Below are 144,179 nucleotides of genomic sequence, written 5' to 3'. Positions count from 1 at the left end.
CATCCGGGATTTGTCCCGGATAATATCCACACTCGGGGATATTCCGTGCCCGTGAGTGTTTGAATAAAAAGTGAATGTCTCAGTAGAATTCGTCGATGATTGGTAAAATAGGCCTATTGTGTTTAAGGGCCATCTCAAAGTTTGTTAATTTTTAACATAGGACCCTATGGGATTTTGCTTGAAATGTATCAATTTTGCACATTTTTTACATTTTTTTTGAAACTTCTGCCCTAGGGATTTTTTTTTTCTGTTTTACATATTAAACTTATTGCTAAAAGGCATGAAATGGTCAAATAAAAAAACCCTTTAACCTCCTGGTTTGTTCCAGGGGTCTTATCAAAGTTGTTTTTTGTATGCCCAATTTCCCATATTTGTCGGATTATGGCTATTTTTTATTTGACAAAGGCGGAAATGGTGATCTTTATAGTATTATTTAAACATTCAGACATATTTAAGTAATAAATAAATAAATAACATCAAATATTAAGGGTCATTAATATAAAATATATGGTTACTGTCTTGAAATATATGAATTAATCTATATTTAGGCGGGTTAAGAAAACGTGACAGAGGGCTAGGCTTGCTGAACCTTCTTCACGTTTTCGATCCGAGCCCAAATATCGCTTATATTCCGATACATTATGTTTACTCCACAAAATAATTTCAATTTTATGCATCAAACGAGCTATTTTCAACAAATTTTGCTGAATATCTGCAGTTGAAACTATCACGCCATGGCGTCAACAAAGCAAAAAGATGACGTCACAATACAAATTAAACGCTGTGCGAAAGCGTGCGTACTCGTTCTGTACTCGGCCTCGTTAAGAAAATGAAATAAGATCTAATAGTCAAGTAAAATTTAAATGAACCTATAATATTGTTGTGTTGAAGAACCTTTAAAAAAGGAACAAAACAGTTTTATAAAAAATTAATTCAAATTATAATTTCATTTTAGATAAACCCACTTAATTTTATTGGGCAGAATGTTTGAATATGCCAACTTTGGCTTAAAATATGCATATAAAAATGCAAATGTACGCGTTTATTTTAAAATGTTCATACTTTGTTTTAAATTCTTATACAACGAGAGATTGATACTGTAGTAAACCTTATTTTTAATTTCTTTATATGAATTAATAATGTATGCATAAAACAGACATTTTTTCATTATTTTCTTTTCAGTTAATTGCAACAATTAGAATAAAGTGAACGTACATGTATCCATTTCAAATTTTTCAATTCTGACCGGTCCTCTAAATGTCTGGCCGAGCATTTTTTTATTTCAATTTTATAGAACATTTTATAAAAGCAATTAATCAAATTTCGGACACTGCATCTACAAAAATGAACACAAAAATGGCTCATCATAATTAAAAATGTATTATGTTAAGTGGTCAATCCCGCGCCTGTGCAGGATATCATTTTGTTATTTCAAAATAAAAGGATTCATTCTTATCACATGTAGGAGGTAATAATTTGGTCGGGGCATTATCAAATCCCCCCCCCCCCCCCCCAAAAAAAAAAAAAACAACCGAAGGGCTTTCTGATAGATTTGAATAACGCCCTGACCGAAATTATCATCCGAAAATATTTAAAGAATGATTCTTTGTTACTTATTTCTATCGAATTTTCAGTAATTGTATAATTAGACATTTTAATAAACATAATTAAACTTCGCTTGGGCCAAAAATTATACGTCGTTTTAATAAATTGGACTCTAGTATAAAATTGATATCACAAGCAATTTCAAGGCATTGAAAAATATATACTGTACAAATAAGAGACTATATTAAGACATAAGCACAAAACTAGGTCATTAATCAATTTAGATTTTTACTGATATTTCGTGACGATGTATGATAAGGTTTTATAAGAAATTGTATTTAGATAATCAACAAAACACTTTCCGACTGGCATTGATTCCATAAAAACATTCAGCAAAACATGTCCAACATGTGACAATAACAGACAGTGTGAATGTAAGGTCAGGGACGTTATTCAAAGTGATAGCGGGTATACGATTTCTGATTTTGCCAAAGCTGTTATCATATCGTGGTCGGAAAATACTAAGTATTTCTGCGAGATTGATCAGCATATATTAACACATGAACAAAAATTAAATCACAGATTTATTGCAAATAGTATTACTGAAGAAAAAACATGATTTCACTTTATAATCCATTATGAAAAAATTAGAAATAAAATTTACACTAACTGTAAACGGTACATGTAACAGGCCTGTAGTTGACAAAAGAACCATGAGCACTTTAGTGTAACTTTCTGATGTGATTGTTTAGCATTATAATTTAGGGAAATTATTACCTCATCACATTTAAAGAATGATTCCTTATTTTCTATATTTATTTTATTTCTATTAAGAACATTTACCAACATTTTAAAACCGCATTTTTTCTTGAAGCACATGCTATGTATCGCTACGCGGCGCAACCAATACTGCTTGTCGGCTTTGCAATGAAACGCACCCATATTAATTTGTGTCGCTCATCTTTTAGGAAATTAATGAGTAATAGGCTTCAAAATTGATTCGTAATGTTATCACAGTTGAAAATGTGAATACAGTTGAACTTCGATATCTCGAACACTGATATCTCGAATACAATGGATATGTTGAAGTTAATTCAATAATTGTAAGTCCTAACAACGTATTTTAAAAGCATTTTACCCTCGATATCTCGAATCCTCTGATATCTTAAAGTTTTTAAACAGTTCCATCTAGTTCGAGATAACGAATTTGACTGAAAATAGGGAAAAACGTTATTAAAGAATACATTTTATAAAGACATTCATTAAAAATTTTGTTGAAAAATAAATTCGTCGTAAGAAAATGTATGACAAAAAAACTTTTGGTCAAAATCTGCATTCGATTCATAATATATGTAAATGTTACTGAACGCAGGTAACACAAGTTAACTCGCAGTTTAGGCAATATTAATCGCACTAGGTGCTAATATACACTATTTTTAAGATTAATTACATTTTGTACTGTTCCAAAATTCGTTTTAAAAGATCTAATCCTATGAATATTTCAATTGAAATCCTATGTTTACATGTTTTGACATAACTATTTTCACTGTTTTATTTTTTCTCACAATCAAGCATTTTGTCATATGTTTGTTTATTTGTAAAGTGTTTCAATAGCCTTTTTTATATTTCCCTATATCAAAACCTAAAGGGTCTGTTACAAATGTAAACATCTTTTAAGTTATGGCAAAATAGCCCTACAAGCAACATTGAAAAGTGGCATCGAACAAGGAGATATTGCGCCATTGGATGTTTAATTATTATAATATAATTTTATAAAATTTAAAATAAAATAGAAAATATAAGTTCCACTGAATGTGACGTAATTGTGAATAATCTCATATAATTAATCTTGAGAAGATCATACCTTTGGTCATACAAATTAACCTACATCACTTTCTACATACATTGTGCATCTACATATGAAAAAGTCTGGTATATTACCATGAACAATGACGCCCAAGACTCAAAATAGTGATGAGAGTGCCAAAAAGATATTACTATATACAGTATTACAAATAGTTAACCTTCTAGCAGACCTCATACATATTGGACAATCAGGGTTCAATGCCAGCAACCAAACTCATACACATAATACATTTGTAGTTATAGTTATATTTCTATAGGCCACAAAAAGAGACAACTGACATAATAAGAGATTATCAGAAATTATGGAAATAAAACTTTGCAATGCATCAATAATTTAAATGCTAAAATGACTATTTCTAACCAGTTGTATAATCAATCTATATCTACACGTATTCTAATTTAACTTAACAGATATAGAAAAAAACTATCATGCCAATCCATTATCAAGTGTTAAAGTGTAACAGCAAGATATCTGTGAGCTAATGCTTACTCGTGTTACCCCCGCTCTGATGTGAATATGCAAAAAAAGACATTTAACAGAAAGCTGGCATCCGATTGGTACAGAAATATATCCCACAATATGGCATGCCTAAACAAATAGTGTGTTAAAATTTCAAGCATCTGCGATAAATAACTGCTGAGAAATCTTTGACGAAAATTTGTTTGACAATGTTGGCTAAAAATAAACAAAGTACTCATTAAAAAGGAAGTTGACGTCCGATTGGTACAAAATATATCCCACGATATAGCATGCCTATACAAATACTGTGTAAAAATTTCAAGCATCTGCGATAAACAGTTGCTGAGAATTCTTTGACAAAAATTTGTTTAAAAATTTTTGCTTAAAATATACAAAGTCGTCATTTAACAGGAAGTTGACGTCTGATTGGTACAAAAATATATCCCACGATATGGCATGCCTATACAAATATTGTGTACAAATTTCAAGCATCTGCGATAAATAGTTGCTGAGATAAATGCGACAAAAAGTTTTGTTACTGACGGACAGACAGACACACCTTTTGTTGCTTTCTTCATCTTTCTGTCAGAAGGGTATGTAAGAAATGGGGGGGGGGGGGGGCAGCTGCATTGATATATGGCATGATAAATATATTTTATATAGAAATTTATGTATAATAGCTATATGTATGCCCATTTCCCTCCTTATAATTTTAATCAAAATAATTTCTAACTTCATATTTATTCTTTTTCATGTACATGTAATATATACATAATTATGTAATCTGAGAGAGAGAGAGAGAGAGAGAGATCAGGCTTAATTACCTTCTTCTCTCCTTTCATGCCTTAAAAGGAACCAAATTAGCCCATTTATCTGCCTTGGTATTTTAAAAAAAAAATGAGCACGGAATAAAAAATACTATAGTATGTGACCTTTTGGCATCTGATTTTCATTTCCCGAAACAATCGCAACATCCCGGGCCTCTCCGGTAGAGCAAGGAAAACATAATTTTTTTTCAGAATGTCCTCGCAATCAACTGCCCCTCTTTTTCTATTCTCGCATATCAGACAGATATTGCCAGTCTAGAAATCAATAACTCAATAATAGTCCTATCTATAATATTAAACCGCCTTTCCCCTGTTAAAATTTGGTGGTGTCATTTAGAGTCAGATTAATTTCCCGACAACATGCCGACCTGAAAATGAAAGTAAAAGTAGGGAATGTTTTCTTTAGTCTCGCTTACTCCAGACTCTCGCTCTCGAGAACGAGAGTCTGGGGTAAGCGAGACTGTTTTCTTCAATTCTCTCCTTCAAATGATATTTTTTCTACAAATCCTATTTTCTGACATGTGTCAAGCACTCTGATTTAAAACGCCACAATAAAAATATAATATAAATGAGATATACCATATAAGCAATCGGAACATCGCTCGGCCTTTTCCGTCAATTCGAGACTTGAACCCGATTGATCATATAAGGTAGGCGTCATGTTTTGACACGTGATTTTTCTTTCCCGCCAAATTGTCAGAATCGTCAAAATGGCTGCGCCTAAAAAAACCAAGTTAGACGAGCAATCAATAGAAGTAGAGGATTACGTTCACAACGTCTCTCCAATGAAAGTGTCTGGAAATAACAACAACTACTTTAACACAATATTTCAGGAGGATAAATACATCGATCTTATATGTTTTGTACAAGATTACAATTCTGTTCTGAAGGACATCCAGAAATCAAAGTAAGTAAATTATATTTAAAGAACTATATATGATAGAAGTGCATATTTGCCCCCCGTTTTCATAAAATTTTATTGCAATAAATATATTTTCATTTTACTGGCATTACAAAGACTTTGACTTGATGCTTTACAAGAGTTAATTTTTTTTTTAGTTTGATGACGTTTTATTGCCTTAAAACTGATGTCAAAATGATCATGTTTTTCAAATCAAGCAAATTTTCTGTCATTTTTTCGACTTCAAACAGAGAATTAAGTATGAGCGCAGCTTTGAACAAGAATGCTAATTTAACATGATGAATACAATTTTATTTTACATTTATGGACGAAAGAAAAATCTTGTTCAAAGATGCGCTCATATTGAATTCATTAAATACACGTTGTTAAAACTATATCGGATAACGTCGTTGCTATGGCCATTCTACTTCCGGTTCTGATGACGTTGACGTCTGCGTAGCCAAATAGACAGACAACGCTGACTTTTTTTTTTATTTCGGTACGTTTGAGACTTGTTCTACAACTTTGAAAGTCGGAAAATACCATGTTCTAAAAATAGATCATTCAGAGGTAAGTTAATTCCATTGATTGCATTTATTTTATATCGAATAAGTCAATCTGCAGAATACAGTGCGAGGCTTATGAATTTTTATTTGTAAAATTTTCCACCTGCGCACATAATTGCTTAAATAATAAATAATATAAGTGAAACAGCTTTACAGTCAAGCACATACATTGTACGCGTTTAAAGATGCCGTTCGGGACCCCCGATAAATAAAATTTTTTTGTACCTTGTATACGATCGATTACTAATCATTTAACGTTACACATTTAAAAATTACATAACAGAGTCCGTATTTAAAATCATCCATAATAATTATCCCTCATGTCCTGAAATATCTGTTTACATGTTTTGCTCCGCTATCGTAACTTCTCGGGGCAGTTTCCATTCTCTATATTAACTTTATATACTACGTTGAACCGCAAGTTTGATACGAGGCGACTGTAGTGTAGTGGTATGTCACTCGCCTGCAATGCGCGGGGTATAGTGTTCGAGCCTCACATACCGCAGATATTTTTTTTTTATATGAAGGAATTTTTTTTTTCAGTTTATGTTCTCACATTATGAAACATGTAATTATTAAATAAATGCAGACCAATTACTACTCTGGGTTATTTCATACCAATGTTTTTTTTTGGTATTAATAAGTATAGCTATTATTGGATTTTTTTTATGCATGTTTAAACTAGATATATTTAAACTAGATATAGAACATCAGATTTCAGCATTAAAATTCTTAATAAAATTTTTATATCATTACATAATATATTTTTGATGTTCTCAATAACTATATTAAAATTTTTAATTAGTTTAAATTAGTAGAACAATGACTGTTCATAAGTTTGAAAAAATATACATTATTAGTGAAAAGGATTTATGAAAAAATAATACATGTACCAGTACATGTATCTTTAGTAGCTAGGCTATGCATGCTGAATTAACTCCTTATATATATTATCTCAATTCATACACATTTTAATTTTACATGAACATGTTTTAAATAAATTACATTTGTTTTAACAACATCCAGGTTTTGGAATTTATAAGTATTTAATTCGGAAAACAAAATACATGTAGAATGCGTATGTAGATTTTCCCTCTTCATATTTAAAAAGATCTCCGCACCTCTTAACTTCTTTCTAAAAAAAATCATAAACTGATTATTAAAAATGATTGCTTTTTCTTTTACAGATGCCAAAGTTAAAACAATACCAATGCTGCCTTTGTTTTAAAAGATGCAAAGAAAACTCGAGGCGACATATTCCACCTGGGCTGGCATATAAACGGTATATCCAGGAACGCCTTGGACGGCAAACTCATTGTGATGATGTCATCTGTGGATCATGTTTTTCAAGAGTGTATCGTAGTCTTCCACGTGTACAGCATGTTCAACAAGATCCGGAAGAGGATTTAGCAGATCCTGACTTTATTTATGAACCGAAAATAACGAATCCATCGAGTCCAAAAACAGTGCATCTTAATATCCCTGCTGCATCTAGATCCCACAAATGGTGTGTTATTTGTCATAAAGATTCGTCAAGACGCAATCACATTATTAACATACCATCAACAGCAATAACCCAGGCGTTTATTAATTGCGGCGTTTTTATCCACCCAAAAAGCAGATGCTGCTACAAACATTTGGAGAATACTTTCTTTTCTAGTGATGCACTTCATCTTCTGAGAGCAGCAAAGACCAGTGACATGTTCTCCCACTCAGATGTTGTGAATCTGCTTACTAATATCAGGAAAATGCTTCGAGCTGACTGTCACCGGTTGAACTTTGACATTCCAGCATTCTTAAGTGATGAAGACTATGAAACACTAACTGGAATTACAAAAGATCAATTTAATGACCTTGTTACATATTTAGAGGATATCAGAAACACAGAAATTCGCTCTAAAAGAACATGTTTAGGAGTTTTCCTAACCAAACTAAGGACAGGGTTATCAAACAAAGTTCTTGGTGTGCTACATGGTTTAACTGCTGCACAGGTTCAGAGAACTGTCACCACCACCAGACAATGTTTAATGTCCAGTTTCGTTCCAAGTAACCTGGGATTCAGTCATCTATCACATGAAGATTTTGCCACCTTACACTGCACTGAAACTGCAAAAACACTCTTCAGAGAAGATGACAGCAATGCAGTCGTAGTACTAGATGGAACGTATATATATATACAGAAAAGCTGTGACTACCAGTTTCAAAGACGCACTTACAGTACTCACAAAAACAGATCCCTTCTAAAACCTATGATGATTGTAGGAACAGATGGATACATATTAGAGGTACTGGGGCCGTATTATGCTGATGGATCGAATAGTGATGCTTCTATCACTAAACATTTCTTAACTTGTAATGAAGACTCAAGACAATGGTTTCGAGATGGTGATGTCTTTCTAGTCGATCGCGGCTTTCGAGATGCAGTGGAATTTCTAGAGGAAAACAACATCAGTGTAAAAATGCCACCTTTTTTAAAAAAGAAAGAAAAGCAACACTCCACTGAAGATGCAAACCTAAGTAGAATGATTACCAAAGTGAGGTGGATTGTGGAGGCTGTTAATGGTAGAATTAAGAAGTGGAAGCTCTTGGACAAGGTGTTGCCAAACACCCTCGTTCCATCTATTGGTGACTTTGTTCGCATCACCTGCTCCTTGTGCAACAAATACAGACCCCCTATTGCTATTAACACTGAGGAGGATGTTAAATGGGCGAATGAAATGCTGAATAAAGCTAAGCAACCAAATCAACTGCTTGAGTTGCTGACAACAAAAAACTTACTGAGAACAAGGAGCACATTTTCACTTGTTGATTCACAAAATCTTTGCAACTTTCCATCCTTGTCTTTAGAAGACTTAAGAAACATTACAATGGGTGTTTACCAGATTCACCAAGCCCCATTTTATGTGAAAGAACATTTGGATGAAGATGGAACATTTCAGCTGATGGTGCACAAGGAAAGTGACTCTTTGATTAAATTGAAAATTCAATCAAGACATTCCCAGTCAGTCTCACATACACTGTGGATACAGTACACACCGGAGCAGATCAGTGGATGGTATTGCACTTGTAAAGTTGGGGCCAGAGTGGTTGGCTGCTGCGCCTACATTGCCAGCGCCCTGTGGTACCTTGGGTATGAAAGACATGAAGCAAAGCACAACTCTGGTGTTGACATTAACACAACAAACATTGATGATGCTAGACATAGAGTAGTGAGTGTTAGTGATTCTGAAAGTGACCAGACAATGGAGGAGGAATGAACTTGTAAAAAACTTTCATGACATTGTATTATCAACTAAATGTGCTACTTTCTGTCTGTAACTTAAAAAATCTAAGTGAAGGAGAGAGTTTGAGTTCATAAGTTTAATTATTGCTTTTCTCGTTATTCTTAAATGTTTTGAATGAACTAAGCATCACTTGATAAAAATCTTTAACTGCAAGATTTACAAAACATTAATTAGTTGATTTTATCTCCCTATGATTTAATACATGCACATTCTTACTTAAATGTTGATTTCTCAATCAACATATGTGCTGTATACATGTATGTTTATAACTATTTTTAAATGTTTTGAATGAATTAAGGATCACTTGATAATAATTAACTGTAAGATTTACAAAACATTAATTGGTTGATTTTATCTCCCTCTGATTTAATACATTTTTATTCAATTAAATGTTAATTTCTCAATCAACATGTACTGTATTCATGTAAGTTTATAAAAAATTTCAAATGCTTTGAATGATTTCAGCATCACTTTATAATTATAATTGTTTTTAATGTAACAAAGAATATTGCTTAATTCAATATTGCGCATAGATATTATATATATTAGAAAAACATTTCTTGGAGAAATTCTTTATCAGTATTAAAGGGGGGATTTCCTGATGTTGTTAAAATGAATAAAAGTTCTCCTTGAATCACAGGGCATCACAAAAAATTGGGTATTATTTCTGGTGATGTCAGAGTAAAAATCTATTTGGTTTTTGGTCTCTTTTTTTTTTCAAGTGCTAACAATACTACAGTTCGTATGTAAACATGGTAAAGTGAAAGTAGACTCGTGTTGGACATCGATCAACTTATTCATTCCACTTAATAAATAAAAATCATTTTGGCTGCACAACACTCTGATATCGAAGAAAGTAAACACTTTTTATCTGTTTAAGCTGTTGAGTTTACATACTTAGCTTATACATGTACCTCAATTGTAAGTTGATAAGCTGCAGCCTTTACCATGTTTACATGAACCAGACGGTGTCAAGTTTCCTCGTGCCAAAGCTATTTCATATCCTTATATATATACTCCGATCAATTTAATTTATGTTCAAGTTAAAAATAATGTGAACAAAAATAATTTTTCAATGATATTTATTTTAAAAAAGAAAACATTTTAATAATGATTGATTTTTTTTTTACATGTAAATATGATCTGATTTTACTCTTTAATAATGACGTCATGACATGCTGGCTCATTAAAACTAGTCAGGAATGGTGCTACGCTGTTTCAAAAATATCAAATCGGATAAAATGCTAAATATATTTATATCAATGAATGAATTTTAAATAAAGCTTATCACCTGCAGATATATTTTACAGCAAAATTGTTTTGTTTTGAAAATAGGTTCAAAAAAAGAAAAATGGACCAAGAAGTGTAATTTGATGCATCCCGTTACCTTAAGACAATTGGTGACCTTAAAATGACCTTGAAGGTCATGTTAACAAGACAAACTATGTATATATAAACATATTACCACTAACTCTACCTACAGGGAAAAAATCATCAATATTGGCAAGGGGGCCATTTTTGGCCCTTATCATATATAGTTCTTTATTTTTATTTTTATTTTTAATTTATTATATTTATTTTGTGTTTAATATGTTTTACGGTGCGACCCTTTGGGCGAGCTCAGCATGTGATCAAACAATGAATTATGATAAATGAATTAAAATAAAATAAATTTCTAGTTTGTCTACTCCAGAATGAAATCAATTAATTAAATGCATATATGAGACTCCTCGACAAGTTTGTGTACGGGTTATATGCTACTCAGGGGACCGTTAAGGCCAATTGGCCTCTTGTTTCTTTTAGTTTTTTTGTAAAGAAATAATATTGTTTTTAGATCCTTTTTTTAAATACAGAAAGCATTTTCTGTTCACAATTTTATTTAATAAAACAACAATCACAGTAACAACACATTTTTTTTTTTTATGGAACACAGTAACTATAAGCACAGAACCCCTTTTATGTTATTGACAATCAGCGTTGATAAATACAAATTAGAGCAGTTCTTTGATGTACAAGTTTCAATTTTACCAAAGGTTTTTTTTCTCACATTGACATGTTGCCAGGGCCGTCACATCACTTTATGGTACAAGGACCGGGTCCTTCTTAATTGGGAAAAATCATCGACATTGTTGTTAAATTTGGAAAAATTTAATACACATAATGCTTATTATCCTCTCCAACAAAACAAAAGCAGAACACATTTAATCATGAAAGCCATTTATTACTTAAAATTCCAATGCCCTAAGTTGACCTAACGGTGGCGCACAGATAGTTCATAGTTCGACACCAGCTGTACAGGTTGCGATAAGAGCTGCCAAAGACACTATGTAAACAATAGCGGGATATGTCATCTGCAAAAGTGGGTCAGCATGTAAAGTCCTCCAGAGAAATAGAGGATCTGCCAGTTCTTCTTTAGATCCTCTTTGCTTGTAAATGCTGTTAAATGAGATATACAAGTAAAGCTTTCAAAAGCTAATTAAGATTTTATGAAATCAATCTGTGTTACTGTTTTTGATTGTTGATAATTAAAAACCTATTCATAAAAATATCTCAACACAGCTAGCCTAAATATCAAACTTAAATAGGTTTTTTTCTTACATAAGAAGTTTATTTCATACCCTGTCTTGAAAATGAAAACAACACAAATGACATGGTCCATCATATAATAATATGATATTCAACAGGTAACTGTAAAAAAATGTAACTATTTGTTAGCAGAAATAAAACTGAACAAAAAGAATAGATAAGGTTTTCTCAAGAGTAAAACAAAACACAATTTGATAAATGATAACAGAAACAAAGTAAATGATAACATTAATATACTATAACATAATCAGAAACATAATTCAAAATTTTGAAACAGTGCATGCGAAAAACCTTGAAAGGAACAAGTAATGCTTAAATGCAGAAAACTGCTGTTGAATAATGTCGTGTTGAAAATCCTTGAAATTGGTCCTCTAGTGGTCCAATAATGGGCAACAAGTTAACCAATATCCTCTGTAAGACTTGAGATCCAAGAATAACTCCAGATGTGTATTAAAATATGTATTAAATGAAAATAATGATGAAAATACAAAGTATGACAAAGATGATATATCCGACAGACGGACACACTTGCACCCCTGCGAATGATTTTGTCATTTAAATTTAGACCACGTGGTTTTATTTGACCCTTTTAGTTTCGCAGTAAAAATTGTGCCTCATGATGATAGTCTATTTCTTAGAATTTATAGGTACTTGTAGTCAAATGTAAAATCTAGGCATTTATTGATTTTAAACCTTATCTTCATTAATTAGAGGATAAAACGAGTTCTAGAAATAAATATGTAAATAGAAATTATAATTTTTTTCTACTATTGCAACAATTAACATGCTTAGTAACGGTTCCCCTTTTAGGATTAATGTTTGATCCGCGCCTGACCTAGTAATAGCATCAATTGTAAAACAGACTATAATATTTTATGCAGAATATTCCTTGAACATAGCTCGATATACTAAGTTTTTATGCAAACCAAACACCCATTCTTTTTTTAAAAAGCATGGAATTGCACGCCAAAGGCATCAAACATGGCTATGATTTTATAAGGCAACCAATGTTTATACTTTCAACCACATGTAGAGTGGTTGAACACGAACGATAACTCTGTTCTAAATATTATCATTTAGTTTAAATAACCTCTAGAGGATGAAATAAAACATATATCTTAACAGATTTTCATGTTTGAACATAAATCAAAGTAGGATATGATATGAAAAATGAACAGAACTTACGTATTTTGAGAATATTATACGAACACTTACACTTCCGCTCAAAATTTCACAGGAACTGAACAAATCTAGGTGAAGTCTCGTGAACTTTCATTCGAGCATCTCTGGATTTATTACATACTTAGCTACGATAAAGGAAACATTCCGAACACATTCGCAGGGGTTACTTGGCTCAAACGACTAACGTTTATCACACGCGGCTTTCCTTAGCAATTCCAAGAACCAGTCAAAACTCACACGTGACCTCTGGTCACACTAAATACCAGATAACACATAATACACACTTACAAGGGAAAGATGAACGAGCTCTCTAAAATTAGAGGAAGATAATGATGCACCAGTTCCAGACGATCATCGATATCAGAGTGACAACACAGGTAAAAGAAACTTTGTGATTATATTGATGATCGCCATCTTTAATAAAATGTTTTTATAATCTATAGTTCCCAATCTGTTTTTGTTTCAGTGATTTTACTGGCTTATTTTGGTCAGTTTAATGGACCCATTCCCAAATCAAATAATTATCGATATTTTCCCAATTTAGCTCATGTTTTTCTCAATCAAGTGTCTATAGTTTGTAATCATAATTTATTGATAATTAAGATGCAAGTTACCAGCTCATTTTGCTCACTCTTTTTCATTAATGAGCATATATAATGAACCAATCAGGGCAAACTTACTTTGTGAACGGTAACTTCACCAGAATTTCCTCAGGAAGAAATGTAGAAGACGCCCTTTGTTTTGAATTAACGATCTATTGAATTAGCCCCAAATGATAATTATCTATTTCAAAAAGTGGTTTGACTGCAGGAGTTAACCCTGTTGAGAAAAATAAACATAATCGGATACCCACTGTCAGTTTACATAGGGTAATAAATAGGATTATAGGGATGATCATTATACTCTGCATTGAACATTTTAACCGATGTTTATTGCTTTTAGCTGTTTACCGCTGATACTGAAATTAATTGGTACTTGTATTTTGTAAATAACTGTGCCGATTAACTGCTTAAATAATCATGAAGCCCTAAATCTACAGTTCAAGAATTGAAAGTTCCTCTGCAAAACAGTTGTAATTTGGTCAAAGGGTAGGACTATATGTGATAACCCTCAAAACGAAAAATATCATTGTTATTTTGTATAGAATTATTATAGTTCATGTTTATTATTAAGCAGTCAAGTCACATTTTTTTCATAAAAGGTATAAATAAATAAAATAAATACTAGATAAAAGATTTCTTATTGGATAAGCTTTAGAAATCGAAAAAAATGTTACTTTATGTTTCAGTTTTTAAATTATTTAAATTTCAGTATCACTATTTTAAAATCATGTTTCAATTTATTTCATTGTTATGTTATGCATTTTTTGGTGATTGATCATTCAGTTCGTTATCTTTACCTTTTTCTTATCCTGGGCATATTTTCTTTTTTATTCTTTTTTTTTAAAATACGTAGAAGTATGGATCTTCCCTGTTCCTTTAAAGACCCCATATCCAGTAAAATATGTGGAAAAGGCAGGACATCAGATGAGATATACCAGATTCTCAGTGCCAAAGAAATATTGTTAACCACCTGTTAAAGTACAATCTATCAAAAGAAAACATTTAAAACGAAGCAGATCTGCTAAGACTTAGATGGGTTTTTTTATGAGACAAATGTCAGTATTTGTTCTTCCTGTTTTTTTTATGTGGTTTTTATTTTATTTTTTTTTTGGGGGGGGGGGGGTATGTATTTAACCAAATTTGAATCATGATAAATATTACTAGTGAAAACGTATATTTTGCAGAAATTCCTTGTATCATGATGCATTTTTCATAATGTTTCAATCAAATCAGTCTAAGATTCATTGGTTGAAATACTCAAAGGTGTTTTCTTTCTTCTGATTTTTGAACACAAGAAAAATAAGAGGCATCAAAAAAGAGAACAGTTTGGTCCACCAAAGAAAAATTTGCCATTTTAAAATACCCCATTCCACATGTTAAAAAAACCCCACCAAAAAGCAAATAGTCCTGAAAGCTAAAAGTAAAACAGATGATCTGTATAAAAGGAAATGGAAAAGTATAAAATTCCAGGCCTGGGCCATGTTTCAAACATGCTCTCGTAGCTTCAAAGCTTCAAAATTCACCTCCTAAATATTTTTCTGTCATTGTCGTTGATATTGATTATCGATTTTCCAATATAGTATTACATGATCAACTTTTGGACGGGTCCAAGAGTATTTTGGTGGAGTCAGATATTAAATCAGTATTTGGTTTATATTTTTGATATCTTTGTAATGTGACTGACTTCAATTGTATAATTTACGTAAAAGTTAAATATGCCATATATGTACATGTATGTGCCTTCAATTTTTCAAATTTGTATTGAATCTCTGGAACAGCTGGTTCATTATCAGTCAGATTTGGTACAAACTATTCTTAGTTGAGAAAGATTAGAGAATTGTGTACAAAAAAATTATTGACATTTTAGGTCACCTGAGTTATTGCAACCCGTTTTCGCCCGTCGTTGTGCGACGTGCGTTAACAATTAACATTTTTAACTTCTTTTAAAAAACTACAAGGCTGGTTGTTACCATTTTTGGTGTGAGGCATCTCTATGGTAAGAGGAATCTAGATTGTGTAAAGTTTTTCGCAAAAATTATAGGTTTGATAGTTCTTTTTGAACGATTTCAGGCAGGGAGGTGGTCGTCATTACAAATTTATCTACTCCAGAATGAAACCTAATTAATTAAAATGCAAATATGAGACTTCTCGACAAGTTTGTGTATATTTTATATGCTACTCATGTGACCGTTAAGGCCCATTGGCCTCTTGTTTATTGTGCAGTCATTATCAATATTCAGCGGCGAGGCAGTTCAGGTATCTAATGAGGTAGAAAGACCTCTTTAGTACATCCTATTGATGGAGAAATAAATTCCCACATAGTGATTAATTAAATTAAAGATCTTGTATTGTTCTTGTGTATCATAAAACAGTAAAATATAATGCTTACTTTCAACTGTGAGTAGGTATATGCAACCAATTGTGAATTTTAAATATATATTACATGTTTGCATTGTCATATTAATGTTAGGAAAAATAAGAAAATTATTAATTTTTTAAGCTTACAGATGAATTCTCGCTGAGGTTTTTTTTAAAGGGATGAAATATCATTTGCAAATTTATACACTATATAAAATCATTTTTAAATATTTTTCTCCAGTTTAATTGAGGTTAATTCTAAATACAATTCACTTTATTATATCATTTACCGAAAGAAGTACGTGCATGAGATTTTTTCTCTCATTTTCATTGATTTTTTCCACAAAGATTGGAATTTTCATTTTGAGATATTCCTGTGTTAAAACCCAAATGATTGTTTGAAATGTATGTTCTTGCAAAAATCGGAGTGGATCAAAACATTTTACAAGACATTTTACATAACGAAAATGTGTGCTTTGTATAAAGATGTGTCACACTTCACAGGTTTTTTGCTCATATTTATCCTTACAATAAGTACTGTTGTTATATATCCGATCAGTATAGACAGGTTCCCAATTTTTTATTGCATTCTATTTAGTAGGTTAAAGAAATACCCCACCAACTCCAGTTTTATATGCAATACAAATAAATTCGTATGTGATCACACTGAGGAGTGACATTGTAGTGGAACCAAGAGTTATCTTTCTTGATCTTGTATTCTACAGTCTGAGAGTTATTCCTCTTTATGTGGAACTCTTCTATGTTTAGTTTTCACGCTGTGTACGCGCGGTCCCGCCGCAGTGCTACACATTTTCTTTACCAACATATTCCATGTTTCATATTTTATCTACATAACAAACATGTACTTGAACACATGTTTCTCTCTCTCTCTCTCTCTCTCTCTCTCAATTTTATCTCTTTTTTCTGTTAAAGTGTTGATAATGATGACGAGGTGATAAGGATAGATTTCGATACACGAAAAGAACAATCTGAAGGGTAAGTTTGTTCCCGTTATCAAAATATCTTGCATGTTTGAAAGTATACACTAGTTTATTGTATTGTTTAACTTTTTTTGTATGTGTTTAGAAAAAGAAAAGTCGCAAAAAGCAACGCAGTTATGCGCGATTCCGACACAATACTCAGAGTAAGATTTATGATGTCATAAACTTTTATTTTGAATAATGGTCAGTTTAAGCCTTTTATGTATCCGTTATGCATTTCCTTTTAATTGTAGAGACGAGTTTGCTGTACAACCGAGGCCTGTCGTAGGGTCCTCTTCGTTGCAATGCCCAGATTGTCCGAAGTCATTTAAACGTAAAAACGAGCTTAAAGTTCACATCAAGGCGAGACATGAGAACGTGTCATTTTCTTGTAGCAAATGTCAAAAGACATTTGCTTACAAAACAAATGCAATACGACACGAGGCAAAGTGTAACGGGGACGATCAAAACTCAAGTTTCCAACAGAAATCGGTAAATAATTAAGAGACAAGTTTACATGTTTGTACAATGATAATTACTTGTAAAGGACTTGTAGATTGAAATGTGACACACACACACATATATGAGTCATTCTCAAAATCCGCCAAAATTTTGGTCACGGGTCAATAAAAAATTATATCTAGGGAAATAATATAAATTTGTACATTGATATATACCACACAATATTCTGCAATTAGCAAAACACTTAAATTCTTTTTGCATGACAAGTTTAAAGAAAATTTGCCTTTTTTAATGTCCAAATTAGCATTCTCTTTTTGTTGCACTTTTTGTTGCACTTTCATGTGGTTTATAAATATATCCAGTACATTTTGCTCTCATTTTTTTAAATGTATGCTTTACACAATTCTTAACAAGTACATTTCAAACAATAAAAGTTTTGTAAATGTACTTGTTTTAAGAAATATCAAGACTTAAATGGGTGTCACAAGAGTTTTCGTCTATCCTGTTATGTGGATGTAAAAACAGAAAATAGAAATATTTAGAATGACCCTTTTTGGATTCAATACTTTTAACCAGCCTCAGTTTCATTTTCATGAAGCCAAGTTGTTGACACTATTTTTTTAAAGTTCATTAGTTTGAGGAAAATGTCCCAAATGTAAGTATGATTTACTCTGTAGAAAAAAACCTAGTCCTTACTGTTACATTGAAAATTGACTTAGACATTAAGGTAAAATGTGTTAACTTTTCTTACAAAGTAACCTAACAATTTTGTTTCAAACTACTGCATCATCAACATTGTATAGTAGACAGGAAGGGAAACAAACAACCATATATAGAGTAATTGTCTATCCTGTTATTGTCCATCCTGCTACATGTAAATTTGTAACAGGAAAGACAACTTTAAGAACAGGAAAGACTATTATTATATAAAATGAGGATTTTAAGACATTTTCAATATTTATATAGCAATAACTTTTCATAAAATATTCAATAAAGTAGTATGTACAATAAATTAACCTTAAGTGAGGATTTTTGTTTTAATAGTTTATGTTATCACATAAGAAGTGATTTTGCAACAGGAAAGATATATCATTGTTACAGTACGTACTAATTTTTATAATAACAGAAGAACTATGAATATTTGTTCACTTGTCATAACATTTTTTATATCATTTTTTGTGAACAATCATTTCATATTCTGTTTTTCAATTACTTACAGATACATTTTGTAAGTAAATGATGTCAAAATATATTTTTGTATCAGGAAAGACATGGACTGTTACAGGATAGACAATTAATGATTGTATTTTTCTTTAATAAAAGCATAATCATGCTGATTATTATATATAATCCATGATAAAAATTAGCCTATATGTTTTTGAATTATATCTCAGTTGTTTAAAAATCAATTTAATATCTAGTGATTATGTATAAATATATTAAGGCATTTTAATTCAGTGTAACAGGAAGGACAATTAATTGTTTCTCAAGCAACATAATTTTTCCACCTATTTGATCTGCAGTTAAGTAAACTATTTTTATGATATGAGGACATATATGTCTCTTGTATGCACCAAATTGGTAGAAAAAAAAACTAATTGCATCTTCTGGCCAAAAAAAAGTGTTGATGAATGCTGATGTATACTCTGGATAACATATTGGCCATCATTCCAGAGCAAGAACAGTTAGATGGGAGTACCCACCACTGGCGTCGGAAGCAAATTAAAAGTTGCGGCGGGAAAGGGGGGGGGGCAGGGCTAGACTAATTCTCAGAAATATTGAGGGAAAAAAAATAATTCCCAAAATCTTGAAAATCCTATTTTGCTAAGTTACACCCCTTTTTTTTTATTGGGGGGGGGGGGGGGGGGGAGTAGTTTACCTATACTGCCAAACCAAAAATCATACCTACCGAATTTTTTTCCCCAAATCATGGAATTCCTGATCCCTTGTGGGGGGGGGGGGGGGGGGGGCGCTAGTATACCCAACTTCTCAATCTGAACCCTCAATGATGCTATGTGCCTAATAGTTAGGTCTAACTAAGCAAAAAAAAGTGTGGGGGGGGGGGGGCTTAGCCCCCCTAGCCGACAACATCTGAAATGTTGCTAAGACCCCCCCCCTTTCCGACACCTATGCTGATTTTTCCGGAAGTTTGCCATCAATCTTTCAAGGTTAATTAAGGAACAATTATCTTTGGTGCGAGAAAAAGTGGGGGCGCTGAACCCTCTATGATGCTATGTGCCTAATAGTTAGGTCTAACTCAGCAGAAAAAGTGGGGGGGGGGGGGGCGGCTAAATCAAAGTACTGAAAGTACTGTTAGACGGTGGCGTCGTTTGAAAGTGGCAAATTACATGTAACAATGAGTGATGTATGATAATTAATGTTGTCTAAGACCGCGGCCAGTATCGTATACGTGTACTAATACTTAACGCTTAGTCGCACAACTGGTCGTGAGTTTCCTATATTTGGATAATTCTGTGGAAATCGTAGCTGTGATCTTAATCCACACTTTACAAATGCTGTGTCTCTTGGCCGTCATCTTTTGGGGAAAACCCAAAGATTTATCACAGTAGCCTTTGAAGAGTAGAAGTTTGTATCTATATTTTGTATCTATATGTTTGTATCTATGTCAGTTGACATTAAAAACCCTTTTTCGGTAATACTATGCATTTTGATTGCCCCAGAATGACTCATTAAATATGTGGGTGCCGCCACATATTGAATGAATAAATCAAATCCATGGCGATTTCATCACAGTACGCCCAAATATTTGATTGTATGAAGAAGGGGAATTTTGGTTTTTCCCTTTTGACCTTTGGGTTGACCCTGCAAAGGGGAACAACTTTTGAAAAGTGTGGATTGGCTCATTGTGCTTTAAATATATTGTAGATTTCTCAAGTAACGAGAACAAATAAAGCTTTGATATGATAAAATACTTATTTCTACTAACTATTTGGGCATACATATAGTATGTTAATTGTCCCTCTTGACAGCATTTCCCCCCAATTTTTTCACGGGGAAAAAGTTGCAGTCTTGTGGACCACCACACTTGCTTTTGTCCTCATAGTCTGTTAATACATTTAGGTGTAAAGAAAACGGAATGGGTTTACAAGAACCTGTTTGATAAAACTAATATTGCTTTTGGAATGCACCTCATCATAAAACAGAAGAGCCAATCAATACTTTATCTTCCACTTTAGTGGATTATTTCCATTTGCTCACAACGAATCGAAAGTGAATTAAAATTTGAAAAAAAAAATCATACAATATTCAGTCGCGGCAGTTTCGTTAATCAACGTTTTAAACATTTGTTCTATTGTATTTAGCTATAGATTTATTCAAATCATTTGAATGAATTCGGGAAAGTCACATGTATATTTTATCGCTTCTCGGTACACTTTAGCACGCATAAATTACTTGCTACATTTAACTTTTCTAGTAAACTTACAACAAGATTTGAAAAACACCAAAACAAACAAAATTCAAGTTGAACGCACGGTTTTCTGACCGTACAGCTGTGTATATAAAGAAGATGGGGAAGAAGATTGCGCAACTGCCCATTTGGTTTAGTCGTAAAATACAATTTCAAATTTAGCATTTTTCCAATTAAATATATTTGAGATGTTATAATACAACTTTACAAAATTGTAATTTCTAACTATATTCAGTTTGAAATATTTCAAAAATACGATAAGAAAAAATTATCATAAATCTTTTTGGTGATATCGAACCCACAACCTAAAAACCCAAGTTCTATAAAGTTTCCTAGTGTCTGGTGCTCTAACCACTAAGCCATTTCATTCACAACAAAGTGAGTTGTTGAAGTGCTATATGAGACATTAGCCACGAATTTACGGACTTGTATTATTTTTCTAAAACAATTGTTGAGCTATTAAATGACATTTTTGAACTATAGTGGATCATGTCTTCACATTTTTGTTGAGTAAAATCGGTTTAAATTCCATTAAACCACATTTAGACTGTGACAAAAAATATGGAGCTCAGACCCACTCTATGGAAGAAAAGGCATTGGAGTTATAAAAATTACACTATTTGGAGGTTTTGACACGCATATGCCAGTTTAAATCAATATATTGCAAGTATTAAAAATATTTAAAGGCTACAACACGATGTTACGTTAAATATACATTGTTTTTAATTATTTTCAAAAAAAAAGTATCAGATTTTAATGATATTTTTAATTTTGCCGTATCTAATCATTCCTCATATGGGCATTTTACGCGCCTTATTCACTCATCTTCTTTGATTTTATTCTTTGCATGTACTAGACAATAGATCTAGGGTTCGCAAATCTCGGCAATATTTTCGGAAAGCTATAGTTCTGTAGCTTAGCAGAATTCTACAGTCATCTATGAAGCACATTTTTTTGCCTTCATGTTTCATTATTTATCGCAAATATAACATGGATGTATACGCTACGGCCGATGTAGCATTGCGTTAAGTGTTGACACTTTCTATAACCGGTGTGTATTTCAATTGCGAGTCGCAACAAACTGGCGCATTTATATAGGCCCGACTATTTGTAAATGCATGTTGACAAAATGATGCTAACACTTGGAAACAAATGTCGAAGAAAGTTCGTAATAGAGTTGTACTCGCGAGTTAAAAATTATATAAGAACAAACGGGGCGATGTTTACGTACATATGTAAATAAATTTATATGTTAGTGAAAAAATGCCCCCAAACCAAAGAAAAGAATCTCTAATACGTATAGCAGGGACGGGCCCATATGAATTAAAGTCACTATTTGTACTTCGCTCATCGAATTGCGTTATTCAGTTCATTGTGAAAAAATTCAACAGAAACTGTTTAGTTAACAAAATAATTATATCTTACATTACCGTTCACAATGTACCATAAATGTATATGGAGTATCGCATGTTTTTTCTCACGAAAAAGCTAGCGTTTGCTGCAAATTAGAGATACACGAGCTGACACGCCGTGAAATCCATAAGACGTTTCACAGCATATGTAAAAAAAAAATCTGAACTAAAAATCTTTGAAACGTAAAATGTAGTTTATAAACATTTAAAATGGCGACTCGATTTGCACGTGAATTTTACAATCCGACGTCGATTAGCGTGTTTTAGAGAAAGGCAGCAGCAAGTAAAGCGTCAACATCAGTAGTAAATATTGTCTGATGAATATTGAGGTGCCTGTAATAAAATTAATGTTTCTACAGTCTGAGTGAGGTACAAAATAAGGTACAAAGTAAATCACAGGTCAGTCGAAAATTAAACACATTTGTATCGTAAATTTAAAGTTTTTTGTGTGTTTGAAAACACATGCACACTTGTAGAAGAAAGTGTGCCATTGATCGGTTGAAGTTCAATAAAATGTAATTTATGTAATATTCATTGTCAGAATATGTTGTGAATTCTTTGGAATAAGCTACAACAAAATAAGTATACTGGCTCAACTAAAACTTATGCGTTGAAAATAACTGAATTTATCAATGAAGCATAATTACTGTAATATGAAATGGCAAACCAGTTTAAATAGCGTGTTTCTGACAATTGTTTACATCATACATTTCATACATTATTTAAATGTATGTACAAAATAATTAGCAGCTATAATGCTTAAAATATCTTATAAGATGAAAATTAATTCTCATACTGAAATCGACACGTAAATAAAACATTGCCTGTAACACTGCATACATGTACCTAACAGAGTTATCGTTCCTTATCCGCTAGGGTCCCCGTGAGAAATACCCTTCCGGTCAGGACCGTAGCAATAGGCCGTGGCTATTTATAGCCACCGTCTAAAAAGTTACAGAAAAGTGAGACAGCCTACAGTCCTTAGTCATACATAAAGCTAACAAATGCTTTGAGTACTTTGTTAAATGTAATATTTTTATTTTACTCTACATTGTCCTTCCTGTTACTTCATTTTCTTTTAAAGTTGATATTTTCTTAGGCAAATATTCTTATAGGAAAAGTTTGTTTCTTTTGTATTTTACATAGTAATCAGAAATAAATCTATTATTTATTTTAAATATCAACATCAATTTCCACTACTGACCAGATTGTGTTATTAGGAGTCTCCCCTGTTACAGTTGTAAACATTTTTCAATTGTTATGCTATATTTTTCAATATATTTTACTTCTTCACAAATGTCATTATATATTAGGAACACCTTAGAAAATTTTCCGGTTTTTTTATATTCAGTGTTTTACCAAATGAAGATTTTGATCTGAATGTACACAAGTCCCTCCTGTTGCTTATTTTGTTCTTTCCTGTTACACGTTGTACTGTAAAGATTATAAAGCTTTTAACATAGTATTAAATGGCATTGTATAAGGTTAATCTATATTTTAAAAGCATATTAATTGACTCCAAACTGTGAGATTGATGCTAAGTTTACTATCGATCAACTTTAAATCAGAATTGTTACAACTTTGTAACAGGAAAGACTATAATAATGTATAATACAACGTACTGTCTTTCCTGTTGCGATGTTGTCTTTCCTGTTACAGCACCATAAATATAAAAATATGTTGCTTGTGTATATTTCTTTTAGGTTTGGGTCTACACATGTGCTTAAAGTTTCATTTCTAATCAAATATAAGCATTTTGAGCTTGATACTTATCTTTTTATTCTGTAAAATTGTGAAAATAACAAACAAAATGTTTACCTGTTTGAAAATTTTCTATTATATTATTGTAATTTGTATTTTGCTTCTGTTTCATTGAAAAAATGTTACTGGTCCTTTATTTGTCATGCTTTCACAATATGTTTTTGCTTCAATTTATTAAAATTTGTATTTTCTAAAGTGTAACAGGAAGGACAACATTTAAGCATGACCAGTTCTTTGATTGTGTTTTACTCAGAAATCAAATAATTTCTAGGTGGGAGTTAAGTGTTTTTGTATTCTTCAGATATGTGTTTATTGTTACAATTGAAAAACATTATTTTTCAACACAAGAAAATTCTTGATTTTTCTTAAATTTTATTTCTGCGTTTTTTTAATAATGACTCATATATTTACAGCGGAAAAGAGAGAAAAAAGCACCGAGAGAAGGGGAAAGGAAATAAAACGCAAAATTTTCCTGATGGCCGATTATTAATATTGACAACCCAGTAGGGAAATCCTCTGCGACATTTTTCGTGTTCCTGATCTTTTCTCGCTAAAGTTGTACCACAATCTTGTCACTTAAACTTAAATCCACTGTGCCTCTCTTGCACATGTCTGTTTGCTGCATACAGGCTTTCTGACCTGAACTTCTCACAGATATTACACACATACTTTGCCACCTAAAAATCAAACTCGCAGTTTTTAAAATCACGATAACTAAATAAAAGTATAAAAATAAAACAACCTAACATATATCACCCTATCAGTAGTATAACTGAAAATCTCTATATTGATGGGGAATATTAACATTTCTCTTTGCATGTTGCTCACGACCTTCACTTTCTACTCTAGTCGCACTTCTAGAGTCACTTTCACATGGCACATTTGTATCACTACAAAGCACACCATCTTCCATACCGATATCCTCACTGAAACGATAATTCTTAAAATTCACTTCATCACCAACATTATGATCACTATTTACATTCAGCCTGTTTTCTCCTAGATGGATATTTACTCCATCAAAAGCAACCGCTTAATCTCTCACTCCACAATGTACAAATTCACTTATCATCCAGTCTGGTTTATTTTCTCCCTTATATGGCTTTAACCTATCACAATGAACAGCTTTTGGTTTTGATCTTGGTCCGACCCAATAATTTCTCCTAAGAGTGTTGGCCATATGCACATTAATGTACACCCTCCCACCACGATGAGGTCCTCCTAGATCGAGAGGGAATATTTTAGTGGTTTCTCTTGCTTTTTTTACCCATGCACCACTAATCCAGGCGTAGTCAAGGTCAATCAGAATCTCACATGTATAGGTAGCTGTAATCAGTGACGAGTACAGTCATTTCATGCATATCTTTTACAATTGAATGCTATGCTATGGTATGCGATTTTAATGATATGCTATGAGATTTGTATGCTATGCTATGAGATTTGTATGCTATGCTATGAGAAATTGAAATGAAGGGCTTAATGATATGGTATGCTATGCTATGCTATGGTATGCTATGAGATTTGAACAAAAACGCCTCCATACAATGAAGAGTTCCACACATTTCAAAGTAAAATAATAAGAAGCCTAAGTTTACCACAACTCTATCATGTAAACATTTATTTTTTCAAATAAAAACATTTAAAACCGAGTTAAAATAATGTTGTATGCTATGCTATGGTATGCTATGGTATGATATGACGAATGCGATTGTATGCTATGGTATGAGATTCCAATGCTATGCTTTGAGATGTCAATGCTATGCTATGAGATTTCAATGCTTTGCTATGATATGGTGTATGTTGTAAAAGATATGCTTGAACTGACTGTATCTGTCCCTGAAAATATAAAGCAGTGATAAGTTTACTGTATTCATTTTTGTTAAATGCTTAAAAATGTTTAATGAACTAAAAAAAATGGAAGTCATTTTCACACATTGATGTATGAATTTTCCATATTGGTGCATGAATTTTCAATAACAACTTGGTGTAGCAAAAAATTTCGCTTTTGATATTACCGTCATCGTAAACCATCTGAAGCTGCTTATGTATCATTGAAGGTTAAAAAGTGCAACACAGATTTCAGGAGTATAGAAGTAAATACTCTTTGTATGCTTTCTAAAACAAGGTATTTTGGAGATGAAAAGTTAATTATCAACTCCTTAAAATTCTCATCAGTGTTTTTCCTGCTTTTCATTTCAACCAATAAAAGTCTAAAGCCTGGGTTTTTGTCTCAGTTGGGAGTAAAAGTATAAATTATGAGAATTACGTCAATATATGTCGCCTTAAAGTAGGCCTATAATTAATAAAACTAGACTCTTGTTGCTATAGCAACAAGAAGGTCTTCCGTTCTTTCAACACCTTTTTTTCAAATATGGATATAATAACTTTCAGAACTTGCTTCCATATCAAACAATTAAATGTAGAAAGAAAAAATCACTATTTCCTGTGACGACAGGAAGTAACGACGATTCAATCAAAACATGTGTAACATATCTATATAAAAAAGTTAATCATTCTAAAAATTTTGGTTGTTGAATTTTGAGATCTGATAGAGACAAAAGTTTATTGTCTCCAGACTGGAAAACAGATGAACGGAATTGCTCAATGAAAATATAGAAGTAAGTATATCTTAAACATTTGTCTCTCGTACATTACTGTATATATATATCGTGACGGCAGACATGTGACAGCGGACACGTAACTCAACATATGTGTGCCAAAAAAAAATGAAAGACGTAAAACACATCAATCAAATATCTATGATCAATGTAAGTTTAGTTTTTTAATAAGTTAAAAGTTTAGAGTTCTGGCGAGAAAAAAAATAGTTATTTGAGATATCTCACCGGAAGTAGAATGTTTTTATTTAACATCGAATAGAAGACATATATAAGCATATATACTTATATAAAGATTCTATAAATTAAGTAAAATAGGTTAGAATTTTGCTTTTGATGTACCTCCGCTGATAACCGGATGTCATGCCGAACACAACAAAGTAGTGCAAACAGATCTACATATATAGGTATATCAGCCCACAAAGTTTAATTGTTCAAGTCCGATTATCGTTTTATCCATCAATGTGAAATAGAAACATATGATATACCAATAAAAAGAATAGTTCAGTGACGACTAAGAGTGATACCTTTTTTAATATTGGCTTATTCTTTTTTTAGACTGTATTTCAAGTTTGAAGTTCCTTAATACATTAAAAGAACAAAATTGAGTTTAAAAAAAAACCAGTTGAAGATATAACACCGGACACTGTAATTTTCACACTGACAATTCACAACCTTGGTAGTGAACATTTTTCAAAATGTTTACACATTGCTTTGAGTGATAGGATGTTATTTAAAATTTAAGTAGACCTGTACGACAAGCTTTATGATTTGTTTATTAACGAGACCTTAAGTTTCAATTGTCCCGGGCTAGAAGGTTTTCGTCAGTGTATAATCCTGCAACAAGGTATATTCTTAGATAGTTCTTGCTATCCAACTAAGGTCCACAAGTATATAACCAACACCCTAAGTTGTCAATGAAATATACAGTGAATGCTTTATAAAAGTACCCAGATGTAATGTCTCCTGTTTAAAAGAATTTGAGAATCAAGGATGATATATCAGGGATAGACATTAAAGTTTTAATCCACTTAAATTGCCCTTCGGGCAAGTAAACTGAATTTCTCACTTGCCCGAATGTTAAAATTTGTAGCATGACAATTATTATTTTGTAACAAGACAACACCACACTCGTTTATTTTATTTGAGTAACTCACAATTATGATAACCAAATACGAACTTTTGTAAGTGGGCGTGATCCTTGCACCATGTATTACTATAGAAACCTTCTGAATGCCAGAAATGTGAAGGAACATGTGAAGAATTCTTACAGGCCTTACAAGCAGCTCTATTATACAGTCCTTGATGCTTTGTGCATTGTACATTTTTTACATCATTTTCATCTTGCTGATCTGGATTCAGAAATTCCATTCCCAGACAATTTTATGCAAATGACCAATGAAGACAAAATAGACTGGTTGAATGAAACCTGCAGAACAATATTGAAAGGTGAATTCTTTGATAATGAAGACGAAATTTTCTCCTCCTTGAGAAAAATACTTGAAGATCCAAATCATGAAGAAAACTACTGGGTATCTTGCCGCCAGAATCAGAGATTTCATTGTCATTTCTGCGACAGAAATTATGCTTGTGTAGGATCTCTAAAAGCACATGAAGAGAGGGGGTTCACAACTATATTGCTAGGGTGCAGAAAAGAACACAGAACAAAGAACAAAGAAAACTAAAAGACTACATCAGTATGCTGTTCAAATTAATTTTGATTCACAGAAACCTGGATGAGGCCGTAGACATGGGAGACGGAGAACGTTCTACAAGATCTGCGAAATATGAACTTCCCATTTACTACAAAACTGGGAAAACGAAATACACAATTCGATCTATACACCTCACTGCACTTGTTTCAGGGCTGCTTTCACCTCAGCAAACTGAGCGTCTTATTGCAAATCGTTTTGTGAATGTGCAAGGAGATGCCAATAACAATATTGCTCTTGATGAATATCTTGAGATGCTCAATAGAGACAGCAAAATTGCATGCAGGGCCACCAAACAAAGGAAAGTATCCTCAAGCATTCAAAGGAATACCCTCTTCTTGTAGAAATGACCAAACATATGAAAAAATCAGCAGTGCAAGTGTACGAAAAGGTTTTCACCATTTGCCATCAATACACAGCTGATGTGCAACTTGTCCTGAAGGACCTGCTGGAAAGAAATGCTGTTCAGAGTGAAGAGGAAATCAAATGTAAAAACTTAATTGCAGAACGAAACCCATTTGACAAATGTGCAAGTAAACTATCAACAATGATTCAAAGGCATAACCCAACATCCCCATATTGCAGACTTAAAGACCCTCATGTTTAAATGACTATGAATGTACATAGTAATTCACTGCTTAATTTTTCTGATAGAATGCAGTTGTTTAAAATTAAGAATATCATTACCAAATCTGCAGTAGACTGACTGAATTTTAAATGCAAGTTGACATTTGTTTACTTCATAAGTTGAGTTAATTACCAAGATGTGACTATTTGAACTTTACAAGTACCTAATATCACTATTTATTTGCAGAATGTGCAGAACATTGATTATACTGTAATTCAAAATACTGCTCAGACTATCAAGTACATGTAGGTACTACATGTTGAAATTTACCATTGTGTAAATGCATAAGCATGTGAACTGTATGTTAAAATCATGCCCACGTAAAGACTCATTAAGTACATGTAAAAATAAAGAAGTAAAACAAAACATAAGCTAATTATCTTTTTTAACAGGAGCAAAAGATGTAAAAATAAAAGATTACAAGGATGGGTTTTTAGTATTTTAATCTTTTGAGACAATATGATAGGTGTGTTTAATGTCATAATTCATCAAAATCACCTGAACTTTCAAAATCTGTCACCTCAGATTCAGAATCTGACACATTTTCATCAGTTTCAATATAACTACTTTTCAAAAGTCTTTCCAATTGTAACTGTGAACAATCACCACATTTACATTTATCTTCACATATGTCACAACAGGTGTGTTTTTCCATGTCACTACGAATTTCCTGCAGTTCTGAGTCCTTTAGAAAAGATTTCATAATGGATAGTCTTCTGCAACTGGGATCACGAATAACACATTTCACATCAGTATCAGTGTTACGCACGTTGTATGAATTGTGCAGCAATACAGCACAGGATGGATTACCATCTCTACCAATACGACCGATACCTTGGATAAGGATTACTGTTGTTAGTGGAGGTCCATAGAGAAAAAGTGAATGAAATCCTTGAATATCCAATCCCATGCCAAGAGCACTTGTGGCAATAATTATCCGTAAGTCACTCTGTGGATTTCCCAAATCAGAAATTTGTCTTTTCTGCAGACTCTGAATGAAACATTGCTACACAGTTGATCAAATTTGGACATTCTGATAAAATATATTGATACATAATGGAAGCATCCTTTATAGAATTGCAATACACTAAAGACTTTGGGAATTCTTCCTTTAGTTACTAAGTCCATTAACAAGCCACAATAATGCCATCTCGACTGAATTGTGCACTTTTTTAACAACAAGTTTAATGTTTGATTTATTTGGTGATAGTGTTATTTCGACGGGATCATTCAGATTCAAAAGTTTCAATGTTTTCTTTCTTATTTTTACAGAGCATGTTGCACTAAGGGCCAAAAGTGGGGCATCTGGATAAAATGTACGTAATTCTCCTAATTGGGCAAACCTGCCTCTAAATGCTTCTTTTCCTTTGTCTGACTGTAGACCCCTGATAAGAATTTATATAACTAGGTTATTGGTAAAATATCAGTTTGCTCTGTTTATATTGAAGTGTAAAAGGTAAACTGTAGTATTGGGTAGTGAATAATTTGAAACTTCACAAAATCTAACATTATTTTTCAGAATGTTGTTTTCTCAAAACGACATATCAAATACGAGAGCGTGAAGGATCTAATTTTAATTAGATTGTTAAAAACCTTTGCCATTTTAACATTTAAGTCACACAAAATAGTTTCTTTTTTTTTATTGACATCTACTTTTTCTTTGTCTCCTTTGGTGCTCTATGTTTTGAAGATGCTCATCAACTAACAGTTTATATTATTGTTACAACTCAGTTTCAAAACTTTTTATAAATATGCTTGTGTTGTCACTGCTTACATTTATAAAGCATTACCAGTAGGTATTCCTACCTTGATTTTCTGAAAATTGTGCCAAGAAAATAATATAAACTATGCAATTGTGCTAAGATACGATATTGTCATAATTTTCATCCTTGTTGTTTACCATTTATATGACCTCAGATATTACAATGCAGATTTTATGAATCAGTACCATTCTTAATAACACGGTCAAAATTATATATAATCAATATTTTTATCATATAATTAACAACTTTTATAACATTGGTGCAGCAATATTTTTAATGGAAAACATTGCTTAAATTTATGGAACTGTATTTTTTATTTACTGACAAAATTCAATCATTTTGTTTTTGCCAAAATAGCATTCAATCAGTATTAGTGCTTAAAAATGTCTCAGTTATTTAAAAATTCTACGTGCACTATACTTAAAAATGCCTATGTTTGCAGCTTTCCGCAATATATATTTTCACCCTCAAAGATAAACGATTTGCTTATAAACCTGCATGTTCATGTTCAATCCTCACATGTAGATATTTTTCCATTATATAGGAAAGTTGTAGTCCCAAAGTGATTGAATATTAATTAACCATGCAACCAATTTTGTTAAAATGTCTGATACGCAAGTACATATTTACAGGGTTTTTTGTAGTTTAGCAAGTTTATTTTGTTGACCGAAGATTTGGAGTGTTTACATGTTAAATGTTTTGATCTTAGCATTCTTTGTTTACAGAAGCTTTGAAGTGATTACATGTTCCATGTTTTGATCTTATCTTCTCTTATAATACCGGTAAAGACATTAAAGCAGGCAATTCTTTTATTTTATGATAATCTAATGATGATGATTGTTGCAGTCATGGTTATGACTCAAACATTACAATGACCAAAACCCATACAATGTTGTCAAAATATCATTCCTATGATTGGTTATTCATCATACTGTGTCATATTTTTTGATAACTGAAGGTGATTTCATACTAAGTTTATCAATATCATACTTGTTTACACTGATAAATGTTTACAACGGTACTTTTACAATTTTCAGTTAACCAAATCTATACTACTATATTAAAATAATAGACTCGAATTTTTTAGCTTTAATACCGATAAATCGGAAGAGTGCTGTCTTTTGTTTAATATATTCTAAACATCATTGGAACTTGGAGATTACCAATTTGTTTTTATTTTTTCTTAATCAAGCTTCGCTAATTTATAATCAACGAAAATTCCTCAAAAGATTCCGGAAATCATCTGAATTTTTGGATTTTACAATCTTTTACACCATTTTAACTCAATTCTTCACCTACTCAGACCAACTCCGTTGTTTATTCATATTGCCTGTCGTAATTTTCTGGTCTAATGTACTACCTCATATTTGGTCCATGGAAAAACATTCCGATCTTTCAGTTTACCTTTTAACCCTTCAAGAAGGCACAGCGTACATTTCGTTTCACTTCTGTTGCACGCTGGGTGCCTAATTTTTCAACTGAAATCTGTCCTTACTCTAGAGAGCTGTTATCTTTTGATAAAATTCCTTATCAGTAATTTAACACAGGTATGCAAATTAAGTTTTTATCTTGAAAACTTAAAACTCAACACATTGCAGGTATGAGTTATAAATAATGCTTAAATGTTGCAGTTATGCACCAGGGGAAAGCACAGAGTCTCCCACGAATCTTTTTTTCAGTAGTAGATCGTACATCGGAAGTTTTCCTATTCGGCGATACCTCATAAATGTGCTTAGCAGCGTTGAGTAGAAGGGAATCAAAAAATAATAGAAAGAAAGGGTTTTTAATCTTAGTCTTAGCAGAAATATTCGGAAATTTCTAGAATAGCGATTTCTTTACTTTCGAAGCAGAAATGTGCGAAGTGTCGGTTTGCGTCGTTCGTTAAAAATTTTACATTATTAACTTTGAAACTTCAAGGTACTCTTTCTTAATGTGAAGCAGTTCTATGGAAAGAGAAAAAGCAACTCCAGCCGTGGGGACATGTTTTAATAAAATTACTTGTTTTATGCGAGCAATCCATCTGCTGTGTCCTTGTATAACTTTCCAGCAGAAACATTCATGTTCTGGACAAAGCAAATAACCCGCAAGACATTGCAAATTTGCATCTCCTGCCAAGTTAGCCGCATTGTCTTCCGTAATGGCAACTACGTTATCTTTTTTACCAAATAAGATAAGACATTTTCTTTATCTTCAAAGATATTGTATATCCAGTCTGAGACTCATACACCGCCTTACTTTGTAGAACTTTGTTTCCTAGAGTCCAGTCTTTAATGAAGTGAGCTGTTGTAAAATCAAAGTAGAACGCACTCAATGGGAACAAATTGTCATTCCGAGGAAGTCATAATGTTTAGAAAATACTTGTACAAAATTTACTGTTGTTTCCTAATTTTGCGCGAGTAATTTATTCCGCGACTCAAGCTTTCTTTGAGGGATAAAACGGTTTTAGATAGGCACTACATCCTCTGCCAAAGGAACATACATCGGCTTCTTGAATTTGTCAATATGCAAAAATCTCTGCAATTTTCATTTAGCATCATTCTTTTCGATTATTGCATTTAACTTCAAGATTTTGGCGCGTATGCTTAGGCTGTGTCCCAGTTTTAAGTGTTGTGAGGGAGTCTTGTAAGAGTTGTCTTTTTCGTCGTGGCTAACGTTTTGATTCCAAGAATAAGTGTGTCCTAGTTGTCTGGATTTAGTGCAGACTTAATTGATGTGATTTCAGTGTGATCTTTCCTATTAAAACATAGAACTTACAATTAAACAGTTTTCTTTTTCAACAAGATTGCAAAGATATTAATGTAGGGCATCATGTAAAAATGACAATGAAAATTTAAGAAAAAGTGGCCATAACAAGAAGAAAAGGAAAATGATCCGGATATTTTTCCTCAATAACAAATTTAACTATCATATACTAGTGCGTACCAGTATCAAGCTCACCAAAAACATTTTTAATTCCTTCGTTTTTTAGAAATCCACCTTTCCTGATTGGGCAAGTAAGAAAAAAATAGTGTTCTGTATTGATTTAGGAGACACTCAAGCCGCACATATTTTTGTAGAGTTTTTTGATGGTGTTTGAATGGCAGAAAAGCAGTGAAGAAAGATATGACAATTTTATTTTATTTGAAGATGATTTTATTTCATCATAGAGATAGGTTTGAATTTGTGGACCATATCAAAGGAAACACAAAAATATTGGGCCCAGTAATATGCCTGTAATAAGTATATTACTGAAGTTTCCAAAATTTAGAGTTACCAAATCTTCTAAAAAGAATAGGTGTTTTAGAAATTCAGTTAATTCTTCGCGGGCATGAACAGACAACTCTAGATAAGCGATTGTGTAAAATTCTTCTGATCGATATTACATGACAATAAGCAGCATGTCATAGTTTGTATAGTTGAGCAATATGGCACATGGGCCTCTTGTTTTTATTTTGCATTTGAGCTTGCTCACTGTTTTATCCATTTTAAAAATATTTTTGCTTTTCAGAAATGGCAGTCTTGATGCATTACAACTTCATTTTTCAGGTGGTCGTAGAGGCAATGTAACATTAAACCGTATATTGCAGTTTGTTACCGGAGCAGATGAGGAACCAATACTTGGATATGCACTGCCCCCATCTTTATGTTTTGTCTTGTCTGCAGCTTCATTTCTACCTACCTCCAACACTTGCATCAATAAGTTAAACCTTTGCATTCTAGAGAAACTTGAGGACATTCCAACTACTGATGTTTGATTTTTATGATTATTCTTTTCGCAACAGTTACTTTGGATTGAATTATTTCATTTTGGAACCGTGACTTCAAATAGATATAGATGCCAAACTATGTATAATTCTGGTTTTTTTTTGCAATTTGATTTCACTCATGTGACATATTTGTCCATTATTGTCAACAACTTTTGAACATTTTCATCTTTTTATCTGCAATTATCAAATTGTTGTGAAGCATCTAAACGAGGACATTTTCATTCCACTCCTATTATATATTTTGAGTAGAAACTGTAACAATAATTGCAATTTTAAAAACCCTTTTATCCTATTGTACTATCACCTTATAGATAACAAATTGATATCATTTTTAGGTCACCTGAGTCACTCAGGTGACCTATTGCCATTGGTCTTTGTCCGTCATCCTATGTCGCCCGTTCACATTTTTAATTTGTTGCTGAAAAGGACAGGGCCAATTGTTACTGTTCTTGGTGTTAAACGTCTCACCATCGGGACATTGTAGGCAGGGCCAAATGTGCATTAAAAAGCCAAATATTTTAAAATCTTTTTCTCTACTCCCATATGTGTGAGGATAAAAATGTATGCATGATGTTTATGAAGCTCTTAACAAAATTTGTGAAACTCATACCCTGGGTCAGGGGTTCAGGCCCTAGGGCGAGACCATTATTAACTGCCAAAAAAAATATAAAGCTATCATTTTTTATTACATGTATATTACATATCACCTTTATGTAAGGCAAGGGTTATAGTTAAAGGGGGGGATGTCATAATTATTTATTCTGCTCTGGAATTTTAATTAAAGAAACGAGTAAATTCACATATTTAGAAAACACAAAGAATAAAGTTGTTTATCAAAATTAAGATGTTGTGAAAGAATATGGAAATTTTTTTGGGAGGGGGTGTTCAACAGTTAATGGAGTTATCTTCCCTTGCTTGTTAATATTTAGTAATTAATCATTAAAAGTGATGTAATTAGAAGAAGGTTGTATGATTAAAAGAGTTAAACAAGTCTTTTTATTGCTTGAAAAAGCTGCTTTGGAACTATCTAAATAAACAGATAAAATTGCTAATAGTAAAGTATTAATTGACTAACTAAAATGATTGATAAGGAGAACATTTAAAATGATTAAGGGATAAATGTCAGATGGTAATGCAACAACAATGGTTGGATATTGAAAATCTGGAAAATTGAGTAGATATGATTGATAGTAGGGGTTTTTGGTCTGGTTTTCTTCAATTAAATGCCCCACAGGGAGAGTTTCTGTCTAACCCATGGGGATGGGGTATGGTAGGTTAATTGAAATAAAAGGTATAAAAGTCATATTGTTTTATTTTATGATCTATGAAAATCTTGAACGTTAACAAACGTGGGTCCTAACAGTCTTGCACGTTTTTCGTATCAGGTTATGCAGCTCTTTAATGATCTTAGACCGGAAGTGACGGCCGATCATGGTTTTACCTGATCGCCCCTAGAAATTCAAAAATATATTATTCCTGAGAATTTTAATGATCTATCTTTAATCGTTTTTGAAAAAAAGGGAAGTAAAAAATCACTTTAAAAAAAACTGAACATAACGGTTGACCAGAAGTGACGTCATCAACAAAAATGCACGTGATAAAAGATCTCGAATTTTTGTACTATTCGTGAATATTTCTTAAGAATCCGCTGTAAAATATTTGAGTTTCAAGAAAAATGTCAAAGCTGCTTTGTCCGATTTTATATCAAGTTTAATGCACGCTTTTGAACGATGGCTATGCTTAGTATATGTATAATAATAGACATTGCAGTAGTTTTAACCGTCAAGTATGCCAAATTTCAATGAAGAAAAATACATACAAAATTTGCTAACAAAACAAACGACATTAAATGGTACCGCGTTATTTCGCCTCATGTTAAATTTCACCACTGACGACAAGATGGGTATGGTTGTATTACGAATTTGACATCGATTTAAATAAAGGTCGAAATGATCAGACAAATTACAAATAAACATGTGTACGTTTTGTTCGTTAATATTTTTGAAGTCTGCCTACTTTACAATCGATGCATAGCATGCGGGTTGAATAACCCCAATTATTTGGGGGACGGAACCAAGCGGTTTCATTTCCTAAACATCCCCGTGATGCATTTTGGTTTGTCTTTTCGCTTGCCCAAAAAGAAACTATTTTTATTTACTTTGAATATTTCTAACTTTGAAAGGAGACTGATTCTGCTGGTGTAAATAGATAAATGATTTGTATGGAAAAAAAAAATTGATACTGTAATAACCAAAAAATCGGACAAAGCAATATTTTAATATCTTACTTGAAAAACAGACTTTGATTTGCAAGCAATATGTTTGTCTAAATGCATTGATTTTACAAAAAAAAAAGTTTTGATAAGATATTGCAATGAGATAGTGTATATCCATTTTACCTCAAACTTTGTTAAGGTGTGGAAGAGTAGCAACGCTGTTTGTTGAAGTCAACACCGGTCTCACCAATCTGAATTTGAAATCAAATATGAATATATTATGTACGCTTGTACATACTCAAAAAGACACCGACGTACAATGTACATTATTTATACATTTACACTTTTTACTTGTACCGGGCCAAGGCAGAGTCTCGTGCAGTTAGCCAACGAGGATACTTCAGCCATAGTAAATGTAGTCGGGGAAAAGAGATATGTCTTTATTTTCTTCTCATCCTCTGTTAACTCAAACAGGGTGTCCATGATCTACAAAACAATATTCAAATAAACTACACAATATTCCTATAATTAGGGCCCCGCAAGGATTTGCGGGTGCCCTTTAGTAATCACTCTGTCCGTCCGTCCTTCTGTCCGTCCGTCTGTCACTCTTCCGTCCACAAATTTCCTGTTTTTTTCTAATAACTTTTTTTATGGTTTCCCAATCAAGTTCAAATTTGGTATGGTAGTTCAGTAGGCAGAAATACATATTTTGATGCTAAGTTTGGTTCTCTATGTCTTCTGGTTTGGAGCTGGGGTGGTGGGGTAGATTGTTAACTATGCAAAAGAATGAATGGGCAAAGAGAGATAACTGCTTAGAATGAATTAGCAAAGAGAGATAACTGCTGAGAATGTTACCATTGTATACACGGAAGGCTGTGCAATATTTGTCCTTTGGGATTAATTAACCTTCCACAGGAAGAAAATCCTAAGCTTTATCTTTATCTGTCACAATGAGATTAATTACTGCACTGCCTGTGTCTGCAAATGAACTTTGTTTTGAAGTTAAGGTCAATTTTGAATGATGTGTAGTATTGTGTACATTCTTTGAAATATGGATTTAAAATATAATATTCATATTTTATTTTGGTTAAAATACCGTACACAATGATTTATAATAATTTTATTTAATATTAAAATCAAGATACATATTAAGGTATCCGTTTTCACTATTTTATTTTTTAATTATTTATTTTATTTTTTTCTGCATTAATGCAGTTAATTCTAACAGGTAATCAGATAATAAACCCATTCTGTCATTTCTGAAAAACCACTAAGGCTCAAGAAAAAAACACTTTAATTGTTGGATGAAAATCATATCCAACTATAAATCACGAGATCCTATATATTCCAGTTCTTTACATCTTCTGCAGGGCATTTATTTTTCATCATTGTTAATATAAAGAGGATGGAATTCAAAGTTTTTTTCACTTCTCTATATTAATTGTCATAGCGGGGCCCTTCCTGACTGGTCAGTTTTCTAGTTCATATAGATATACATAGTGGGAGTTAGTATTTGTGTTTATTTTGGTATGTTTTTGTTTAAAATATAAGGACGTAAATTAAAAACAAAACCAAAAAAGCAACTTACGATTGAGTCCGCCTAAGTTCGTTGCCAAAGGTGGGGTGGCACGTGCCATTTACGAGCCTATAATGCCTCCCCGGCTTCAGGGACTCGATAGGCGTTTTCTTAAACGTAAAAATGTTTTTGGTTGTTGTCTCCCCCTGGACAATAGCCGGAACGTAGTATTTTAAACTTCTTCCAGACTTTTCGTAACGGCTTATAATTGTCCTTATAGTATGTTCATGAAGAATATACACTGACATTCTGAAATGCTTTGAATAAATAGAAAGAAATATTCATTTATTGATACTGTTTGGATGTAAATTATGCTTTCTCAGGCAAAAAAAGTCACCAAAAGACAACACAACAATAACACGAAGAAAACACAAAGTTGTAAATTACTGATCAAACATATACCAGACTGATAGAGACAAGCGTCAATACTAAATGAATTAAACATACAAACTTATATATATATATAACGCATTTGTTTTGCACACTGACCCGTTTATAAATTAATTAAAAAGTTATATAGAAATAAGATACCAGCACGTAATAACAACAACTCTTACTTTTTTGTAGCCTGATCCTCCATACTTTCGTTTCTTCAGGGAGCCTGAATGAATTTAACAGATTTATGGTGCAATATATATACATGTAAAAAGTGCTGACTTGGCAGTTCTTAACCTTAAACTGTTAAAGGTTTTATTTTTATTGGCCAGTTGAATAAAACAGTAGTTTTTGATTGGTTGTTACCAATCGCGCTATTAGCTGTGTTCGAATGGATCTTTGTGAATGACATTCATGCTCCGCGTGCTTACGTGGAAAAGTGCTGAGTAGACACTTGTAGACCTGAACATTTTGTTTCTTTGCTTGAGTAAACGCGATGAATGAATTGGCAACATAAATGACCGCTGTAGCGGGCTGTTTATTCCCACTGATTTCTATGAAATCTAAGAATGCAATACACATATTTATGTACATATAGCATTGACATATTAACATTGTTTTGTAATATTTTACATATCCACTATATTTTATTAAAATTAAAACCACAATGACCATATTTTTAAGTTACAAACAAATTCCTTCAAGAACAAACGTTGCATGATAATAGGATAGATATACAGTCACCATGGCGCATTTAGTTAAGCGTCGCCTCTGTAATATAAGGGTCGTGGGTTCGAGTTCCGTTCGGCGTGTTCACATACTATTATTTAAATTGTGAGTGTAAAGTCAATTTTATGAATTTGTAACTGTTTAAAAAAAGAAACGAATAAAAATCTAAAATAAAAGAAATCCTTAAAATAAGTATGCAAGTTTATTAGTAAAAAAATAATTCAGGGATGAGGAGACTTTTTTCGGAAAAAGTTCGGATGTTACGCCATCATTTTTCAACTATTGAACTTTATTGAGTGCGCATCTTTCAAAGAAGATGGTAGGGAGATGACATGTGGATTGTCATTCCGACACTTAATTATTTTTATATTTTAGTAGGGGGGGGGGGGGCGTGATGGAAAGAAAATACTTGTTAGATTGTGAAAGGTGTAAGATGTACTTAACTCACGATCCATTTATTTTCCCATTAAAAGATCGGATTGCAGACGATGATTATCTGTCAAAGTGTCATACCCCGCGATTTAATTTACGGAACACGAGGTCACATTTTTTTAGTTGATGCATCGCATCAAAAAGTGGGGGGAAAAGGAATAAACAGTAGAAAGTTAACATATAAAAAAGAGAATACCTTGTGTTTTGTTATAAAAATACCTGCATATTTTTCAACTCGATTTACCATTCGAATTTCATCATCGATTTTTTGGTAACAAGATGATGCACGTGGGGGCCAAATTTCGATAAAACCTTCACACCTTGATTTTCATACACCTTACCAAATGTATGAGTTCTACTTTTTGAAATTTAATGCAGAATATATATTAATTATTTTTATAAATTTTTATGCAGAAAAATATAATATAATACCACACCTAGGGCCCCAAAAAGGAATTGGTAAGTGTAATATTAATTAATATAATAATTTCAGAAAGGGGAAAGGGGTAATCTGATCTCATAGTTAATATATCCAATATTTTCACTATTTTTAAGTTATCTCTCTTTTCTCAGTAAACCAAGAAGACTTAACCGGGGAGAGGACGGTTCCCTTCAGTGGGAACTGTCGCCCATTGGGTTAGATTTTATTTTTATTTATTTTTTATCGCTCACAAGTCTTTTTAATTTAAATATTAAATAAAACAAAAAACTAATTCCAATTATTTCATAAAACTTATAAATATTAATATACTGTTTTACAGTGCAGACTCCACCATCATCATCAATTCGTCGTAGGTTTTAATCTTCTTTTGTTTCGTATAGACTATCAATTTTCATATTCTAAAAGAATTCAACTAAGGGAAAAAATTGAGGTTGTTTTCACTAAGATTTTATTTTTTTTCTCAGTTCGGAAGTTCTAGCAATTCCCTTGTAAGTTTTTTTTATACACTACCTAAATTATCTAAAAAAAAAAAAAAAAAAAATCCTTATTATTTTTAATACTCGCTCTTGTTTCTAATATAAAAATTTTCCTTTGTTTTTTTCATTTCATTGCAACGATAGAGACCTCTCAGAGTCCGACGAGATCCCTGTGTAAGTTCATTCACTTAAATTGTATATATTGTCTCTCATTTCATAATTGTTTTGTAGTATTCGTAACGACTTTTTACAACAATTTATATTTCAGATCACAGGACTGCGTGGATGAAGAAAAGAATTAACTATTGTACAATTTAATGTTAATAAATTATCAATGTGATCTTTTAAAAATGTGTTTTTCCCTTTATCATATATCAATGATTCCATTACGAGAAGATTGGTAAACTTTACTAGGAGGGTTAAACCTCTATAATTTTACGACTTGCGGACGGATCACTACGCAACATTCATGCACGGATCTAGAAAAGGAGGAGGAAGGGACGAGTCAGAGATACCCTTCAAAATTCTATTTTTTTTTTAATTATATTATAAAAGTTCCAAAAATACACCTCGAATCCCCTGGTATTTCAAATAACTGTCAGACACCCCCCCCCCACCTCCTTTCGATTTTTTTTCTTGGATCCGCGCATGACATTCCTTCCTGTTCATTTTAAAAAAGAAGAAAATACTGAAATCATGTAAAAACAAATTTAATTATTTAAAAAAAAACAATCTTCTTCTTCTTGGAAGACCTTGCCGATTGGCCCCATCTACTCTGTCCTAGGTCTGAAATTAAAGAGAAAAAAGATATATATATATATAAAATTGGTTTTGAAAAAAAATGAAAATTAAAAATACAGTTCGTCATATTTTGAAAGAGAAATGTTAAGAGCTTGTTCATATTTTCATGTAAAAAAAAAATACATTGGTATGAGAGAGAGAGAGAGAACTTTAAACATTGAATTACCTCTTTGCTGAGCGGAGATTATATCTCCCCCCCCCCGCAGGCGCCCGCGGTGGTGGCTGTGCCAGAGACCTGGCTGGAGGCGCCCGCAGGGGTGGCTCTGGTAGAGACCTAGCTTGGGGTGGCGGGGGTGGTGCAGTTGGTCTTTGGGGCGGTTGGTTGATCCCTTGACGGGGTTCCATTTCAAACTATGTATAAAACAAAAGACATAAGTATGTATCTATGCTACAAAAATTTTTACTGGGAAACTTTACATGCAAACTGATTTAATATGACTCAGAATGAATGATTTAAGAGTTTCAAAAATATTAATATAAAACAAATAAGTACATACACGTTCCTTTGGAATAGTTTCCAATCCTCTGCTCCTCCTCCTCACTCGGGTGCAGTGTCTCATAAGCCTCTTTGCTATCCACCCGAGCAGGAGGAGGAGGGCCAGCACCAATGATGCTATACTGATCTCTAGAGCTGTAATTAAAAAAACCCAATGAAAATTGATCTATTTTCTTGTTGAAATCAATACAGTAATGTATTTTAATATAAGAATATCAACACATTTTTTTTAATCATTAATTGACTTATTTTTTACATACACAAAACTTTCAGTGTCAGGTATTAATACATCATGTGAAAAAGGAAAATTTCTTGAACATATATAATTAAAACATGATGGAATAAATTGAAAGAATAAAACCATGCAAAACCAATTATTAATCAGATAAATATAAGTTTTAAAAAAGATAAACATAATTACTTTGATTACTGAATGATTGGTGTTCCTGAAAGTCTGGCTGTTAGTCTGAGTATTGGGAAAGGGGGTGGTGAGGGGTAGTAGGTTCCTTACCTAAGAAGTGAAAGGGGGGGGGGGATGTCTAACACAAGTAGTATTACAGGTGGGGGCGAAGGTAGTATGTGTACTAGCCTGAGTAGTGAGGGGGGGGGGGGGGGTAGTGTGTGTGCTGACCTAAGTAGAAAGGACAATGGAACAATGTTCACGAGACTGGGAATATATTGATGTTTGTGGTTATGCTAGGGGGTGAATACTCAAGTGCATAACAGGGTAGTAACCAGGGGTTGGATTAACACGCGTGTCCATTCACTGTCAATCGTTATGCTCGTCGAGGTTGAACGATGAGGGATTGTATCTGAAGTAAACGAACAACTAGAAACAATATACATGAGCAAAACTACCAAAGTACTATCCTTCGGCGTTTGTAATGAAAATAACAAGAAAACAAACAAGAAAACAAACAAAACGAATAAATAACAAGAACACGAATAAATAACAATGTTAATACAAAACCAACTCAACAATGACTTACATTCATCGGACTCCTGGTCCCGCATTCTTGGAGTGATAAAATGCACTGAAAATAAAACAGAATCATAAATATTTCATCAAAAAATATATGACCGTATTATCATTTCGAACACATGTAATGCAACCGCTATTTACCTGGCGGGCACACAGCACGGCCGTTAATTAACCGAAAGTTCGTGTCCATGTTGGTCCGATCGAGCTGGTCAGAAAATGAAATTGTCGTTACATTCCTTGTAGTCAGCAGTATTTTACGATATTGCTATTGGTCGAGATTGCTTCAAACTGACAGGGGGCGGTGTTTTCTCACGCAGTAGAGTTCCTCAGGATTAACCACCTGTTAAAGAATGAAAGAAAGACAGAAAAAACATTCCTTGTAGCTAGCAGCATTTTCTACAATATTACAATTGGTCGAGATTGCTTCAAACTGACAGAAGGTTGAATTTTCTCACGCAACCGTGTCCCTTAGGTTACAGTGGTAGCAACGTTATTGTTGACAAACGGCACGCACGATTCTGATACACGAACGATCACGAACGATACACGAACGATCACGCACGATACACGGACGATCACTAACTTACTTAATTTTCACGATACACGAACAAAAACGATAAAACACGCAACCGAACGATTCTACACCATTAAACACGCAAAATCAAAATAAATTTTTAAGATGAGAATTAAGGAAACGTATTGCTTTAATTTGTTTTGCTTTATGTTTGTGTTTTACTAAAAAGCGGCATGTACAGTAACAATGCACTGTTTTATATTTTACGAGTAAACAATGTACACATCCATACAAAAAAAAATATATGACTCGTACACAAATTATTTTTTTTGTCTCCATAACGAATAATAACTTAAGTGTAAATAAAATGAAGCATTAACTATACGAAATTATTTACATACGAATTGATTGTTTATGTACTCCAGTTCCCTTACGTACGATTTGATTATGCGGGATAGAGGTAAATTTGTTACCTTGGTCCATAGAAATTCGATTTTCCACATTGAATATTTTCATTATTTACAGTACATAAATGATTTATTTCTATTACGTTCCGCTTTCAGTTCCGTTTTCCGTTCCGCGTTTTAGCAACACCCATAAAAAAGTGGCATCAAATCTAAACATTTAAAAGTTTAAAACAGAAAAATGATCAAATTTTTCATCTGAAAATTATTTTTTTTACTACTGATACTGGCTTTATTTCATACCTTGCATGATGTAATCAAGGGTTGTTTGGTGCCATTCTTGTACCTAATTGATTCCTCCAATGTATTTAAAAGCTTTATGGTAACTTCTGGAATCTAATAAAAGAAATTCTTTATTTCTTTATATATGGATAACCATTATATATATATATATATATATATATATATATATATATATATATATATATATATATATATATATATATATATATATATATATATATATATAATGTGAGAAGAACAATTACTTCAAATATAGTAGAAGGGGTGGAGTTGAAGGCCAGTTGACCTCGGAATTCATTTGCTGCCTTAATGGCAATGATGTTATAAGTTGATTCTGCTTCGATGCATGAGTCTTCTGCGATCGTTCCCCAGAGTGTTAGGTTCGCGGTCCGGTTTTCTGAGGAAATCTGAATCTCCCTGCGAGATTTAGTTATCTTAGCAACGTTTCCGATCTGCAAGGTTATTTCATGAATTAAAATTAGAAGTACAAGCAATACTTGAAACAGTTAACAATAATTTAGCTACTGATATTTATGTAATCTGATTAAAGAACTAAACTTTTATTAAAAAAAAAATATAAAAAGTATGTATTGTATTATGTACCTTTGTAAGCATTAAAAACTACTTTCATTTTTAACAAATAAAAACTCTTCAAGCTAAAAATATATATACACACACACACACACACACACACACATACCGTATATATTTTTGTCTTGTAATAGATATTTATATACAAGAACTTGTTAAAATATATAGAAAGGATGCTACATATTTGTATCTTTATACCCATGTATATCACAAATGAAGTATCACAATTTTACTTATAAAAGTATAACACTCACAGAGTCTGAATTTTCATCCATGAATATTTGCGACACCTTTCTTATTACTTCTTCCCAGTGACCCAAAATAGCATCTTTTTTAAGGTCCTGCTTCATAAGGAAAAATTCTTTATCAATCTGAAATAATATAGGGATAATCTGAACAAAATGAAACTTTTTCTGTTCTGGATATTAAGAAAAAATATCATCTACAGAGTATTAAAAATGTGAGGGATACCAACAATATTCTAGACCAAGAGCTAACTGTAAAAAACTGTATTCTTTACCGGCTCCTATACTGTTAATTAATGTAAATTGCATTATCACGGTAAAAATCGTAAAAAAGGAAAGTTCATTAAATAAACTCCAAGAAATGGAAACCTTATTATGAGATGTTCTACAGATCCACCATGTCTTTTTTCTATAAACAATCTCCTTTGTTTTAAGGTATCTCTTTGGGTCCTAGCAATAAGTGCACTGTCTCTTAGTTTTGTTGTTTTTTTAATTCCTCCACCAGTACATTTTCTGCCTCTTCTAAGGGCATTTTCTCTTACAAATATACCAGCTAATAGAAAGAAAATTGAAAAGAAAATAATAATTTTTATTTCAGATGCCTTCAGCAATAAATGTTTTTTTCTGTGTACTATCTGAAAATAAAAGTAATCTACCTACATAAACTTATCGGTTAAAGATAAATGTTTAGCTTACCATCTGTTGAGGAGACATTTTTCAAGCACACTTTGGGTTTTTTACTCTGCTGTGTGCGCAACAGCCTTTCCCCATGCATTCCAACGCCACCTTATATGCCTTACTTTCTGTGATAATTTTTAAGGCGTCGAGCTAATGCTCGTCAGCCTTCTAGCGATCGTCTTGATTGGCAATCATCCAAAAATTCATGCTCTTCACCGCCTTTTGAATGCGCATAAGAAATAAGTTCCTTTAATTATGAAACGTATTACAAGATTTTTATTCATTTATTCAACTAAATTGTGTACAAAAAACCCAACTTTGCCTCCCTGGTTATTGACAGTTCATTGCATAAGTATACATTTGCTTAATAAAGAAATGGCAGATGAATACAATAAGGTGTAAACATTTAATAATATTAATTAAGTTTATTGCTTACATTTAAATTGGAGACCGTGCCCGATATAAATACAATTTGATACGTAAATTAATTTTTTATCGGGCGCGGTCTCCAAAATAAATGTAAGCGATAAACGTATCTAGTGATTTTAATGCAATAAGAAAACACGATAATGCAGTTGGTTTGGTGGAGCATTTTAGATAGCACATGTTGTGGATTTGTTTGTAAACAATCATACCAAAGGTAATCTTGTTTCAAAGGGGAATTGATATAAATAAAAGTATGGTTTATTATTATAATTATATTTTAGGTTCAGTTGAATCAAATGAAGATACAGACAGTTTTTCTCATAATGAGCAGACATTGTTTGAATTTAGAGATGGAACCATTATGAAGAAACGCAAAAAGCAGAAGGTATTGAGATACCATACCATTGCACTAAATGTTGATAGGAAAGGTCATTATAGGCAGTTATTGATGTTTACAAAATGGAGAAAAGAGGAACAGATCTTTTACATGGCTGTCATACATATGAAGAAAGTTTTACGAAGGTTAAGGATGAAGTGGAGGGAGTTAAAGCTCGATATATGAAGCTATCATGTGAAATTGGAGAGGACATGTTGCATGATCTAGATGATATGGATGACTATCAAAGAAATGTTGTCTTGCCTGAAAATGAACACCAAGAAACAATTGATTCTGCTCAGGGTTCTGCTTTGTCTGATAATTTTGGCTATTTTGACCCTGGAACAGAAAGTCATTGCACAGGCACGGTATCAAACAGTAAATATGATATTGGTCAGGATTTTGTAATAGCACGTAAGCGATTTGAGAATGAATCGTTACCAATGAACGAAATGTCAGATAGTAATTACAGGTCATTAGTACAGAGTCTGAATGAAAAACAGAAGTTAATTTTTACAATGTTTTAAACCATTTCAAAACAAATGAAACACCCTTGTATACATTTCTTACTGGTGGAGCAGGTGTAGGAAAAAGTGTTCTTTTGCGATCTCTTTACCAAGCTTTTATTAAGTACTTCAATCATAAAGTAGGTGAAAACCCAGATATCCTGAATGTACTTCTTTGTGCACTGGCAAGGCAGCTCATAACATAGGAGGAAATACAATACATTATGCATTTGGTATAACAGTTGGAAGAGGATTTGCATTCAAGCCCCTAGATATGCACCAGCTTGATTCTATGAGATTTAAGTTCTTTCATTTGAAAATTGTATTCATAGATGAAATATCAATGGTGGGGAAAAGAATGTTTAATTTCATAAACTTAAGGTTACAAGAGATAAAAGGGTGTTGCAAACCCTTTGGTGGTGTAAGTGTGATAGTATTTGGAGACTTGTGTAAGTTAAAACCTGTAATGGATTCCTGGATATTTACTATATCTCGTGTAGCTGCTGATTTGTGGTAAGACCATTTCACCATTTTTGAATTAGAGGAAATAATGCGTCAAAAAGATGACAAATCATTTGACCAACTTCTGAATAGGCTACGGGAAGGAAACCAGGATTCCAAATGACATACATATTCTGCAGTCATATTTTAGTGTTAAGCTTCGAATTATAAGCAAGATACAGAGATTTGTTCACAATTCTATGTTTGTACACAGATCTTAAAAAGTAAAGATTAAAAAAGTAAAAAATTGGTCAATATTTATTAACATAATTTTCAAAGTATCTTCTTCCAGAAACCAACTTTAACAACTTATTGTATTGTAAACTTGACCTTTTTTTGTCATTATTACTCCTACTGTACATGTGATCCTTGACTGTGTTTGTGTTCATTGGTATAAACTGATTTTGAACCTCAAATACCAGTGAAATGGTCGTGAGTGAATAAAAGAATAGAAAATCTTAGGTCATTCTTTTTTCCATTTTAAATGCTGAATAGGAAATAAAAATTAAAAAAAGTTAAAAATCTTAAGCTGAATGTAATATCATAGTGTCATTTTGACCCTCAAATATATTTTTCTATTTTTGCTCATTTCAAAATGTATTTTATATTTTTAATTATATTGACCAGATAAGATATATTATTTGCAAATCGTGTCAACGTGGATTTACCTAGAGAAAAAGCCTTAAGCTATTCGACAGTATTTTTCGTAAAAAGTTGTGAAATCAATTAGTGCCATTTTAAGTAATCAAAAGTAAGTTATTTAGATTCATCTGTCGAAGGATTCCTGTTTTCTTAATTACGTAATAGTCATTGTAATGCAAAGCCCTCGTGTCAATCCGTTTCTTTGATTTCGAGAATGAGTTAATCTTCTCTCACGGCTTTTTGGGAACAATTAATGGCAAGAATAACTCAACACCGGGACAGGGGACGCTATAGGGTTTTTGTCCGATCACTTTTGCGACGGACATCAACCAATAAACATATAATTTTACATTGTCTCCTGTCCTGTGTTTCAGATATGTAGATTTTATTTGTTCTTTGTATTTTTAATTTTTATCACATTTATAGAAAACTGGTTATGCTGCTGAACTTTTTAGTAATGATTTAATATCATCAAATTGTGTCATGAGAATTTTGCATTTAGCTGTATTATTTTTAAATTACCAGTAAGGTTTATCTCACTTAGGTAATGTGTAAGAATCCAGTAACAACATTTTTCTATTTAGCTTACTGTACATATTTTTGATTAGAAACTGATTTTTAAGTTTAAGCACTTTTCGGATATTGTATATCCGCCATATACAGGTTTTACATTTAGTTATGTAAACACTACATTTTGTGCAAACGCGCAGTCCATCTTGCTGTTTTTCCTATTTATTCGTTACAAAAAGAAATATGCAGAAAGTATCAATGTAAGTGAACTTGTCCTGTGATACTGAACATCTGATCAGGCTTTACTTGTTTTATGTTGATTGTAAGTTAAGGTATAATTTAGTACTTGTGCACTCATACTCAATGTTTAGATAATGCGAGTTAAGATAATAGATGTGTTAAGCTTAACCATAGTCAGTGCTTGTATATAGTAGATTAGGTTTTGCAATGATGTTTGTCATCTTTGTTAGCTCCCCCTTTTTGGATAAATCCGGAAGTTAGGGTTTTGTATTGTTGCTCTCTGTAAGCAAGCCCCCCCCCCCCCCCTTTTTGTGTGAAACTGGAAGTCACTGTCATCCGAGTTGTAAACAATCACACGTGCATTTTCTATTTTTGGTCTGTTCCTTTCAAGTCCCTCTCTAGCCAAGCAAATATATTATTAGCTAATTTCCCCCATTAGAATGTAATTACACACTTTGAATTTGATCATTTATTTTTATAATAAAGATGTATAGTAGACATATTATTGTACCTGTGTAATGAATTGTGTGTTTATAAAATGATGTTTAATTAACACATGAACATGAATCTGTGGCATTGTTATGCACTTTCATTTTGATTTTACAGTGTACCATTGTTTTTATATCTTTTATTATAATTATATTTGACATCACTTTTGCGACGGACATCAACCAATAAACATATAATTTTACATTGTCTCCTGTCCTGTGTTTCAGGTTTAAAGAATTTAGTTATCACCATAACCCCAATCACACGGTGATAGTAATAAACTCATGTGAACAAAATATGACTCAAACCTAAGCGAACTGTGAGCTCTGTGTCTTGCTTATAATTCTACGATTGACGCTGAAATTTTGGTTGAACATTAGAAATTCTATATGAATTAGAGTATGTTAAATACTTACACAAACAAAATAAAAGAATGATATTCTGTATATACCTACTCTCTGGGGCCCCCTCTTTATACAATAAAATAATGTGAAATCTACATCAATTTTCATAGTTTTTCAGACACGAGTAAATAAAAACGACGTCTTTAAAACAGTTTCCATAGTTCTGACACATTTCTGTTGCAGGGATAAAGTAATTATCGCTATTCCGTAGAAAATATCACAGCGGAAAATTATCCTGGTTTGTACGCAAAGTAAATAACAGTCATTGAGCACATTGAGGTACAATTTTTTTCTTCACATTTATATTTGTAGGATTTTTAAAATAAAAAAACAATAACTATTATATTTTTTTAAAAATACAATAACTAGTAAGTAGTTGATGAAAAAAATGTACCTATATGCTCTCATATATTTTGATCGCTTTACAAAGTGGGGGGGGGGGGGGGCAGAACGAAAATATAGGGAATTGGAAGTTAACAACTTAACAGTGTACCCCTACCAAATATTTAGTTTTATATCTTGCGTAGGATTTTCTTATTCTGGTTAAAAATAGTATTTCATGAAGGTTCAATGTCAAAGATTACGTGTATGCAAAAATAAGTGTAAAATTCGAATTCTTTACAATATTTATTGTTTGTTATTCTACCGATCGACCATATGGCACAATAACTTTTGAACACCCATTGTTGCTCAGGTGAGCGATGTTGCCCCATGGGCCTCTCGTTTTAATACATATATACAAGTACAAATAGGCGATTTAAACAAATTGGTACTATGCTGTACAAATATGCAAGTACAAATAAATAATTTGTATCAGTGAATGAATAAAATTTAGTACTTTGCAGTTGTAGCTACTCGTTTCTTTTTTTAGTACTAATATGCAAGTACAAATAAGCAATTTGTAAGAAATGATGTCACTTTTGAACCATACAGCAGTATAAACCATGAATAATTTTTATCAAAATTACACAGTTTTTATAAATCAACAAAGAATAGTATTTCAGTTTCATGATTTATTAATAATATTTTTTGAATAAAAATATCTTGAACATATGCATGCAACATGCATTTAACATACAACTTTAAATATCTTCCTCATAAGATGTGTTTAGCAATAATGTTCATGGATAATTGTGTAAACTCCACATTTACCTCTGTAATTATTTTTCAATGTAAAGTATCTGTTATAATTTTGCTTTTACATTAAACAGCAACAGGTTACTGCTGTACTCACTGCGCCTGCATTTTAAATTATGTCGTATGCAGACTCCAAGTATTAAAAACAAGAAAACCATTACTTCAAACTATATAATTACACTCGGATTGATAGTGTTTTTACATGATACATGACATCACCCAGATAATATTGAGTCCGCCTGTTAAGGCTATTAACAAGAAGAAAAACAGAAGAATTTGATAAGTTGAAAATATAATTTATTCGTAATTAAATAATAATTAATTACGATGAGGAGCTAGTGTACCTTAGTGACCAAAATAAATAACTAAAAAAAAACAAAGAACAAAAAAGTAATTTCCCAAAATAAATATTGAATTTGAGTCAACCTGAAATTGCCACAAGGAGAGCGACTTCGTACCTTGATGCAAGGTTCAGTGAAGAAGCCCCGAGATTGTGCTCTGGTTTACATACTTGTTAAACAATAGTGAACACTTTTAACAGAAATGGCCAGTAAGAATTTACGTTTTATAATAGATGAAAGAGAAAATTAATAACGAACTCGATGAATTTGGAAAAAGTTTAAGTTGGTACTACTACACTCCTCCCCCTTTAAACAGTTATTACATGTTATTCAATAAAATTAATTGTAATAATACGTCATGTTATAAATCAATCAACAAAATGTAACTTTAACTGTACAACAAATGTCTTTAGACATACATTACTTTAATCAGTTTAATGTTCATTATTTTTTTTACTTCACTTTTAACTTTCTTTCCGTTTTCTCGAAGACATTTGATGACTGATGTTTTGTCGTTGTTTTCTCCCGGGAATATATCGATTTCCTTATCTCGACAATAAATTCGACATTCCTCTTCCAGGGGAGATGGCGCAAATAGATCCCTCTGTTGTGCCCGTCTCCTCCTCTGGGCATGGGCCTTTTTTTTTCTTCTAAATTCTTTCTTTTTCTTTCTTCCGGCGCACCTAGGCGGAAAAGTTCAGTGTCCAGGTTCAACGTAAAAAATGTTTTCCTTTTCCTGAACCTCTAAAATGGCGTCCATGTGTATGCGAATGTGTACGCGACCTTAATTTTGGAACACAAAGTTCTTATGACACACAGAACATTTGAAGATATTAATATGTTTAGTATGGATTTTGCTCCAATGGTTAATATATTTTCGGAAAGTAGAAAAAGGGCCTAGTTTCCTACACGTCTCCACCTAACAGATGGCGCCGTCGACCAACAGCCTTTTTTCATTCTCCTGGAATTAATTGCTGCAATTCCTCGTTTGAAACATTAATATCGAGAAAGTCCATCTGGAAATACATATCTGTTAAAAATAATTTAAGAACATGTGTAGGTTTTACAGAATTATAATGCATCTCAACACTAGGATAAAACAAATAATAATCATTTACCATAAATCAAAACACTGTATACATTAATTTATTTAAATTCTACAGTTTTATTTTATAAATCAAGGATATTCCGCGGTTTAATAAGGCGCCCGCTCTTGTACATTTCCTCGGGGGTGGCTGATCTATTTCCCCAATGTCTGAGTCTGAATAGTTTATCGAGTCATCATCAGAAACCCAATTAACAGGAGGATATTGTTTGAGATGATCTTTATTGATTGATATAACTGGAGATGTTGCATCTCTCTGTATCCTACATATGGACTTGCACACATCTTCCACAACTAAATAAGCATTAATCATTGCTTTTTTCTCATCTGTAAAGTACATTAAACCCGTCGAAATACAGACACACGAGGATACACGTTTTCACAAATATCTTTTCCATCCTACTGCCTACAAAATGAATTTAAAACCTGATAAAAAATTCTAATAATTTGAGATGATATAAATAACATGTGCTTTGATTAAATACAAGGAAAAAAACTTACCTGTACAGAAATACATCCTTCCGATGAGCTAGTCCTAGCGCAAAAATAACCGGATGTTTGTCTTTGTCAGAAATATGCTTGAGAGTTTACAAAACTTTTCATGTGCTAAGGGAGACAACTTCAAAAAGCGTCCGACGGAGTCCGAAAAAAGCGAGTCCTCTGATAATGTGGTTAATTTTAAATGGAGCTATATCTGTAACTAAACTCATAAGCAACTAAATAACGTATTTTAGTTTGAATGATAGGAGCTAAGCTCATAATTTTGAAAAAACACTTAGTATGTCATAGACAAATCTTTCACCACATAAACGTTTATGGTTGACACAGACGGACGACGGACAAAATGTGATCAGAATAGCTCACTTGGCTTTCAGCTCAGGTGTCAGGTGAGCTAAGAACTAAGTTTTCTACTAAAAAGTATAATCCTATTCTAATCAATTTATATCAAAATAAATTTGTAATCAAATTATTTATTTTTAACCAAAGGTTTTGCTTACGCGGGGTCTTAAAAATTTCTTTAAAATCGGTCTCTATGAGTGAGGAAAATATTATTTAGCGGCCAATATGTGCATAAAAACTTAATAATAACATATTTACGATATATATTAAAGTAAAATTTGATTTAATTTATATCTGTTGCTTATTTTTCGAAAATTTACAAAGCAAAATTCTTTTTTTGGAATGTATTTCGGTCTGTAGACATTCCCTCCCCCCCCCCCCCCCCCCCGTGAAACAACAAACCCTTTGGTAAAAATATGACAAATAACAATAATTAAAACCCCTCGAAAAGAATTTGTGTTTCAAGGAGGGAGGGGGGAAGATGTTTTAGAAAACATTTCCGTTTCCGTTATCTTTTTTTGTTTGAACAAATCATTTATATTTAATTTAAATATACATAAATGTTAACATTATAACAAAAAAATAACTTTAATTACACAACTTCCAAAAAATGACTTTTAGTTAGGCGGCTGAACAATGCTATCGTTCGCAGTCCTTATAGAATAAGGCTAAATCGGTTATTAAATTAGAATTTTACAAAAATAAAAGCAACTAGACTCTTGTTGCAAAAGCAACAAAAAGGTCTTCCGTTTTGATATACAATGTATCAATTTAACTGTAAGACATTGCTTCTCTCACATAAAAAAAAAGTGGATATGATAATTATTGTGAATGATATATCCAGACGTTACTTCCAATAAAAACAACGAGAATAAAAAAGAAATCAATTTTTTAAGTACTTTCTGTGACGACCGAAAGTAACACCGAACTTAACATCAATGTTAATCTTATGTACAATCACAAGTCAATCTTTCCTCAAAGTTTGGTTGTTCATGTCTCTGCCAAATCTAAGATCTCTATGAAACAATATTTTTGTCTCGGGACCGGAAACGGACAATCGGAAGTGATTAATAACAACAAAAGCTAGTATTTCTCATACATTTGCTTAGCGTACATCACTGTTTATCAGGCTAGATGAAACACCCAAGAAAGTCAGTTAAACTTGTTCAAAACATGATTTATTTGAATCCCTCCGGTGAAAACCGGAAATGACAGTTGACAAAATAAAACCCTCTAAACATATCATCAATCAAATGTCTATTATTCATGAAAGCTTCGTGTCTCAATCACTTACAGTGAAAAATTCTTGCGGGCATCAAATTTGTAAAAAGGAAAGCTACATCAAGATATTTGAGATATATCACCGGAAGTAACAGTTATTTGAATATTTAACATTATAAGGATGACTTATCTAAGATTGTATACCGATATATTCATTCCATGTAAACGAAATAAATAAAGAAAAAACAAAATTGTTGTAGTGCTTCCGGTGATGACCGGAAGTTACGCCGAACAAAATAAAAGAGCGTAAAAACATGTACATTAATAGGTCTATCATCCCACAAAGTTTGATTGATCATGTCGACACTGTTTTTGAGATCTCGTCGAAATAAGGTTTTTTGTCTCGGGACAGGAAACGGACAAACGGAAGTGCTCAATGTAAATTGTATTAAATATTTTTTGTATACTTGCCTTTTGAACATAATTGTTCATAGACAACCTATGCATACATTTATACTTATATATCTATTTTATGGAAAAGGAGTTTTATGCGAAAAAGGAGTTATTTTTGAAGTGCTTCCGGTGACGACCGGAAGTTCCGACGAACAAAACAAAAAACTGTGAACACATCTACAGCTAAATGTTTATCATCCCACAAAGTTTGGATGTTCAAGTCTTAACCGTTTCTGAGATCTCGTTGATACAAGCTTTTTCAACGCGGGACAGGAAACGGACAAACGGAAGTGCTCAATCTAAATTGTATTTAATATTTATTGTATACTTGCCCTTTTTTCTTCATTTCTCATCCAGCACACTTCAAATATCAATGGAAAACAGTTAAACTGATAAACAGTTCGATTTGTTTGAACTCTTCCTGTGTGGACCGGAAGTGACGGAAGACAAAACGAAACCGGTTAAACACATCTTCAATCAAATGTCTATCATCCATGAAAGTTTTGTGCTTTGATCACTTATAGTTTCTGAGATCTCGTTTGTACAAAATGTTTTTCAAAAAAGCTACCTGAGATATTTGAGATATCTCACCGGAAGTAGAATTTTTTCGTTGAATTAACATCGCATAGATAACCTATGCATACATTTATACTTATATACCTATTTTAAGGAAAAGGAATTTTATGCGAAAAAGTAGTTATTTTTGAAGTGCTCCCGGTGACGACCGGAAGTTACGACGAACAAAACAAAAAACTGTGAACACATCTACAGCTATATGTTTATCATCCCACAAAGTTTGGATGTTCAAGTCTTAACTGTTTCTGAGATCTCGTTGATACAAGCTTTTTCAACGTGGGACAGGAAACGGACAAACGGAAGTGCTCAATCTAGATTGTATTTAATATTTATTGTATACTTGCCCTTTGTACTTCATTTCTCATCCAGCACACTACAAATATCAATGGAAAAAGTTAAATTGATAAACAGTTCGATTTGTTTGAACTCTTCCTATGTGGACCGGAAGTGACGGAAGACAAAACGAAACCGGTTAAACACATTTTCAATTAAATGCCTATCATTCATGAAAGTTTTGTGCTTTGATCACTTATAGTTTCTGAGATCTCGTTTGTACAAAATGTGTTTCAAAAAAGCTACCTGGGATGTTTGAGATATCTCACCGGAAGTAGAATTTTTTTGTTGAGTTAACATCGCATAGATAACCTATGTATGTATTTATACTTTTATATTTATTTTATGGAAAAGGAATTTTATGGGAAAAAGTAGTTATTTTTTTAGTGCTTCCGGTAACGACCGGAAGTTACGACGAACAAAACAAAATAGTTTAAACACATCTACAACTATAGGTCTATCATCCCTCAAAGTTTGGAGGTTCAAGTCTTTATCGTTTCTGAGATCTCATTGTACATAGCTTTTTGTCGCGGGACAGGAAACGGACGACAGGAAGTGAACTTTGAAAAAATGAAAAAAACGCCTAGAGATATTATCATTTTCTATAAGTCCTGAAAATTTCAAGAGAATCTATCCAGCCATCTCTGAGAAATCTTGTGGACAAAAAACGGACAAAAAAAAATAATAATAAGAAACATTACAATCACTATAAGGTCTTCCGTTGGAAACGGAAGACCTTAATTAGTAAAATAAAACAAAAACTTCCAAAAAGACCAACACAGTTTGGAATCTCAACAGCATCAGTAATTGAAAATGCAGCCCTAAAGATGAAAGGGGCTCTGAACGTTGTATTCATTTATCAACACAAAAAACAGCATATCACGTCCTGGTAAATACAATTTCGCTGTCAAGTTATGAATCTTAAATTCACCAGATCACCTACCTTCGAAGATTGTTATAGGTGCTAAAATACAAATTTTAGTCTAGCTTTATAAATCCCGAGTTTAGTTTTTTAGCTCACCTGAGCTGAAAGCTCAAGTGAGCTATTCTGATCACATTTTGTCCTTCGTCCGCCTGTCTGTCCGTCCGTCCGTCTGTCCGTCTGTAAACCTTTTACATTTTGAACTTCTTCTCTAAAACCGCTTATCAAATTTCAACCACATTTGGCACAAAGCATCCTTATGGGAAGGCGAATATAAATTGCAGAAATAAAAGTTTGATCTGTATTCAAAGCGGAGAAAACCTTGAAACTGTAGAAAATGGGGGTGCATTTTTAAAAATCTTCTTCTCAAGAACTACCGAGACAAATTCAACCTAGTTTAGCATGAATTATCCTTATGGGAAGGAAAATATAAATTGCAAAAATTAAAGGGTAATTCTGTTTCAAATCTGAGTTATTACGAAAATAATAATAAAGGAAAGGCGTGTTTCAATCAGTTTAGTAGCTTCGGGTTCGGCATCCGGTAAAATGATTCCATACTTCTAAAACGAGGTTTTTTGTTTAAAGCAGCCATGACATTATACGAAAAAGGGTCGATCTAACTATGATGAATTTGCTTGTTGTGCAACAGTTCGCGTATGAAGGGAAATTTTGAAACATACAAAATATATTGGTGCCGATTTTTGTGAAGTAAATTGAGGCTAAATATATCAATGCGTTTACCTGAGCAAATTAAGCAAAATCTGATGTAGGGGTACTGAAATACAATTCATTCTATCGGTAATTCGGCATTATCTTTTGCGTAATGGTACATGTAGATTTATGCAATAGGTTTTGTTGAGATGCTCGGCATTTTCTCGAGTTTATTCAGTTTAAATAGAGTTTGATATCGCTGACGGAAATATGTAGGTATATACATGTATATATATGATTCATTTCGAAAAAATAAATTGTGTTCTTTATTTGTTATACATGTAGTGCATGTTTCTTGTGTTTAATTGTTTACAATTTCTATTTACTAACCATATTTGAGTGTTAAGCTTCGAATTATAAGCAAGATACAGAGATTTGCTCACAATTCTATGTTCTTCCAGAAACCAACTTTAACAACTTATTGTATTAACCTTTTTAGCTCACCTGAGGGTGTGGCCACAATGGGGGGTCGAAGTTTAACAAATGAATATATAGAGTAAATCTTTAAAAATCTTCTTCTCAGAAACTAATCCGCCAGGAAAGCTGAAACTTGTGTGAAAGCATCATCAGGTTATGTAGATACAAATTTGTGAAAATCATGATCCCCGGAGGTAGGGTGGGGCCACAATGAAGGATCGAAGTTTAACATAGGAATATATAGAGTAATTCTTTATAAATCTTCTTCTCAGAAATTAATCGGCAAGGAAAGCTGACACTTGTGTGGAAGCATTCTCAGGTAGTGTAGATTCAAAGTTGTGAAAATTATGACCCCCGGGGTACGGTGGGGCCACAATGGGGGATCGAAGTTTAACATAGGAAAATATAGAGCAAATCTTTAAAAATCTTCTTCTCAGAAACTAATCCCCCTTTATGCTGAAACTTGTTGGGAAGCATCCTCAGGTAGTGTTGATTCAAAGTTGTGAAAATAATAACCCCTAGGGGTAGAATGGGGCCCACAATGGAAGGGCGAAATTTAACATATGATTATATAGAGTAAATCTTTAAAAATCTTCTTCCCAGAAACCAATTAGCCAGGAAAGCTGAAACTTGTGTGGAAGCATCCTCAGGTAGTGTAGATACAAATTTGTGAAAATCATAACCCTGGGGGTAGGTTTGGGCCACAATGGGAGGTCGATGTTTTACATATGAATAAACAGAGTAAATCTTTAAACATCTTCTTCTCAGAAACTAATCAGCCAGGAAAGCTGAAACTTGTGTGAGGCATCCTCAGGTAGTGTAGATTCATAGTTGTGAAAATCATGATCCCCAGTGGTAGGGTTGGGCCACAATGGGGGTCAAAGTTTAACAAAGGAATATATAGCGTAAATCTTTAAAACTCTTCTAAAAAAACTAATCAGCCAGATGATTCTTCATTATTGTTAAGACTCTGGGCCCAGGACAATTCTTTGGCCTCCCGAGAAGGTTCAGAGTTTGATGTACGTTTACATACCATATATAAACTATCGTTAAGGATCTTTTTGAGAACTGCAATACTCAACATATGATATGAATATAAAATCATCCTGTTAGAAAATGATTATAAACATAAGAATATCCAGGGGAAATGGATTTTATTTATACAGGATCTACATGTATTATTGTACATTGTCCAGATAGTTTGTATTATGACTCCATTAAGCTGACTTTATCATACCTATTGTTCCTCAGGTGAGCGATGTGGCCCATGGGCCTCTTGTTACAGATATATAATTAAAAGCACAAAATAAACTGTTATTATTACTGTATGTGCTACATGTACAACTAACAATTAAATAATCACACATGTTGTTTTCATAAACAATTGCCTCTTGACAGTTTTGATCTCCTGTTTTGGCCGGATATATACTATGAGTGGGGCTATTTGGCTTCTCCAATGTGTTGCATACTAATGTAGTGGCTGAAGTCACACTTTATTTTTCATAATTTTTTGGCCCATGTTTTTAGGCACCAAATAACCAGAAAATGAAATTTTTTATATAATGTCTATGATAAATGTATAGATGCACCTATACCTGACTGGAGTCTAAAAACAACTATCAATGGTGTATGAATTAACCATAACAGGAAATCATAGACAATTATAAAATGTCATAGCCGACTTGATGTACAATTGTTTATATTTCAACAAATTTGATTAAGACGAAATATAAGGTGCTTTTACTTTATAAGTTGTACTTTATTAACCAGTACTTTTCGCTTTTTTGCCAACCTTGAATTGAACGACACAAGGCCTTCCTTGTCACATGCTTCATACTAATTGATGCTATCCTTTAATTTTGCAATTAACAAGTACCCAACGTCTTCTCAAATTTGGAATATACTATCGCACAACATATAATTGCCGATATTGTTATATCGACACTGACAAGTGACGCAGCTAACCGATATATAAATGCTTTAACTGCACAAATAAGTAGACCCAGGGCAACCTTTTCTTTCATCACTACACGCTACAGTTTATACTTTAACTGATGATCTTTCTCTCTTACATTATGTCCGGATTTCACTGAGACATAAAACAGTTATCTGCTAATTCGGCTTATTATATCAATGATTTCAGCAACCATATCAGGACCAAAATGATTTTTATAGTCAGTATCAGTTGGTCTCTCATTCGATATTTTTGGAATTAGTTCTGTTTTCTCTTGCGGAATGCGGCACTGTCTCCATCTGTAGTCAAATGGCTAATGAAGGTAGGTTCCCTGTCTGTAAGTAATTCATGACAGATTTCCTCGGTGGTGAAGTGTTCACAGCCGATGGATGCATCCATGGTACAGTGCTGCTATCGTGAAAGTTGACAAAACTATCCTATCCTATCCTATATCCTGTATCCTGCATCCTATCCTGCAAATAAGCTCTATCCTATCCTATCCTATCCCATACCTTTAATATATAGGAATGCAAGTTAAATGAAACGAAATTTGAGAATTAAATGATTTTATCAATTAATGTAGTACTCAAAATGAATAATTAAATCGTAAAACCGAATATTCTTCGAGCGGGATAACTTATATACCTGTGCTACGGTAAAATTAAATCGTACGCGGGATGGCCACAATAACGTAAACAAACAGGTAAGCGATTCGACTTTTGATTTTATTATATTTATGCATACAAAACAGATAAATAACTTCGATACACTTATTGAGGAACTGTTTAGTCACATATTTTTTATCAAATTATTTTGTTATCACATATTATCATTATTCGAGCGATTCGTTAGGCGATAAATGTAAACACGATCTGGAAATAAATAATTCCTTTAGGAAGTTTATATTGTTTATAGTTAAACCACTCGGAGTTATTTTGAAAGTATAAATTCTTAAGCATTTATAACTAGCTAACATTTATTAATTTTATATGTTCAGGTTAATATCGGACAGAAATATGCGTCCCTGTTATTGGGCATCGAAGAAATTATATGAAACGTGAAGCAATGTCTGTTTCTTGTAAACATGTTTATCTTTTTAAATGCCGAATTGGACGTTTATGAATTCAAGCTTTGATACTTTGCAGACTTTAAATGAAGGAAATACAGAAATCTATTTCTGACATTGTCAAATGTTGCATCGAATTCTCGCAGTAACTCCGTACTTTCGTACGAATTGACAAAGATGTAGCGCCTACATTTTAGCGCGCATCAATGTTATTCACCGCGTTCTTGATATAATAATTATTCTTTAATGGTTTAACTTGTTAAACGTATTAAATTGACATTGAAAATACATTGTTAAGCCAATTTTCGTTTCGCAAAATAACTCTGAAATTTATACTCGAATCTGATTGGCTACAGGGTGCAGGATAGGATAGGATAGGATAGGATAGAACTTAACTTTTATATTTCTATCCTGTATCGTGCATCCTGCATCCTATCCTATCCTATCCTTGTCAACTTTCAGGATAGCAGCACTGTAAGGGTTGCTGGGCATTTTCCTGAATGATATGTGCATTTGCTCTTATAAGTACGCTTACGACAAAGTTGTTTTTTGCATCGAACCTATGATTGTTTTATCAGTGGCAAGATTTTTAGTTATGGTGTAAGTACTCTGTGGTGCAGGCTGGAATGGATTCCTGTCCCGATACCAGTATAGTGGATTGTTGTTGTGGCCGTTACTTTCAATTGGTATAGGTGTAAGGGGTGGGTATCCACAGTTTCCAGAGTGTCCTTCAGGTACTTTCTTTAACGTATCTTACCTTCTTCAACCATCTCCACCATCGTGGGACCATTATTACTCCCACTGCATTGCAGTCCGGTGTAGGATAGTGCTGGACAGTTGAGGGCCAGGAGTATTTCTTGTAGGGTGGTCCCCATTATAGGATTTTCCATGAAGGATACCCATAGGCTTATGTTTAGTTTAAGCAGTCTTTGGACCCCGGCTGTCTGTCTGCATTTCTTCCTACAGATTATTTTGTTCTGACCAGAAGTTGCAGTAGAGGCAGTTAAGCGTCTATTTCCAGTAAACTTCTTTTTGTCGTTCAGCTTTAAAGTCAAATTCAAGGCACGTAAAGCAGTCAGTTGTTTGTGCTTCAGGTAGGCAGCGTTGAATATCTTGCTGGTCTTCCCAATGTGAACCATTCTGTAGGAGTTCTGCTACTGTTAGTTAGGGGGTTCATTCTCAGGTACTGTGCATGCAGTTCTCGGGCGGAGTTTCATGGTGGGACAGTGGTATCTATAGCTAAGGCCACATCATTCAGAATGCATTTTCTATCTTGCGTATATGTATTCTAATTAATTTGCAAATACCTTGAGGGTTGTCCCGTTTTTACCTGCTCCCTTTTGCCCAGAGCCTCTGCAACGGCAAATTTTAGCTTTGAAATGCGGACTATTATTTTTGCTCTGTCCATTCATTTTTTTAATTGCTTAATACTCAGAAGAATATATTCTGGTAAGGCATTCAGCAACTTTTTGTAGCACAATCACAATCAAGATGGCGATGAGAACCAGTTTATTTGTAAACAGGTGCAGCATATTCAAAGAAAGACAACTCTATTCAGTCTAATACATGTAATTATAAAGAGTTATTGTTCTTGGATTTACAATATGTGACATCTCCCCTTTTAAGTAAATTCTGCACTCAAAATATGTTTGGAAATAAATTCACAGTACAGGCTATATAAACAGATCTCAATAATGTCTTTTTTCTTCTTTTTAACTATCAACTACAAACAACACAACTAGTAAACTATTAAAATATGCAATAGAAATTAGCACTCAGTAACCAGTCTGCGAGGTGGTTTGATCACGCGACCACTAGATGTGGTAAAACTACTTGGCACGTCAAGTTTTCCAGAATGAGCGCTAGAATCATTAGGCAGGTTATTTGGAAATGAACAATTTTCACTTTGGGTTGATTCCTTAGCGTCTTCCTGTTGTTCTGTGTTTCGTTCCTTTGTTTTGATGAGGTCTCTGCGGTTTCTCCTCAATGTTGAATTTCCATGCGATACGACATATGATCTTGGCGTTTCTGCAGGTCTAACCACTTTTCCTGGTGTTTTGATGGACTGTCCTGGATTTCTTAAGCGTACAGTGTCTCCAATTTCAAGCGGTTTGAGTGGTTTGGAGTTGCGATCATAGAAAGACTTTTGCGTGTCTTTGAGGTTCTGGAGCTCTTCGAGAACTTTCTCTGTGTTATATCCCATTGGTCGCAGGCTGGATTTCACGGTTGGTATAAGAGTTCTCGTGTTCCGTCCAAGTAGAAGTTGTGCAGGGGAAAATTTCACTCCTGAAATTTTCGAGCTCTTTAACTCCATGAATGCGAGATAAGGATCCTTGTTGTCATCCTGGGCTTTTCTGAAAATGTTTTTGATTGTCTGAACAGCTCTTTCAGCCATACCATTGCTCTGTGGGTATCTCGGGGATGATGTTGTATGTTGGAAGTCATATTCCTTAGCAAATTGTCGGAATTCATGGTTTGCAAACTCAGGTCCATTGTCGCTGATGAACTCCTCAGGGATTCCTTGTCGTGCGAAATGCTGTTTCAGTATGTTAATAATTGTAGCAGCTTTCCCATCTGGTAAGCGATTCACTTCAATGAACTTTGAGAAGTAATCAACTGTTATGAGATATCTTGCGTTTCCGAAAAACATAATGTCTGCTGCCACTTTCTGCCATGGATATCCTGGGATCTCATGTGATATCATTGGCTCCTTCTGTTGAGTTTCGGTATCGGTTGCAGATATTACACTGTTCTATCAAGTCTTTCAGCTGTGTAGTAATCCCTGGCCAAAACAGTGTTGACTTCGCTCTTTGTATGCATTTCTCTTGTCCCAGGTGACTGCTGTGTAGGATTTTCAACATCTCTGGTCGAAGCTTCTCTGGTGTAATAATGCGGTCTCCTTTCAACAATAAGCCATCTACAATGCTGATTTCATCTCTAAAATTCCAATAGGGAGTAAGTTCCCTATCCAAGTCTCTCTTGTTTGTCGGCCATCCCCGTAGAACTGTATCCTTTAGTTTCATGAGAAGTGGGTCTTTTTTAGTTTCACTCTGAAAAAGTGTCACTTTTTCATGGCTTACTGGAATAGTGTCAATGACATGTACTTCAAATTGCTCCTCAAGGTTACCAACTTGTTCAAATCCTTTGGATCTAGACAATGTGTCCGCAATATAAAGTTCCTTGCCAGCTTTGTATTTCACTACTATGTCATGTTGCTGGACTTTTAACATCATCCGTTGTAGTCGAGGTGGTGCACTGGATAAAGGTTTCTTGAATAGGCTCTCTAGTGGTTTGTGATCAGTTTCGACTAAAACAGTTTTTCCATACACATATTCATTGAACTTCTGTAGTCCATACACAATTCCAAGCATCTCTTTTTCAATTTGTGCATAATTTCTCTCAGCTGTATTCAAGGCTCTAGATGCGTAAGCCACCGGTTGCTCTCTTTGCATGATGCAAGCACCTAATCCAAAAGATGATGCATCTACGGATAATGTGATGTCATCACTGACATCAAAGTATTTCAGTGTAGGAGTTGAGGTGATTGCTTCCTTTAAGTCATTGAAGGCTCTCTCTTGGGCCTCGTCCCAGTGCCAGTTTACTTCATTTTCCAACAACTGTCTCAGTGGTTGATTTCGTGCTGACAGATTTGGAATGAACTTGCCCAAATAGTTTATCATTCCCATGAATCGCTGCAACTCCTTCCTATTTTCTGGTGTTGGAATTGTCAAAATTGTTTTGATCTTGTCGTCACTGGGCTTTACACCTTCTGCACTGAAAATATGTCCAACATATTCAACTTCTTTCTTGTTGACTTTACACTTGTCCTAATTGAAGCGTAATCCAAGATCATTAGCTCTCTTCAGTATTTGCCGTAGTTTCTCTAAGTGCTCTTGTTCACTATCTGCCCATATCAAAATGTCATCTACTATGACTTCACATGGCTGATTTTCAAACACTTGAGACATCGCCCTCTGAAACACTTCCGGTGCTGAAGATATCCCGAAAGGAAGTCTTTCAAACTTGTATCTGCCAAAGGGGGTATTAAACGTTGTGAGCCAAGAACTCTCCTCGGTCAGCTGTATTTGGTAGAATCCTGAGGCTGCATCCATTGTTGTGAAGTGTTTCGCTTGTTTCAAGCTTGCAGCAACTTCTTCGACAGTCTTTAGAGGGTAATGTTCTCTTAATATAGCTTTATTCAGTTCTCTAGGATCCAGACAAATTCTAACTTTGCCGCTAGGTTTCTTCACTACTACTATGGGGCTAACCCAACGAGTTGGAGTTTCCACTTTTGAGATAATTTTCATGGATTCCATTCTTTGGAGTTCTTCACGTACTTTGTCTTTCAAAGTGTGAGGTATTCTTCCGGGTGGTGCTACTACTGGTTTAACACGGTGATCAACTTTGATGTCGTACTTTCCAGGTAAACATCCGATTCCGTGGACCAAATGATCATATTCATTGAGTAGTCCTTCTACACTTTCAGTACTTTGATTTCTGTTCACTCTGTACACACGATTCACTAAGTTCATATCTAAGCTGGATTTCAATCCGACAAATGGTAAAGAACTAAAGATAGTTAAAATACTAATATAAAACAATACCTCTTTGGGACGGGTTTCGTGCTTTCCTCCTGGCGGCGAGGGGGCGTCTACATCTTCGATATACACACCTCATCCCCCACCCCAGGAATAGTAGGATGACCAAACTTATGGTCGTAATATCGAGTTCAAATGCTGAAAATAGATCTCCTTTATTCTGATTTAATTCAATCTATGATAGACTGCATTTAAATATTATATCAATACAGTTTATGAAATATTGAGTGACTCAATTACTTACATGCACAAAACATTCAGCAACAGGAATTAGTATATAATGCACCAAAAAAATACGAAAATATGGAAGATATAAAATTAAATCATAATGTAATGAATTGAAACAAGCAACAGCATGCAAATCGAATTCTTGTTCAGGTAAAAAAGTGTACTTATCAAAGGAAAGCCATTCTTTTTTCATATGAAAAGGGTAACAATCTACACGAACAAAACATTAAAATTAAATCCATAAAGTTCATTTGTTTTCATGCCGTTCATGCTTCTTAATGATTATTTTCTCTGAAAAAATAAAGGATTGGTATCATTTAGTATTTTATTATAATTGTCACCAATTACATTCATTGAAAAAACATTTGGAAGAGTTAAGTGAAGTGCTTTTTTATTATTATTTGAGAGCAGATAAAGCAAGTAGACGAAAATGCAAATACAATAAAATGCCTTACAAACAAAGACAATGCTCTTACTTGCCTTATCAGCAAGGACAGCAAACTACCACCTTCGGCATCTCTTTGCGTTCACCAAGTTGCTCTCTCATCGCAGGAATGAACATCTGGTGGGGAAGAGACTTCCCATTTCCAGTAGAAAGGATAGCTAACGTGTGTCGCTTACCAAGAATCGAGTCTAGTATCTCTTTCTGATTATCTTGAAATTCTACTTTATTAAACAACTCCACCACTTCTATTACGACGCCATTTTGGATTGATATATCGAACTGGATAAAGAAACAAGAATTTTCATTGGTCAATTTTTTATTAAGTAAGGTCATGACACGGGGTCACCAGAACGTGACCTGTGCTGGGAAGCGTTAGATCCTTTCACGAGCGTTAACCATACATAACAGAGAGCGATATGAAAGGTCTAATTTTAATTAGATTCCCCTCTACTCTAGTGATTTTAGAATTTTGTTTTTCACTTTCTTCGCGTTGTCTGTTGTCTGAGGCGATGTTGATTTCGAGAAGTTTGAGAAAGCAGTGTGTTTAGTTAGCACACCAGGGGCGCTTAGGCATTGTTGGAACAAAACAACAACTTAAAACGAAATTTTGTGGCATTTAATAATATTTTACAAGTTTGGTTATATATCTTTATAATATTTTTAATAATACACATGCAATAAAGGAAATAATAACCCCATACTGGTACATTAAACAACATTTACTTTTATTGATTAATATAATGTAAAAGCATCAATCAGAATCTTCATCATGCAAATCGTACATTTCAAAGTTCACAGAAACTTCACATCTAACTGAACAAATTTTGATTGCTATTCCTTATGACCAAATTACTTTTATTAATTAATATAATGTATAAGCATCAATCAGAATCTTCATCATGCAAATCGTACATTTCAAAGTTCACAGAAACTTCACATCTAACTGAACAAATTTTGATTGCTATTCCTTATGACCAAATTGGAAAGTTTTTCATTACATCATCAGGTGTAAACAAAATGTCTCCATTCTTTACAGTATCTTAAATAACATCATCTGCAAGTCCATGTAAATATTTGTTAACACAACTGACACTGTTTTAGATTTAAAAAAAATAAGTCGAGTTTGTCCTTTAATAATGATCTTTCCGTTCCATTCAATTCCCGTTTTATCGCCTCCACAGAAGTGTAATCCACTCTAGGAATATTAAAAACAGGGTGAATTTTGAGGCAATCTTCATTTCCACATTGGCAGAGTTTCTCGCATATATCACAGCAGCGTGTATTGGAATAATAGCTGTTGGCTTGTGACCATATCCCTCGGATAATAATTTCCGTCTACACTCAGAGTTCTCTTTACAAAGTCTAATAAGATCTGATTTTACATTTTTGGAAGTTGATTTTAATCAACTCTCCTATGCAGTTACTCTGGCAAATCGAATGAGAAAAGTGTTTGAACCTGGACAAACTAAAGACCTGAATTCGACTCAGAGGTTTTACTACAGTAAGTCTATGGATTAATGTCGTCTGTCTCTGAAAATTGTTTGAGACGTCCGGATTCTTTATTCGTTGAGAAATCTAAAGTAAATCAAGAATTTAACATTCACTTCACTACACTCTATATTACAGAAGGGATGTCATTTTCATATATACAAAGTAAGTTTTCAAATTCAATCATATTATTACGTCAAACATAGGGGAAACATGCCCCCCCCCTTCCCCTCCTCTCTTTCTCTTATTGAAAAAATAAATTGTCAAATATTCAATGTAAATTAAACCGAAAAGGCCTGGATACAATGAAGTACATTAAAGAGGCTATTTAATAATATTTTGACATACAGACGAATATGAGAGAGAGAGAGTTAAAACTTCATGCACTTCATTATAAAAACGATAATAAATAATGATAACAAAAGAACAAAGAAATGATTCCTCACGTTTGTCCGGAGTAACAGATAGCGACAAGGTAGAAAATAATGGAGTCATAGTTGAAATCTCTAACAAAAGAAAGGTTGACTTAGAATGTGATACGTATTGTGTAATTTTAAATAAAGTCAAATCATTTGTAATTAAAATAAAAAAAATTATTACGACGGTATAATGATATTCACCAAAAAAACATCAGTAGCTCTGCAAACCACCTGCCCATTTAGTATATTTCGTAGCGTGCTGGATTCTGATAAAATCTTGCACGAAAAGTACAAAAGACATTATCAGTATTGCGTGTCAAGCAGGTGATATTCAGATCGAATAACCCAGAGCCGTGTATACGTAACCAAAGAAAGTATGTGATCATTGTGTAATTAGGTTGATTGTTAACACCCCCCCCCCAAAAAAAAAAAAATAAATAGAAAGTGTTATTATTATTTATAATGTTTTTTTTTTTATGTCGAAACAAATTGTTAACATAAAACAAGATAATTGACCTAATTTAGCCATTATTTATTTGTAAAATAAATACCTGAACAATCAAAGGTTTTCCCGTTTCTTTGCATTATTATTTCCTCAACTCGATCGGTGCAGAATCTCTTGAAGTTGTTTATGTCATCACATTCACCATGAATTATAAATTGTTTGACCGTAAAATCTGACTCTAAATCACGTTGATTGGTTTGACACTCTATCTGGACGACCTGTGCATTTACTGGACATGCACGTACGTAAGGAGAGGTCTCTATGCCCATTACGTTATTACATACACACGGGGGAGTGTCTTGAGACAGACTCGTCCTAAGAAATAAAACAGTGATTGTGAAAATCATCATTAATGGCAATTACACGTGGTAGAGATCTATTGAAACCAAAGGTAGAGCTAGACTAGTCTGTCACCAAATTTTATACCGATGTCATTCGACTTTGATATTTGACTTTCCACAATGTCTATATTATAAACTCAATATATGACATTAACTCGCATGCTCCTATCACTCAATTAGATAACAATACCCCATTGGTTTCTGTACCTTGATGACCTAAATATTGTTAGGGAAAAAGAAAGCTTATTAACCCCTACATCAATGACACTCTGACTTTTGCTTAAAAAACACAACCCGACAGTTTGACTAGCAGTTGAGACACAGAGAGAGAGAGAGAGAAACTCAGAGGTTCCATACACCATTAGACAATCTACTATTGTTTCGTTAAATAAATACCTCTTCAATATTTTATAAGTTAGACATAATTCTATTACAAACTTCTTTTATGATTTAGAGATAAAAACGCGTGGGTGGGGGGGGGGGGGGGGTACCTTTTGGTGTCGTCAACCAAAATTAACAAAAAAAATCAATAAAACGACTATATTAATTTTTTGTGAAGGGTGGATCCTCCGAATCCCTCTCTTTGTTGTTTACCGTATACCCCCTCCCCCAGCATTCATGTTCGTTTCGTTCATTATACTTTTTTACCAATCAATTTTACAGCATAATTCAGTCTTTAAAAAAAAAAACGGATATAAAAAATGAAAGATTTGGAAAACTTCACCTTATTTCCTGATCGGAATTGTTATCCCAATGGCAATGTCAGTAATTTTTTTATTCGTTTTACTTATGACTATAATATTATTCCTGTTTACTGTAGATTCAAGATAATTTTAATTAAAATGTTTTAGCTCCTGCATTTGCAATAAAAAAAAATTGAGCTGGTAGAGCTCCTAGAGCGAGTTCTTCACCTGGTGGACGAGTGTCAATGCCCGTAAGTAATTTTTTTAGATAATAATAGAAATTTTTCGCTAACAAACTATCGATTGTTTTTATTTTTTACAAGTGTTCCCGTACTTCTAAAAAATTTTGTTCATTTATTTTAATTTCTGCTGACCTTTTTTAAGACACAGTAGACGAGGGGGGATTGGAGGAGGTTCATCCACCCCAGCATTGTAGGTTTCATTATCTTTTCATATCGTTATTTCACAGTTTCTTAAATTTTGCAGTTCGATCATGACTAGGTTTTGGTTTAATTTAATTGAAATCATCATATTTTTGTTTCATTTAGAATGACACCAATTAACGGCAGTGATAGTGGGTCGGTAATCCTAAAGTTCATACATTCTTTATATCAGTTATATGAAAAATATTGATAATTAAAATAAACTTTCTTCAAAATCACTAAATAATTTTTTTTTAAAGACCCAATACCACACCCAGGGCCCCAAAAAGGAATTGGTAAGTGTAATATTAATTAATACAATAATTTCAGAAGGGGAAAGGAATAATCTGATCTTGTAGTAAATATATCTAATATTTTCACTATTTATAAGTTGTCTCTCTTTTCTCAGTAAACCAAGAAGACTTAACTGGGGAGAGGACGGTTCCCTTCAGTGGGAACTGTCGCCCACAGGGTTAGATTCTATTTTAAATTTTTTTTATCGCTCACAAGTCTTTTTAATTTAAATATTAAATAAAATAAAAAACTAATTTCAATTATTTCATAAAACATATAAATATTAATATACTGTTTTACAGTGCAGACTCCACCATCATCATCAATTCGTCGTAGGTTTTAATCTTCTTTGTTTCGGATATACTATCAATTTTCATATTCTAAAAGAATTCAACTAAGGGAAAAAATGGGGTTTTTTACTAAGATTTTTTTTTCTCAGTTCGGAAGTTCTAGCAATTCCTAAATGATCTATTAAAAAATCCATATTTTTTTTAATACTCGCTCTTGTTTCTAATATAAAACTTTTCCTTTGTTTTTTATTTCATTGCAACGATAGAGACCTCTCAGAGTCCGACGAAATCCCTGTGTAAGTTCATTCACTTAAATTTTATTTATTGTCTCTCATTTCATTATTGTTTTGTAGTATTCGTAACAACTTTTTACAACAATTTATATTTCAGATCACAAGACTGCTTGGACGAAGAAAAAAATAACTGATGTACGATTTAATGTTAATAAATTGTCAATGTGATCTTTTTAAAAAGTGTTTTTCCCTTTATCAAATATCAATGATTCCATTACGAGAAGATTGGTAAACTTTACTAGGAGGGCTAAACCTCTGTAATTTTACGACTTGCAGACGGATCACTGCACAACATTCATGCACGGATCTAGAAAAAGAGGAGGGGGCGAGTCAGAGATACCCTGCAAAATTCCATTTTTTAAAGAAATTAAATTATAAAAGTTCCAAAAATACACCTCGAATCCCCTGGTAAATTCAAATAACTGTCAGACCCCCCCCCCCTTTCGATTTTTTTTCTTGGATCCGCGCATGCCATTCCTTCCTGTTCATTTAAAAAAAAAAGAAAAGAAAATACTGAAATCATGTAAAACAAATTTAATTATTTAAAAAAAACAATCTTCTTCTTCTTGAAGACATTGCTGGTGTATTTTCTAAGAATTCTTCTTCTTGAAGACATTGCGGATGCACCGTTTAACACCATCTACTCTGTCCTAGGTCTGAAAAGAAAAAAAAGATATATATATGTAAAATTGGTTTTGAAAAAAAAAATGAAAATTAAAAATACAGTTAGTCATATTTTGAAAGAGAAATGTTAAGAGCTTGTTCATATTTTCATGTAAAAAAAATACATTGGTATTAGAGAGAGAGAGAGAGAGAACATTAAACATTAAATTACCTCTTTGCTGAGCGGAGATTATATCTCCCCCCCCCCCACGCAGGCGCCCGCGGTGGTGGCTGTGCCAGAGACCTGGCTGGAGGCGCCCGCGGGGGTGGCTCTGGTAGAGACCTAGCTTGTGGTGGCGGGGGTGGTGCAGTCGGTCTTTGGGGCGGTGGGCTGATCCCTTGACGGGTTTCCATTTCAAACTATGTATAAAACAAAAGACATAAGTATGTATCTATGCTACAAAAATTTTTACTGGGGAACTTTACATGCAAACTGAATTTAATATGACTCAGAATGAATGATTTAAGATTTTCAAAAATATTAATATAAAACAAGTAAGTACATACACGTTCTTTTGGAATGGTTTCCAATCCCCTCCTCCTCACTCGGGTGCAGCGTCTGATAAACCTCTTTGCTGCCCACCCGAGCAGGAGGAGGAGGGCCAGCACCAATGATGCTATACTGATCTCTAGAGCTGAAATAAAAAAAACCCAATGAAAACTAATCTATTTTCTTGTTGAAACCTATCCAGTAATGTTTTTTAATTTTATAAGAATATCAATACACTTTTTTAATCATTAATTGACTTATTTCTTACATACACAAAACTTTCAGTGTCAGGTATTAATACATCATGTGAAAAAGGAAAATTTCTTGAACATATATAATTAAAACATGATAGAATTAATTGAAAGAATAAAACCATGCAAAACCAATTTTTAATCAGATAAATATAAGTTTTAAAAAAGATAAACATAATTACTTTGATTACTGAATGATTGGTGTTCCTGAAGGTCTGGCTGTTAATCTGAGTAGTGGGAGAGGGGGTGGGGAGGGGAAGTAGGTAGTAGAAGTGAAGAGGGGTGGGGGGGGATTTGGAAAAGTGAATTACAGGTGAGGGCGAGGGTAGTATGTGTACTAGCCTGAGTAGTTAGGGGGGGGGGGGGGTAGTGTGTATACTAGACTATGTAGTCTTAAGGGTGTAATAGTGTGTGTGCTGACCTAAGTAGAAAGGACAATGGAACGATGTTCACGAGACTGGGAATAGATTGATGTTTGTGGTTTTGCTAGAGGTGAATGCCCGAGTGTGTAACAGGGTAGTAACCAGGGGTTGGATTAACACGCGTGTCCGTTCACTGTCAATCGTTATGCTCGTCGAGGTTGAACGATGAGGGATTTTATCTGAAGTAAACGAACAACTAGAAACAATATACATGCGCAAAAATACCAAAGTACTATCCTTTGGCGTTTGCAATGAAAATAACAAGAAAAAACAAAAAAAAACACCAAAAAAAAAAACAAATAAAACGAATAAATAACAAGAACACGAATAAATAACAATGTCAATACAAAACCAACTCAACAAACAATGACTTACATTCATCGGATTCCTGATCCCTCATTCTCGGAGTGACAAAATGCACTGAATATAAAACATCAAATGAATACTTCATAAAAAAAGATATAACCGTATTATCATTTCGAACACATGTAATGCAACCGTTATGTACCTGGCGGGCACACAGCGCGGCCGTTAATTAGTTGGCAGTTAGTATCCATCGAGCTGCTGGTCAGGAAATGAAATTGTCGAAGTTACATTCCTTGTAGCTAGCAGTATTTTTTACAATATTACAATTGGTCGAGATTGCTTCAAACTGACAGACGGTGGAGTTTTCTCACGCAACAGTGTCCCTTAGGTTAAAACATGATAGAGAATGAAAGAAAAAGATAGATAGAAAAATATTCACGTTCAGGCATCTTTACTCAGACATTTACGTTCAGGTATCTTTACTCAAGCGACAGCGAGATTTAAACCTACCCAATCTCCGTGTTCACTGTCCTTTCACCCTTGCTTATGGTTCATTATAGATCGTATCATTACTCAAACAACACTGATATTCAAATCTAGCCTATCTCCATTCATAGTTTCCTCTCTGTATATTTAAAAGGACACCTTTCACTCCATATCAATTTTTTTTCTACGCTCGGGTAATCAATCTACTCCATTTTCATTCATATGATCGTGTCCTTACTCTAACCCTGTTTTAAAAGTACACGTTCAGTTTTACTACACTCAGGTCTCCTTTCCCTTTCCTCTTTTTTAAGGTCAATGACAAATACTTGCTTTTGTCATTTTCATACAATACCCCGTTGTGTTTTGGGGGTCTACATATATCGGGTCGGGTGACCACCCCCCCCCCCTACAATACCCATTGTGTTGGGGGGTTAAAATCTTAGGGGACAGGTGTTGTTGGGGGGTTAAAAATCTGATGGGGGACAGGTATTGTTGGAGGGTTAAAATCTTAGGGGACAGGTAGTCCCCACCTGTCCCCAATCGATACTCCCCCATTGTTCTTCTATTGTTCTTTTTTAAACAATAGCCCATTGTTTTGTGGGGTTAAACAGACGCCTATACTACTAATAGGCACTTCTTCCTATCACAGTAAACAATTAAATCAATATCGCAAAAACGGAAATGACGTCATCGAAATAAAATAATACGTATAAAGTTTAGATCAGCTTCTATCAAATCTAAAAGTTTAATGAAAATCGGTTTAGTCCTTTTTGAGAAACCACGTGCAAAAAATTTGTGGAAAAAAAGAAAAAAAGCGAAGAAAAAGAAATAGAACGAAAAAAGAAGGTCTTCCGTTGGAAACAGGAAGACCTTAATTATGCATGGATCATGAGTTTATCTTCTACAGTCCCTAAATATACAGCTAAAACTCTTTTACTAATCTCTAAACTTATCTTAACATCCTGTTTGGGTTTATAAAATTTATGCAAAGAATCAAAAAAATTGGCGTTTAAAGCATGTAATTGTTTGTTTGCAATTGTTTTAAAAAAATCATAATTTGAATCGGGCTCGAGATAGTAGAATTAATATCCATTTTTGAGACATTCAATGATTGGCCAATCCAATAAAGTGAAAAGCATGTATATAAATATACAGCAAAACTCTTTTACTAATCTATAAACTTATCTTAACATCCTGTTTGGGTTTTTAAAATTTATGCACAGAATCAAAAGAATTGGCGTTTAAAGCATGTAATTGTTTGTTGGCAATTGTTTAAAAAAAATCATAATTTGAATCGGGCTCGAGATAGTAGAATAAATATCCATTTTTGAGACATTCAATGATTGGCCAATCCAACAAGGTGAAAAGCAACGTCAGCTCTATTTTTAAACACAAAGAAAATAGTCCCGTTTGTATTTCATTCCCATATGCTTATGAATAATTTCTAATGTTTAACAAAATTCATAGAATTAAATATCTGTCGTTGCAAATTAAATGCAAAAAAATACAAGTTATTTTTGAATGCGTAAGTGTGTACCGCACAACTGCTTATCATTCCGCACATCTTCCCGCCAAATGTTGCGGAGAAAATAGAAAGATGGCAGAGAAACGAACTCACGAAGAATCGGGGAGTTTAACTGGTTTATGACAGATGTTTCACCGATCAAAACATCGGGGAATGGCAAAACGAGATATTTCACTGCAAAATTTCAGTCTTCGAAAACAGAAGTTAAGAGGCTCGTGTCATTCTCTCCTGAAAAACATGGCGAATACATGAGAAGTTCCCAACAATCCACTCCAGTTAAGATAACAAACGCAAAACTTAAAGTTGGCAGAAATGGTGACGTGGAAATCACAACCAACAGGAGTACTAACTTAGAAATATAAACCATGTTGGAGAAGTGAGAAACTTACAGCAAATTAATGCTTAACGAGTCCCCAAGAAACTACGAATTTCGGGGCTTTATATAGCAAACCACGACAATAGAAAAATATAATGTTAAATCTAGTGAATAGACTATAGGGGTATGACTTTCGACTGTATTTAGCACCGCCCGAAAAGGTTACTTCCGGTATATTAACCAATAGAAAAGTATAATAAAAAACTGTATATTTCCTATGATGATCGAAAATGTGTGAAGGATTATAATCGATCTGTATGTCAAAAACCTATTTATAGTATCAACGGAAGTAAGTATTTAAACTAGAAACTTCCAAATATTAATATAAACAACAGTAGGGGCAAATAGGGAATATATGGAACGTTAATTTAACCCATTCCTGCTACATTCCCCCTGCTTAAGAATATCATCAATTATTTTAAGGTCAACGTTACATAATCTTAGCAGAAACTAAAAGAAAAATAAAACAAACATTTTTCTTTCGCTACAACCAAAATATAAAATTCAACAATGATATCAATATACGGCCAGTGATTAACAATCATTATCAAAACATAAAACAAAACTATAATGACCATATATTTCATTTCCTCTGTAGATAACTAAATCTAATTTAATTGTTCCTCAATCTCACAACTTTCTCCTTGCTCCGTGCCCCAGAGTTTCTTTGTCACGATTACGGTCTCCGTGTCATATGCGAACACCACTTGGTCTTGGGAGTTGGTATCCTCTTTTACCAAAGTGGTCTCGATCCCCGCAACAAGTGACCTCCGCCGCTTGGCCTCTTGATCCCTGAACTGCCTTCTACTGTCCGAGATTTCACAAATTGGCAAAGGGAAATTCCCTGGATTCCTATATTTCCTGTTTAAGAAGGTCCTCGGCTCAGGGCCCTCGGTCGGCTGGTTTGGATGTACCCGACCTATATGTCTTATGATCTGATTTCTTCTCATGGTCGCAAACAGACACAGGGTGCACTGGTATCCAAAGACAAACTTAAGTGTGGATCCCCGACTAGTGTTTCCGACATTTCGTCATGCATTCCAGGAAGACGTCACATCCGTCGGCTTGATATCCCATTCCTCCTTCCTGCCAGAGGGGACGGATATCCCTATCTAACTCCATTAATTCTTCCTCACTGACGAGCAGGTCCAAAATAAACTAGTGGGTATTGTTTGTTTTTTTTACAAAAAAACACGTCTCCCCTTCTCCCCAAGGATTGTTATATGGGGCAAATTTAACAATTGAAAAAGAATGATGTCAGCTATATGTTACCCGGACAAAATTAATTTGACCTTGAGTAAAACATGGTCAAGGTCATATATAAATCAATAGTACACTTAAGTGTATTATTATTGTTCTTTGTTTAAAGTTTGAAGTCCTTCTGTCAAAGTATATTCAGGAGTTGAACAATGAAGTTTTTTCTAATTTGACCTTGAAATAAAATTTTTAGGTCAAGGTCAAATTTTTTGGTAAGGTTCAACTAGGTTATATACCATCTATCTATGATACAAGTTAAAAGTCTGTATGTTAAAGGAGTCTTGTGTTATGGTCCGGACAATACTTTTTATAAAAAGCTTGACCTTGAAGAGCAAAATAAGTCAAGGTCAAAACTTTTGACAGTGTGCACTCCTTCTTAATACCATCCACCTATGTTCCAAGTCTTTATGTCAAAGGGTATTAAAGTTATGACCCAGACAAAATTTTATTATTTTTTTCTTAATTTGACCTTGAGTAAAACAAGGTCAAGGTCAAATATTATTCAAAAGTAAACCTTAGTGTATTATTATTGTTTTTAGTTTAAAGTTTGAAGTCCTTCTGTTAAAGTATATTCAGAAGTTGAACAATGAAGTTTTTTCTAATATGACCTTGAAATAATAATTCTAGGTCAAGGTCAAAAATGTTGGTAAGGTTCAACTAGGTTATATACCTTCTATCTATGATACAAGTAAAAAGTTTGTAAGTTAAAGGAGTCTTGTGTTATGGTCCGAACAATATTTTTTATGAAAAAGCTTGACCTTGAAGAACAAAATAGGTCAAGGTCAAAACTTTTGGTGGCGTGCACTCCTTCTCAATACCATCTACCTATGTTCCAAGTTTGAAGTCTTAATGTCGAAGGGTATTTGAGTTACGGCCTGGACAAATTTGGATGAAGAAGAATAAGAATAAGAAGAACTAGAGCAAAGCTCGTTGCAAAGCAACGAGTGGGTCTTCCGTTAATGTCAAAATTAAAGCTGGAAGTTCCTGTAAGAAGCAGAGCTCTTAAACCAATAACAAGAGTACCTTAAATAAAAAGATGAAAAAATCGAATTATTCCTGGTACGACTTAACAAAATCCGAATGATTTTACGTACGACTTAACAAAAACCTTTCCGATTAGAAGAACGACTTAACAAAAATATCCGAATGTGTTCAAGTACGACTTAACAATTAATTTTTAGGTACAAGTTAATTTAACCAAGAACTTGATACTACTTTCTTAACCAAAAACGCGGAATCAATTTTACCGGAAAAATCATTTTTTGAACTCGTATATCTCTGTAATGCATCGTCCGTGTTTAAGTGTTAGATTCAGCTAAATAAGCTCTATAAAACACATATTCGTTTTTGATTGGATCAGAAAATTCACTTTTTCGAAAAATTTGATTCCCTTCCGGTTTCGACCGGAAGTGACAGATTTTCATTTCCAGCCTTATTACAGAGGTAAATCGATTAAATCATAACCATTGAAAATTTCAAGCCTCTATCTTAAAGCGTTTTTGAGAAACGCCGCGGACAAAATGACTTTTTGAAAATTTTAAAATGACGTAACGTAAAAACGGAAGTGACGTTGTCAAAGAAACTTCACAAACTTTGAGGTATTATAGTTGCACACAACCTCTGAAAATTTCATCAAAATCGGTTGTAAACTTTTTGAGTTATAAAGCCGAAAAGGAGTCAGAAAAAAAAATAAAAAGAACTAGAGCAAAGCTCGTTGCAAAGCAACGAGTGGGTCTTCCGTTAATGTCGGAAGTAAAGCTGGAAGTTCATGTAAGAAGCAGAGCTCTTAAACCAATAACAGGAGTAACCAAAATAAAAAGATGAAAAAAATCGAATTATTCCTGGTACGACTTAACAAAATCCGAATGAGTTTAAGTACGACTTAACAAAAACCTTACTTATTTCAAGTACGACTAAACAATTATTTTTGGTACAAGTTAATTTTACTTCGAACATTACTTTTTTTTTTAAACCAAGGACGCGGAATCAAAATTTCTGGAAATATCAATTTTTAAACCCGATATCTCTAATGCATCGTCCGATTTTAAAACGGCTTTCAGTGTTAGATTAAGCTGAATAAGCTCTACAAAACAGATATTCATTTTTGACTTGATCAAAAAATTCAATTTTTCGAAAAATTTGATTCTCTTCTGGTTTTGACCGGAAGTGACAGATTTTCATTTCGAGCCTTATTACAGAGGTAAAACGACTAAATCATAACCATTGAAAATTTCAAGCCTCTATCTTAAAGCGTTTTTAGAAACGCCCTGGACAAAATGACTTTTAAAAATTTTTTGTTTAAATGACGTAACGTAAAAACGGAAAGGGCGTTTTCAAAGAAACTTTAGGATCTTAGAGGCATAATAGTTGCACATAATCTCTCAAAGTTTCATCTCAATCGGTTATAAATTTTTTGAGTTATAAAGCCGAAAAGGAGTCAGATACAAAAGATGTCACCTTTGACCTTCCAAACTGTGCTTGTTGCACCATCAAATGTCAGAAACTTAGAAATGTAAAGTTTATTATATTTCTGTGAATATTTCCTATGTAAAATTACAATGAATAAACATGCTATTCCATCTAACTGTGAAATAGTTTCTATGCTATTCACCAGCAGCATACGATTTCCCTTTTTTAAACTCGGAAAACCTCTGGTATAATCCGATCACAGCATTAAATTCAAAGTCCGATAATTCTAATTTGTTTATCATCAAGAAATTCTGCATCGCCAACAAATAAAGTTTTTTTCAGGATAATAATTAAGATACCTATAGCTATTTACTGACAGAAAGACAGACTGAGACTGTTGTGTTGTGTGAGGATGACAGACAGTTTATTGTCCCCCTCAACAGCAACTATTTCACTTGGCTTCGCCCATGAAATAGTGGCTGTCTTGGAGGACAATAAACTTGCTATTATCCTCATACCAAGTGAATAGGTATATAATGTCCCATCCACATAAATTTCGAGTTATATAACCTCCCATTTGTAACCTGCAATTGACAAACAGTGTAAAGTCAACACAACAGTCTTAGCCGCAAGTTTCACTATTCAATTCTCATGTACGTATTAAACATTAGGGGTTTTCATATTGCATACCAATTCCAACAAGGGAGATCCCTCTAATGATGATCATTAAAATTCATTTTATGAATCTTAGCAACACTCATAAGCCTTCAAGTGCAGCATCTCTTAAGGTGGCTCAAAACACCTTGAAATATTTTCTCAAATCAGCATAAAATTACTTGATTATGATAGATATCATAATTGATAAGAAGTGTTTAAGTCAAATAGGCAAAAAATGTGCAAATTTTGATGAACAATTACATTTTCAAAAATTTAATTCAATAAACAGTAACAAAAGCTCCAGGCGGACTAAAACTCAAACGCTTTAGAAACCCAATACTTTAACCATTAAGCTATGACGGTATACAACCCAATCGAACGATATTATGAGTTCAACAAAATATTTAACGAGGCTGGGGGGTGGCTGCCATATTAAAGCGTTTTTATCTCTACACAAAAAAGATTTTCACTTTAATGTTCTATAACTCTTACATCGTACTGAAATTGTTTTTGAAAAAAATGGATATGATGTTACTGAAGCATTATTTAAAGAGTCAATTGATGGTAACCAAGGGATACAAGATGCCAAAAAATCATTTAAGCTGTTTTTCAGCACCTTTTTTACTATTCAAAGGGAGGTAACTTGTAAAACTCCAAATATTTTGTTTAAATATTTTCTTTCTTTTTCTTTTTTTTTTTAATTTCACCATCAAAAATCTTTTTTAATGCTCAATCTTTATTACATATGTAATGATTATTATCTTGTTAAAATTTGGAAATAATTTTGTGGCTACTTTTTTTTTCTTTACATATTTGCATGTGTGTGTCAAATATATTTTTTGGTAAAATTGTAAAATTTTTCTTTATAACAAATAATGTTAAGTTTTTGTTATTGTGTTTATTTTTAGTGATGTTATTGGTATCTTTTTTTGGCTTTAAATAATTTTTCATATATTTTTCATATTTTTTTTTTTACATAATGTGCAATTGTTTCAGATGCAATAAATTATAAAATTAACGATGATTGTGATGTGGTCTTTCACATTAAAATGTAAATTAAGAGTATATGAGACATTTCTGCAAATTTGGTGAAATTTGGAGACAATTTTTTTGGACCCCCCAGCCTCCTTAAATCGCCATCTTGTGAAGAAGTGTCTTAAAAAGTATAATTCTAGGTGTAGTGATGTACCTTAATTTTACAAAAATATTAACGGATACTTTATCCGAATCGTCCCTTGCTACCTTTAACTTAGTACATTTTATGAACAGATGTCTTTGTCTTAGAATAAGAAAGCTAATGCAATTCTGAGAAAAAAGTATACCACATATTGACAATTCCATATGGCCATTTAAGTGAACCTACCATTTCCAATTTCTTTTAGGCCAGCATTTTTTTATTTTTAGGTTTACAAACCTGCCGCTCGGTTTTCTGAGTTTTTAGAAAAAAAAATAAAATTACAAAAAAAATCTTTTTTTTCTCCCCGACAGCAACTTTTTCTAGTAGGAAAAGTGTATCGTCATTGTTATCACAGAGGCATAAAATCTGCTCTTTTTGTGTCATGATAGCCTAAAAATTTCTTACGCATCTTTTTCTCGTGCTACATTCTTCAGAGAAGCTGCTACAAACACTCTGCTGTAAGTTTCATACTTTGAAGTTTTACCGACAGTGTTGACCAGTGGCTAGATGAGATAGTCACACCTCACTGAACATGGCTTCGATAGTTACCTGTGCAGCTGTTTTCAAGTACATCACTGTAAAATGATTCCCTTTCTTTTTGTGTTGAATTGGCATATGTTTAAAAATTTATTTTACACAGAGAGAGAGAGAGAGAGAGAGAGAGAGAGATGTATTAGAGATATTCTGCAGTAACTATTCTCATGAACACATTTTAAAGTGACCTGCCTAGTGAATTAAAAAAAAAATCATATTATTGTTTGTGCATTTTCCGTTATTTTCAATTAAAATTTACCATTACATAATTAATTGCATAGTTGTACTTTGTACATGGAAATTCAACAGGATAAAATACATGCACACATATACCGGTAGTTGCAGTGATTTTATAGAGTCTGTTCACATTCACAATGTTATGTTTGAGTTTTCTCACATATAAACACCCAAACCAATTTTGTAAAAAAAAAATGTGAGAGATCAATGAAGTTGAATATTTTTTAACTGCAGAAAACATGAAAGTAATAAATATTGTGTATATTAATAATTAAATACTAGTATCATACAGGAGAAAACATTATTACTTTATGTACATAAAATTTAGGTTGTTTTTTTTAAAATGAAATGTTGACATGTCCGACAATAGTTTGACTGGTAACTTTGAATCTTGGGCTAGTAACTTTGTGGCCAAATTTTGTAATTGCACACCCCTGACATTGCTATATGTACATGTAATATCAAAGCTGTATGTCTAATATTCTATTGTACTATTTCTGAGATATGTTACACAGATGACATACTTTTCACATGCTACACTTGATGCAGTTACACACCACTATCATGAAGTTGTCATTCATTATATTAATATTAGAATAAAGATGATGTCATAAAAGGTTTTTTTTCTCCTACAGAACTTTACAATTTTGTGGCTCGTAAACCTAAAAGTAAAAAAATTATAGGTCAAAAGAGATTTTTATTTTTTTTTTATTTCCTCCTCCTACGGAACTTTATCATTTTGTGGTTCGTAAACCTAAAAATAAAAAAAATGCTGGCCTTACTCAACACAGATTTACAGGGTTCTCCATAGTAAAACATCTTTACCTGACCTTTTAGAGGTCAATTGTTGTTCAACCACCTTTAATAAGAAACCTTATTCAATACAACATACATCTACATGATATTATCTTGATAAAAGCATCACATAACTTAGAAATGCCCTTACATGTATACCCACCCCCTATCTTTTGATTTTCATAAAAAAGTCATGGTTTGAAATCTTTTACCTAATTTTCTGAAACTTGTGGCAATTTCTATGAGTCATTTCTCACACATATTTGAAAACAATCATCAATGATACTAGAATTTGATCTTTTTATGTTTCTTGAATGATTTGTAGCATTTTAATAATTAAATAGACAAGTATTCCTGCATGTGATTTCTTTTTTCCATGAAAAAAAGTAAGCTAACAATCATATTTATTAAATATCTAATCTATTCTGGTTTATTGTCTCTTTTTAACCATGCTAAAACAGTAAGATCAACAAGTTCAACATCTGCCTTAAATAAAATTAAATTCAAACACACCCGGGTAGCTGGTGGAGGAGAAATCCATTAAAAATGTTCAAATTTGACATGTTTTTTTCTACTTTTTTATGCATATATACCTTAAGCGGGTGAAAATAGATTGTTTCTTGCTCATTTCAAAAGTAATTATCATTGCTGGTGTTATTCAAAAGTCAAATGTACATTTACATATCCTACATGTAATCTTATGGAGAACATTGGAAAGAGTTGGGTGATTTTTCAACTATGTAAACACATCTAAATATCTTTATAAAATAAAAAAATGAAGGAAACATAATTGCATACTTTCATTGAAAAACAAATTTTCACAACAATTATATTTCTTTAAACAGCCTTGATTTTGTTTTTCATAATTTCTTATCAAACATGAACAAACCACAATAGGACATGATGCTTTCTTAAAGTTCCATTATTGTTAATGCATTATCCGATTTAATTTGAATTACCGGTAGATAGTCTGTAGAACACAAGGAATATGCATGTGGGTAGAGGTGACAGGTTAACCTCAAGAGCTGAAACCACAAGAATCAACAGGTAAAAGCCATGTGGTAACAAGAGTCTGCTTTAAGCTGAAATTAAAAAAAATTAATTACGGTAGCTGTGTTAACATACATGTACTTGTAATAGCTGTGTTTACATTAACATATACATAATATTTTTGGAAAAAATACACTGACCATGCAGTGTTATAAGTATGACATATCCAAATATATGACATTAACATTTAGCCAGTACAAAAACAAAAATGTGCATATCAAGTCATAATATCATAACATTAAAATAATTTCTTGGGTATAGACATATCAGATTGAGCGAGAGCAGGAGTGAGCGAGAGAGTTTGTTTTACTTGAAGTGCGACAGCAATATTTCAATTCATAAACTACAAACTTTAGGAATATTACCAATCCAAACAGTGTCAAAGTATAAGCTTCTGCTACGTGTATACCATGTTTTGTCAATTCTACTGTGGTTTATTGCGAATAAATTTAGCGAGGGTTTTTTTCTTACAAATTACATGTTTTAAAAACAATACTATGTATAATGCGCATAAAAATGAGGGATTAATAATACATGCTCATTTTAAAATTCAATGCACTTTGGATTTCTTTTACAAGATCGAGATATTTTTGTCACAAAATTAAGTTGCCCTCTGACAGTTTCATGAGTCTTTGCCAAGATTAAAAGAGAGAGAGAGAGAGAGAGAGAGAGAGAGAGAGAGAGAGAGAGAGATAGAGAGAGAGAGAGATCTGAGGCACATGCAGTAAAAATTATTTACATACTATGTTGATGTGATATGCATGTAAAGCTTACCTAAAATGAATCAATATGTATAAAAGATAATCTAATCTCTCAAATTACAATGATTCTGTGAAATACTTATATCTTGAGAAGACTGTTTAATAGATATCATGGAACATTGACCTAAATTCTGAGCTTGATATAATATGAAATTTGAGACTTTACATGCCTGTTACACAAGCAATAACCATATATAACAGAGAGCGAGACAAAAGGTCTAATTTTAATTAGATTGAATAATTACTTTGTCAAATATATTTATTTAATTAAACACAAGCCTGAGTTTTTTAATTTATAAATTAAGTGAAGGCGATATGGTAAAGATCTGCTATAAATATTTAGGGTAAAGTTATCATCATGCAAACATGCACTCTAATTACAACATTCTATTCTTGTGTACCTGAGGACTCCCACCGCTTTTAATTTTAAATTCTTCATGCAATTTACTACTGATATCCTCTCTTCACTTGCCTCGGATAGTCTTTTAAACACCATCACCAGTCCCGTAAATTCATGTGGTCCACTTTGTTTACATGTAAAAATGGCGACTCTCGATCTCGATGTAAATTCAACATACTTGATTTTCCAAAGTCGGTAGCGTGTTTCGGAGAAAGTCTGAGGCAAATAAAGAGGCGATATCAGTAGTAAATTGCATGAGGGATTTAATGGTACTAATTGTTTTCACAGAATTTGCGTATAAATAAGGTAAATCAGTCCAAAACTAGCGAACGTTTTTCTGCGCAATAAATATACATGTACAATTTTTTCAATGGGTGGCCCTGTAGCTCTCCGGTCTGTCATTATTTTTTTTCCCGGAGAGCTACAGTTCTGCAGCTACCGTGAAAATACACTGGACAGATAATATTCTGAGATTCCGCTGACTCTAACGCCCGCTTTTATATTGTGACGTACTTCAAAAGCGGAGGTTAGAGTCAGAGGAATCTCGGATTAGATTGAAAAGTGCAAATACTCTGAAAAGAAAAAGTCAATACGACATATCCTGTATTGAAAAATACCTTTATAATCTGTCATACGTTAGTTGAGCTGAAATTTCCACTATCGACGTCTTGCAGGCCTTGCTTCTTTTAAAAATGTAGACACACCGCTATCAGCTGTTTGTTCGCAGTCAAAACATGGCGAGTTGAAATGGGGAATCGTACGATATAATTATTTCGATTATAACTAATAAGACTAATAGCGAGCGCAGCGAGGCGGCGCGAAGCGCCGCTCGCGTAGCGAGCTCCATAGACAACGTGTACGAACGGAGGAAATTCGAGTTGAAATTTGCACATTGTTCAAAGAAAATTTTATGAGGCCACGTGAAAACGTTCTACTATCCCAGTGATCCTTTGCGGTGCATAGCAACATGGCAGAACCGGAAGCGTTTTTAAGGAAAATTGTTACCTGTAAATCGCATACATCATTTTCATTTAAGAATAAAAAATCCTTTTAAAAACATTAAAGTAAACAACACATATGCTTACGTAAAAAACTGTACCTATGACGTCATTTCCTTCCCCGAATTTGTCCGACAATTTACGAAAACTGTCGAGCGCAAAAAGTTATGTATGACGTCACAGTGATCTCGCGTTTTATATTCCCGCGATACATTTAGAGGTGGATCAAACATCTGTACTGAATGTAACGTGTAGGAAGTACTCAGTAGGGAGTCACCGTTAATACTGATACTGCGCTCCTTATTAACGGTGACTCTTTGGCTGATTAGTTTTGTTTTGATGATTTTTTTTCCTCAGTAAATACACATGCAAGTTCCATGCTAAATTTATTGTCATATAGATCCAATCATTGTATCGGCGTTAGGTAGGTGACAAAAAATTATTAAAAAAGAAAAGTCTAATCGTTATTAGATATACGTGTAGCCACGTCATTTTGTAATGAATAAATAAAAGAAAAAAATTAAACTGTTAAAATATCTACATGTATTTGTTATTGTTGCATATGTGGTCAAACCTTTCAATAATATTGGATATCACACACTAAAAAGAGAGGGAGGGCACATATGTCTACAACGCTTATATAGCGTACAAAAATTAAAAAGATTAAAAACAAAATTGATGTCACAGAGGAAAATAATAAAAACACCAATAACAAAAAGGAACAAAATGAGAAATAACACAGACACACAATTTATTGATTTTAATGATCATTATTAAAAGGTAAAGAAGAGATAAAAAATATAAAAAAAACCGGCTTTGTGTTTATTAAAATATTTTGATAAGTCTGTTTAACATTTTATTTAATGCTCAGTGGTGGTTTTTTGTTTGAGTGTATAATTAATCCTAGGAAGGGACCATTGGAATAAAAGTTTGATATCTTCCGGTTCCTTGCGGTGGTAAAAGTTTTCGAGACAAAGCCAAAGTTTTTTGGTTTGGTTAAACGGGTTGCATTTAACAATGATGACAGATGTGTGGCTCCTTCTGCGCTCGCCCCAACGGTCACACCGTAAAACATATTAAAAATTTACAACGTAAATATCGATCGAAATAACGAAATTGTATCGAAAAACACTTTATTTAACAATTAAAAAACAGAGTCCGGTTTTATGACCTGCACGAATTGTTTTCAGCAGGAGTTACTTTCAGTGTGAATTTTACACTATTTTTTAAACCAAGAACACGGAATCAAAATTTCCGGAAAAATCAATATTTAAACCCCGATATCTCTGCAATGCATCATCCGATTTGAAAACAAATTTCAGTTTTGTATTAAGCTTTGCAAACTCTACAATATGCATATAATTTTGTGTTTTATATATAGTTTAATTATCAGTACGAATTGTTTTCAGTAGAAATTACTTTCAGTGTGAAATGTGCACTAATTTTAAAACCAAAAACACGGAATCAAAATTTCCGGAAAGATCAATTTTTAAACCCCGATATCTCTGAAATGCATCATCCGATTTGAAAACGAACTTCAGTTTTGCATTTAGCTTTGCAAACTCTACAACATGCATATACTTTTATTATTCGCTTAAAAAAATGAAAATTCCGAAAAATTAGAATCACTTCCGGTTTCGACCGGAAGTGACGAAATAATTTTTTTTGTAAATTTGCCATAAGTAAATCCACAGATTTACAATCACAGAGAATTTCAAGTCTTTATAAACAACCGTTTACGAGAAAAGTCCTGGACAAAATCACTTTTTGAAATTTTTAAAAATGACGTAACTAGAAAACGGAAGTGACTTAATGATTGAAGTTTAAAATCTTCAAGGGACAACTATTTAACATAATTCCTGAAAATTTCTTGCAAATCGGTTGAATAGTTTTTGAGATATAAAGCAAAAAAGAAGTCAGAAGGAAAAACAAGAAGAATAATAATAATAAACTAGAGCAAAGCTCGTTGCAAAGCAACGAGTGGGTCTTCCTTTAATGTCGGAAGTAAAGCTGGAAGTTCCTGTAAGATGCAGAGCTCTTAAACCAATAACAAGAGTAACTAAAATAAATAATATGAAAAAATCGAATTATTCCTGGTACGACTTAACAAAATACGAATGATTTTAAGTACGACTTAACAACAACCTTTCCGATTTTAAGAACGACTAAACAAAAAAATCCGAATGTGTTCAAGTACGACTTAGCAATTATTTTTGGTACGAGTTAATTTTACTTTGAACATTACGCTATTTTTTAAACCAAGGACGCGGAATCAAATTTTCCGGAAAAATCAATTTTTAAACCCCGATATCTCTGTAATGCATCGTCTGATTTTCAAACGGATTTCAGTTTCGTATTCAGCATGACCAACTTTACAAACCTCGTAAACATTTGAAATTCAAATGAAAAATTCGAAAATTCAAAATTTTTAAAACACTTCCGATTTGGACCGGAAGTAACGGAAACTAAATTCCAGCCTTATGTCCAAATAAAAACGATCAATGCTTCAACACAAAAAATTTCAAGTCTCTATCTTCAAGCGTTTTTGAAAAACGCCCTGGACAAAATCACTTTTTTAAAATTTAAAAATTGACGTAACGTAAAAACGGAAGTGACGTTGTAATTCAAAATTTAACATCTTGAAGGGACAGTGACGTTCCATAATCCCTGAAAGTTTCATGTAAATCCGTTGAAAACTTTTTGAGATATTAAGCTTTAAAAAAGTCAGAAAAATAAAGAAAAAGAATAATAATAATAACTAGAGCAAAGCTCGTTGCAAAGCAACGAGTGGGTCTTCCGTTAATGTCGGAAGTAAAGCTGGAAGTTCCTGTAAGAAGCACAGCTCTTAAATTAATAACAAGAGTAACTAAAATAAAAAGATGAAAAAATCGAATATTCTTGGTACGACTTAACAAAATCCGAATGATTTTAAGTACGACTTAACAAAAACCTTTGCGATTTTAAGAACGACTTAACAAAAAAAATTCGAATGTGTTCAAGTACGACTTAACAATTATTTTTGGTACGAGTTAATTTTACATTGAACATTACGCTATTTTTTAAACCAAGGACGCGGAATTAAAATTTCCGGAAAAATCAATTTTTAAACCCCGATATCTCAGTAATGCATCAACCGATTTTCAAACGGATTTCAGTTTCGTATTAAGCGTAACCAACTCTGCAAATCTCGAGAACATTTGAAATTAAAACGAAAAATTCGAAAATTCGAAAATTTTAAAACACTTCCGGTTTGGACCGGAAGTGACGGACACTAAATTCCAGCCTTATGTCCAAATAAAAACGATCAATGCTTCAACACAGAAAATTCCAAGTCTCTATCTTGAAGCATTTTTGAAAAACGCCCTGGACAAAATCACTTTTTTAAAATTTAAAAATTGACGTAACGTAAAAACGGAAGTGACGTTGTAGTTAAAAATTTAACACCTTTAAGGGACAGTGATACTCCATAATCCCTGAAAATTTCATGTGAATCCGTTGAAAACTTTTTGAGATATTAAGCTTTAAAAAAGTCAGAAAAATAAAGAAAAAGAATAATAATAATAACTAGAGCAAAGCTCGTTGCAAAGCAACGAGTGGGTCTTCCGTTAATGTCGGAAGTAAAGCTGGAAGTTCCTGTAAGAAGCAGAGCTCTTAAACCAATAACAATAGTAACTAAAATAAAAAGATGAAAAAATCGAATTATTCCTGGTACGACTTAACAGATCCGAATGATTTTAAGTACGACTTTACAAAAACCTTTCCGATTTCAAGAACGACTTAACAAAAAAATCCGAATGTGTTCAAGTACGACTTAACAATTATTTTTGGTACGAGTTAATTTTACTTTGAACATTGCACTATTTTTTAAACCAAGGACGCGGAATCAAAATTTCCGGAAAAATCAATTTTTAAACCCCGATATCTCTTTAATGCGTCGTTCGATTTTCAAACGGATTTCAGTTTCGTATTCAGCATGACCAACTCTACAAACCTAGTAAACATTTGAAATTCAAACAAAAAATTCAAAAATTCGAAAATTTAAAAACACTTCCGGTTTGGACCGGAAGTGACGGAAACTAAAGTCCAGCCTTATGTCCAAATTAAAACGATCAATGCTTCAACACAGAAAATTCCAAGTCTCTATCTTGAAGCGTTTTTCAAAAACGCCCTGGACAAAATCACTTTTTTAAAATTCAAAAATTGACGTAACGTAAAAACGGAAGTGACGTTATAGTTAAAAATTTAACATCTTTAAGGCACAGTGATGTTCCATAATTCCTGAAAATTTCATGTAAATCCGTCGAAAACTTTTTGAGATATTAAGCTTTAAAAAAGTCAGAAAAATAAAGAAAAAGAAAAAAAATAATAATAAAAAGAAACAATAGAATAACAAGAGGGTCTTCCGTTGGAAACGGAAGACCCTAATAATAAAAAGAAACAATAGAATAACAAGAGGGTCTTCCGTTGGAAACGGAAGACCCTAATAATAAAAAGAAACAATAGAATAACAAGAGGGTCTTCCGTTGGAAACGGAAGACCCTAATAAAAAGAAACAATAGAATAACAAGAGGGTCTTCCGTTGGAAACGGAAGACCCTAATAAGAAACTAGAGCAAAGCTCGTTGCAAAGCAACGAGTGGGTCTTCCGTTAATGTCAAGAGTAAAGCTTGATGTTCCTGCAAGAAGCAGAGTGTTTAAATCAATAACAAGAGCAACTTAAACTAAAGATAAAAAAATCGAATAATTCTTTGTACGACTTAACAAAATACGAACGATACTATGTACGAATTTACAAAAACCTTAACCATTCTAAGAACGACTTATCAAAAAAAAATCCGAATGTGTCAAAGTACTTATCAAAAATCGAGTTATTTTTGGTACGAGTTAATTTAACTTTGAACTTTACGCTTCTGTTGAAACCAAAAACGCAGAATCAAATTTCCGAAAAATCAATTTTTAAACCCCCATATCTGTTATGCATCGTCCGATTTAAAAACGGATTTTAGTTTTGTACTCATCATGAAAATTACCTTAAGTTACATATGTTTAATTTTTAATATTGAAAAACATGAAAAACTAAAACAAGAGGCAAATGGGCCACATCGCTTACATGAGGAACAATAGGTATGATAAAATCAGCTTAATGGAGTCACAATACAAACTGTCTTTACAATGTACAATAACACATGTAGATACTGTGTAAATAAAATACATTTTTCCCCCTGGATATTCTTATGTTTATAATCATAAGTCCCTTTTCTAACAGGATGATTTTATAGTCATATCACATGTTGAGTATTGCAGTTCTCAAAAAGATCCTTAACAATAGTTTATATATGGGATATAAACCCACATCAAACTCTGAACCTTCTTGTGAGGCCAAAGAACTGTTCTGGGGCCAAAGTCTTAACAATTATAAAGAATCATCTGGCTGATTAGTTTCTGAGAAAAGGATTTTTAAAGATTTACTCTATATATTCCTTTGTTAAACTTTGACCCCCATTGTGGCCCCACCCTACCCCTGGGGATCATGATTTTCACAACTTTGTATCTACACTACCTCAGGATGCTTTCACATAAGTTTCAGCTTTCCTGGCTGATTAGATTCTGGGAAAAGATTCTTAAGGATTTTCTCTAGATATTCCTATGTAAAAATTCATTCCCCCATTGTGGCCCCACCATACCACCAGGGACTATGATTTGAACAAAATTGAATCAACACTACCTGAGGATGTTTCCACTTTAATTTGAGCTTTTCTGGCCTAATAGTTTTTTAGAAGAAGATTTTTAAAGATTTTCTCTACATATTCCTATGTAAAACTTGATCCCCCTCTTGTGGCCCCTCCCTACCCCCGGGGACCATGATTTGAAGAAACTTGAATTACACTACCTGAGGATGCCTCCACACAAGTTTAAGCTTTTCAGGCCGAATAGTTTTTGAGAAGAAGATTTTTGAAAAATACCAACACATTTTCAATAATTCTCAATTACCTCCCCTTTAAAGAGGGCGTGGCCCTTCATTTGAACAAACTTGAATCCACTTCACCTAGTGGTGCTTTGTGCCAAATTTGGTTGAAATCTGCCCAGTGGTTCTTGAGAAGAAGATGAAAATGTGAAAAGTTTACAACAACGACGACAATCACAGACAACAAACAAATTGTGATCAGAAAAGCTCACTTGAGCCTTTGGCTCAGGTGAGCTAAAAACAAAATAAAGGAAACATAATTGCATACTTTTATTGAAAAACAAATTTTCACAGCTAAAATTGTAAATTACTTTAAACAGCCTTAATTTTGTTTGTTATAATTTCTTATCAAACACAAACCACAACAAGGCATGATGCTTTCTTAAAGTTCCATTACAGTAACTGTTCATGAATTATCCGATTTAATTTCAATTACTGGTAAATAGTCTGTAGAACACATTAAGGAATATGCATGTGGGTAGAGGTGACAGGTTAACCTCAAGAGCTGAAAAGAATCAACAGGTAAAAACCATGTGGCCACCAATAGCTGAAATTAAAAAAAATCAATAAGCTGTGTTAATCATACATGTACCGGTACTAATAATAGCTGTGTTTACATTAACATATGCATAGTATTTCTGAAAAAAATACACTGACCATGCAGTGTAATGAGTATGACATATCCCGATAGGTGACATTAGATGGCACAGGACAGTTTTTTCGATACATTTCATTGTAGCCTGGGGACGTGTGTGTTATCGGAACCCTGTAACTAGAATTTCCTCAGTTCCCATTCAGCACAAATACCTTTAATTCACTCTTTATAAGGCCAATCACCAATTTCTGAAGAAAATTACTAGTCAAAACCTGTAAAATTTTCTACATACTGGTTTTTATGAGATTTTGACCCTTCCATATTTTGCTAATTTTTCATGATTTTTCAGCTTTTTAGACCTCCCCCAGCCAATTCCCTGCAAAGGGTTGATCTTCTGTACCATGTGCATGTTGCACAATCACATGTCAGAAACTTTCCGGTGTATAATTTATAATGCCCCATCCACCTACTTTTTGTGTTATTTACCTCTGTAACTTGCATTTTCACTGTCTAAAGTCAACACAACAGTCATAGCCGCGGGTTTCGCATTTTACTTCTGAATCTCATGTACCTAACATATGGGGCCTACATATTGAATATCAATTTCAACAAGAGACATCCCTCTACCTAAATAATGATAATCATTAAAAATCAATTCATGAATTTTAGCAACACTCATAAGCCTTCAAGTACAGCAACTCTCAATTTTACAAAATTATTGACGGGTACTTTATCCGAAACTGTCCCTTGCTACCTTTAACTTACACTAACATTCTCTGAAAAGTCATCTTGTCTTAAACTTACAAAGCTTATCCTATTCTGAGAAAAAGTATACCTCATTTTGCCAATTCCATTAAGGATTAAGAAAAATATGGCCATTCAAGTGAACCCAGCATTTCCACTTTCCTCTATTTAACACAGATTCATAGGGCTGTCCATAAATAAAGCATCTTTACCTAATCTTATAGGGGTCAACTGTTGTTCAACCTCCCTAAATAAGAAACCTTATTCAAAACTACATACATATACATGATATTATCATGACAAAAGCATCACATCACTTAGAAATCCCCTTACATGTATACCCTCCCCCTATTTTTTGATTTTCCTAAGAAGCATTAGTTTGAACACTTTAACCTAATATTATGAAACTTGTGGCAATTCCCTTGAGTCATTTCTCACACATATTTGAAAACAACCATCACTGATATTGAAAATTGATCTTTTCTTGATAAATGGATGAAATGCAACATTTTTTTTCACAAAAAGACATGCCGCCATACATGTGATTTCTTGTTTTCATGAAACAGTAAGCTTATAATCATATTTAGTGAATATCTTATTTATTCTGGTTTCTAGTCTCCGTTTAACTTTGCTAAAATAGTAAGACCTACAAGTGTGATGTCTGCTCTTAATTAAAATGAAATTCAAACACAACCGGGTACCTGGGGACGGATGAGAATTCCATGATAAACATTCAAATTTTACATGTTTTCCTACATTTTTGATGCATATATACAATAAAAGGGTAAAAATATGTTGTTTCTTGATCATTTCGAGAGTAATTATTATAGCAGTCAAATGTACATTTACATATCCAACATGTAATGGTAATGGAGACAATTGGAAAGCGGGGGTGGCTTTTTCAATTCTGTAAATATATCTAAAATATCACTTTTGGATAGGAAGGAGCAAAAAATTGAGTTTTTTGACATATTGTATACTTTGATAACTGCATTTGTCTACATGTGAATTTTATTTGAAAGAAAAATATGCTGTTTTAAAAAAATTGAGTTATATAAGTCAGGTTGCTTAATGTTATTTCATGAAATCAGACAGCAAAATTGCTGCAAATTTATAATTTAAATAATTCAATTGATCAAAACTCTTTTACAGTATTAATTCTTATCTCGGTAATTAAGTTAAGCCTATTAATTGTCATCAGGATAGGAAATACCTACTTTCTAAGCCAATTTACTCTAGTGGTGGTCATTCTACACATTTAAAAGGGATTTACTTCCCTTGTATATTATAGGTAATAAATCATGTAATGACATATATAACCAACAAAATCATCCATTTTCCCAAAATAGACTACTTTTGGTACAAAATCCACTCAAAATTACAGTTAAATCAGAAATCTGAAAATACCATGTAGTCTTGAAACTTACACTAACATTCTCTGAAAAGTCATCTTGTCTCAAACTTACAAAGCTAATGCTATTCTGAGAAAAAGCATACCTCATTTTGCCAATTCCATTAAGGATTAAGAAAAATATGGCCATTTAAGTGAACCCAGCATTTCCACTTTCTTCTGTTTAACACAGATTTATAGGGCTCTCCATATATAAAGCATCTTTAAATTACCTAATCTTTTAGAGGTCAACTGTTGTTCAACCTCCCTAAATAAGAAACCTTATTCAAAACTACATACATATACGATATTATCATGACAAAAGCATCACATCACTTAGAAATACCCTTACATGTATACCCTCCCCCTTTTTTATTGATTTTCCTAAGAAGCATTAGTTTGAACACTTCAACCAAATATTATGAAATTTAAATGCTTCTATTTTGATCAATTGAATTTTTAAGCAATGTGAAATTAAAACCATCGCAATTGATACTTTAGTAAAAATCATGAAATTTTAACACAGTGGAATTAAAACGACTTACAGTATTTTATCCGAACAGCCTCAAAGTATAATTTTCTGCTATACCATTTTTTTAAAATGAATTCTACTGGGGTTTTTTTTGCAAATAAATTTAGCGAGGATTTTTTCCTCTTTTCTTATTAATGACAGGTTTTAAAAACAATATTATGTTTAGTATGTATAAAATTCCATAAACAATTTAACAAAGCTTTGGATTTTAGCATCGTCGGTGACCCATGTGTGATTCACATCGATTCTCTCCATAATCTTGTGGTTTGCTACGATAGATTTTAGTTGCACAATGAAAAAATGATGGATTGCACGATAATACATGCTCATTTTGAAATTTAAAGCATTGTTGATTTCTTTTCCTAGATAGAGATATGCACAAAATGATGTTGCTCTGTGATGCTTTGCCAAGATTAAAAGCATGAGAGAGAGAGAGAGAGAGAGAGAGAGAGAGAGAGAGAGAGAGAGAGATCCGAGGCACATGTAGTAAAAATTATTACATACATTTGTCTTACTGTAAAAATTGTTTGCAATGTAGATGTGTTCTGCATGTAAAGTTTACCTAAAATGAATCAATAAAATTCAATATATATAAAAGATAAACTAATCTCAAAGAATTTACAATGGTTCTGTGAAATAATCAAATCTTGAGAAGAATGTTTTATAGATATCAGGGAACATTAACCTAAAATCTGAACTTAAAGATCTTTTCATCTTGCACTCTGTTTTACATGCTCTTTCACAGGCGATAATCATATATAGCGAAGAGCCAGAAAAAAGTTCGAATTTTAATTAGACTGAATATTTACCATGTCAAATATATTTATTTAATTAAGCACAGGCCTGTCTGAGTTCTTTAATTCATTAATTAAGTGGAGGTGATATGGTAAAGATCTGCTATATTCAAATATTTAGGGTAAAGTTGTCATCATGCAAACATGCACTCTAATTACAACATTCTACTCTTGTGTGCCTTTGGACCCCCTACCCCTTTTAATTGCACTGTTTTACAGTGTGTGGTGTGTTGTTCAATACAAAATAAGACATACATAATAATAAATAGAAATTCAAAAGAGTAGTGAGCAAAACATACACATGAAAATACATTGGACAGATAATATCCCGAGATTTCTCTGACTCAAATGCCCGCTTTTATATTGTTACGCACGCCAAAAGCGGAGGTTAGAGTCAGAGGAATGTCGGATTAGATTGAAAAGTGCATAAACACTTTGAAAAGAAAAAGTCAATACGACATGTCCTGTATTGAAACATACCTTTTTAATCTGTCATACGTTAGTTGAGCTGAAATATCCACTATCGCCGTCTTGCAGGCCTTTCTTCTAACAAACCGCTATCAGCTGTTGTTCGCAGTCAAAACATGGCGAGTTGACATGGTGAATCGTACGATAATTATTTCGATTAAAACTTATAAGACTAATAAAAACTAACAACGTAATTATCGACAGAATTAACGAAATTATTTCAATAAACACTCTGATTAACTATATAAAAAAGGAGTTCGGTTTTATGACCTGTACGAAATCTTTTCAGCAGGAGTTACTTTTAGTGTGAATTTTGCACTATTTTTTAAACCAATAACGAGGAATCAACATTTCCGGAAAAATCAATATTTAAACCCCGATATCTCTGCAATGCAGTATCCGATTTTAAAACGAATTTAAGTTTTGTATTTAGCTTTGCAAACTATACAAAATGCATATAATTTTATGTTTTTTATAAAGTTTTATGATCAGTACGAATTGTTACAGTAGAAGTTAATTTCAGTGTGAATTTTGCACTATTTTTGAAACCAAGAACGCGGCATCAAAATTTCCGGGAAAATCAGTTTTTAAACCCCGATATCTCTGTAATGCATCCTCCTAATTTTTAACGGTTTTCAGCATTAGATTCAGCTTAAAAAGCTCTACAAAATACGTGTACGTTTTATATTTGATCAAAAAATTCAATTTTTCGAAAAATTTGATTCTCTTCCAGTTTCGACCCGAAGTGACGGATTTTTATTATATAGCCTCATTACAGAGGTAAATCGACCAAATCATAACCATTGAAAATTTCAAGCCTCTATCTTAAAGCGTTTTTGAGAAAACTCCCGGACAAAATGACTTTTTTAAAATTTAAAAAATGACGTAACGTCAAAACGGAAGTGACGTTGTCTATAAAACTTTAACATCTTGGAGGGACGATAACTTGCTAAAATCTCTGGAAGTTTCATTGAAATCGGTTGAAAACTTTTTGAGTTATGAAGCAAAAAAGGAGTCAGAAAAAAAAGAAAAAGTATAATAATAACTAGAGCAAAGCTCGTTGCAAAGCAACGAGTGGGTCTTCCTTTAATGTCCGAAGTAAAGCTGGAAGCCCTTTAAAGAGGGCGTGGTCCTTCATTTGAACAAACTTGAATCCCCTTCACCTAGTGATGCTTATAGTGCCAAATCTGGTTGAAATCTGCCCAGTGGTTCTTGAGAATTAGATGAAAATATGAAAAGTTTACAACAATGACAACGACAAATTGTGATCAGAAAAGCTCACTTGAGCCTTTGGCTCAGGTGAGCTAAAAACAAAATGAAGGAAATTTAATTGCATACTTTTATTGAAAAACAAATTTTCACAGCTAACAATTGTAAATTACTGCAAACATGCAGCCATAATTTTGTTTGTTATAATTTTTTATCAAACACAAACCACAACAAGGCATGATGCTTTCTTAAAGTTCCATTACAGTAACTGTTCATGAATTATTTGATTTAATTTGAATTACTGGTAAATAGTCTGTAGAACACATTAAGGAATATGCATGTGGGTAGAGGTGACAGGTTAACCTCAAGAGCTCAAAAGAATCAACAGGTAAAAACCACGTGGCCACCAATAGCTGAAATTAAAAAAATCAATAAGCTGTGTTAATACATGTACCGGTACTAATAATAGCTGTGTTTACATTAACATATGCATAGTATTTCTGAAAAAAAAATACACTGACCATGCAGTGTAATTAGTATGACATATCCCGATACGTGACATTAGATGGCACAAGACAGTTTTTTTGATACATTTCATTGTAGCCTGGGAACGTGTGTCTTCGGAACCCTGTAACTAGAATTTCCTCAGTTCCCATTCAGCACAAATACCTTTAATTCACTCTTTATAAGGCCAATCACCAATTTCTGAAGAAAATTACTAGTCAAAACCTGTAAAATTTTCTACATACTGGTTTGACCATTCCATATTTTGCTAATTTTTCATGATTTTTCAGCTTTTTAGACCTCCCCCAGCCAATTCCCTGGAAAGGGTTGACCTTCCGTACCATGTGCATGTTGCTCCATCACATGTCAGAAACTTACCGGTGTATAGTTTATAATGCCCCATCCACCTACTTTTCGTGTTATTTACCCTCCCGTCTGTAACTTGCATTTTCACTGTCTAATTAAAGTCAACACAACAGTCATAGCCGCAGGTTTCGCATTTTACTTCTGAATCTCATGTACCTAACATATCGGGCCTACATATTGAATATCAATTTCAACAAGAGACATCCCTCTAACTAATGATAATCATTAAAAATCATTTCATGAATTTTAGCAACACTCATAAGCCGTCAAGTACAGCAACTCTCAATTTTACAAAATTATTGACGGGTACTTTATCCGAAACTGTCCCTTGCTACCTTTAACTTACACTAACATTCTCTGAAAAGTCATCTTGTCTTAAACTCACAAAGCTTATGCTATTCTGAGAAAAAGTATACCTCATTTTGCCAATTCCATTAAGGGTTAATAAAAATATGGCCAATTAAGTGAACCCAGCATTTCTACCTTCCTCTATTTAACACAGATTCATAGGGCTCTCCATAAATAAAGCATCTTTACCTAATCTTATAGAGGTCAACTGTTGTTCAACCTCCCTAAATAAGAAACCTTATTCAAAACTACATACATATACATGATATTATCATGACAAAAGCATCACATCACTTAGAAATATCCTTACATGTATACTCTCCCCCTTTTTTTTGATTTTCCTAAGAAGCATTAGTTTGAACACTTTAACCTAATATTATGAAACTTGTGGCAATTCCCTTGAGTCATTTCTCACACATATTTGAAAACAACCATCACTGATATTGAAAATTGATCTTTTCACTTGATAAATGGATGAAATGTAACATTTTTTTTCACAAAAAGACATGCCGCCATACATGTGATTTCTTGTTTTCATGAAACAGTAAGCTTATAATCATATTTAGTGAATATCTTATCTATTCTGGTCTCTAGTCTCCTTTTAACTTTGCTAAAATAGTAAGACCTACAAGTGTGATGTCTGCTCTTAATTAAAATGAAATTCAAACACAACCGGGTACCTGGGGACGGATGAGAATTCCATGATAAATGTTCAAATTTTACATGTTTTCCTACATTTTTGATGCATATATACAATAAAAGGGTAAAAATATGTTGTTTCTTGATCATTTCGAGAGTAATTATTATAGCAGATGTTATTTCAAGGTCAAATGTACATTTAGATATCCAACATGTAATGGTAATGGAGACAATTGAAAAGAGGGGGTGGCTTTTTGAATTCTGTAAATATATCTAAAATAACACTTTTGGAAAGGGAGGAGCAAAATCTTGGGTTTTTTGACATATTGTATACTTTGATAACTGCATTTGTCTACATGTGAATTTTATTTGAAAGAAAAATATGCTGTTTTAAAAAAATTGAGTTATACGGTATAAGTCAGGTTGCTTAATGTTATTTCATGAAATCAGACAGCAAAATTACTGCAAATTTATAATTTAAATACATGTAATTCAATTGATCAAAACTCTTTTACAGTATTAATTCTTATCTCGGTAATTAACTTAAGCCTATTAATTGTCATCAGGATAGGAAATACCTACTTTCTAAGCCAATTTACTCTAGTGGTGGTCATTCTACACATTTAAAAGGGATTTACTTCCCTTGTGTATTATAGCTAATAAATCATGTAATGACATATATAACCAACAAAATCATCCATTTCCCCCCCCCCCCCCCCCAAAAAAAAATAATAATTTTGGTACAAAATCCACTCAAAATTATAGTTAAATGAGAAATCTGAAAATACCATATGTAGTCTTGAAACTTACACTAACATTCTCTGAAAAGTCATTTTGTCTTAAACTAACAAAGCTTATGCTATTCTGAGAAAAAGTATACCTCGTTTTGCCAATTCCATTAAGGATTAAGAAAAATATGGCCATTTAAGTGAACCCAGCATTTCCACTTTCTTCTATTTAACACAGATTTATAGGGCTCTCCATAAATAAAGCATCTTTACCTAATCTTTTAGAGGTCAACTGTTGTTCAACCTCCCTAAATAAGAAACCTTATTTAAAACTACATACATATACATAACATTATCATGTTAAAAGCATCACATCACTTAGAGATACCCTTACATGTATACCATCCCCCTATTTTTTAATTTTCCTAAGAAGCATTAGTTTGAACACTTTAACCAAATATTATGATATTCAAATGCTTCTATTCTGATCAATTAAATTTTTAAGCAGCGTGAAATTAAAACCATCGCAATTGATACTTTCGTAAAAATCATGAATTTTTAACACGGTGGAATTAAAATGACTTACAGTATTTCATCCGAACAGCCTCAAAGTATAATTTTCTGCTATACCATTTTTTTAAAATAAAATCTACTGGGTTTTTTTTTTGCAAATAAATTTAGCGAGGATTTTGTTCTCTTTTCTTATAAATGACAGGTTTTAAAAACAATATTATGTTTAGTATGTATAAAATTCCATAAATTTTTTTACAAAGCTTTGGATTTTAGTTGCACAATGAAAAAATGAGGGATTGCACGATAATACATGCTCATTTTGAAATTTAAAGCATTGATGATTTCTTTTCCTAGATAGAGATATGCACAAAATGATGTTGCTCTGTGATGCTTTGCCAAGATTAAAAGCATGAGAGAGAGAGAGAGAGAGAGAGAGAGAGAGAGAGAGAGAGAGAGAGAGAGAGAGAGATCTGAGGCACATGTAGTAAAAATTATTACATACATTTGTCTTACTGTAAAAATTGTTTACAATGTAGATGTGTTCTGCATGTAAAGTTTACCTAAAAGGAATCAATAAAATTCAATATATATAAAAGATAAACTAATCTCAAAGAATTTACCATGTTCTGTGAAATAATCAAATCTTGAGAAGAATGTTTTATAGATATCAGGGAACATTTACCTAAAATCTGAACTTAAAGTTCTTTTCATCTTGCACTCTGTTTTACATGCTCTTTCACAGGCGATAATCATATATAACAGCGAGCCAGACAAAAGTTCTAATTTTATTTAGACTGAATATTTACCATGTCAAATATATTTATTTAATTAAGCACAAGCCTGAGTTCTTTAATTCATTAATTAACATGATTAAGTGGAGGTGATATGGTAAAGATCTGCTATATTCAAATATTTAGGGTAAAGTTATCATCATGCAAACATGCACTCTAATTACAACATTCTACTCTCGTGTGCCTTTGGACCCCCACCCATTTTAATTGCACTGGTTTACAGTATGTGGTGTGTTGTTCAATATAAAAAAGGACATACATATACATAATAATAAATAGAAATTCAAAAGAGTAGTGTGCAAAACATAAACGTGAAAATACATTGAACAGATAATATCCCGAGATTTCTCTGACTCAAATGCCCGCTTTTATATTGTTACGCACGTCATTTGAAAGCGGGGGTTAAAGTCAGAGGAATGTCGGAATAGATTGAAAAGTGCACAAACACTTTGAAAAGAAGAAGTCAATACGATATATCCTGTATTGAAACATACCTTTATAATCTGTCATACGTTAGTTGAGCTGAAATTTCCACTATCGCCGTCTTGCAGGCCATTCTTCTGACACACCGCTATCAGCTGTTGTTCGCAGTCAAAACATGGCGAGTTGACATGGTGAATCGTACGATAATTTTTTCGATTAAAACTAATAAGACTAATAAAAACTAACAACGTAATTATCGACCGAATTAACGAAATTGTTTCAATAGACACTCTGATTAACTATATAAAAAAGGAGTTCGGTTTTATATGACCTGTACGAAATCTGTTCAGCAGGAGTTACTTTAACTGTGAATTTTGCACTATTTTTTAAACCAATAACGAGGAATCAACATTTCCGGAAAAATCAATATTTAAACCCCGATATCTCTGCAATGCAGTATCCGATTTTAAAACGAATTTAAGATTTGTATTTAGCTTTGCAAACTATACAATATGCATATAATTTTATGTTTTTTATAAAGTTTTATGATCAGTACGAATTGATACAGTAGAAGTTACTTTCAGTGTGAATTTTGCACTATTTTTGAAACCAAGAACGCGGCATCAAAATTTCCGGGAAAATCAGTTTTTAAACCCCGATATCTCTGTAATGCATCCTCCGAATTTTAAACGGTTTTCAGCATTAGATTTAGCTTAAAAAGCTCTACAATATACGTATACGTTTTTTGTTTGATCAAAAAATTCAATTTTTCAAAAAATTTGATTCGCTTCCAGTTTCGACCGGAAGTGACAGATTTTCATTATATAGCTCTATTACAGAGGTAAATCGACCAAATCATAACCATTGAAAATTTCAAGCCTCTATCTTAAAGTGTTTTTGAGAAAAGTCCCGGACAAAATGACTTTTTTTAAATCTTAAAAATGACGTAACGTCAAAACAGAAGTGACGTTGTCTTTAAAACTTTAACATCTTTGAGGGACGATAACTTGCTAAAATCTCTGGTAGTTTCATTGAAATCGGTTGAAAACTTTTTGAGTTATGAAGCAAAAAAGGAGTCAGAAAAAAAAGAAAAAGTATAATAATAATAAAAAGAAACCGAAGAAAAACAAAAGGGTCTTCCGTTGGAAAACGGAAGACCCTAATAACTAGAGCAAAGCTCGTTGCAAAGCAACGAGTGGGTCTTCCGTCAATGTCGGAAGAAAAGCTGGAAGTTTCTATAATAAGCAGAGCTCTTAAACCAACAACAAGAGTAACTAAAAGAAAAAAATGAAAAAAATCGAATTATTCCTGGTACGACTTAACAAAATACGACTGATTTTAAGTACGACTTAACAAAAACTTTTCCGATTTCAAGTACGACTTAACAAAAAAATTCCGAATGTGTTACAGTACGACTTAACAAATATTTTTGGTACGAGTTAATTTTACTTTTAACATTACGCTATTTTTTAAACCAAGGACGCGGAATCAAAATTTCCGGAAAAATCAATTTTTAAACCCCAATATCTCTGTAATGCATCGTCCGATTTTAAAACGGATTTCAGTGTTACATTCAGCCTAATAAGCTCTACAAAACACATATTCATTTTTGATTTGATCAGAAAATTCATTTTTTCGAAAAATTTGTTTCACTTCCTGTTTCGACCGGAAGTGACAGATTTTCATTTCCAGCCTTATTACAGAGGTAAATCGACCAAATCATAACTATTGAAAATTTCAAGCCTCTATCTTTAAGCGTTTTCGAGAAACGCCGCGGACAAAATGACTTTTTGAAAATTTTTAAAATGACGTAACGTAAAAACGGAAGTGACGTGGTCAAGAAAACTTTAACATCTTTGCGGGATAATAGTTTCACATTATCTCTGAAAATTTCATAAAAATCGGTTGGAAACGTTTTGAGTTATAAGGCCGAGAAGGAGTCAGAAAAAAAAAGAAAAAGTATAATAATAATAAAAAGAAACCGAAGAATAACAAGAGGGTCTTCCGTTGAAAACGGAAGACCCTAAAAAGAAACCGAAGAAAAACAAAAGGGTCTTCCGTTGGAAAACGGAAGACCCTAATAATAAAAAGAAACAATAGAATAACAAGAGGGTCTTCCGTTGGAAACGGAAGACCCTAAAAAAAAACAATAGAATAACAAGAGGGTCTTTCTTCCGTTGAAAACGGAAGACCCTAATAATAACTAGAGCAAAGCTCGTTGCAAAGCAACGAGTGGGTCTTCCGTTAATGTCGGAAGTAAAGCTGGGAGTTCCTGTAAGAAGCGACTTAACAAAATCCGAATGATTTTACGTACGACTTAACAAAAACCTTTCCGATTAGAAGAACGACTTAACAAAAAAAAAATCCGAATGTGTTCAAGTACGACTTAACAATTAATTTTTAGGTACAAGTTAATTTAACCAAGAACTTGATACTACTTTCTTAACCAAAAACGCGGAATCAATTTTACCGGAAAAATCATTTTTTGAACTCGTATATCTCTGTAATGCATCGTCCGATTTTAAGTGTTAGATTCAGCTAAATAAGCTCTATAAAACACATATTCGTTTTTGATTGGATCAGAAAATTCATTTTTTCGAAAAATTTGATTCTCTTCCGGTTTCGACCGGAAGTGACAGATTTTCATTTCCAGCCTTATTACAGAGGTAAATCGATTAAATCATAACCATTGAAAATTTCAAGCCTCTATCTTAAAGCGTTTTTGAGAAACGCCGCGGACAAAATGACTTTTTGAAAATTTTAAAAATGACGTAACGTAAAAACGGAAGTGACGTTTTCAAAGAAACTTCACAAACTAAGAGGTTTTATAGTTGCACACAAACTCTGAAAATTTCATCAAAATCGGTTGTAAACCTTTTGAGTTATAAAGCCGAAAAGGAGTCAGAAAAAAAAATTAAAAAGAATAATAACTAGAGCAAAGCTCGTTGCAAAGCAACGAGTGGGTCTTCCGTTAATGTCAGAAGTAACGCTGGGAGTTTCTGTAGGAAGTAGAGCTCTTAAACCAATAACAAGAGTAACTAAAATAAAAAGATGAAAAAATCGAATTATTCCTGGTACGACTTAACAAAATACGAATGATTTCAAGGACGACTTAACAAACACCTTTCCGATTTTAAGAACGACTTAGCAAAAAATTTCCGAATGTGTTCAAGTACGACTTAACAATTATTTTTGGTACGAGTTAATTTTACTTTGAACATTACGCTATTTTTTAAACCAAGGACGCGGAATCAAAATTTCCGGAAAAATCGATTTTCAAACCCCGATATCTCTGTAATGCATCGTCCGATTTTAAAACGGCTTTCAGTTTTAGATTCAATTTAATTAGCTCTACAAAACACATATTCATTTTTGATTTGATCAGAAAATTCATTTTTTCGAAAAATTTGTTTCACTTCCGGTTTCGACCGGAAGTGACAGATTTTCATTTGCAGCCTTATTACAGAGGTAAATCGACCAAATCATAACCATTGAAAATTTCAAGCCTCTATCTCAAAACGTTTTTGAGAAACGCCGCGGACAAAATGACTTTTTGAAAATTTTAAAAATGACGTTACGTCAAAACGGAATTGACGTTGTCAAGAAAACTTTAACATCTTTGAGGGATAATAGTTTCACATTATCTCTGAAAGTTTTATTAAAATCGGTTGGAAACTTTTTGAGTTATAAAGCCGAGAAGGAGTCAGAAAAGAAAAGAAAAAGTATAATAATAATAAAAAGAAACCGAAGAATAACAAGAGGGTCTTCCGTTGAAAACGGAAGACCCTAATAACTAGAGCAAAGCTCGTTGCAAAGCAACGAGTGGGTCTTCCGTTAATGTCGGAAGTAAAGCTTGAAGTCCCTGTAAGAAGCAGAGCTCTAAAACCAATAACAAGAGTAACTAAAATAAAAAGATGAAAAAAAATCGAATTATTCCTGGTACGACTTAACAAAATCCGAATGATTTTAAGTACGAATCAACAAAAACCTTTCCGATTTCAAGAACGACTTAACAAAAAAAATCCGAATCTGTTCAAGTACGACTTAGCAATTATTTTTGGTACGAGTTAATTTTACTTTAAACATTACGCTATTTTTTAAACCAAGGACGCGGAATCAAAGTTTCCGGAAAAATCAATTTTTAAACCCCAATATCTCTGTAATGCATCGTCCGATTTTAAAACAGATTTCAGTGTTAGATTCAGATTATTAAGCTCTACAAAATACATACATTTTTTTCATTTGATCAAAAAATTTAATTTTTCGAGAAATTTGAATCACTTCCGGTTTCCACCGGAAGTGACAGATTTTCATTTCACGGCCCAATTACATAAGTAAAATGACAAATGTAAAATCGTTAAAAATTTCAAGCCCGTATCTTCAAGCATTTTTGAGAAAAGTCCCGGACAAAATGACTTTTATAAAACTTTATAAATGACGTAACGTCAAAATGGAAGTGACGTTGTCTTTAAAACTTTATCATCTTTGAGGGACGCCAACGTGCTAATATCTCTGAAAGTTTCATTGAAATCGGTTTAAAACTTTTTGAGTTATGAGGCAAAAAAGGAGTCAGAAAAAAAAGAAAAAGTATAATAATAACTAGAGCAAAGCTCGTTGCAAAGCAACGAGTAGGTTTTCCGCTAATGTCGAAAGTAATGCTAGAAGTAGCTCTAAGAAGCAGTGTTCTTAATCTAATGACAAAAGTAACTGAAGTACAAAAAAGATTTTAAAAATCGAATTATTCTTGGTACGACTTAACAAAATCCGAATGGTTAAAAGTACAAAAAAATAACCATTTCAAGTCCGAGTTAACAAAAAAATCCGAATGTGTTTAAGTACAACTTAACAAATTTGACTTCATTTTAGGTAAAAGTTAACTTTACCTGGAACTAACATCTAATTTCTTAACCCAGAATGCAAAATTAAAATTTCCGTACAAAATCAATTTTGTTTAAAACAAATCTGAGCAACATTTCCTCTACACTGCTTTTCAAAGGGTTGACCTTTAATTCGTACTATGTGCTTGTTGCATCATCAATTGTCAGAAACTTATTGATGTATAGTTTACTTAATTTTATTATTCCTCTGCGAATATTTTTATTTAAAATTACTATGAACCAGACAACATTGAAATGGTGAACATTTCAAAGGGCCCCGCTGATGTTATTTCAGAGAATTTTGCTTTGACCTTGACCTATAACTTGAAATTTTTCCAGCTGGCATAGAACTTCTAATTCAATTTCATGGCCCCTAACATACAGGCATTTTTGTTCAATCTGACCAAGATTAAGCATATCCGGGAAATAATCTACTGTCTAAAAATAATTTTATTAAGATCTGCTATGACCTTCACATTGACATGGTTCAAGGTCACTGCACGCCATTAACCAATAAGCTCTGTTTAGGCAAAATATTAGCCAATTAGGGGCTAAAAGGAGATTATATCTATGCTCTTAAAATATGGATTTTTGTGTGATCTGATATGACCTTGACACTTGATCTACAAATATCATTCGAGGTCATTGCATATCCTTTGATCAAAGGCATCATGTTGGTGAAGTATGAGCCTGATTTGAGCAAAGGGAGATAAGATGTACTCCAGACAAGGATTTCTTAAATATAATTCTGCTATGACCTTCACAGTTTACCTTGAAAATAGGTTCAAGGTCACTACACACCCTTTACTCAAAAGCTCTGCTTATGTAGAGTCTGAGCCAAATAGGGGTTAGTAGAAAGTATATATGCTCAGAAAAAAGGATTTTTGCATGATCAGATATGATATTTCACCCTTTACCTAGAAATTTCATGCAAGGTCACTGCTCATCGATTAACGATAGAGACAGTCTGTGAGTATTAGCCAGATTGGACCAAAGGGAGAGAAGATATGCCCCAGACAAGGATTTTATATATGTAATTCTACTATGACCTTAACCTTACACCTAACAACATGGTTCAAGGTCACTGCACATCCTTAACCCGAAGGAACCCTGTGGATGAGGTATGAGCCAGATTGGGCCAAGGGGAGAGAAGCTATGCTCCGGTCAAGCGATCTCGGATGGACAGACCGACAAACTGATCACTAGAAGGCGCCCACACAAACTTGCTTTTCTATCTAATATGAAATAGTATCCATGCTATCTGCCCATGGTGAATAGTCATCAAAACCATTCATCAGCAGAATTTGATTTCCCTCCTTTTTAAACTCGGAACACCTCTGACCTAATCAGATCACCACATTAAATACAAAGTTTGATAACTCTAATTTGTTTATCATCAAGAAATTCTGCATCGCTGACAAATAAAGTTTTCTTCGGTATAATAATATACCAATTAACTGACTATCTGGACAATAGCAAGTTTATTGTCCCACCCCACAGCAACTATTTCCCTTGGCTTTGCCTCATGAAATAGTTGCTGTCTTGGGGGACAATAAACTTGCTATTGTCCTCATACCCAGTAGATACTAAATAGGCATATAATATCCCATCCACCTCCATTTCATGTTATATAACCTCCCGTTTGTAACCTTCAATTTCACTGTGTAAAGTCAACACAACAGTCAAAGCCGCAAGTTTCACAATATATTACTGCTTCTCATGTACTTAAAATTAGGGGCCTTAATATTGCTTAGGCCTAAAAAAAAAAAGTTGTGTGTTTCGGGTAACCCGACCTAACCTACAAAAATGGCCCGATCCTACCATTTTTAGATGCCTGATTTGATCCGACTGTGAATTTTATCTTATTTCCAATAAAAAATACGTTTTTAAAAATGAAGAGAACAAACATTCTTAGGATTCCGGCCAATAAAAAAAATCCCTACCCACCTAACCTAATATTTTCATTAGTGTTTCCCTAAAGACACTATTTTTTTTTAGGCCTTACCAATTCCAACAAGAGACATCCCATTAACTATTGATAAACATTAAAATTCATTTCATGAATCTACGCAACACTGGTAAATCTTCAAGTACAGTCACTATCAATTTTACAAAAATATTGACGGTTCTTTATCCGAAACTGTTCCTTGTACCTTTAACTGCATTTAGTACACTAACATTTTATGAAAAGACGGTTTGTCTTAGAATAAGAAAGCTAATGCAATTCTGAGAAAAAGAATACCACATATTGCAAATTCCATTGAGGTTTAATAAAAATATGGCCATTTAAGTGAACCCCCCATTTCCAATTTCCATTAGTAAACACAGATTTACAGGGTTCTCCATAGTAAAACATCTTTACCTGACCTTTTAGAGGTCAATTGTTGTTCAACCACCTTTGAAAAGAAACCTTATTCAATACAACATGCATCTACATTATATAATCATGATAAAAGCTTCACATCACTTAGAAATATCCTTACATGTATACCCCCCCCCCCCCCAATCTTTTGATTTTCATATAAAGTCATGGTTAAAAATGTTTTACCTAATTTTATGAAACTTGTGGCAATTTCCTTGAGTCATTTCTCACACATATTTGAAAACAATCATCAATGATTCTAAAATTTGATCTTAATTATTTGTTTATTTTATGATTTACATCATTTTAATTAACAAATAGACAGCTGTCCTGCTTGTGATTTCTTGTTTTTGTGACCGAGTAAATAATAAAGACACGGTTCTGTGTTCAGGATGTTTTATATGTACAAAAAGGTGATTCTGTAAATAAATATAAACACATAAATATATATACAATTTATACACAATAATTCGTTACGGTTTAAATAAAGCTTTAAACTTTATTATAATCTTAGTTTACTTTATGTAGATACTAAGAAAAGTTATGTTATATAAATTAATACAATAAATACCTTGTGCGAGGTGTTGGTGTACAAAATCGCCGGACCCACAGTGAAACAAAATCAAAAGTAACCGGGATTTATAATAATAGAAATGATCTGATTCGATAATACTAGCCAATGGGAACAACGGCCAATAGAAAAGTAAAGAAAGTGTTCACCAACTCAATCCACCTGCGCACAAGAACAAGCGTAACTTGGTAAATAATTAGATATTGTAAATTTTAAATCTGCCCACATACTCCCCTGCTTTGAATTTTATCGTCTCGATAAAAATCAAAATTCAAACACCCACTAATCAACATAATATCATATATAAATCAAATGTTCAATACACGTATCGCATTCACAGTCTATGATTCTTAATCCCACATACTCTTCTGTTTATCGCGTAATCGCAAACTCCGACAAAGAGATAAGGATGGCTTAACGTCACGTGCATGGCAATTGTCACTGCTTATATATTTCGGCGGTACGCGTTTGATATCACGTCTATTAAGGGTACGCTGCTGTCCAGTGTCTGAAACAACTGTATACACACTGTCTTTGGCTGTTTGAACACGGTATCTTGTTGTACTCCAAAGGTCTTGAAGTTTGTGTCTTCCTGTAAAACCTCTGTTTCTTATGAAAACTTCGTCACCCACACCAATCGGATGATCCACCATTTTTGCGTCGAAGCGATCTTTCCTCTGTGATGCATTTTTTTCCAGGTTTCTTTTAGCATGCTGGAATAATTCACTAGCATTATTTCTGTGCTCTTGAATGAATTCATCGTAATTCACATCATTATCCGAGACAGAATCCGACACTGTTGACGACACAATAAAATCGACTGGAATTTTAGGTTTACGACCGAAAAATAAATAGAAAGGACTGTAACCAGTGCTGGAATTTGGAGACACATTGTACGCAAAAGTTACATCAGATAAATGATCTGGCCAGAGTTTCTTCTTCTGTGGTGGTAGAGTTCTGAGTAAATCGTGAAGTGTACGGTTGAAACGTTCTGTCTGTCCATTGCCTTCGGGATGGTAAGCTGTTGTTCTTGACTTTTGTATGTCGTAGATTTTGCAGAGTTGTTTAATAATATCCGACTCGAAGTTTCTTCCCTGATCGCTATGAATTCTATCCGGTACACCATAGTGATGAAACCACTGTTGAATCAAACACAACGCAACGGTAGAAGCTTTCTGATCACGGGTGGCCACTGCTTGTGTGAATTTGGTAAAAACATCTGTCATCACAAGTACATTTTCCTTACCCTTAGATGGTTCCAATACTGTGAAATCAATGGCTAGAATTTGCAGAGGTCGGTTTGCTAGTAAGTGGTTCATAGCTGGTCTAATCTGTTGGTTTTCTGATTTGGCTACACAACAACGTTCACAGTTCTTGCAATATTCTTTGATCTCACTAAACATTCTAGGCCAATAACACCGGTCTTTAATAACACTGAATGATCTTTCGATTCCCTGGTGACCAAGGTTGTCATGACACTGTTTAAGAATTTCCAGTTTCAGTGAAGATGGTAAAACGTACTGTTTGGTTTCTCCATTAACAGGATCACACACAGTTCTGTAAAGTATTCCGTTATCCATACTTAAACGATTCCACTGCCTGAGAAGAATATTCACAGCCTTTTCACAGTTTTTCCTTTCTTCTTTCTTTGGATATACCCCCTGTTTCCAGAACTTTAAAAACTGTTGAATGTCGTTGTCCTGAGACTGTAAGCGTTTCAGATCACTTTGACTGTATTGACGAAGAGAACATTGCAATTCAACTCATATCACATCGGATGATTCTTGACACAATCTCTGTTGCACACACATAACATCTTTTGGAATTTCAGAAGACCAGAGATTTCCTAGACTGGTTGATGAGGTAAGTATTCCTTCTTCACTCACTGACTTACGTGAAAGAGCATCTGCATTCGAATTGTGTTTTCCACTGCGATATTTGATTTCAAAGTTGAAGAGAGCCAACTGTGACACCCAGCGTTGTTCGTATGCACTCAATTTAGAAGACTGTAGATACACAAGCGGATTATTGTCGGTATAAACGGTAAAAGAAGAGTTCACTAAATAATCCCGGAATTTGTCGGTAATACTCCAATACAATGCTAAAAGTTCCAGACGTCGCGAACTGTAATTCTGTACATTCCGTTCGTTGGGACGAAGTGATCTGCTGGCGTACGCAATAACACGTAATTGACCATCTTGGTGTTGCGAAAGTACCGCTCCGAGACCGTTGAGACTTGCATCGACTTCAAGCACAAAAGGTTTTGTGTAATCGGCATATCCTAGAATTGGTGCACTGGTAAGTAATTCTTTTAATAACACAAATGATTTTTCACATTCACTATTCCACTTTTCACAGAACAGCTTCTTAGATGCATTCGGAAACTTTCTGATTAAATTGTACAATGGCGCTGCAACTTTCGCAAAAGACTGAATAAAACGTCTATAATATGACGCCAATCCAAGAAATGAACGTAACTGTTTTGGTGTTGACGGTGTTGCCCAGTCACTCACAGCTTGCACTTTTAGAGGATCTGTGTTAATTCCATGCTTTGATACTATGTGCCCCAGGTATTTTACTTCCTCTTTGAAAAAATCACATTTAGATGGTTTTAATTTAAGTCCATGCTGACGAAGTTTCTGAAATACTACTTCCAATCTCTGAATTTGTTCTTCTACAGTCCGTGAAAACACAATAATATCATCTAAGAATACCAGGAGTATCTGGAAAACTTCATCACGGAAACAGTGCTGCATAAGTCTCTGAAAGGTGGCGGGAGCGTTACACAAACCGAACGGCATGGTGTTAAATTCGTATAGTCCAAATGGTGTAGTAAATGCTGTTTTGTGTTTGTCGTTCTCTTCTACTGCAACTTGGTTATATCCTGAAGTCAAATCCATGGTCGAGAAATAACGGGAACCACACAGTGTATCAAATGATTCTTCAACACGGGGGAGAGGATATGCGTCTTTGATTGTCTTAGAGTTTAACTTCCGATAATCAACGCACAGACGTAATTCACCATTCTTCTTGCGAACGATAACAATTGGTGATGCATACGCACTGGTACTTTCTCTTATGATATCCCTATGTAATAGCTCTCTAATATGTTGTTTAACTTCCTCAAATTGCGTCGGGGGAATGCGTCGGTACGGTAGATTGACCGATACTCCATCTGTCAGCGTTATTTTGTGTTTTACCGTATCTGTAAATCCTGTGTCTAAATCCGACTTTGAAAATACGTCATGATATCTGTGAAATAGTATTTCTATGCTTCGTTTCTCTTGGTCTGTCGCGTCAACTTTGTCCAAGTTTACAGGAATACGGAACTCTGGATCACAGGAACGTTCGTTAGTAGATTCTGTCACATAACACTGCACAAATATTTCCTGTACTGTGCCACAATTGGAAAATTGCACAGGGTCACTAATTTCATTGATAACTTCTTCTCCTTTTGATAATATAGCAATGCGTGTTCGAGGTGAAATCCAGACATCAGAATCAGTTATGTTCGCTAGCCGCAAATAGAAATGGCCCTTGATCACTTGAACGAATGTCCGGACTATAACAATGCTGTCACTCAGGTGCTCGCTATGCGACAATGGTTCTGCTACGGCTGAGTAATTTCCAGGTATCGGCGGCCCAGTAGCGTTGATCACGATCACAGATCTTGCGGGGACTCTAACGGGATGTCGCGCAGACACTTTAGCAAAACCATACACAGTCCTGTTCTCTTGATCACACACTCGGAATGCTGACTTAATTTTCGAATTGCAGGATATTTCAGATACTTTCTCGTGATAATAATTTCCATGTTTTTGAATAAAAATGTCTCTGCACTGTCCAATAATGTTCATTCCTAAAATGCCCGGGATATTGTGTTTACGTTTCCGAGTCATTCCATCTTCTGTATCTTTAATTATCAGGATACCGCGATCTTCTATAACGTTTCCCATACATTCAACATCAGCTTCTATGTATCCGATATAAGGGATTGAAATTCCATTTGCTGCTTTTAAATTCAATTTCACATCATTCTTTATATTCTTACAGAGTGTTTCGATGTTGTTTCTATAAAAACTTTCCGTTATTGTAGTCACCATAGACCCAGTGTCTAATAAACAGTTAATTTCTACACCAAACATTTTAATTTTAACTGTAGGGCTTTGACCAATAATATGATTGACACAGGTGGAGTCCTCTTTATTTCCTACTGATGTCGGACTCTGCTCATCAGCAGGATCTATTTTCCCGATTGTTGGTAATTTGCCGAAGTGAGATTTCGTGGACAGTTTCTTTGGATATGATTTTCGCTTTTACATGTATAGCAAAGGCGGCGGTTTAACTGTGGATATGGTAATCGGTATTGTTCTTTCGATTTGGATACAGTTTGCCGTTCAAGTAACTTTGTAAGATTGTCGATGTTTTGTTCCTGCCGTTGTATGACTTCTAAGTATTTGTCAATTCCGTGAGTAGTTTTCTCTGACTTCTGTGAAGATTCAGCGGCCTGTTTTTCTGTAGTATGTCTGTCTGTTGAGCACTTTGAGCGGTTCTTTTCTTCATCCTCTGAAAACAATATTGCTTCGTCCCGGAAGTCCAAAAAATGTATATCCGGCTGTTGACGAATAAGTCGTTTTAATTCTCTACGTAATGAGATATCATTCACATTTTGCGCAAATTGTTCACACAGGGTCAAATCAGGGTTTGGAATAATATCTGTGTTTTTCGTCGTAATTTTCTTGATGAGGTTCATCAGAGCGTAACTGTATTCTCGTAAAGACTCCCCTTCCATCTGTTTTCGCTCAAAGAAATTTCTCTGTAGGACTGTTATTCCTTCTTTGTCTCCAAACGTTTCACTTAAAATACGCAACACTTTTGTTGGATTGCTTCTTTCTTCATATGGCCGATATTTGATTTCTTCTTTTGCCAATCCAGTCAGATTTGAATATATGAAGTCGGTACTTTCTTCTCTATTCATACGGTGACTTTTGATGACATGTTCAACTTCTTCTATCCAGTCGTCGACATGAATATCGTCTTTATCTTCATTTCCGCTGAATTTCTGCACATTACGGACTGGTTTTAGATAAGTAGTTTTGGATTTGTATTCTTCGTTGTCCTCATCTATGCGTTTATCGAGTTCTTTTTGTAGAGTTTTTATTTGTTGTCTTAATTTCTTTGTCGTCATGGTTCGGCGTTTAAAGGTATTTCTAACAAAAGAGGTAACGGTACGTTCCGGACTTTTCACAGGTGAGTTGTTTTCAGCGATGACTGCTCACTGGATTTTGTAGACATTCTTCCTCACACAAGAATCACCATTGACTGTAGATACCGGCGACGCCATTTGTGACCGAGTAAATAATAAAGACACGGTTCTGTGTTCAGGATGTTTTATATGTACAAAAAGGTGATTCTGTAAATAAATATAAACACATAAATATATATACAATTTATACACAATAATTCGTTACGGTTTAAATAAAGCTTTAAACTTTATTATAATCTTAGTTTACTTTATGTAGATACTAAGAAAAGTTATGTTATATAAATTAATACAATAAATACCTTGTGCGAGGTGTTGGTGTACAAAATCGCCGGACCCACAGTGAAACAAAATCAAAAGTAACCGGGATTTATAATAATAGAAATGATCTGATTCGATAATACTAGCCAATGGGAACAACGGCCAATAGAAAAGTAAAGAAAGTGTTCACCAACTCAATCCACCTGCGCACAAGAACAAGCGTAACTTGGTAAATAATTAGATATTGTAAATTTTAAATCTGCCCACATTTTTATGAAAAAAAGTAAGCTAACAATCATATTTAGTGAATATCTAATCTATTTTGATTTCTAGTCTCCTTCTAACCATGCTAAAACAGTAAGATACAACCTACAAGTTAGACATCTGCCTTAAATTAAAATAAAATTCAAACACCCAGGTAGCTGGAGACAGAGTTGATTTCCGTGAAAAATGTTCAAAATTTGACATGTTTTTCTCCTTTTTTTATGCATATATACCTTAGAAAGGTAGAAATAGGTTGTTTCTTGTTCATTTCAAAAGTAATTATCATAGCAGATGTTATTTCAAAGTCAAATGTACATTTACATATCCTACATGTAATCTTAATGCAGACAAGTGGATGGGGGTGGGGGGGGGGGGGTGGGTTAATTATGTTAACACATCTAAATACCTTTATAAAATAAAAAATAAAGGAAACATAATTGCATACTTTAATTGAAAAACAAATTTTCACAACAATTATGAATTTCTTTAAATAGCCTTAATTTTGTTTTTCATAATTTCTTATCAAACACAAACCACAACATGGGATGATGCTTTCATAAAGTTCCATTATTGTTCATGCATTATCCGATTTAATTTGAATTACCGGTAAAAAGTCTGTAGAACACAAGGAATATGCATGTGGATAGAGGTGACAGGTTAATCTCAAGAGCTGACCCACAAGAATCAACAGGTAAAAGCAAATGTGGTGCCATGTCGGAACAAGAGTCCGTTTTGAGCTGAAATAAAAAAAAAATAATTAGCTGTGTTTACATACATGTACTAGTAATAGCTGTGTTTACATTAACATATGCATATTATTTCTGGAAAAAATACACTGACCATGCAGTGTAATAAGTATTACATATCCCAATACATGACATAACATTTAGGCAGTACAAGATCAAAAATTTGCAAATCAAGTCATAATATAACATTAAAAAAATTTCTTAGGTATAGACACTTATCAGATTGAGAGAGAGTTTGAGAGAGAGAGAGAGAGAGAGAGCTAGAGTTTATTTCTTGTAGTGCAACAGTCAAAAATTTCAATTCCAAAATTACAAAGGAATACATGTATTTCCTTCTGGTTTACCATGTTTTATCAAGTCTACCGGGGTTTTTTTTGCAAATAAATTTGGCGAGGGTTTTGGTTTCTTTTCTTTTAAATTACATGTTTTAAAAACAATACTATGTGTAATAAGCATAAAACATGTATGAGTAAACTTAATGAAGAATTTTTAATAGATTATTTTTCACAGAATGTGTTACATTACATGTATGTCAATCTTTATAAAAGTAGCGTATATTTCGTGCGTCATAAATTGGAAGTTTTAGTAAATATCATTTACTTGCATGGTAGCTATATATGTCTAACCCAAATTTTCTTCATAAAGCTACAGATGTATGTACCACATAATTATATGTTTTGTCACAAGTATACATTTTTAAAAAATACCCAAATTACAACAGTTGAAAGTAACTCGATGAATTTTTCATTCTCTGATAAGTTCATTGTGTTTTGTGCGTGCATATATTATAAGTCTGCTGCAACAGCAGCCAATCAGCGGTAAGCTGAATCCACTACGGTTATAAGAAAGTTTGTGGTTTAGGAGCGGGTAAAATTGTTTACGCATAATGTAGCTGACACTGACTTGAATGCGATGCTGTCAAGAACACCACACCAAATAATATCAAGAGACATAAATATTCACTTAAATGTATTGTGTTGTAAAGTAAAGGTTTTAATACAATTATTGCATCTTGCAAAACATGTGATGACTCTTATAATCATCTGTAATATATCTGATATATATGTACAAGATGGGAAAAATAATGACAGAACAGACTGGGATTCGAACCTTGCCCTGTGAATCTTTAGTCAAGTGCCCTACCAACTGAGCTACATGTATCTGGCACCGGTATTCAAACCAGTCTGACCGTCACATCCCCCCCCCCTTAAATGATCTTCACCCTCAAAGATCACCCCTGGCTCTTCCCCTGGCAGGAGTTAACCTGTCAGTTCCAGGGGTTGGTTACAACACCAATATTGTATAGGGATGGAACGATCCACCGATGCACCGGTGCATCACTGTATTTATTTGACGATATTTGGATCGTTACATTTACCATTAATACATTACGATACCTATGCGGACTTTTTTTTATTTTCCAAAAATATCTGAGCTTCATATATCGGCTATTTTTAGTCTAATATGAAAGTACAAAGATGGCGGAAAACCTTGTAAAGCTGTCAAACCTGTTAGGAAGCTAAATCTGGAGTGTGGACAACTTTTGGATTACTTGTTAATGAAAAAGTAGTGTATATGAGACTTAAGTAATTTGTAAATTGTGCAACGCTCATTTTAAATATATCAAAATAACTTTGGACATGCGGTAATACATCGACAGATTGAATAAATTTTTAACCCTTATTAATGTTTTCATTTACTAGTTGCAATGTATCGTGATATGTATCGTATCGCATCTCATGTATCGTGATATGTACCGAATCGGCTAAGTACAGAATCGTCCAAGCCTTAATATTGTAACAGGATGGGAGAAACAATGAAGGACCAAACCAGGAATTAAACCTGGGCCCCCCGAATCTCTAGTCAGGTGCTCTACCAACTGAACACTGGTATTTAAACCGGTCTGACCGTCACATATATAAAAAGTTATTTTAAACAATGGTGTTCAATAAAAAATAATACTTGCAACCTTCAGTTTTTGTCTGTAATTAATCAATATTGGCGTGCGATCAGTTATCGTTGAGTACCATTTTTCATCAGTGCTTTGTTATGTCATTTTATCAACACATAAAATTATATACGAAAATATGATGTAACATTGCACCAGTGAGAAATGGTCCTCGACAAGAACTGCTGGCATGCCAGTACTGCCAGTAGTGACTAGTCAGATTAAAAAAAGAGAATATAAATGAAAAATTACATTTAAAACATTAACAAGGACAATTCAAGTACACATCAAAACTGCTAAACAAGAAAAATTATGTGAACTGGTAGAGTGGTACGCATAGTTCTAACTTGTGACCTACATGTACAAGTACATGTACCGGGTACCCGTTGGTCTGCTAAACCTCTCTAATGATACATTGATCAGCATCATAAAAATATTAAAGACTTTTTAGTCATGTTTTAACTCTGAAGTCTGAAGTATACAATTTTATTTACTTGATGTTACATGTATGTCTACAGGGTATTTATGTCTACATTTGGAGTCTTCCGCACAAGAATATGATCATATGTTTCTAATTAGACCCTGCTTTGAATTTTGAGTTGAAAATTCACAATCTGATTTTTTTTTAAATAGATAAATTCGGTCATCCTTTCCAGTCACCCATTAACCTCGAGCAAGTCTAAACATCCAGTAAACAATGTAAAAATTACACGTTAGTAAACAAACACCCACACCATAACAAAAACATCTAACTCTGTAATTCTTATAAAATTCTTAACCCAGCAGATGTTAAATCATCAAGATATATTTGTAAATTCATACGTGATGCACATAACATAAGAAAATCTATGTACAGTACCAACTACATGTATATTTGTATACTGTATGTATGACTTTCACCACATGTGGATTTTGTTAATAAATTGAATTGTAATTTACACAAAATTCTGGTAAAAAGGATAAAAAAACAAGTGAAAGGTAAAACATTTGGGATTCAATTCTGTTAAAAGGATTTATATTGTCTGGACTAGAAAAATAACATACATCAGTGACAGTGTACACGTACTTACATGTACATCTATAGACTAAATGTTAACCAGTTAACATGCTGACATTTTAACCACTATAGACAAGAAACCTTAAAAGGAATAAACAGCCTCACCTTCTTCAGTAACATCCACATAGATCACACACTTTAATGTCCATCTTTTCCCCTTTATTACTCGTAGCTTATCAACGGCTGATCAATGGAAACATAAACATCCGTCGACATGGTCGACAGAAGTGTGGCTGTCAGAATTTCCTCGTAAACGATTCACACGAGAATATATCCCTCCTTATACAAATATGTAGTATTGTTCCCTGTGCATGTTCATATGTTTCACAGTAACTTGAAAATGCATGTGTACACCGAAAAATGCACAACTTATCTTCTGCATTACGCTCTCTCTTTTCTACAATGCCGTTCGTCACTTCGTGGGTTACTGTTTACATTCGCGGGGCCGCGACAAACATTGCAAACATTTGTTCTGCGTGGCCGATTAGAACGTGTTAAATAAGTAGTTGAATTCATAAATGATATAGCCTAGATGAAAAAAAAAATGAAATTGAATCACAACAATTTATCTAAGACGCAACACAATGTAATGCAGTAAATGCCTGGGCCTTAAAACGGCATTTGTTCGCTTGTGTGTCTATGTATATAGACAAATTAACTCGTTCATGTACGATTCACACATATTTGTTTTATGAAATTTGAAAAAAATAGGGCACAGAACTTTTTAAATTTGATACTAAATGACATTATTTAATATATTAACAATAACGGAATCAATTTTTTTCCATAAAATGATAACGATTTTTGCTATCAGAAAAATACGTGTATGAGCTGCTGACCCCTAATTATAGGGGCCAGTCCTTTTTTCTTAATTTTGAATGAAAGCTCTCGTTATTCTTAACAACTTTTGTTCTATATGTATTAACAAATTATTTTTACTTTAAAGGTTATTATACAAAAAGCAACAAAATTTCAGACCCCCCAAAACCTTAAACTTTACCGGCAAATAGCTCAAAAACTAAAAAACATTTTGCCAAAATTTTCATGCCAGCAAAACTATAAAATGTTACCAACAATTCTGCTAAATTTCATGCAACTATCTTTTATAGTTTTCGAGATCAACTCTGGACAAAAGACCCCTCAATTTTCAATTAAAGGGCAATAACTCATAACCGGAAGTGAATTTTAAAAATTTGAAAAAAACGTCTCGAGATATTAAAATTGTCTACATACCCTGAAAGTTTCATAACAATCAGACAACAAATGTACGAGAAATGGCCTACACAAAATTTGCGGATAAAAAAAAATAATAATAATAAGAAACAGTAGAAAAACAGAAGGGTTTTCCGTTGAAAAACGGAAAACCCTAATAAAAAGAAACCGAAGAAAAACAAAAGGGTCTTCCGTTGGAAAACGGAATACCCTAATAAAAAGAAACCGAAGAATAACAAGAGGGTCTTCCGTTGGAAACGGAAGACCCTAATAATAATAGAAAGAAACCGAAGAATAACAAGAGGGTCTTCCGTTGGAAACGGAAGACCCTAACTAGAAACGATCTCGTTGCGAGCAACGAGGAGGTCTTCCGTTCGATTTTTAGAATGAAATATGACATCATCTACTTTGATTTTCGACAACAAAACATGTTATGGAAAAAGGAGTGAAGTACTTATGCTTTATTGTATTGCTTTTTATAAGTTCTCTTGCTTTTTAAAATACTTGCGTTTCTTTCAATTAAGATAGAAAAGATCAAACTTGTTTACCTGTGGTCCCTAAAAACCCTGATTGGGTAACGGAAGAGAAAATCATTATATTGTTAGGATATATAAACGTATTATACCTAATCTAGCTTTAATAACCTTTCAAAAAATGGCTCTCATTAAAGGGTTATAGATAAAAGACTTTAGAGCTCTTTGATCCCCTAATTTAAGAGTCAAGTCCCTTTTTCTTGGATTCAAATGAAAGGACATTTAATTCTGAACAGCTTTTGTTCAACAAATGTGTAGAAATTCATTACCGTTCTGGAGATATATGAGAAAGAATGTTTTAGGGGCCGATCCCTTATCTCCTTATAGGGGCCGTTTAACGAAATTTTGAAGATTGCATTTTGTTGAGAACATCATTTTGAACAACTTTTGTTCTGTACTGCATTACAAAATAAATTCCCTTTCTGAGATATGGGTGATCAAAATTTTGGACTTTTGGCCCCTAAAAACCCTTAATTACGTAACACATGATAAAATCATTACATTGCTTTGATACATAACTATAAAATAAACACATTTGTTTCTATAACATTTCACAAAATATCTCTAAATAAAGGGTTATAGATAAAAGACTTTAGAGCCCTTTGGTTCCCTAATTTTAGGGAAAAGCCCCTTTTTCGCGGGGGTGTTAAGGAAGCATATGGAATCTGAGTTACATGTAATTCCGTGAAATAACAAATCTTAGTTATTATGTACATATTCAAATATCTAAGCAACGAAACGTAGATCAAAAACAAATAAAAAATACTGTAGACAATTTTTTTCCAGAAATTAGTTGGTATTACGTAGATTTACACATTGATGACGTCATGACTAAAAGTTGAATGCCGTGTGAATTTGATCGGAAAGCATTGTAAACATATTCAAAATATAACTAATCTAAGAACTCTAATAAAGTATTGTGGTGTGATTTATTGAGAATTGAACATCAAAATACTGGGGGATATGGTAGTTTTATCAATCATTCGCTAAAAGGTATGTAAATTTGCTTTTCTTTCTCAGCCAGGCTTTCCTCTGTCGTTGTTTACGATATTAAAAACCGACTAGAACAACACTACCCCGCGTATATTGAACTTGAAATTTTATACGTATCGTCAGTTTGATCAATGCTTAAATTAAAAAGGGCTGCTAGAATCCCATGTTGTGTGTTGTTTTGATGCAATTTGCCGTTTTCCGTGCAAACTATATAAAAGTTGGGAAGGTTTTATGAGAACTGGATTAATAACTTTATGATAAGGAAAAACATAGGATTCTAGCAGCGGTTTTGATGAAACTGAGATGTTGTGCTTTCATTTGGTATGTTTATTTCATTTTGGAAACCGCGGGGTAGTGTTGTTCTATCTCATTTTATGTTAAGGAATATACGTAATCTATTTATAGTTGTCACGTGATAATGCACCAGTGTGGCAGTAATGTACTACCCGATTTTACTGCACTGACATCTATTTTAAAGGACAATACTAACTTTTTGATCTTATTCAAAATAATTATTTAATTGTACGATTTTGAATAAAACAGTCAAAATAAGTAGGTAAATTGCTCATATGCTTCCTTAACACCCCCGCGTTATGGATTCAAATGAAAGGACATTTAATTCTGAACATATTTTGTCAACAAGTGTTTAGAAATTCGTTACCGTTCTAGAGATATATGAGAAAGAAGATTTTAGGGGCCGATCCCTTATCTCTTTATAGGGGCCGTTTAACGAAATTTTGAAGGTTGTATATTGTTAAGAACATCAACTTTTCTTCTGTACTGCATTTCAAAATATTTTTCCTTTCTGAGATATGGGCCCTTTGGTCCCCTAATTTTAGGGCCCAGTCCTTTATTCTTGATATTAAATGAAAGGATATTTAATTCTTAACAAATTTTGTTCAACAAGTGTTTAGAAATTCGTTACCGTTCTTGAGAGATATGAGTAAGAAGGTTTTAGGAGCCGATCACATAACTCCTTATAGGGGCCGTTTAACGAATTTTTGAAGGTTGCATTGTGTTGAGAACATCATTTTGAACAACCTTTCTTCTGTACTGCATTACAAAATATATTTCCTTTCTGAGATATGGGTGATCAAAATTTTGGACTTTTGGCCCCTAAAAACCCTTAATTACGTAACACATGAAAAAATCATTACATTGCTTGAATACATAACATTGAAATAAACATTTCTATAACATTTCACAAAATATCTCTCAGTAAAGGGCTACAGATTAAAGACTTTAGAGCACTTTGGTCCCCTAATTTGAGGGGCCAGCCCCTTTTTCCTGATATCAAATAAAAGGTCATTTAATTCTACACAAAATTTGTTAGAAATTCGTTACCGTTCTGGAGATATATGAGATAGAAGGTTTTAGGGGCCGGTCCCTTATCTCCTTTTAGGGGCCGTTTAACGAAATTTTGACGATTGCATTTTGTTTAGAACATCATTTTGAACAACTTTTGTTCTGTACTGCATAACAAAATATTTTTCCTTTCTGAGATATGGGTGATCGAAATTTTGGACTTTTGGCCCCTAAAAACCCTTAATTACGTAACACATAATGAAATCATTACATTGCTTGAATACATAACATTGAGATAAACATATTTTCTTCTACAATTTATTACAAAATATCCCTCAGGAAAGAGTTACGGGTAAAAGACTTTAGAGCCCTCTAGGTCCCTAATTTTAGGGGACAGCCCCTTTTTCTTGATATCAGCTGAATGATCTTGTAAATATACACTTTTTTTACATTACATGTTTTAACAAAATATTTTCCTGAAAAGAGATAAAGAGAGAAAAGCACAAAAATTAATGACGCTTTTTTAATGTCAATTTTCGAGCCATAGCGAGCTTTGGCGCCAATATTGCTAAACATACAAAACAACAATCATGCAAAACTTCAATCTTTCCTTTACCAACCGTAGAAATTTGAGCTCAAAATCTTTTATAGTTTAGGAGAACGGCCGCAGACAAAATACCCATATAAAAATTAGAAAAATCTCAATATCTCAAAAACGGATGTGACGTCATCAATGCAAAAAAAATTCTATCAGGTTCAGACCACCATCTATCACATCTGAAAATTTGATGGAGATCGGTTGAGCCGTTTCTGAGAAATCGCGTGCACAAAAATGGGAAGAAAAAAAAGAATAAAAACTAGATACGATCTCGTTGCGAGCAACGAGGAGGTCTTCCGTCTGATTTTAGAAATTGAGATTTATGTTCGATCTTGATTTTGCTATTTAACAGCTATACATGATTTAAAACAGGAAAAGAGGATCTTCATTAAAGTGCCTGATACTATTTTGTTTCAGGTGTAAGAGTTTTGTTCAACAAGTGTTTTGAAATTCGTCACCGTTCTTGAGATATCCCAGAAAGAATATTTTAGGGGCCGGACCTTATCTCCTTATTGGGACCGTTGAACAAAAATTGTAAGGTTGCATGTTATTAGGTACATTATTTTGAGCATCTTTTCTTTTCTACTGCATTTCAAAATATTTTTTCTTTTTGAGATATAGGTTATCACATTTTTGGACTTTTGACCCCTAAAAATCCTTAATAACGTAACACATGAGAAAAATCATTACAATGTTAGGCTACACAACTGTTAGATTTGCTTCTATAATCTATTACGAAATACCCCTCGGTAAAGAACTATAGGAAAAAGACTTTAGAGCCCTCTAGGTCCCTAATATTAGGGGCTAGCCCCTTTTTCATGGTATCAAATGAAAGTTCATTTGATTATAAAGACATATTGTTCAACAAGTGTTCAGAAATCCGTTACCATTCTTGAGATATCTCAGAAAGAAAATTTTAGGGGCCGGTCCCTTATCTCCTTATTGGGGCCGCTGAACCAAATTTTGTAGGCTGCATGTTGTTAAGGACATCATTTTGAGCATCTTTTCTTTTATACTTCATTTTAAAATATTTTTCCATTTTGAGATATAGGTGGTCAAAGTTTTGGACTTCTGACCCCTAAAAATCCCTAATTACGTAACATATGAGAAAATCGTTATACTGCTTGGCTTCATAACTGTAAGATAAACATATTTGCTTCTATAATTTATTACAAAATATCCCTCAGTAAAGAACTATAGTAAAAAGACTTTAGAGCCCTCTAGGTCCCTTATATTAGGGGCCAGCCCCTTTTTCTTGGTATCAAATGAAAGGTCATTTAATTATAAAGACATTTTGTTCAACAAGTGTTCAGAAATTGGTTACCATTCTTGAGATATCTCAGAAAGAATGTTTTAGGGGCCGGTCCCTTATCTCCTTATTGGGGCCGCTGAACCAAATTTTTTAGGTTGCATGGTGTTAAGGACATCATTTTGAGCATCTTTTCTTTTATACTGCATTTCAAAATATTTTTTCGTTTTGAGATATAGGTGGTCAAAGTTTTGGACTTCTGACCCCTAAAAATCCATAATTACGTAACATATGAGAAAATCGTTATACTGCTTGGCTTTATAACTGTAAGATAAACATATTTGCTTCTATAATTTATTACAAAATATCCCTCAGGAAAGAACTATAGTAAAAAGACTTTAGAGCCCTCTAGGTCTCTTATTTGAGGGGTCAGCCCCTTTTTCCTGATATCAGCAGAAAGGTGTTGTAAATATAAACTTTTTTCACATCACATGTTTTAACAAAATATTTTCCTGAAAAGAGATAAAGAGAGAAAAGCACAAAAATTCACGACGCTTTTTTAATGTCAATTTTCGAGCCATAGCGAGCTTTTGCGCCAATAGTGCTAAACATACAAAACAACAATCATGCAAAACTTCAATCTTTCCTTTACCAATCGTAGAAATTTGAGCTTAATATCTCTTATAATTTAGGAGAACAACAGAAGACAAAATACCCATATAAAAATTAGAAAAATCTCAATATCTCAAAAACGGATGTGACGTCATCAATACAAAAAATTTCCAATCAAGTTCAGACCACTATCTATCACATCCTAAAATTTGATTGAGATCGGCCGAGCCGTTTCTGAGAAATCGCGTGCACAAAAAAAGGAAGAAAAAAAATAATAATAACTAGACACGATCTCGTTGCGAGCAACGAGGAGGTCTTCCGTCCGATATTTAGAAGGAAATATGACATCATCGACTTTGATTTTCAGCCAAAAAAAACAGGATATGGAAAAACAAGTGAAGAACTTATGCTGTTTGTATCGTATTTTATAACTTCTCTTATATTGCTTTTTTTAAATACTTGCATTTCTTCAAATTAAGATAGAAAAGATTAAACTTGTTTATCTCTGGCTCAAGAAACCCCTAATTAAGTAACGCAAGAGAAAATCATTTTATTGTAAGGATATATAAACGTATTATACCTAATTCAGCTTAAATAACCTTTCACAAAATAGCTCTTAGTTAAACGCTATAGATTAAAGACTTTAAAGCCCTTTGATCCCCTAATTTAAGGGGCCAGCCCGTTTTTCTTGAAATCAAATGGAAGGTCATTTCATTCTGAAGACATTTTGTCAACAAATGTTTGGAAATTCGTTTCCGTTCATGAGATATATGGGAAAGAAGGTTTCAGGGGCCAATCCCTTATCTCCTTTTAGGGGCCGTTGAACGAAATATTGAAGGTTGCATATCGTTAAGAACATCATTTTGAACAACTTTTCTTCTGTACTGCATTTCAAAATACTTTTCCTTTCTAAAATATGGGTGATCAAAATTTTGGACTTTTGGCCCCTAAAAACCCCTAATTACATACATGTAACACATGATCAAATCATTACATTGCTTGAATACATAACTGTGAGATAAACATATTTGCTTCTGTAATATTATACAAAATATCCCTAAGTAGAGGGCTATAGATAAAATACTTTAGAGCCCTTTGGTTCCCTAATTTAAGGGGTCAGTCCCTTTTTTTTATATGAATTAAAAGGTCACTAAATTTTAAACACATTTTGTTTAACAAGTGTTTAGAAATGTGTTACCGTTCTGGAGATATATGAGAAAGAGTGTTTTAGGGGCTGATCTCTTATCTCCTTTAAGGGGCCGTTTAACGAAATTTTGACGGTTGCATTTTGTTAAGAACATCATTTTGAACATCTTTTCTTCTGTATTGCATTACAAAATATATTTCCTTTCTGAGATATGGGTGATCAAAATTTTTGAATTTTGGCCCCTAAAAACCTTAATTACGTAACACATCATAAATTTATTACATTGCTTGAATACATAACTATAAGATAAACACATTTGCTTCAATAACATTTCACAAAATATCTCTCAGTAAAGGGCTACAGATTAAAGACTTTAGAGCCCTTTGGTCCCCTAATTTTAGGGGCCAGCCCCTTTTTCTTGATATCAAATAAAAGGTCATTTAATTCTACACAAATTTTGTTCAACAAGTGTTTAGAAATTTGTTACCGTTCTAGAGATATATGAGAAAGAAGGTTTTAGGGGCCGGTCCCTTATCACCTTTTAGAGGGCGTTTAACGAAATTTTGAGGGTTGCATTTTGTTAAGAACATCATTTTGAACAACTTTTCTTCTGTACTGCATTACAAAATAATTTTCCTTTCTGAGATATGGGTGATCGAAATTTTGGACTTTTGGCCCCTAAAAACCCTTAATTACGTAACACATCATAAATTTATTACATTGCTTGAATACATAACTGTGAGATAAACATATTTGCTTTTATAATCTATTACAAAATATCCCTCGGTAAAGAGTTATGGGTAAAAGACTTTAGAGTCCTTCAGGTCCCTAGTATTATGGGCCAGCCCCTTTTTCTTGGTATCAAATGAAAGGTCATTTGATTATAAAGACATTTTGTTCAACAAGTGTTCAGAAATTCGTTACCATTCTTGAAATATCTGAGAAAAAATGTTTTAGGAGCCGGTCCCTTATCTCCTTATTGGGGCTGCTGAGCCAAATTGTTTAGGTTGCATGTTGTTAAGTACATCATTTTGAGCATCTTTTCTTTTATACTGCATTTCAAAATATTTTTCCTTTTTGAGATATAGGTGATCAATGTTTTGGACTTTTGACCCCTAAAAACCCCTAATTGCGTAACATATGAGAAAATCGTTATACTGCTTGGCTTTTTAACTGTTTGATAAACATATTTGCTTCTATAATTTATTACAAAATATCCCTCGGTAAAAAGTTATGGATAAAAGACTTTAGAGCCATCTAGGTCCCTAATTTGAGGGGTCAGCCCCTTTTTCTTGATATCAACAGAAAGGTCTTGTAAATATAAACTTTTTTTACATTACATGTTTTAACAAAATATTTTCCAGAAAAGAGATAAAGAAAGAAAAGCACAAAAATTCACGACGCTTTTTTAATGTCAATTTTCGAGCCATAGCGAGCTTTGGCGTCAGTAGTGCTAAACATACAAAACAACAATCATGCAAAACTTCAATCTTTCCTTTACCTACCGTAAAAATTTGAGCTTAATATCTCTTATAGTTTAGGAGAACAACAGAAGACAAAATACCCATATAAAAATTAGAAAAATCTCAATATCTCAAAAACGGATGTGACGTCATCAATACAAAAAATTTCCAATGAAGTTCAGACCACGATATATCACATCCTAAAATTTGATTGAAATCGGCCGAGCCGTTTCTGAGAAAACGCGTGCACAAAAAAAGGCAGAAAAATAATTATAACTAGACACGATCTCGTTGCGAGCAACGAGGAGGTCTTCCGTCCGATTTTTAGAAGAAAATATGACATCATCGACTTTTGATTTTCGACATCAAAACATGATATGGAAAAAGGAGTGAAGTACTAATGCTTTAAAGTATTGCTTTTTAGGTCTATTACATTGCTTTTTAAAATACTTGCATTTCTTCCAAATAAGATTGAAAATATTAAACTTGTTACATCTGGTCCCTAAAAACCCTAATTGGGTAACGCAAGAGCAAATCATCATACTGTTAGGATATGTAGACGTATTATACTTAATCTAGCTTTAATAACCTTTCACAAGATGGCTCTCATTAAAGGGCTATAGATAAAATTCTTTTAGAGCCCTTTCATCCCCTAATTTAAAGGGCCAGCCCCTTTTTCTTGGATTCAAATGAAAGGACATTTAATTCTGAACACATTTTGTCAACAAGTGTTTAAAAATTCATTATCGTTCTTGAGATATATGAGAAAGAAGGTTTTAGGGGCCGATCCCTTATCTCCTTAAAGGGGCCGTTTAACGAAATTTTGAAGGTTGCATTTTGTTAATAACATTAATTTGAACAACTTTTCTCCTGTATTGCATTACAAAATATTTTTCCTTTCTGAGATATGGGTGATCGAAATTTTGGACTTTTGGCCCCTAAAAACCCTTAATTACGTAACACATAATGAAAACATTACATTGGTTGGATACATAACTGTGCGAACAACATATTTGCTTCTAAAACCTTTCACATAATATCTCTCAGATAAGCGCTACAGATTAAAGACTTTAGAGCCCTTTGGTCCCCTTATTTGAGGGGCCAGCCCCTTTTTCTTGATATTAAATGAAAGGTCATTGAATTCTAAACAAATTTTGTTCAACAAGTGTTTAGAAAACCGATATTGTACTGGAGGTATATGAGAAAGAAGGTTTTAGGGGCCAATCCCTTATCTCCCTATAGGGGCCGTTTAACAAAATGTTGAAGGTTGCTTATTGTTAAGAACATAAATTTGAACAACTTTTCTTCTGTATTGCATTTCAAAATATTTTTCCTTTCTGAGATATGGGTGATCGAAATTTGGACTTTTGGCCCCTAAAAACCCTTAATTACGTAACACATAATAAAATCATTACATTGGTTGGATACATAACTGTGAGATAAACATATTTGCTTCTATAACTTTTCACAAAATATCCCTCAGTAAAGGGCTACAGATTAAAGACTTTAGAGCCCTTTGGACCCCTTATTTGAGGGGCCAGCCCCTTTTTCTTGATTTCAAAGAAAAGGTCCTGTAAATAGAAACTTTTTTTACATTACATGTCTTAACAAAATAGTTTTCAGAAAAGAGATAATTAAAGAAAACCAGAAAAAATTTCGACGTTTTTTCCATCTCAATTTTCGGGTCCAGGCGTTCAGCGGGGGTATTTGTCCCATTAGGACAGTTCTAGTTGAAGCTGTTTTCGTATCCTCATATGTTGCTGTATCATTAAGATAAAACAAACAGTGTTACTGCATCACTGAATTTTGTGTATAATGTATTTTGTATAGAAGCATTTCTTCTTCAAGTGCCTTTGTTTTACAACAAAAAGGTAAAGTGATTAAAGAACTATATATGATATTAGTCAAATTTGGCCCCCATTTTTTGCTATTTTTAAAATGATTCTTGTACATTAATTTGTTGTGTTATATTATAAAAGAGTTGACATGAAATATGTTTTTCACCTATTTATTTGATTTATATGCACTCACTGGCAGTATATGACGTCAGAAGTGACGCTATATTTATAACTCAACCAAAATCAATCAAATTTCGACATTTTTCTTATCTTTCTTCGAATGGGAAATATAGAGCGACTCTTTGAACAAGAACGAACTTTTTGTCACTCTTAAGTATTGGAGAGATACGTCTTTGGTGAAAATATTTTCTTTGTTCAAGCAGTCGCTCAATGCTTTCCTTAAAGAAAAACTGCTTCAAAACAAGCCGTTTTATGCTAAAAATGGGAAAGTGGCGGGAAAAGGTCAACATTATGATGTCATATTTTTAAATTGTGGTCACAAAAATCAAAATGAAAATTATGACAAAACTTCAAATGCATATTTGTAGAAATAAAACAAAGAATTTCAGTAAAATGACAATGTTCATTTTAGGGGGACATTTTAGGCTCAAACCATATATAGTCCATTATTGGAAACAAATTTTTTTTTAATTATTTCTAGGTATAACGTATTCATTATTAAAGAACAAAGTTTACTGATCTTTCATTAGTCAAAACAACCAGACTGTTATATATAAACTCCATTAAAAATGCAAACTTTACAGGGCCCGCTTATAAAAATAACTTAATTTCGAATGAAAAGTCTTCCTCCAGTACAATGCTGATGTTCCATATCTCCAGATGTAGGTGGTTTTTATATATTTTCCTTGCGCCGTGTTATGGCAGCCTAAAGCCGGGCTTCTCTCAACTTCAGCGTGGACACATACTGGACAGGAAACTGATCCAATCATTCACAGAAGTAAGTTTCCTGGACCGTGTGATAGAATGTCTAGTAACACCACGGTGTAAATCTGTCAACTATTGCAAAGGGGCTAATTTCTGTGAAATTAATTACGAAAATAAGACGACAGCAGAGACAAACTACATGAACAGTGCTGGATGGATATACAGTGACAAGGGGCACTGGCCTAAGGTAAACATTTTAGAGATGTGATTTACCATCAGTTAGACAATTTTATTTAATAATAACCAGCCAGTCTGGGAAATGGTCTCATCAAATTAAGTATATTTAAATTTTTTTTTCCAACATGATAACCTCCTTATATCTAGTGAACTTTCGTAGTTGTAGCGATGTGTGAAAAAATCTACATTAAAATTATTAAACCTTAACCAGTTAAATGACAACCAAGTCCATATATTCCTTTAAAAATAAATGACTTTTTCAATTTAAATTCTTTAATGTAATTATCAAAGAGAAAGAAACGGAATCTGCTATGTCCAGGAGTTTTCTCACAATGTTTATCTCTGCCCAGAAAAACATTATTCAGCAAACAAATACTGAAATGAAATCATAACTATATAACAGTTCAAACTATAAATATTTGTCTAATTTCTTCAGTTAATCAATTCCCATGCCAGACTTAAGCAATGATTTCTGGAAAATTTTCATTTTTGTTTGGGCCCCATATTTTAAAAACATGGCATGTGACATAGGCCAACCTCTTTAAGGAATTCTTAAAACCTATAAATTTTGAATACATGAATGCACGCATTTTTTTCTTAGTCATGTATAAACATAATAAGCTATAGAAACAGTTGAAGCCTTCATGAAGTGAAATGTTCATGCACATGACCAACTACAATTATAAGTTTGTAGAAACTAGCATTCACTTAGGAAGAACATAAAAATACTGATTTTACTGAAGCAGAAAAAATATTCAATCATTTAAAAAATGATAAATGCATAAACTCAATTGTTTGAGAATTTCAGACTTTGGGGGCAGTAGATGTCACCTAGACAAGAGATATATTTATAAGATATAAAATAAAAATATAAAAAAAAATGTGTACAGGTCACATACCATAATACTTATACAAGATGGCTGTTTGTTTACATCGGTGTTACATATGATTTTTTTTTCCAGGCCGTAAACAGCATTCATCAACTCGTAATGAAACAAAAATGATACTGTTATTTAACGTGCACCTTTACGGTCTTAGTGGCTGCTAGTCTAAATGGGCATAAGAGAATGAGAATAGTCGTCAATATTTTTTTTCAAAATTCAGAGAGAGATACATTTCATTTCATTTCACAAGGAACTCGTCTTAACGTTATGATTACGAGGACTTAAACTTTGAGGGCAGAGCCATTTTCATTTATAAACGTTATCAATAGTGCTATGGAATTTCAGACCGAGGGCGCATCCACTAACATCGACGATCCTACATGAATTGACAGGTGTTTGAAAAACATTTATCGAGTACAATCATTCTAAAACCTATAAAACATTGTAATATACACATTTTAATACAAAAGCAAGTAGTTTGGCACCTTTAGATAGGAATCAGACCTTTAATACGTTTAAATATTACAATAAGCTAATGAATATATTACATATTATATATTACGTTAATGAATATAATTGTTTGTAGGGTCTGGCTGGAGCTTGTTCTACGCAGCTAGGTTAAGGCCTCCCATAGATTTCACCTCATGAATATCACGTGACATTTCATGACGTAAGCTTCGCCCATTATTCATGTTTTCATCTTTTTCCTACTTTCGATATAGTAAAGCGATCGCTGTTAAAATTTATCGATTGACTGCTTTAAATAATCATTTTGAATTTTATTTTAAAGAATATTGTATCGAAAATATGTGACTAAAGGTGTTTATTTCTTAAAATTACATTGTCGTTTGCTTACCATCCGCGTCATCACAGCGCTTTCACACGCCTTGTTTTGGTTGCGAACAGCTGACAGCGGTGTGTCAACATTTTCATAATATGCATGGCCTGCAAGACGCCGAGAGTGGAAAATGCAGCTCAACCAATGTTTGAGAGATAATAAAGGTATGTTTTAATACAGGATATGTAGTGTTGACCTTTTCTTTTCAAATAATGTGCTCTTTTTAGTCCATGCAGTGTACATGTACGTTACACACGTGTTGTTTTGCACGTCATCGCTGTTTTGAATTATTATTTTTTTTAGGCTATTCTTTTGTGTATTGAACTACACACCAGACACTGTAAACATTGCACTTGAAATAGGTGGGGTTCCCAGGGTACACAATTGTAGAATTCATTAGGGCCTACAAATTTAAGTGCATATGCATGTTTGCATGGTGATTAGGCCTATACACATGTTTTGCACTTCAGTAAATTTTTGGATCTTATGTGATAATTCATTTTGCTGGTATAGTTTACAGAAGATATCTATAACACTGTTTTGAATTCTTGTTTGTTGCTATATAAACATACTGTATGTATACATGTCATGTGTGTCTTAGTTCCGGTTTGTATTGAACTATTGTATATATATACACACCATAATACATGTAGCATACACTGTATAAACATGTGGGGTCCCATGGTACACAAGTGTAGAATGATGTAATCATCAAGTGCATGTATGCATCATGATTTCTTTACTTTATTTTAATAATTTTGTATCATATTGCCATCCACAGCTTCATTTATGAATTAAAACATTCAGAAAGATTTGTACTACATATTCAATTTGTATGTGCTGCATTAAAATTATATGATTAATATATTTGATGTGTTAAATATGTGCAGCTATACTTCATAATAATCTGATAATAAACCCCAACCAGTAAAATCTAACATATGTGGTGGTCAGACTCGGCCGCTTGAGACCAGATTGCATAGTGGCTAGATAATATTCGAGGGGCACAAGCTTTAATTAAACTGGCCTGGTTTGTTATTATTATTCACTACCTTATCCACATGTACATGCATACAATAACATATATATTTCCTCAATAGCAGACTTTTTAAAAAAATTAACCAATGTAAATTAAACTTATATGCTATTCTACAATTCATTTATGTATTTTCTTAAAAGAAGATTTTAATTTTAAAATTGAAAAGAACTTAATACATGTATATATATTACCCTAAGGTAAGAATTTCCGGGTATTTATATTCCCTGATATTAATAATACAGTCTTTTCTGGATTTTTTTTTTACAGAATCATTGTTATTTGTTTTGAGTTATAGTTTATCTTTATGTAAATACATATTGATTTACTTCTCGGTAAAGTGTTCATGCATAGCACATGTACATGTACATTGTATAAAAACAATTTTGAGATAACAATTACCGGTACATGTGTATGTTGGATTAATTGTTACTGTGCTTAGATACATCAGCTTATGTGTGACATTATGGACAATTCATTGATAGAAAAAAAATGAAACTAATGGAATTATAATGTCAAAGATTATTTCGAGAAGAGATATATAGTATATCAAAAGAAATTAAATATTTACTACATGTATCACACTTTGAGTAAAGCAAACTCTCTCTCTCTCTCTCTCTCTCTCTCTCTCTCTCTCTTTCTCTCTCTCTCACTCTCAATTTGATATATTGTGTTAATAGTTTAGACCTAAGCTATTTGGTTTGGTTTTTGTACTGCCGTCTTGTCATATGCACAGATCCAGAAATTTTTTTTTTCCAGGAGGGAGGGGGTGGGGGGTCCGAAGGGTAATTGTTTTTTTCATGTGGTCTGAGGCATATTTGCGATAATTTTACAATGTAAAATCTTCCTCCCTTCTAGATCCGCGCATGTTTTCATACATATGACACTGCATGGTCAGTGTATTTTTTTGGTAACAAATATTCATGTATTTGTAATGCATATGTTCCCATAGCTAATTGATTTTTTAAAATTTTTATTTCAGCCCAACATGGACTTCTGGTACCACCTGGCAACATGGGTTTTGCGGGTCGATTCTTGTGGTTTCAACTCTTGAGGTTACCCTGTCTTCCCTACCCACATATTCCCTGTGTTCTACAGACTATTTAATAAAAAAAATAATCTTATAATGCATAAACATGATGGAAAAAAAGGTGCTCATCAACATGCTTTGGTGTATTTTGAATGTGTGAAGACATTATTAAAAACAAAATTAAAGCTGTTTAAAAAAATTACAATTGTAAATTTTGCTTTTCAATAAAAGTATATATTGATGCCTTTATTTTGTATTCATTTGATATCATATGCACTATTTTTTATGACAATTTTATACAATTATTTATGAAAATCTTGACAAATATGAGGTTCAGTGTGTCTTTAAAAGAATTATGTATCTTAATATGATGAAAAAAATATTCTGACTTTACGGTATAAGAGATACTCTTATTGTTATAAGCAAGATTAACTTATATCGTGGAAGAGACACCATGCACGGATCCAAATAAATGTCCAGGGGGTGGGGTGTCTGAAGGATAATTGTGATTGCCGCCCGGGGGGGGGGGGGGGGGGGGATCGTGTCCGAGGCATATTTGCGATGATTTTACTATGTAAATTTAATAAATTTTCATTTTCCAGGGGGGTTGGGACCCCTCTTACCCCTCATCTAGATCCGCGCATGGACACACTTGATAACAATATTAAATTACATATTTAATAAACAGGGGTAGATTGAAGCAGGCACGTAGCATAAGATGGGGGGGGGGATGACCCCCCCCCCCCACCCAGCTTTTTCTTGCCGAATTTTTTTTTCTTAAATACATATAAGAAATTATTATAACATGCATGGAGTTGGCCCCGAACTGTTTTGAGAGTTTGTAAAGAAATATTGATTTTTTTTCTTTGCTTGTCAAGGTTTTTTGGATAAGTCTGCCCCCTTTCAAAAACGATCCTACGTACGCGTGGAAAATTATAAGGAAGACATTTATAAAAAAAAACCCAGTACCAACCCCAGACCTTAGATACGCGCATGGGGTTATCTGATTCTGTTCTGGTGCATTGACGAATCTATCACTCTATTCTGTTTAAACTGAACAAAAATAATAAATTGGTAATATTCCTTTGTACTTTACGAATTGAAAGGTTTAAAAGGTTAATGAAATGTGCAGGTAAGGAATAACCAACGATTAACAATGTAAACATTTAAATTTTCCGCGCTTCACAACGCCAGATTATCTGCCCTTGATCCTGATCATCAGTGCGTTTGAAAATCGGCTAATTTGCATAAAATCATATACATCTGTCTAAAATTGCAAAAGTTCAACAATATCCCGTCAATTTTAAGGATTGTGTTTAACTTTTTTATTTTCATCAAATACCAGTGACTGTAAAAAGTGCTGGGAGCAAGTTGTTGCTTGAAAGGAAACATTTTTTTGACACGTGAATTAACTCGGTTATCGAAAAAATTTATTAAAGTTGAACGATCAATGCTAAAGTTTAGCATGTTGCTGGTACTGCTATAGTTGCTCCCAGCACTTTTTAGATTAAGCAATTAATTTTCGTTTAAGTGATATAAACAACAATTTAATATTTTATTCGTATATCGTTGAACATTTGCAATAAATGAAGTCATATGTAGCTGCTCTATTTTTAGCGTATAACGTGATAAATAGCTGATGCGGTGACTGTGTTCCAGTGCAAAATGTAGGGGAGATCGGTAGAAACATAATGATGTATAAACTTTATCATTGCCATATTTGGATGAGTTTGTATACTTTGTCTGGAATAAAGTCCGTTTTTAGTGTATTTATTTCATACGGTAATCCATGGGCGTCCTTAACCTAGCTGCGTAACTCGAACTGTCAACTCAACCAGACATGTAAACACAAGATATATTCTGAGGATAAAGTCTTTGAATGTGTTTTGTCAGGTAAAATGACAAATTGTCTTTATTAAGCGTACAAATTAATATTTATATGAGAATAATAAACACTTAATATATGTCATTTTATAAAACGTAGTTTATCTTTAGTTGAATACTAGAATAACATGAATATATAAGATTTCTTCAATATATATGGGTATATTAAATTCTGCCAGTCTAAGACCATAAACTCAAACTGGACTATTAGATAACATTGTCGTAAATTCTTTTTATAACGTAGTCCTGTTATATCCTATCTTTTAATATTTCTAGCGTCAATCTGTAATCCAGCAGTATATGAAATATGATTATACGTTTTATCTTCGTTAGGTATACGTTTTTACCAAGGATATTGATAAGTTAACGCTTATTGGTTTTTAAATGTGCCTTTATACAAAAGACTGGAATACCCGATCTAAAAGGAATAGACTTGAATACAACAAGACGTGAGGGCGTCATTGGTATACACAGGAGGATACACGCCTCGTGTGCTGACGGATACTCCCAGTCTGGTTCAGGGCGGCTGATCTGTCAGTCAAACGGGGAGTGGATATACAACATTGTCTGTGAAGGTGAGGGGTTAAATGGTTGACTGGGTTTTTTCAACGTAGCTTATTACACCAAGTGTCATACATTTTTAAGACACTACTTCAAAAGATGGTGATTTAAACTATTGTGTTAAGTTGCTTGTAATAAGCAAACTTATGGAATTATGTCATAGCTCAACGGAAAAGGAATCGGGCTAGTGAACCGCTTAATTCACAAGTTCCTGAGGCTTTTGATCATATTTTGTGAATAATTTGTCGAAAATTACATATAAATATTTAACATGTTGTCTTTTGCAATTAATTACTTTTCCGCTAAATTGAATAAAATTGCAAGGAGTACTGAGGCACCTTAAATAACGCATTTAAAAATGAAATTTAATTTATTTTTATTCAAAATACGCAGTTACTGAACCATATTCACAGCGCCAGCAAAAACAAACAGTATAGCGACAAGAAATACACTTTTGATGAAGCATGAAGTTTACAAAAAGTAATTTTTAAAGAAATCGATTTAAATTATTAATGGTTATTTCAACATAAATTACATTAAGCACAGAAAATAGCGCAGTAAGGTATGTATTATATTTCTCCACGCTTGCACCCCTATTACACCCAATGTACATATAAAACAGAAAATAATGAGGATCGTTTTTTATTCTCACCTATTATTATTTCAAACCGGAAAGATAAGAAATAGTATCCTCGATCTCGTAAAACATTTGGGACAAACAGACAGATGGACTGCGGACAAAGAGTGACACCTACGGTGATGTTGTTTTTTTTCTAAACAGACAAACAGAAAGTAAAGATGACACATTTATTAATTACACTAAAATATGGGTTTATTTCTGATCGTGACTCTTTGATTTAACCCTTTTTGCGATTTCTGACTCAGTTAAGGAGTTCATTAGAATGACGAGTTTCCGTCTGTCATCGTTGACCATGCGTTAATAACTTTGTATTGAAAATAATGTCATATTGGAACTCTGGGTTTTAAATATATCAATATAGTGGAGCTGTAATACTGCTGTTATCATTCTTGGTTCTGCGACGAAGTGCGCGGTTGTCATTGACAACCGGTGCAGTTTTAGCTAAATAGTAATCCACCGCATTTCCCTTCCATTTGTTTATTACTATTTTTTTGTTATTTGTTTTGATTCATTAATATCATATCATAAAATACATCAAAGTCATTTTAACATCTGAAAAATAATTGCTGCTGTTCTTAATTAATTATGAACTCGTATTTCGTGGTAATCCGGGAAAATTAAAGCGGAAAATAACATACCACCGTTACATTTATAACACTTTTTATTATCCCTTCGCGCAACTTGTTGCGAGGGAGCTGTGCGTGTGTGTCCATTTCAGCCTTTTTAGCAAAGTTTAAAGAAAACGCTCGCATGCATGTGTATCAAACATCGTACACTTCATAAGCATGTTTAAAGGACAAACCTTATTAATTTTCAAGGAATTTCGTTATATATTTTTATTATCATTAAAATTACAACACTAAGAAATTTTATGTACGACTTCCGGTTCGTGAAAGTAAACATTTCAAATCAACAACTTGATATTTTGTTGGATGTAAGCCCTATAAAGGTAAGAATCAGACATTTCTGAGAAATGGGAAGTTGAAAGGATGTCCAAAGTGAAAAACTGAAGCAAGCAGGAGATAAAGTTCACCCTAATTTTATCGAGACAAGCAGACGTCTGAGCCGAATTTTTGGCTTTATTTAAAAGAGAAGAACAGGTTTATAATTCAGAAGAGATTTTGACAAATATCGTCAACATGATTAACCGGGAATTCATTTCATGCTAATCGCTAATGTTACTCTTTTTTAAAATGCTGGGGTTAAATTTATGACGTTTACACGAATTTTCTCATAGAGCAGACTATAAATCGCCAGATCTTAGCTATATTTCCTTTTCAATATGAAACTTTAATTTGCCTACACTAATTGTCTACATGCGTAATGTACGTCCCTGGATAAAGACAATTTATTAAACGATATTACTTAAGTTTAAAACATTTGTGGTGAGTTTTCCATAGTAAAGGGAGCAATTGTACAACCCCCTAAATGCACCAATCCCCATGGATACACACAAAGCGTGCATGGGTATAGGAATAAACGAAATATTTTATTTCAAGTGGTTTTTAACAAGATAAATATTTGTCTCTTCAGTGACGTGTCTTATTCTGAATAATGCATTTCCCCGCACATTATTTTCATTTCGCAAGAAGATGCTCCGCTTTGCGGTGCCCTTGTTTTTAACAGCTTGTCTTTATACACTGCATTTTACCAGGGCTATCATGAAGTACATCATAAAACTATTATGATCTATACTTAGATTAATAAATAACAGTTTTTTATTTATTATTTTGTAAGTTTTACATCGAAGCGACATGTAAGAGACCAACGAGTGGCATTGATTTCTATAAATACATAATTAAGCAAGAGAGGGTTAAAATGATAGTGATATATCGTCCATTTAAATGATTTGTTATAGGTTCAAACATTGCCGACATTCAATCCGTTACCATGGCAATAAATGTGTTTACATTATGGGTAAATATATCCAAATGAATCAAGGGATTGCTGTAAAAGACTTTTGCTGAATTTTAATTAAACAATTTGTCTAATTTATAAAAAAAAAAATTTTCAAAATGCACCATTCCTGTATATCAATTAAAATATATTACCATGAAGCACGATAACGGTTGTAATTAAAGAGGTCCTGGACTGCATTTTACAAAAGGACTTACGACAAAGTCGTAAATATTTATAGACTTTAAAGAACAAAATTAACATAAAACTATCTGTTTACAAACATTTCAAGTCCCATAATTATATTTTCCAGCCATTAGAATAAATCATTGATTAGCTGGTGATTAATTACCATTGATCAACGCAGCTAGGTTAAGGCCTCCCATAGATTTCACCTCATGAATATCACGTGACATTTCATGACGTTAGCTCCGCCCATTATTCATGTTTTCATCTTTTTCCTACTTTCGATATAGTAAAGCGATCGCTGTAAAAAATTATCGATTGACTGCTTTAAATAATCATTTTGAATTTTATTTTAAAGAATATTGTATCGAAAATATGTGACTAAAGGTGTTTATTTCTTAAAATTACATTGTCGTTTGCTTACCATCCGCGTCAACACAGCGCTTTCACTTGCCTTGTTTTGGTTGCGAACAGCTGACAGCGGTGTGTCAACATTTTCATAAGATGCATGGCCTGCAAGACGCCGAGAGTGGAAAATGCAGCTCAACCATCGTTTGAGAGATAATAAAGGTATGTTTTAATACAGAATAGGTAGTGTTGACCTTTTCCTTTCAAATCATTTGCTCTTTTCAGTCCATGCAGTGTACATGTACGTTACACACGTGTTGTTTTGCACATCATCGCTGTTTTGAATTATTATTTCTTATTAGGCTATTATTTTGTGTATTGAACTACACACCAGACACTGTAAACATTGCACTTGAAATAGGTGGGGTTCCCAGGGTACACAATTATAGAATTCATTAGGGCCTACAAAGTGCATATGCATGTTTGCATGGTGATTATACATATGTTTTGCACTTCAGTAAATTTTTGGATCTTAGATGATATAATTCATTTTGCTGGTATAGTTTACAGTAGATATCTGTAAAACTGTTTTGAATTCTTATTTGTTATTATGCTATATATACATACTGTATGTACATGTGTGTCTTAGTTCCGGTTTGTATTGAACTATTGTATATATATATACACACCATAATACATGTAGCATACACTGTATAAACATGTGGGGTCCCATGGTACACAAGTGTAGAATGATGTAATCATCAAGTGCATGTATGCATCATGATTTCTTTACTTATTTTAATAAAACAATATAGTGTCATATTGCCATCCACAGCTTCATTTATGAATTCAAAAATTCAGAAAGATTTGTACTACATATTCAATTTGTATGTGCTGCATTAAAAATATATGATTAATATATTTGATGTGTTAAATATGTGCAGTTATGCTTCATAATAATCTGATAATAAACCCCAACCAGTAAAATCTAACATATGTGGTGGTCAGACTCGGCCGCTTGAGACCAGGTACGGTTGCATAGTGGCTAGATAATATTCGAGGGGCACAAGCTTTAAACTGACCTGGTTTGTTATTATTACTCACTACCTTATCCACATGTACATGCATACAATAACATATACATTTCCTCAATAGCAGACTTTTTTTTTTAAAATTAACCAATGTAAATTAAACTTATATGCTATTCTAGAATTCATTTATGTATTTTCTTAAAAGAAGATTTTAATTTTAAAATTGAAAAGAACTTAATATATATATTACCCTAAGGTCAGAATTTTTGGGTATTTATATTCCCTGATATTCATAATACAGTCTTTTCTGGATTTTTTTTTACAGAATCATTGTTATTTGTTCTGAGTTATGGTTTATCTTTATGTAAATACATATTGATTCACTTCTCGGTAAAGTGTTCATGCATAGCACATGTACATGTACATTGTATACAAACAATTTTGAGATAACAAATACATGTGTATGGTAGATAAATTGTTAATGTGCTCAGATACATCAGCTTATGTGTGACATTATGGACAATTCATTGATAGAAAAAAAAAATGAAACTGATGGAATTATAATGTCAAAGATTATTTCGAGAACAGATATATATAGTATATCAAAAGAAATTAAATATTTACTACATGTATCACACTTTGAGTAAAGCAGACTCTCTCTCTCTCTCAATTTGATATGTGTTAATAGTTTAGACCTAAGCTATTTGGTTTGGTTTTTGTACTGCCATCTTGTCATATGCACAGATCCAGAAATTTTTTTCCAGGAGGGGGGGGGGGGGGGGAGGAGGTCCGAAGGGTAATTGTTTATTTCATGTGGTCTGAGGCATACAATGTAAAATCTTCCTCCCTTCTAGATCCGCGCATGTTTTCATACATATGACACTGCATGGTCAGTGTATTTTTTTTGTAACAAATATTCATGTATTTGCTATGCATTTGTTCCCCCAGCTAATTGATTTTTTAAAATTTTTATTTCAGCCCAACATGGACTTCTGCTACCACCTGGCGACATGGGTTTTGCGGGTCGATTCTTGTGGTTTCAACTCTTGAGGTTACCCTGTCTTCCCTACCCACATATTCCCTGTGTTCTTCAGACTATTTAATAAAAAAAATAACCCGATAATGCATATAAACATGATGGATAAAAAGGTGCTCATCATCATGCTTTGGTGTATTTTGAATGTGTGAAGACATTATTAAAAACAAAATTAAAAAGCTGTTTAAAAAAATTACAATTGTGAGTTTTGAAATTTTGCTTTTCAATAAAAGTATATATTGATGCCTTTATTTTGTGTAATTCATTTGATATCATATGCACTATTTTTTATGACAATTTTATACAATTATTTATGAAAATTTTGACAAATATGAGGTTCAGTGTGTCTTTAAAAGAATTCTGTATCTTAATATGATGAAAAAAAATATTCTGACTTTATGGTAGAGATACTCTTATAATTATAAGCAAGATTAACTTATATCGTGGCAAAGACACCATGCGCGGATCCAAAAAAATGTTCAGGGGGGGTGGGGGGGGTGTCTGAAGGATGAGATTGTGATTGCCGGGGGGGGGGGGGGGGTGGATGGTCGTGTCCGAGGCATATTTGCGATGATTTTACTAGACGTATGTAAATTTATTAAATTTTCATTTTCCAGGGGGGTTGGGACTCCTCTTACCCCTCCTCTAGATCCGCGCATGGACACACTTGATAACAATATCAAATTACATATTTAATAAACAGGGGTAGATTGAAGCAGGTACGTAGCATAAGATGGGGGGGGGGGGGGGGAATGATCCCCCCCCCCCCCCCCGCTTTTTCTTGCCGAAATTTTTTTTTTTAAATTTACATATAAGAAATTAATATGCATGAGTATGTAAAGAAATATTGATTTTTTTTCTTTGCTTGTCAAGGTTTTTTGGATGAGTCTGCCCCCCTTTCAAAAACGATCCTACGTACGCGTGGATCTGGCTTCTTATTTTTTTTTCTTTAGCCTGTTATATATACACTTTAATTAGTCTAAAATTATAAGGAAGACATTTATAGAAAACCAGCACCCACCCCAGACGTTAGATTCGCGCATGGGGTTATCTGATTCTGTTCTGGTGCATTGACGAATCTATCACTCTTTTCTGTTTAAACTGAACAAAAAATAATAAATTGGTAATACTCCTGTGTATTTTACGAATTGAAAGGTTTAAAAGGTTAATGAAATGTGCAGGTAAGGAATAACCAACGATTAACAATGTAAATCTTTAAATTTTCCGCGCTTCACAACGCCAGATTATCTGCCCTTGATCCTGATCATCAGTGCGTTTGAAAATCGGCTAATTTGCATAAAATCATATACATCTGTCTAAAATTGCAAAAGTTCAACGATATCCCGTCAATTTTAAGGATTGTGTTTAACTTTTTTATTTTCATCAAATACCAGTGATTGTAAAAAGTGCTGGGAGCAAGTTGTTGCTTGAAAGGAAACATTTTTTTGACACGTGAATTAACTCG

At 33.3% G+C, this 144,179-nt stretch overlaps 2 protein-coding genes and 2 pseudogenes across 2 annotated transcripts; 1 reads left to right on the top strand and 3 right to left on the bottom strand.

Annotated features, from left to right (window-relative positions):
• The first annotated feature begins 5,408 nt into the window (after positions 1–5,408).
• On the top strand, positions 5,409–9,422 carry LOC128162131 (uncharacterized). Its single transcript, XM_052825327.1, has 2 exons — positions 5,409–5,605; positions 7,826–9,422. The coding sequence occupies exons 1-2, from the start codon at positions 5,409–5,411 to the stop codon at positions 9,420–9,422; spliced, it is 1,794 nt and encodes a 597-aa protein (XP_052681287.1).
• Positions 9,423–29,655: 20,233 nt separating this feature from the next.
• On the bottom strand, positions 29,656–32,305 carry LOC128162130 (bifunctional 3'-5' exonuclease/ATP-dependent helicase WRN-like; annotated as a pseudogene).
• A 4,790-nt stretch (positions 32,306–37,095) lies between these two features.
• On the bottom strand, positions 37,096–119,678 carry LOC128162129 (uncharacterized; annotated as a pseudogene).
• LOC128162128 (uncharacterized protein K02A2.6-like) lies at positions 62,884–63,765 on the bottom strand. Its single transcript, XM_052825325.1, has one exon. It carries the CDS (start codon positions 63,763–63,765, stop codon positions 62,884–62,886), a length of 882 nt encoding a protein of 293 aa, XP_052681285.1.
• Positions 119,679–144,179: the final 24,501 nt, after the last annotated feature.

The sequence above is a fragment of the Crassostrea angulata genome, chromosome 9 (genome assembly GCF_025612915.1).
Source record: "Crassostrea angulata isolate pt1a10 chromosome 9, ASM2561291v2, whole genome shotgun sequence".
NCBI classification, from domain to species: domain Eukaryota; kingdom Metazoa; phylum Mollusca; class Bivalvia; order Ostreida; family Ostreidae; genus Magallana; species Magallana angulata.
This window is presented reverse-complemented; position numbering and strand designations above follow the sequence as displayed.

What these genes read in the sequence shown, in the direction of transcription:
- LOC128162131 (XM_052825327.1), top strand. Translation starts at nt 5,409, where the DNA reads ATGGCTGCGCCTAAAAAAACCAAGTTAGACGAGCAATCAATAGAAGTA. An exon ending in AAGGACATCCAGAAATCAAA is followed by an intron (nt 5,606 to 7,825) that starts GTAAGTAAATTA and finishes TTTCTTTTCTAG; the next exon opens with TGATGCACTTCATCTTCTGA.
- LOC128162128 (XM_052825325.1), bottom strand. Translation starts at nt 63,765, where the DNA reads ATGTTTTTCGGAAACGCAAGATATCTCATAACAGTTGATTACTTCTCA.